The 120901-nt window shown below is 41.4% G+C and overlaps 5 protein-coding genes, 1 long non-coding RNA gene and 1 other non-coding gene across 10 annotated transcripts; 5 read left to right on the forward strand and 2 right to left on the reverse strand.

Moving 5' to 3' along the window:
• The first annotated feature begins 4734 nt into the window (after positions 1–4734).
• LOC119476604 (pleckstrin homology domain-containing family G member 1) lies at positions 4735–76555 on the forward strand. Of its 3 annotated transcripts, none has more exons than XM_037750001.1 (17): positions 4735–4940; positions 49369–49928; positions 55132–55232; positions 56720–56789; positions 63453–63499; positions 66099–66249; positions 66680–66811; positions 68214–68396; positions 68497–68592; positions 68964–69050; positions 69437–69470; positions 69595–69687; positions 69771–69832; positions 69919–70104; positions 70957–71076; positions 71162–72980; positions 73757–76555. In XM_037750001.1, the coding sequence occupies exons 1-17, from the start codon at positions 4853–4855 to the stop codon at positions 74716–74718; spliced, it is 4791 nt and encodes a 1596-aa protein (XP_037605929.1). In that variant the 5' UTR covers positions 4735–4852; the 3' UTR covers positions 74719–76555. The 3 variants fall into 3 exon arrangements, with proteins under 3 accessions (XP_037605929.1, XP_037605932.1, XP_037605930.1); XM_037750004.1 differs by lacking the exon at positions 4735–4940 and adding an exon at positions 28657–29031; XM_037750002.1 differs by lacking the exon at positions 4735–4940 and adding an exon at positions 38500–38945 and having other exon boundaries at positions 73757–74718.
• Positions 76556–80679: 4124 nt separating this feature from the next.
• Positions 80680–87842, forward strand: tcp1 (t-complex 1). The gene is made up of 12 exons (XM_037750029.1): positions 80680–80836; positions 81344–81429; positions 82537–82665; positions 83041–83138; positions 83975–84085; positions 84218–84399; positions 84741–84867; positions 85127–85302; positions 85454–85577; positions 86204–86396; positions 86552–86715; positions 87383–87842. The coding sequence occupies exons 1-12, from the start codon at positions 80764–80766 to the stop codon at positions 87591–87593; spliced, it is 1674 nt and encodes a 557-aa protein (XP_037605957.1). The 5' UTR covers positions 80680–80763; the 3' UTR covers positions 87594–87842.
• LOC119477623 lies at positions 81082–81222 on the forward strand. Its single transcript, XR_005204279.1, has one exon. It is a non-coding gene; the product is annotated as a small nucleolar RNA SNORA29 (small nucleolar RNA).
• A 999-nt stretch (positions 87843–88841) lies between the features above and the next one.
• On the reverse strand, positions 88842–92747 carry acat2 (acetyl-CoA acetyltransferase 2). The gene is made up of 9 exons (XM_037750046.1): positions 92699–92747; positions 91644–91778; positions 91275–91456; positions 90159–90276; positions 89932–90075; positions 89726–89848; positions 89467–89621; positions 89268–89378; positions 88842–89149 (listed from the first exon to the last, which is right to left on the reverse strand). The coding sequence occupies exons 1-9, from the start codon at positions 92745–92747 to the stop codon at positions 88979–88981; spliced, it is 1188 nt and encodes a 395-aa protein (XP_037605974.1). The 3' UTR covers positions 88842–88978.
• Positions 91773–93000, forward strand: LOC119476651. Its single transcript, XR_005204057.1, has 2 exons — positions 91773–92629; positions 92705–93000. It is a non-coding gene; the product is annotated as an uncharacterized LOC119476651 (long non-coding RNA).
• A 1113-nt stretch (positions 93001–94113) lies between these two features.
• LOC119476627 (WT1 associated protein) lies at positions 94114–104901 on the reverse strand. 2 transcript variants are annotated; one of them, XM_037750040.1, is made up of 9 exons: positions 104776–104901; positions 102658–102928; positions 102088–102125; positions 100592–100647; positions 99859–99917; positions 99593–99720; positions 97932–98110; positions 95426–95580; positions 94114–95323 (listed from the first exon to the last, which is right to left on the reverse strand). In XM_037750040.1, the coding sequence occupies exons 3-9, from the start codon at positions 102115–102117 to the stop codon at positions 94665–94667; spliced, it is 1266 nt and encodes a 421-aa protein (XP_037605968.1). In that variant the 5' UTR covers positions 102118–102125; positions 102658–102928; positions 104776–104901; the 3' UTR covers positions 94114–94664. The 2 variants fall into 2 exon arrangements, with proteins under 2 accessions (XP_037605968.1, XP_037605969.1); XM_037750041.1 differs by lacking the exons at positions 102658–102928; positions 104776–104901 and adding an exon at positions 102466–102539.
• Positions 104902–106084: 1183 nt separating this feature from the next.
• On the forward strand, positions 106085–109234 carry sod2 (superoxide dismutase 2, mitochondrial). The gene is made up of 5 exons (XM_037750054.1): positions 106085–106237; positions 107479–107684; positions 107918–108034; positions 108329–108508; positions 108595–109234. Exons 1-5 carry the CDS (start codon positions 106200–106202, stop codon positions 108738–108740), a joined length of 687 nt encoding a protein of 228 aa, XP_037605982.1. The 5' UTR covers positions 106085–106199; the 3' UTR covers positions 108741–109234.
• The last annotated feature ends 11667 nt before the right edge of the window (positions 109235–120901 follow it).

The following is a 120901-nucleotide window of genomic DNA, read 5'->3' on the forward strand; positions in this document are numbered from 1 at the left end:
TGCAATGCATTTTGTTCTGTATTGCAATGCCTGCAAGGCTGTGTTAAAGAGTTTCTCTAATCTAATCATATCTAACAAAGTTTCAGTCAAGTCTACAGTGATTTTTATTATGGCTGCCCTCATCTTTCTCTCGCCTTTGTTTGTAGGAGAGCAACATTTCTTTCTCTATTTTTGGCTCCTCATCTGTCACAATGCCTTTTGACACCATGAACACCAGACATCATTTATCTCTAGCGTGACTCAATTGAAAAGCCTTCCTTGCCACGTCTTGTCCTCCTCCTCAGTCTGCCTCAGATAAGGTCGCTCCTTAACCACCTCGCCATACAGTGTTACACAAGTCAGCTGAGTCAGCTGAGTCACACACCAATATAGTGATCGAAACTCTAAAACCAGGCCCACATACCTCTGTCTTTCAAGGAAAACCAGCAGTGATTGATGATGGATAACTGCAGAGATTTAGATGTTTGAACAACATATAAGTTGTGTTTCTGCATCGTCGTTACGGCCGTATGTGTTCCCAGTAGCTCTGCCCAGGTGTGCTGCGTTGCTCAACATGGTGCACTGGCTCCTGTGCCAGCAGCAGAAGGGAGGCCTCTGGCGTGGCGACTGCTGGTCTTGCTGCCTCTCAGTTTATAGGATTTTGTGTTGTCTTGTTCATATGTCTTTATGTTAATAAATCCCATGGATTTGATTGTTTTAAAGGTGTCTTCTGTGCTTTATTTGGGTCAGTGGTGGAGTGTTGTTTGCCCCATAGGGCTGCCCAAGATTGGGGGGTAACATTCGTCTTCAATAGGCCCTTTTCACAGCAGCCACTTTGACATGTCATAGCAGGATAAACTTAAAATGAATTATGGTCCCAATCTATTTAGTGTGTCACAGCTATTCCAGTGAGCCAGCAGGCACAATGCCAGTATCCTGGCCCACCTAAATGGAACAGTTAATGTTATTAATTACACCTTGTGTTTATGACATGTCAAAATGGCTATAAAACATAACTAATATTCAAAAGGTCACAATAGGATGTGCTCTGTCATGCTTTACAGTAATAGCCTACTTGCACATCCCCGTTAAAACAAAGGGCTCCTGTTCCAAATGTTTTTTGCATATGCAGGACTTAAAAGCATTTTACTAGCACATTAAGCAATGATTTCTTGTACTTCTTATACAATTTGAATAGCAAAGTGATTTTCTTGGCCTTAAGTGTAGCTATTCAGCGAGCTACAAACACTTCAAATAAAAGTTTAGGACAATAGTTGATACCATAAACAATAGGCTAGCTAGTTGGACTGAAATAAATAAACTTATAAAGTTGTATTAGTGACACATTAGCCTTGGTTAGCAGTAAACAGATAACAGACAAACTAAATTAACAAATCAACTTTTATAAAACATCTAAAAAAAAAGAGTAGGCTACCTACAGATAATGCTAACATAAAGTAGATAAAAGATGACACAATGGTGGATGAAACCATAGATAAATGTAGCCTATAGGCTGTCTATGGATGTAACAATGACAGTTAAACTGTTACTATATGGAACTGTGTCAGCAGTGGTTGCTACGAGCAACAGAATGATCAACAGCAGAAAAGAAACGTTAATAACATCCAATTTTTTCATAGAAATGGCAGCAAGTGCTGTAAACAATGACCTTCATAAAGACGGGTATAGGCCTACAAATGGATGACTATGGCAGGAAATGACAACTCATGTGCCTGCGTTATCAGACGTGCATAAACATCGTTAAACGCAGGAAATATCTATCTGAAAGTCAGGAAGTCATTTTGTATGTCTCACAGTCCCAAGTCATCTGAGATAAATGCCTGTTTTGAACAGCACATCAGGAAATGATGTTGCAGAGTGTTGCATGATACGACAAGGCACTATAGGTGACAACCAAATTACACTAATTTCATCAGAATTTCCTTTATTTTGGAAAAGCACACAGAAATGCAGGACGCTCAAATTCTTACATAAACAGCAGTTGAACCAGATTTCTATATTTTTAACTAATAACAACTGTATATGTCTCTGTTGAGTCACAACCAGTATAGCAGTTTGTTTTCAGGCTACTCAAGGTTTATGACAGCAACCTTCTTACTTGAACTCAAAACTATTTGGACTAACTGAAACTGGCCAGGCATGCCCATACACGTCTGGGGAAAAACAGTTATTATCCAACTATAATTTCTTTCACTGGAGGACGAAAAATTGACAAGCTGAGAGGACAGACAAGTTTGGCATTGTTTGTCTGTTCGGCTGCTATACCTGAGGGGAAATCCTTATCACTTTCAGGATTTCAGCGGTTTCAGTTGACAATGAAGTCATCCTGCTGTGAGAAAGATGATATCGTATGGGGAGGCTGCGGGGCCAAGCCTATCCCCTGTGGGACAATCATTTAGGCCGCAACCTCACCAGAGTGCCAAAAGGTATTACTCACCACAAAGCATGAGACGTCACAATGTGAAGGAAGGGTCATTTTTATTATCGATACTGTCCACATAAAGTGATTTGGTTCTCTTACATGAAAACACAAGCTGGAAACTGTGACATTATTATTTCATTTCAGTATTTCTCAAGATTACAGGGAAGTGTGAAGTCAATAGGAAGGAGGTGCAGTTCTCCATCCCCATGGGCTCCTCACAATGACCCAGTTTCCAATGAAGTGATCACAGACACGTCCTGCCCCTACACTGTGTGTTTGTGCCCTATATGAGGCTATTAATAAAGACGAAAGGACTGAGTGTGGTTTTGGGTTTCTTTTACTTTCTGTTAGCATGCAGGGAGGTTAATTACTGTTACCGTAAATGTCATTGTGACAAAAAAAGAATCAACTTTCCAAGGTATTACATTTAAAGCAACATGATCTCCGCAGGGACACCTTTGAGATGTCTGATAAAAAAAAAATTGTATTATACTTTCACTTCTCAGACCCAGAGTTGCACACTGGTTCTTAGATAGATGTAATATGTTTTTCACTTTCCTTAAAGCCCCCAAATGACCACTTAGAGTCACTTATTATCACATTATAACACATTGTAACAGTGATTATAATGCATTATAAACAGATTATAATGTATTACAACAATGGGAATTAAAATGATCCTTGCAAAGTGTCATTATGACGCAATTATTACATGTTATGATACTTGACCTTATAAGTCATTATAAAATGCTTTATAATTCGTTATGATTATTGTTATAAAGCATATGAACATTATAATATTAACATTTATGCAATAGACATATATTTATTATATATGTGTATATCTGGAAAAATATATCAAACATATATGAAAGTGGCCATTTTAGCTATATTTTAAAATATATCTGTATAATACATACTGTATATGCATAATTAGGTGACTTATATGTACATCCCATCTATACGCATATATGTGTGTGTTAGCAACTGTCTGTAAATCCTGCAAGCACCTTCAGGTACTAATTTTTACACAGGTTTCTGTGTCACCTTCAGCCAACTAATGGAGATAAAGTGAAGTGAAGGTTTAAAGCGTAAAACAACATGTTATGGGCCCAGTGTGGAGACTGTAGCGTAAACAGATGATGTGTCAGTCTGTGTTGTTTGTAGCCTGCAGATAACATTGGGATGGGAATTTCTGAAGAGGGAATTCCACTCATACCAATACCTTTTACATTTTTTTACGTTATGCTATGTCATCTTTGTGTTTGGACTTGTTTTCCACTGGGTTCTGCAGTTTTTATAGGAAGGGTATGTGCCAGAAAACTGCCCCGTCTCCATCAGATATCAATAGACATACTCTAAGTCGGACTATGTGTAGTAGCCTAATATTACAAACAGAGTGAATATTAAATATTGCAAGACCCATGGCTTTCATGATTTTTCGAGTGCATTTTCCAATTACGGTTATTTCAGTCACCTTTAAAGCACTTTGATGAACCTGATGCTAAATAAAGTTTGATTTAAAGGAACAGTTTGTAACATTTAGGGGGATCTTTAGGGGAATGGGAGCATTCTGGGGCGCGCCACCATTTTTGGAGGGTATAGCGTAACGACAGCGATTCGAGAAACTGAGCGTCACGACGCCCACTCCACATTTGCATAAAGTTAAGGGCTAGTCTACTTTATGTAAATAACGGGCGTCCGACGCGACTCGCCGCCTCTCGAAACTCCCAAAAATCTTTTAAAATAAACGTTGTCGATCCAAAATAAAGACAGATTCAGCAACTCCATCGCTTAATTCTCGCCTCAAATGTTCTCAGAAACACATTTCGGTGAACTATTTTCGTGAAATAAGAGAAGAAAGTTTCCAAACGAGCCTCCGTACTGTTTCCGGTTTGATAGCTGGGAACAGCAGCCCACGGAGGGAAAACGTTCGTCCAATCAGGTGGGGACAGCCTGTGTCTAGTGACAGCCCACCAAGCGTCCAATGCTGGGAAGCGAGGCGTCCCCTCGTGATAAAAAAACGCCCCTGTGGACACTTACCATAACTCTCTGCAACTTCACGCTAGATGCCGCAAAAATCCACACTGCACCTTTAATTTAAGTAAATAAAGATGTTTTTTTCAGTGCCTGTAATAGACCTAAAGCTAGTATTTTTCTTTAGCAATTAGCTAGTACACTGAGGGCAACTCTGGACCACTAGAAGTAACATTATATATCTCAAAGTCTAATTGCAGACTCCCCCTCTCATCTCACATCAGGTGATATCGATCCGCCCAGTGACGTCAGTGTAATGATGACGTAATGTGATTGAAGGTTTTTACCACCGGACCAACAGGACAAACGAGGACACCGTGTTGGAGCTGGAGAACTTGCCAAGTGGGTCAACGTGAGAGCAGTTTAGTGAAGTGTGAAAGGAGAACTTTAATAATGAAGAAGGACTTGTCTCCATCAGCAGCAGCAGCAGCTATACGAAGAGCTGCTCATGCGCTCTCTGCGAGGACGTCGAAGGAAAAGAGTGAGTGATAACTGTCTACTGTCGAGCCCACTTTCTCTGTGTGTGTGTGTAATGAACAGGCCCACTGCACAGCATGCAATGCATCCAATGCAGCAGGTGTGCTTGTTGTGCTGCAACCTGCAGGCCAGACTCCTGGATAAGAGTGATGATTGCTGACAGATGCATGCTGAAAGAAGATAATACAGGGATTGATGGAGGAACAGGTTGCATAAAGGTTGCATAAAAAGACACAGGGCAGTGAAATTAACTCTTGATTATGAGATGGCAGCCAGGTGTGTGTGTGTGATTGACAGGATCATGCTGTCATTATGGTCCTGTGATGGTGAGACATGATCAACTTTGACCCTTTTGGAAAATTGTTCTTGCATAACTGGAGCATCATCTTATGAAACACTTGTTTTGATCAAATATTGATGTTGTTGTCTGGACACAACTGCAGAGGAGGGATCTTTGGCTGTGATTGCAGCTGTTTTTGATTCCCACACAGAATCAATTAAGAGATTATTTATATTGAACAGGTTTTTAGTGTTTATGTTGTTTTTTATGATTATTGAATTTTATGTTTTGAAAGTGCTTGTGGGGCATAACATAATTTTAGAGAATGAAATGTTGTATGATTTCAGGTATTTTAGGGTTTTAGAAAATCTCGCACAAACAAACAACAATGTCCTGATGGAGGTCCTTGTTGACCGAAACGTTGAATAGTAAAGCAGAGAAAAGTGTGTGTGGGTGCAAGTCATTTTTTTTAAAAAGTACATATTGGAGGGGATCTACTTCCAGCACCACAAACAATTTTGAGAATGTGCATGTTTTCCTCTCCTTGTTGTCAGGACACACTAGTCATGATTGACAGTTTCAAATCGTCCTTTTTTCTTTTTTAAAACTTGGACAGACTTCAGGATGTTATTCAACAGCAGCAGATGGAGGAAGGAGCTAGAACTGAACAGTTGTTTTGGCATTCACACTTCAGTCTTCTCAAGGAGATGATTAATGCTGAATGTCAACATAAAAACACGTATAAAGTTTAGTGTCTATGATTGACAAGGCCTTTTTTCTCACCATGACTTCCACTCCTGCTGTTGCACACTGAATTACAGCTACCCTATACGATATCCAAAGCATTAATATAGCAGTAAACAACTATTTGCTTTAAAGATATAGAGGAGTAACGTCAACCTGAGCAGAGAATGAAGTCATTCCCCCGCATATTTGCCAACCTTGAGACATTCAAAAGAGGGAGGATTACATAACCAAATATCAAAATAATAAGTACACTGCAACAGCATTTTTATGTTGAATAGGCCTGCTTTTAATTTTACTTTTTATTCTCAGGAAAGAAAACTGAATAATTCACCCCTCTGGTGTGAACTTCTGGTATAAACGAGGCTAATATTCATCCGTTTTTATGTATTTTTCTTCCTGCTTGGGTATTTCTTTCTCTTAGTACTCTCTATTTCTCTCTCCTTCTCTCACTTACTGAAAGTCCTTTCAGACACAACGCGACAACGCCACCACTGCAGTCTGAAAGCCATTATTTCCAATGGCTTGCTCCACGCCACGAGGGCTTTTCGCTGCGTCCAGTGCTATTGACTGCATCCAGCAAAGCCAAACTTGGGCGCTGCACGCTGTGATGTGCGGCGAGCGTAGCTTAAACCGCATTGTGTCGGTCACAAAGCGTATATATATCTATGGTCGCGAGCAGCTCTCTTCCGCCAGGAAACGACACTTGGTGTAGCTGTATTGCCGTCCTGGTGGAAACAACAGGGCTTATACACTTTACACACAATTTTGAGGCTAAGGTGTGTCTGTTTACTTAGTTAGTTGGATGGCAGGTTCCTTCCTCACAGTTAGAGAAGGATGGCAGGTGTTCTTCCCACTTGTAAATCTCGTGAGAACGTAATCTGAGATTGGACGACCTTAGCACCATCAACCCCCCCCCGGTGTGCCACCCTGTAACGTAAAACCCAGGACAGGCCAGACTCTCCTCTCATGTCCTGTCAGTCGTTTGGTCGTGCTGATTTACTGTCTTCCGCTTGTCTTCTAATGACATTGTGGCTCTGGGTTCATATAGCATGTGGTTGTAGGAGCTTGTTTTTAACCCACGGCAGTAGCATGGATGACTTTGGTGCACTCATGCATGTTTCCCTCACAATGAACTGTAATAACTTTGATTCCTTAACTTTATCATTAGGACAGAATGTTAATTTGTCAAACACTTTGATTTATGACCAAATACCTGCCAAACTAATGACATTCCCATCAACCTCAGCTGTGCCTTGTGTTTAGTGCTAATTAACTCATGTTTGCAGGCTAATACACTAAACTAAGATAGTGAACATGGTAAGCATTACACCTGCTAAACATCAGCATGATAGCATTGTCATTGTGAGCATTTAGCACAAAGTACAGTCTCACAGAGTCACATAGGCTTTGTCTCGTGTGAAATACAAAAGAGTCAGTCAAATATTTCCAAATATCTTTCCATGTTATTAGGATATCCATTCTGTGGAGGTGACGGATGTCCTTGTGTGTCATTCAGTGGGCAACCTCCGGGTCTGAAAAGTGAAGCCAATGCGGAAGTGCCTTAAACTTGCATTCTTTCTACTAGCCAGCAGGGGGCGACTCCTCTGGTTGCAAAAAGAAGTCTGATTGTATAGAAGTCTATGAGAAAATGACCCTACTTCTCTCTTGATTTATTACCTCAGTAAACATTGTAAACATGAGTTTATGGTCTCAATCGCTAGTTTCAAGTCTTCTTCAATACAGCATGATGTTCATTTAGTAAATGATGGTCCCCTTTAGAGTCAAATAGACCATAAAGCAGGGGATGCTTTAGGGCGTGGCTACCTTGTGATTGACAAGTCGCTACCACGGTGTTGTCCGGTCTGGGAGTTGTTTTCATCTTACATCTTTAACTCGTTCACAGTGTGTTTTCAGTTCATGAAAGTTAATTGTACCGTATTGGTCGGCAAAAAAAATATCTTATTCAGCGATTGTCATGTCACTTCTGGTTGCAAAAAAACAAGATGGCGCCAGCAAAAATGCCACAAACCAATGGGTGACGTCACAGTGACTACGTCCACTTCTTATATACAGTCTATGGTACCATTGCCTCAAACAGCCATTTTTAGGCCTACTGTACTCCTCTTTGTCACATGGTAGTAGTGGTGACGGCTGGTCAGGTTCCTGATGAGCTGCAGCTGTCAGGTAGCTTTCTCTCTCTCTGTCTCCTGACTGATGTTTTTACTGGAGGTCGTTCAGACGGATGCCTCCACAGGATGTCTTTGGACCCGCGCTGTATCACGTTTCTCTCCCTTGAAGTTTATCTTAAATCACTCCACAACCTGCCCTATATATGTTATATTGAGGTCCAGGTGGCGTGCAACTGTACAGCACTCGTTGTGTGTTTGATGGTGATAGTATATTTATAGTGTGTAATATGTACTTGCCTGTGTTTAATGATTATATACCTGCCGTCCTGATGTCCAGTGTCATCCAACACTTTTATCTCTCCTGCCTAAAGCAGCTCCAGATAGCATGCAGAGTTCAAACGCACTGCATGCGGAAGAGAGCTGACTGTGCTTCCATATGTGACATGATACATGTCTGCAGTACTTTTTGTGAGACGGATACTACAAAGCACAATGAGATTGGAAGGAGAATTCACAAGAAAATAATGAATGGTCGGATTTATTTTAAGAGACAAACAGGAAACAACTCTATTGTTTCCATATCTTCTGTTTCAGTTCATTGCCGCCAGTTTAATAATGGGATTTGCTGAATCTCCATTTTCTACCGACGGCTACCTTTTAGTGTTTTGAACCCCTCCCTGATAAACTGTTGGCGTTGAGAGATGTGATATCCCCCTGTTTCCCTAATCTCTGCTTGAGGCTGGAGCTGAGCCCTATATGCCTGCAGGAGAAGGGCAGTGAGTCTTTGTATGGGGGGGTCATGATCTTTCACCTGCTGCTGGCAGCCCCCCCTGCTGGGAGGTCACATGTAGGAGCTGGAGCGTGAAGGAGTCGACAAGAGAGGGGGGGAGCAAAGGAGGATGGGAAGAGAATAAGATGGCAGAGGAGGAAGTTAATAGGAACAGAAACTTATTTCTGTGTTGTTTTACCTTCAACACCTAGGTTGTGTCTAGAAGGTAACCCGCAAAATCTGATCTGAAATCTGCAAAAACTACCAGACGAACTGTCTTAACCTTAACTATTCGAGATCAATGCCTAACCTTAACCATCTCACGAGTTTCCCCAACTTGTGTGTTCCCTTCTTGACTTGACCAAACACTTGTATATAACTCAAAGCAATGATGTAGGAGCGTATGTTGGGTTCAAAGGTGATGAGCAAAATGGACTGAATATCAACAATCAGGGTTCAACATTGATGTCTTTTTTCACTTGCCGGGCCCAGAAATGTACTTGCCCCAAAGTGAAATTTTACTTGCCCCTATACGAATTGTTTTATTCATTAGCGGTTATCAAATAACAACAAAGACCAAAGTTAATTGTCATGTTTAATCTTTATTTAAATTAATGAATCTAGAGTCTAAAATCCTGTTCCAGGATAACTGAAATGCTCGCTTTGTCTTTCTTGCGAGTTCCTATTCGTTACTACACATGTGCAACTCTCAACAGAGATGGAAAGGAAGCGAGAAGGCTCACTCCTTAGCTCCTTCCATCATCAGCTCTGGAGAAAACAATATGTTTGATTATTTTTTTTTTACCATTTGCCTGATGGGGCAAGTGAGTCGCTAGTAAGACGAGCAGAAATAAGATCGTCTTGCACTCCTGAGAAGCCGCCACATTATAGTACAGCTATCATCACCTCGCTTTGTCTCAATCAGACAACCCTGGTTTCAGCTGCACAGCTGAATGACCTTTTCCTGCTTGTCATACAGGAAAAGGAAGTGAGCTGTGCTAACAAGCAGGGCATCCAGCTTTAAATTTAGCTTCTTCACAGATAGCCTACATACAGGGTGCACACTACTTCACAAAATCCCTGCATTGTGTGAGGCGTAAAAGTTTGCTCTATAGAGGTGTTGTTAACCTTTTTAGTGGAAAGTGTGTCAGAAGCCGCAGCGCCACCCTTCTATTAAAAGCTTTTCATCCAGAACTTGTCAGCATTACGACACGCACTGCCGCCTCTATCAGAGATTAAAACACCCAACATTTTCTCAGTACCTGCGTGATTGGAGATGCAAACAATATACCGCCGATCTGGGACGACATGCAAAGCGTGCCCTTTCACATGCAAAGCTGTGTGGCAGCCACACGAGGTGCAGCCTGGCATCAGAGATAGAAATGCGAGGTCATACCGTGTTTCAGCATCTATCTGGTTGAATGCATTAATCTGTCACTAGGTGCAAATAATGAAAGATTTCTTTGTTGAAAACACATTTTTGGTCAGTAAGCAAGGTGGTTTATCTGGGCAGGTTCTGATCATCTCTTGTTTATATCATGTTTTAATAATGTTCCCTTGACGATGGATGAGCTGCTGTGACCGCTGCTTCCTGTTATAATTTCCAAGATTCACGGTTTGTTGCCTCTGTGTGCGTGCATGACAGAGGACAAAAGGTTGATGTTGATATCACCATGTGTTTCCTGTTATACACTAAGGCGTGTGTGTGTGTGTGGTTGCCCGTGGGTCTGCAGGTCCAGCCCATATTTCCGCGGCCCAGACTGGAGCAGCAGCAGAAGGACACGCAGAGACCTGCTCCGCGCTGCACGGGAATATTTTTAGGACTGTTGTGTTACTGTGAGACAGGCTGTTGGAGGAACTTCCTCTTCAAAACCCACTTTTTTCCAGGTCTTGGATGCTGTATTGTCTACACAGGCTGTTCTATTCATAGTGTATATAACTATATAAACAGCATTATAGTAGTGTTTACAGACAGTGACGTTGTAACCAACACCTGCAAGTAAATAGTTCACTGAGATTAGAGGATGTGCGATTCTCTCCAAGTGAAAAAGGAGATTGTCCTCCGTCATGACTTGATCTAGATGTGAAACCAACATAACCTCCTTGCTTTGGGGCTAAATACAGATAACCCACATAGGGAACCTTGACCCGGTCTGTACTGACTCACATGTACACACACACACAGAATCATCCTGAGGTGGTCATCTAGCCAGAAGCAGGGGGAAGATTAGTGTTGACCGTCATAGAGCACTCATTATTTATTCATCGTGAATTAAAGTAGGATGCAGAAGAGCAGTGTGCATGGATGATTTTTGAGGATTTCCACAGATTCTTTTCATTAGATTTTAGTTGTTATGGTGATCGTTGAGTTAAGTCTTTCAGTCTCAAGGCCGGCTTACTGTGCACAAAAAATGGGAGCTACAAATTTTAAAATGTCATCTTATACCCCCAAGATATGAGTGAGTTTTGTTTCCATGGTGATAATGTTGACAGCACCACTGTGAACCCAACAAACTCTGCTTTCTTGTCCAGCATTAGTCCCACAAAACAACAAATACTTTCAACACTATTTAATCAGACGTCCTTCTTTTCTTTTTTATAAATTATTCTGAAGTTGCTTTTGCATCGTGTATCATATTTTTCAGCCCATTTTGTATGAATGCCACGATAATGCTCAAAGCATTTAGCATTCGGCCGCCTTTCCTGCTTTTGGCGTTTCATTTGTACACAATGTAGTCTGTGTCAATATGCTACTCTCAATGCTAGTGACGTAGAATAAAAGGCGATTATAGTGGGCGGGTGGGGAGGTGGATGGGTCCAACAAATGCACAACTGTTTTCAACACTGTGTTTTGTTTTGTAAGTTACGTTGGTGACATTTGTCATGTTTTTGTAGTAATGTTTGTGACGTGTTTTCCGTACTGATTATGCATTGTTTCCGTACATATTTTACTTAGTTCACTGTATATACTTATTTTAAGCCCAACCATGAAGTTTTTCCTAAACCTATAAGTGTTTTTTTTGCCTAAACCTAACTGTGGACGTTGGCGTAGTTTTGTTGCGTGGCATACAAATGACACACAAAAAGCGGCGTACAAATATAATGCGTCCTCATGACACGTGGAATGTCATCCTATGTATACACCTTCCTGTGAGACCATGTGTATTTTATATCTTGTTTCAACCTTTTTGACGCTTGTGTTGACAGCTGGATTTTTTCTTATTTACTACGGTCACTATTTTTTCCTCTGTTACATTTTTTCCATTACTACTACACTGACTTTTCTTTGTACTGTCTTGTACTTTCTGTTGAGGTGAACAGCGAGGAGTTTTTTAAATCTACTATTGTTGCTCATAAGGCTTCTTTATATATTAAAAAAACATCATATAAAAAGGACTCTTATAAGTCCCCTTTAATATAGTCTAAATGTAGACCGCTCTGTGCAGCTGATGGTAGCATTTAAATTTGATGTCATTTTCCGGCTCCGTGCAGAAATGACTCGGGTCATCCCAGGTTTTCAGGTCTGTGGGAATGTGTCTGTGTTTCTGGTTTAAATCAGATGAGCTGAGACATTTGGATTCCCAGGGGGCACAATGAACCCGACCCGAGCTGTCAAAGGAGCACATATGAAACCTGCTGATTACATACACACATCATGCATCCACTTCAGACGTGAAATGAAGCGTGTGTGGGCATAATTGTGCACATGCACTATATGTCACGACCCATCCTGCGCGTCTGATAACACACCGGCGTCTGTATTTGTTCAGCAGATAAAAACATTCCAGCAGACGTACCTATAGGCTGGGATTTAAGTGCATGATGTGTTCTCTCAAGCGTTTTCTATACTACTAACCACCACTTAAAGTGCTTTAGAGATCTGCTGTAAAAACATGTTTCCAGTAATTACAAGGTTTGTGAGGAGGGCAGGGAAAGTTTGGCCCACTGACTTTAACATGTAAAATGGTAACCTTAGAAAAAGGTTTAATGCATGCTTTCAGAATAGTTTTTAATACCCGCCTGGTTGAACAAGAGCTGCTCTTAAGAGAAGGATTACCAAGAATTAGATTTGTTGAATGCTAAACACTCAACCATGTAATACAGTGTGAAAATGTACAAAGCTTGTAATGCAATTGCTATATAATTGCATTGTATTTGCGTGTGTTTTCTTTACATATTCCTTTATTGTTTTTAAATGTTTTATCAACCCAATACCTCTCGGAACTTCTGCCCTTAAAGGGGAGCTCTTACGCTGATTAACCACTAGCTGCCACAAGTATAAAACAACGAAATCTCAGGCCTAACTATCAGCGGTCGAGTTGCATTGTGGGTAATGTAGACACCAGGTTTTGACTTTGAATGTGAGGAATAAAAAAGACTGGTTCTGCTACATCAAAGCTAAATTGGTGGAGCGCTCTTTTAACACCTATTTGTTGTAGTGAATCTGAACATTTTGCAAAAACTGGACGATGCAAAGTTTTTAACCAACAGCAACTTTTCGCTTGTTGTGTTCACTCCACCGGCTCGGAGAAGTGTTTGCCCATGCACTTGCCTCTCCCAACTCCTTGCAGGTTGTGGCCGTGTAAACTAAAGGCTAAAAGGTTGAAGGTCAGGGGCACGGTGAGACTGAAATACTCCTGCTCTGAATGCAGCAGGCTAATTCCAGATAGCACGAAAGGAATCCTAATAGTAGTGGCTATATATGGGAGTGCAGGTCGGCTGACGCACTCACTTATTGTACTGACGCTATCACTGCCCGCTAAGGGTCTGTAAACATTATGAAGGGCTGAATGTGGTGTTTTTTTGCTGAGTGTGGCCCAACTCACCGGACAGTGGAGAGTTAATTCTGTATAATAATGGCATCTAAACACACCTGCTGATCAAGCAGCTAAATGTGGCCCTTTGTCCTTTTTGTGCGTTACCCTGCTGGTGGTTCAAGGTTCAATTTATTCATCCATAAAATCATGGACATTACATTGCTTCCCATCTAATCAACCGATACTCATTACAGAGCATAACATAGATTAAAGACCTATAAAAGCCATATATATTAAAAACAACATAAAACATATTTATTCCACAATTATATTCTCGTAATATGTATGTACGTAATACGTGTGTGCTCGTAATATACTGTATGCTCTTGGATATTTCACGTATTAATGCTGTGGTTATTTTAGTACAGTTTAACTTGTGTGAAGGAAGCAATGCAGAGTTTTCTCTTTTTGATTGTCTGTGGGACGCGAGTGAATCCGCTCTCAAAGCATTGTGGGATAGCAGACGATGTGAGACTTACGTGAGACTTACTTTTTTGCAGATGATGATGAAATTTGCCTGGAAGATCTGTCGTGTTTTGCCAAAAAAAACTGAAGAAGTTTAGCCTTGTGAAGAAGATTATTTTTGTTCTTACTTTGATCCCTCTTTGTATGTCCTTTGCCTCCAAGATTACAGGTGAACAAGATGCGGTGCTTGATGCAATGTTAAGTAAATTATTGGAGAAAGTCGTAGGTTGCTTAATGACAAATCTACTGGCCAGCTTGTATGGAATAAGTGGTGGAGGCAATGTTACCTAATTCGTTCTCTTCCAGTGGGATCCATCTACCTCGCCGCAGCTTTACCATGACTACTAAAGTTAGTCTATCTCATCATTATAATGCAATTACATCTTTTTTCTTGTGTGATAGAGCAGCTTTAAGCCAAGTTCCCAAACTCCATATTGAGAACTGACCCTCATGGGACTTTTTTTTACTCACTTCATCAAGTCACTCAGTGAAACAGCCCTGTAACGATCCATCGCATGATTACTACGGGGGGGGTGGGGGGGGAGAAGAAGAAGAAGAGGAGATAAGAAGGAGAGTGCCAGGATGGGTCAGGGGTCACCAGCTCACCATAATGGATTCCTTGCTAAGTATATCAGATTGGTGAAGTGGGAAACTATGCAGGGTTGAATTTTGCGGTAGAAAATAAATTCCTCTAGTTTTATTTAGATATCCCCTCAGCTCTACATCGGCAGTGGGAATCTGTTGATAAAGTGCGAGGGCGAGGAGGTTGGGAAGAGTGACCCCCCTGAGATTGGTGGATAGTCCTACTCTTACTTTCACAATGAGCTCTTTCCATTGTGTGATTATTTTTTTAAATTCTGAAATAATTTCTGAAATCCCCTCATGTTCCTGTCTCCCAGGGCGGGTCAGCCCCTGGTTAACCTCAAACCTGAGATGTCATCAAGTATAAATAAGACAGATTAAAGTCTGATGACTGAAAATAAAGCTGTGGGAGTGACATCGGGGGAATTTAGTTGGGAGATTATACTTTCTGTTTCAATTACTCATAACACTTTCAGTATTTGGTGGTAATGCACAAGATGCCACACTAATTACATTTCCCAGTAACGAGTGACACACATGCCAACCCTACCGTTATCACAACCTGTCTCTGGCACTGTACAGCATGTATAGGCCTTAAAAAAGCTGTTTAATTGTTGGAAATAATGGTTGTTAGAGCGCAGTGGTGGCGTTGTCGCGTTGTGTCTGAAAGGGCCTTCAGTAGGAGAGAAATGCAGGTGCAAAAAATAAATGAATGGCTTTATTTGATCGAGATAGTGATAGTCTTGTAAGGGGCGGAGAGAGGGTACGACATGTAGTAAATGGCCGAGGGTTGGTACGTGGTGCATGGGGCGCCTGCTCTACGAGGTGAGCTACCGGGGAACCCCACTCCTCCCTATTTATGAGGTCTCAAGATTGGCAAGTATGACGAGTGATGATGCGACATCATTTGGTTTGTTTTCATCGCCTCACATCTTAGAAGAACCCTCACTGCTTGCAAAGAAATAACAATAAACATTGGATGCAGTTATCATTTACAGTATACATGTAACTATATTACACGAAATACAATCAATAAGTTGTTTTAATAATTTTGAAATGGGTAAAAAGTGCAATACTGGCTAGTCCATTGCACTTCATTTGAAAAAGAAGTGCAAAATCCAAACAAGTAGTCACCCATCTGTTGTTTATGGTGCTACTCATCATGATACAGTTCATTTGGGAGAGAGTTTTTTCATATATTCACTCTACCTTTTCAGTAATGTTTTTTAGAATACCAGAATTGAATTCTTGCACCGACTGGTGCTCCACTTCTGTGTGCTAAATAACGAGGTTGAACCAGAATGTGAATGTGTGCCATTGTCGGCCTCAGCAGCGCCGCTCTCCTCCTCCCAGTGTCCTCCCCAAGGCCCCGTATATGTGGCTGGCTTCTTTCCTCCCTGATTTTGTTATGTCTACAGTGAGTCCCCCCCCCCAAATACACGACACTATTCCTGGCCTCCATTCGTTTTAATGTACATGTTAAAGAGGGCAAGAGACGAGGAGCGGATGAGAGTCGGGCAGCCTATTTAATGCTAACAAAAATAAAAGCTGTGGTGAGGAAGTTGGCGAATTGCAACAAACAAACTTACTCTTTTTAAGCTTCTGTATTAAAATAGAGACTAACCAGCTTGTTACCAAAAATATCCCAAATAAATGTACTTTTTGGGCCTCCAGTTGCAAATCTGTTTCCACTCTTCTCATTTGCTGACTGGTGTTTTATAGCAACATGCTGAGTGGAGTGAGCAGCTGTATTTGGATGTCGCCAAGGGCTGTACCAACTCAAACAGACCAACTGTGCATGCTGGAGGGGTGTGTGAAGTGTGCCTTGTTTGTGTGGACCTATAGCTCGCATACTTGTACATCATTTGTTTCTTGGAAACAGTCAGGTAACCAACAACAGGTTGTCAAAGGCGTTGTAAACTTTATTGGGGCAGTGGAATGAGGATATGCTGTTTTATCACTTGTTAATATCCAAAGCACTAAAACAATAATGGTTATGTTGTAAATGTATGAGGTAACCTATTCCTGAAAACTAATGTGTGTCTGCTGACGTGACGAGTTAAGGACGACTCAGCAGAATAGATTGTACAGCTCTTCTTTATGACTTGAAGAGCAATAAATGAGTGCAACAAGCAAATGAATGAAAATGCCTTTCGATAAGTAGAAAAACCCAGTCAGTGGGTTTCTGATACAATTTTAAATAGAAAACAAACCAAAAGTATCAATTTCAAATTGATCCGGACTAGCCAAACCGACTATGGCTCGTGAAAGCGTCCTAAGATACAATCAAAACCGGGACCCTCTCATCAAAACGATGCTCTGTAGCACCACTAGTGGTTCAAAACTCCACAGAGTACCTTTTAATAATTAGCTCCAGGAATGAAACCAGCAGTTAAAATGGGGGAATTTTGAAGTCTGACCTGTAGAACACACTAACACACACACACCTGGCCAACCTCCCGCTCCTGACTTAACAGCAGCTCCTATAGTTGTCATCTCCATCGCTGACTGTGTTTAGCAGGTCTGTCAGCAGCGACACACTGATTCTAATAAGGAGAATTCCTCAGAGACGGACGGGAGGATCTGTAAAGCAAAAAAAATTCTTTGTGTATGAGTGCGTGCACGTTAGGATGCCAACACGTCTGTGTGGTAAAGCTTTTTGAGACATTTTTGCTCCACACTGAGCCCATATTGTGCAGAGAACAGTATAGCTATAAGCTGCATCATTGTGCGCTTGTCAATTTGTGTACGCCTAAAGAGAGCAGAGGGGGGTTCTCACCCTAACGATAGCCTGAACAGGCCGCAAACATAAAAGTAATTTATTTCACTGAAAGAGAAAAGAGAGAACTTCCCCCTCCTTCCTCCGGCTTTCTTTTTCTCCCGTGTCCTCCCCCTCATCCAGCTCTCCCACTCAGCAGCTGTTCCTCTCACTTTCCGCCCTCCTTCCTCCACCACCCCACCCTGCTGCACCCCTGCATGCCCCCCCTTCACCCCCACTCCTCCCCCACCGGCCTCAGCAGTGTGATGGCTTTGTTTTATTGTTGTGCAGCGTTCGGCAGGGAAACCCCCGTCTGGAGTGGGGCAGGGGTCCGACCCCCTCTGAACGCCGGGGGTGCAGCGGCGTGGATGCCCAGATAAGCGGAGGATTAGAAAGAGGCGGTTGGACATTTGCTTTCTAAATGAGCTTCATGACATTTTTTAAGCTGTTAGTTTTGGCGCCCCACACCCACACACACTTTTAACACCTGTTTCACATGTGAAACTGAACTGAAAACTAGGGCTGTCAATAGATTCAAATATTTAATCACCATTAATCGCATGATGTCCATAGTTAATCAGGATTAATAGCAAATGAATCACTCATTTTTTTTCTGCTCAAAATGTACCTTAAAGGGAGATTTAAGTATTTAATACTCTTATCAACATAGGAGTGGTCAAATATGCTTGCTTTATGCAAATATATGTATATCTTTATTATTGGAAATCAAAACAATGACAAATATTGTCCAGAAACCCTCACAGGTACTGCATTTAGCATAGAAACTATGCTCAAATCATAACATGGCAAACTGCAGCCCAACAGGCAACAGCTGTCAGTGTGTCAGTGTGCTGACTTGACTATGACTTGCTCCAAAACTGCATGTGATTATCATAAAGTGGGCATGTCTGTAAAGGGGAGACTCGTGGGTACCCATAGAACCCATTTACATTCACATATCTTGAGGTCAGAGGTCAAGGGACCTCTTTGAAAATGGCCATGCCAGTTTTTCCTCTCCAAAATGTAGTGCAAGTTTGGAGCGTTATTTAGCCTCCTTTCCGACAAGCTAGTATGACATGGTTGGTACCAATGGATTCCTTTAGGTTTTTCTAGTTTCATATAATCTATGTATCTTCACTCTAGCCTCACAACTGAGCCCACTACAACCTACAAATCACAAGTTGCATTAATGCCTTAAAGAAATTAGTGGCGTTAAAGCAAATGAGTGTTAATGTGTTATCATCGCTTTGACAGCCATACTGAAAACACATATTTCTGTGCTGAGGTTACAGATTACGCTTTTATTAAAATTATAGTCCAGTTAATTTGTTTAAAGTGAATCCAAAAAATCCAGCGTTACAAGCGTTAGTGTGTTTTACATTTTCTGTAAATATCAGCTCCAGTCTTTATTTTTATGTTTTTGCTCGGCTTACAAAAACATGTATCACATTTCAGCTCCAAGATCTGTCACGCTGCTGCCAAATGAGCCGAAAAATCCCCAGTCAAAGACAGGAAACAAACATCATTTATGTGCGGTGTTGACAAGCGACTGCTTCCTGTACGGAGGAGGAAAATATGTGGAGGGAGCGTAAAATCTGGAGCAGCCTCTATTCCTGCAGTACCAGCCAAAGAGTACATGAAAACACCAAGGATGTGTGTTTATTCTCTAACCACCAATCAGCATGAACACGGTCCTACGGGGGATAGGAAGAGCCCCGGGGTGTGTGGGGTTGAAAGTGTGTTTACTGCAGTGTAGATGATTCTCTCCTTGAATGCCCCATTGCTCGTTTTTGTTGTTGTTGATCCAGTTTCAGCTCATACAGTAGTTATTTGAAGGTTGTTTCCTACTTTTCAACTGAGATTCTATTTACTGATTTTGCAAATCACTGGATTTTAAAGGTTTATGTGTCTTTTCTTGACATTGCTGCACTTCAGACTAACTTTTATCTGAACAACTTTAGAAAAAGTATGAAAGTAAGGTTAAATTTACTTGCAGTTTAAGGCTCTGATCATACAGAGCGTGTTTTTTTGTTTTTGTTTTAGTAGTTAGTATATAATAATAATGTATATATCCCAAAATAGCCCATGCAATATAAGGAATAACCCCATACATTATGACATTATTAAAGACAGACCGAAGAACATGTCTGCTTTCGAATATTTCTCACCGAAGCTTCGAAGTCCAAGAAATGGTATTCGGGACAGCTCTAGTTGCTAGGCAACCACCAAATGAATGCTGACGTTACCTTATTAAAAACCATGAACTGTGCATGACCCAAATAATCAATAGTACAGTTTAATTAAATGAAACTTATCTCAAGTGCCGCACTAATTTGCCTCCTGCTGTTTTCTGTTCAGATCATGGTAACTACGGTTGGTAAAGTCATGAAGCTCCCAGTATCCAGCAAAAGTTCCCACAATAACAAAAAAAACACTAATGACGTTGGGTGCTTTTCCACCCTGAGGCGTTCAAAGCACTCCTGTAAAACCACGAAGTGACAGAGCGGATAAACACGAGGCGCTCAGCAACGCAAAATCAGCAAACAAAACGCTTCAATCTCATTGAAAACGATTACAAGAAGCCGCCCCAGGCTGCTAAAAACGCACTCGGTCTCATCAGGACCTAAGTAATGCAACTTGTAGTGGGTGTAAACTACCTTAAATTGCAGGCTTTTACAGCATGTTACTGTGCATACCTGGACCTGATTTACGGATATCTGTGGTGGGATGGTTGGGTCAGTGGTTTGGAAGTGAAACCACAGTGGTTTCCTGTACCCCCAGTCTGGCCCACCACTGTACCTCTGTGGCTGGAGAGCTGGGGAGATAATGATCTGAGCTGTTTACCCCGTAGGGGCCGTTTAGGGCAGCTCCCGTCCTCATAGGAAATAACTCAGAGTAAATGTCTAAAAGGGGACGGTGAAGTTTTTAGGATTACGGGAACTGAAGGTCATTATGTGTGTGAGTCGATCCTACAAGATTATGCAGCTAACAGACTTGTTGTTTTATGTATATGTGACATGTGGTCCGCTCTGAGCCAACAGCCTCCGAGCCATGAAGGTTATGAGCTGCTGTCCGGTGGCTTTTTTAAAGCCCCCGGCTGACTTCCTGTTGTATTAAAGCTGACATGAAACAGACAGCAGGCTGTAATGAGCTGTCATCTCCAGCACTTAGCCAACTGTGTCCAATAGAGCTAACATATGACATCTGTGCAGGTTTGTGTGCAGGCGCGTGTGAATTAATGCACGTTTGGATAGGCGTGTGTATGACTTGTGTTTGTTTGTGGGGGTATGTGTGTGTGTGTGTGTGTGTGTGTGGGTGTGTGTTCAAGAATGCCAGGCTGTGTAACAGGTGGTATCAGCTTTTGGAGTTTGTCACTCGGACCCAGAACAAAAGCTGTGGATATGTCTGAATGCTGGCTTGTGTCTGACTGCTGCAGGGCCACACTGTGTGTGTGTGTGTGTGTGGGTGTGTGTGTGTGTGTGTGTGTGTGGTCAGCTATATGGACCGGCCATTGTGCCCTTGGCCCTTAGCAGATGTGGTCTGAACAATGAGCAGGGTAAATAAAAGGAAGTGGTGTATAAATAGCCTCTTACGTCTGCATGAGTGGAGTTCTTGTGCTGTGCGTGCGTGTGCGTGCGTGAGTGTGCGTGCGTGTGTGAGATCCTGTTTGATGTGAATGAATTGTACTTTAGGAAGTTGCTCTGTATTGAGCGCTCCACAGGTGCAGTTTGCTAAACTATCAAACAGTTGTAAATTCCCAGCACAGCAATATTTCTATTTTTTTGCTTTTGTCTCTTTTTTTTCCAAAGAATTTTTCTTTTCTTGAGAACATCAGCTGCTACTTTTAGATGTTTCATCTCCGTCTGTCAGCAATGCGATGTAAAAAAAAAAAACCTTCACAGTGCTTCCTAAGCGTCGCCGCAGGTCTTTATGAGCAGTGAAGCTCAGTTAGGAACTTGTCTCTGAATCACGTCCTGGTGATAAGTGCTGCGCGGGGGGACAATGCTTAAAATAAAGAAGCCTCCTCCCTCTTCCCTCTTCCATCCAGCTCTCTGCTTGGCTCTCGTGTATCCAGGCCACATATAGACCAGCGCCATACATTCTTACCACCAGCGTCGTCATCTCACACATCTTCATACCACCTTTGTTTTCTTGCTCCGTCACTTTTGCTCTCAGTTTTTTTGTGACCGTTACACAGCAGTTCCTCCTGAAGGTCCACTGTGTGCCTTACCATGGATTTCATGGCTGACTGATCACAGTATCTGAAATGTTATTTAATGATCGCTGTATCAATGTCTAAACAAAACAATTCAGGACAAGATATACATGTATCCATTAATGGTAAAATGATTAGTTAATTGACAGCTATTGTGGTAACTGATTAAATAATCTATCAAGCAAATCTGCCAAATAGGTCTGTGTGATACGGTCAAAATCTTCTATCACGATATAGGACGTTTCATATCTCGATAACGATATATATCACGATAAAGCATGTTTTCTGGTAATTCAATAAATAATTAGTCTATATGAAATAACCACATGCTGAAGCCTATTTTTGTATGTGTGACTTAAATACCTGACAAATGAAAAGTATGAAGTATTTTCTCATTTTAACAGTTTTAAATTATAGAGAAAAAATAAATAAATACAGGCCTAAACTATATTGTGATAGAAACAATATAATAGAAAAACATAAACGATAGACATTTTTATATAGTTTTGATGATATTTATTGTCATATTGACCAATTGTAATTAAGATATCTTTGGGTTTTGTACTGCTGGTCAGACAAAATAAGCTATTTGCTAGATAAGTCACTTTTGACTCTGAGAAATTGTGATGGGTGTTTTTCTAACACTTTATAGACTTAATGATTAATTGAATTACTGTAAAACAATCATAAATGAAAATAACCATCAGTTGACACCCCATTATCAAGAATAATCCATAATATAGGCTATACAGAGATTTCACTGATAAGCTTCCTAGTTTTAAGTACAGAGTAGCAGTGGAGTAAGCGATGTGTGTTTATGTTGTAAACATCCATTTTAATTGAGTCATCTTAATATGAAACATTGCAGACTTGATGTCTCTCTGCTTCTCTCATCCTAGATCCACAGTTCTGTTACAGCTCCACGGGGGATGTGTGTGTGCTGGGTGTTGTCGCTAGTCGTTGATGGCCTATATTATTAGCAGCACACTTCAGCTGAAACGTAATACAGCTGGCGAACCTAAAGACAGATAACAAGAGAACGAGAGGGAGGGAGACAGAGTTTACTGTGGAATGAAAATGATGTCAGTATCTCAGGCTTCATTTATTATTGTGAGACTTTTGTGATCTTTTCATATGTTGAGTAATAATGATGCAGATCAGCTTTAGTTCCAGCAGAAACATATCAAATCAACTGCCAGCACAACTGTTTATATTAGTTTCATCTGCTGATTTTGACCTCATGACAACATATTTGTGATTCCACATACTGTAATACCATGCATTATTACAGTGCCATGCAAAACAGTTTCGATTGATATTTACCACTTGAATGCAGTTAAAGAAACAGTTCAGTATTTATTATCACGCTGCAACCTCTTCCTGCTCTGTGTCGGCACTTTGGAGCTCTCAACATACACGCAGTGAAGTCAGCGAACAGCTGATTAGAGAGTCCACGGTGGAGACAGGGCAGTCAACCAGGTGCAACTACGCTTGTTACTGTAATAAGTGCAATAAAACCGTAGCAATAAAGCAATAAAACTCAGCATTTAAATGCAGAAAACACCCAAATAGTTACAATCCTTTAATAGCTCAGTGTTGTTATCTCGACATTTTCAGCATCCGACACTGTGGATGCACATTATACCACCTTCTTTTCTCTCTAGGGAGTAGAAAGTCTCAGTCTCAGGGTGTCTGTCTGTGGGTGTTGATGTGTTTACGGGGCCCATTTTCCTCTCGGTCACATCTGGGTCGAGTTAAGACCCGTCACTAACATCTGTATTTACTGTAAACACAGGGGTAGGAACTTTTTCCAGTTCCAGAGCCTTTTTACAACTTTATTTAGACGGACTGTGGACATATTTCTAGTCATGGTGTCCAGCTGTTATTGCAGCGACATGTGACCTCATACTCGTCTCTGTCAGCTGGACCACAGTTTAGACTACTGTTTATACAGTAGCTGGTAATGGAGAGGCTGCAGATTGTTGGAGAAAAACATCGGCCACGGATCATGTTGCAAAGCAACTATTAAAAAACCTGTTGTGCTAATACCTGAAATGAATATCACTCCACAGTTTAATCTCCCGATAAGCCAGACTTCATCTGTGAAACATTCACTTTAATGGGAACTGTGTGCAGATACTCTCAAAGCTGGTATGCTAGATCTTATCTATTGTCTTTCTATCTTAACACAGATATCCTTGTAGTTTTGATGCATTAATAAAATGCATTCATAACACACTTCATAGCGTGCCAGTAAAAAGCAGGGAACAGCATCATTTGCTTTAGGTTATACTGGGTAAAGCAACTCTAATGCATGCACTATATGCTCAGATTTAGAATATAAGACACTTTCAGCCAGATTTGTGCTGCATCATGTCTGCATCTTTACTTTGTGCATAGTTTTAAGTCCATGTTTTTGTGTGCAAATATGAATACTCTTGAAGGAATAAATGTGAGGCTGTTGTGTAAAGTTCACCAAATGGAGTTCCTCCTCTCAGATCATAATCAGTGTGGATTGTTCTGCCTGTTTTGAATGGCTCAGTGAAGATCGGCAAAGCCACGGTTTGAGGCTTACTCCTAATTTTGGGCTTACTGGTTACAAAACCAGCTATTTATTTTATTATGGTGGGGCGAGAGGGTTAGAAAGAGAGAGAGAAAGAGAGAGAGAGAGAGATGATTGGAGGAAAGGGAAGCTATAGAGGGGGGAAAAAAGTTAGAAAAAGGAAGGGATTGGAAAAGGGCAAAATAGGGGAAGCATTACAAGGAGACAGACGGCTGATGCTCGGAGGGAGGGTGGGGGGGTACTGTTAGGGAGAAGAGCGATTTTCTTTTGGTACTGTAAATAATAGCCCCTGCTTGAGTTGGACGGCTTTCACGGCTCCTTTTGTGTGCAGTGACATCTTAGGTTCCCTAAAGAGAGGAGAGGGCTCGGCTTCCAGGGTTTTCACTGGCATGGGAAAGACCGAGTATTAGCCCAATATGAATATGAGAGAAAATAAAGCCTCCGCAGGTCAAAGGGAACCTGCCAACACGCACTCCTGGCTCTTTATCCCACTCAAACCCACATAAGCAGACATGCAGGCGCACACACAGACACAGACACAGACACACACACACACACACACACACACACACATCAGCTCTGCTGTATCTTAGTCTGAGCAATAATGTGTTTTGGCTCCTACTTCTGACGGCAGCAGCCCAGCGGTTGAGTTGTGGCCTCGTCTCTGTTTCTAACTGTAATGTAAAGCTTTTAATCTTAATGCCAAACACATGCACTCACTGAGATGCCCCATTCATATTTATAGCCGTGGAGGTAGTATCAGTTACACTCTTCAAACCACACCGAGAACTATTATTTTGATCTAAGTGTGTGTGTGTTACGGAGTGATCATCATTCCAGAAGTCACTTTAATGCTGACGTCAAGGCTTTTCTACACACTCCAACACTACTTTGTCAAGTCATTTAAAGGTTCTCTATGCAATATCCAGAGCATTAATATAACAGCAGATAACTATTTTTGTAAAGATATAGAGGAGTAATGTCTACCTGAGCAGAGAGTGAAGTCACTCTCCCTCTTCGTGTGTTGTAATCTGAGCTTCACCGTGCTTTGTTGACATAGCTGGGCCGGCCGTATGTGCTTTTAGTGCATGTTAGTGCATGTGAGCGTGCCCCACTGGCTGGCTCACGGCCGCCGCTCTGCACCGCTCTCATATGGCGTCGTCGCGGAAGCACCCACCCTCCGATTTTTCTCATTTTTCATTGAGTCATAAGTAATGAGTTATTGATATGAGTAATTGGTATGAGTTGAACCCTAGTGACATCGGAGAAACAAAGACCACTTCAAGAGAATTTACAAGGAAGAAGTAAGTCACACTCATTAATATTTCCCGTGCTGTCAATTTGAGACAAAAGCCTAATGTTTGGTCACGCGGGAATGACAAACCCATCACATGAGTATGATTCACCTGCCCGATGACGTCACATCCTGTTTGATTCCTTCATCAGTAAACAAGCAGCTGAAGACGGGCAGGAAAGGGCGGCGGGGAAGAAGGAAGGAGGGGTTTCCTTCTGCTGTTAGTTGGGGAGGTCCTGAGCTGCTCTCTCATTCACATTTCCACTTTTATTCTGTTTTCCTGTTGTAGAAAACATCTGTCTGTCAACACTGGAGGGATCCCACCGGTCGCTTCAGACATAAATATATCTACTTCTTTCCTCTTTCCATTACATACGGCTATTTTATTCTGAATTTCAGGCTTCTGTTGAGAGGCAGCTCCCGTTTATTTGGAGTGGGATGTGACTGGTTTCCTCTCAGTGATCACACAGTTGAATGAAGAGTATGACATCAGTGCAGGCTGGACTTTGTAGGGCTGCAAATCACTGTCATTCAGATTATTTCCTCAATTAGTTGATTACTAGTTTGGTCAGGAAATAGTGACAAATGGCCGGCAAGAGTCATAACAATTTCCAGAATGCAACTTTACTTATTTAAATTATTATTCTTTTGAATGCCAGAGCAGATCATTCTCGGAAAAAAGGAAAACAAACTGACCTTATATTTGCCTCAAAATGCTCTGCTAAATCTGCCTATATGTTGTCCATCTATTGTTCATAGCCTTAAGGCCGTTACACACCACCGTGTTTGTTTTCGTGCAATTAATTCAGACATCAGTATATTTTTTCAAACTGTTGTTTTTGTCACACAAAACACAAACATTACGCAGTGAAAAAGCGGCATCAATTTTTTCCAGATGCAATTTTTAATGCCAATCACGTGGTACGTAACCGGTTGAGTTGCGCCTTTATTTATGAAACAACAACACAGAGGCTCCGTAGTCCGAACCAGGACGGCAAACTTTATTACTTTTTTCAACATCGACAAAGGCAGCGCAGACCAGATCCACTTCTCCAGGTCTTACCTTTCACAATAAAAACTCTAGACTAGGGCTGACAATCAATTAAAATATTTAATAGCGATTAATCGTGTGATTGTCCATAGTTAATCGTGATTAATCGCAAATTAATCACGCATTTTTGTATCTGTTCAAAATGTACCTTAAAGGGAGATTTGTCAAGTATTTAATACTCTTATCAACACGGGAGTGGGCAAATATGCTTGCTTTATGCAAATGTATGTATATATTTATTACTGGAAATCAATTAACAACACAAAACAATGACAAATATTGTCCAGAAACCCTCACAGGTACTGCATTTAGCATAACAAATATGCTCAAATCATAATATAGCAAACTGCAGCCCAACAGACAACAACAGCTGTCAGTGTGTCAGTGTGCTGACTTGACTATGACTTGCCCCAAACTGCATGTGATTATCATAAAGTGGGCATGTCTGTAAAGGGGAGACTCGTGGGTACCCATAGAACCCATTTTCATTCACATATCTTGAGCTAAACAACAAGCCAACAAGCTAGTATGGCATGGTTGGTACCAATGGATTCCTTAGGTTTTCTAGTTTCATATGATACCAGGATATTCACTCTAGCTTTAAAACTGATTCTACTCTAGACATACAATATTCACAGGTGATTATTTTTTGCATTTTCGTGCTGTATATTCATCACTCCCCCGGTGTGTGAAGGCCTTTACTCTGTATATGGAGATTACTCACAGAATAAACAACACATTAAGGAATACTTCAGCCCTAAAGTGTTGTGATAAATGTATACTATCAGGTTTTAGATATCTCAAACAATCACAGGAAACTGTTTAAAGTCTAATTTTCTATGTTTGACAAGCTACCTGACACTTCCAGTAAACTCCACCCGCCTTGTCCTCGAAGCAGAATAAAAGCCGTGATAAGAGCGACCGGTTGGCAGCCGGCTATCAGCTTGTTTTTCCTCAGACACGGCGCTATCGTCTGTCATTGTCTCTGTGTGTTTTAAAGTGCAAGGTGTGGCGTTGGGTTACAAAGGCTCGGCGCTGTGTTTGTGTCTTCATCCAGGTTAGGATAATAACAGCTGACCCACGTCAGGCCTGTTTGTACGGTCACTGGTCACTGCTACAGTAGGTCACAGACAGCGGAGTTAACAAAATCCTCAAGTTGATTGACGTCTGCTAAAAGTCACTGCTTGCTCTATTGTGTGTGTGTGTGTGTGTGCACAGATCATGTATGTTTTTAGGAAGATTTAGGTCATTTATTTTAAGTCAAGTGTATCTTAGTTGGCTTCTTATCAAAGGTCAATGTTTGCGATCTTGCAGCAACCACGTGCAGTTTTGTTTTCCCTGGAAAAACTTAAAACCGGTGAAAACATGGAAATGAGAAAGTGTGTGCGCTGACGGGGCCAGGAGCCGCTTTATCAATCCCAGGAAGCCTCGCTACCAGGAGGCCGGAACAGCAGCCACTGGCTCCGAGAGAGGGGACTTTCCTCCATCCTGCTCTGTTAGGATGCAGAACAATGCCCAAATTACTCACACAATGACCACTGGCTTGGATATTTTCTGTGTGTGCTCATACAGACCAGCTCACAGCAGGTTGAGCCCTGTGATCTCTGCTCGCTGGCTGTGTTTTTGGGTACTCTTTACCCTGACCTCTTATATCCAAGATATTGAAAGCGTCACTGGGGAGTCGAGACCAAGAAAGCGTCAGAAAAAGAGGCTCTAAACTGAGTGATGTGACCCACTTGTCGTGTTTTTTGGGGTTAGACGAGTACAGCTCGTCCTTGCGCTGCCCTCTTTTTTCTCTCCTCCTGCATCAGCTTTCTGTCTCACACCCCTCTCTCCTGTTATCTCACGTTAACTCTTGATCACCGTCTCTTCTCGTCACAGCTTCAGCAACGCTTTTTTTTTTCAAGTGTTAATTTCTGTGACTTGCGTCGCCTGCAGTGCTGGAACCTCTCCAGTCCTGGCCACTCTCCAGTCCTCGCAGCGATCCCACAAAGAAGTGAGAGAGGAGAGAGAGAGCGAGGGCCCACTTGGAAAGAAGGAGAGAGGCTAGTCTTGCAGCAGTAATTGGTCAGGAAGTGGGCTGCTTGGATGTGCGAGCTCTTCTCTCCCTCGCTCTCCCCCTCCCCTCCCAGTGGGCAGTCAGTTCGGTTGCGTTTTGCTTCCATCTGTCCTCTCTCTCTGTCTCTCTCTCTCTCTTTCCTCTCGGTGTCTCTCTTTCTCTCTGATCTGACCTCATAGAGGGGTGGACCGCGGACCGGGCCGTCTTGACACGAGCCCTACCTACCTCTCTGAAGCCAGTCAGCGTTTCTAAGACTGTAGCGTGAAACTTTTCTAACGCCTGGACATGGATCTAACCTGTGATGACAGGATACTGGGATACCAGCGGCTGAGGAAAGGCTAAACGTGGGGATGGTGTCTCTTGAGGTGAGTTTTTGTCATTGTGTGGCGTTGGACACAGAGAGCTTTGGTTTTTGGGTTAATTTACTGTAAATGTTTCTGCTCTCACATCATGCTCAGACGACACAGTGACACAGAGTTTTTTTTCCTTAACAGCCCAGCACAGCTTTATTTAATCATAATTGCAGAGGTCGACTCCACCAAACGCAGTCTGACCTCCAATTACTCGCTTCAAAGTCTCAATTTAGCGCGACTCTAATGGCACCTTTGCCCGCTTGTCTGATTAGGAACAACGCTGACTACCAGTCTGGGTTTAAGCTTGGGAGTCGATGCTGGATGGACGTATAATAATACTTTCACCTTAGTGTATCTGAGATGATGATCATCATGTAGGTGTGTTTGTTATGTCTCATCTTTTGAATACCTGATTTAATAATGTTTTTAGTGCAGTTTTACATATATGGTTAGAAAAACATTAGAAATAGCTAAGGTCTTAGAAGTATCATAGCTCTAACAGATGTGCCATGTCTCTACAGGGAAAGTATCTTAGTCAATTAGTCGACTAATTGGTTGTTTTGTTCTTAGTTGACTGAGATTTCTTTTATCAATTAGTCGTTTTTTATGTTTTTTCATGCTGAATGATGTATTTCTAAGATGAGCTCATCTCTGGTAAACAAAAGATTTAAAGTGTTGCTTTTGTGTGATTCTTTGTGGAGAAACTCAGTTTTACCGATCGATTAGTCGACAAAATTGTACGTGTGTTTGTCAACTAAAAATGTCATTAGTCAAGATGAGCCTTGGAAAGTTTAATAATGAACATTGGATACAACAGATATCTAATTTGTCAGTTTTTATCTCAAACATGGTCATTTTATAGTGTAATTTCAATAAAATAACCCTCACACTCTTACCTAAGTGTCTGGTGTGCTTGAGTGTGAGTGTGTGTGCACACACACATGTGTTGTCCTTTGTGGTGTGTCCTCATTCTGGGCGCTCTAACTGGAGCACCCAGCTACTGAGGGACACACATTTACAGACGAAATGGGATGGACTCATTTGTTGTCATGACTCATGTCATAAATCATTAAGTTTTATGTTTTTTGTCACGTGATCGTTGTTTGTCTGACTTCTTTATTTTTACTCTGGTCCTGGTTTCTTGTACTGTTCGCTGGTTTGTATAATACATAAGACTTTTTGTACATTTTTGGTCTAAGGTCTGCCTTATACGCCAGGTATCAGATGGTGGCATTTGGATCATTTTCCAGTATTTCGAAAAGCAAAACTAGTTCAAATAATATGATGATTATAACCTTACAAGCTGTTCTCAAACACAGTTATACCTACAAAAAAAGTAATGCATTGTAATTCGGATATATCTCAAATTGTATGTAATTTATGATTTGATTTATTTATCACGTGACTTCTGTACTTAAGTTACGCCACTTCTGGTGTTATTTTAACCCAAACCACGATCATTTCCTAAATCTAACTAAGTCATTTTATTTTGAAAAGACTGGAGTGGAAATTGACACATCACCTGTTGCTGGACATTCGTAGGAAAACGCATGAAGAATGAGGACTAACTTTTTGTAAGATATCATACGAACCGTTGATACGTTAGACCTGAGGATAAAGTCTTCATAAATTCAGGGATAAACGTCCTCTGATATATATTTTAATTGTTGTTATACATGACCATTTTGTCTTTGGTCACTTCAAAAACACAAATATAAGATAAATATAACGCAGCAGATCAGAAATATGTGCATGTAATATATTTCAAATATATTCCTGAATCTCTTAAAAAGGCAAATGACACAAGTGTGCATATTAAACACATCACTTCATATTTAAGAAATATAATATTTTGTATTCTCATAGTATTGTGAACACTGTATTATTTTAGTATGTGTCACGTGTTTCCCTAATGGGACAAAAGTCCCCATGTCTGCGCTCTGCTGGCCTCCTTTCCTGGAGCGGGACCCTCGTCCTGCATTTTAATCTGAGGCCAAACACAGCTTCCTCCGTATATCCGCCACATATGCTCACATACACGCTCAACACACAATAACTCTGCACACACGCACACAAATATATGAGCATAAAGAAATTAATGCTTTCTTTTCAGTCTCACACGCAGCGCAGATCTACTGTATGCGACACAAACTCAATAAAAAGAAGATAATTGCTTCATCGTGTTGATGTGTAAAGAAATATCCATCTACAAAGATCCAAATAATATTCACTTACAGAGAACGAAAGTTATAGTTCCTGTAAACCACCTGTTTTTCTCCTATCCTCCTCCCGGTGATTTCCTTCTCGTCGTTTATCTGCCTCTGTTAATGTGAATACTGACTCTCTGCATAGTTGAGTACTGATATTATCTCCCATCGTAAATTCTTCTCCTGGGTTCTGCCGTGGCCGCGGTGCCACCCTGTTCTATCATTAGCTGCGGCTGTTGACCTTGTTTGTTGTTGACGTAGCAGCTGTAGTTATTTCTGTGTTGCCGTTGTTTAGTCTGCTGGGATGGCGAAGACGCTCTTTGTTTTCCTGGACGCTCCTCGGGCCAGCATTTTGAGGGATTCCTGCTCTTATATAAGCTGGAACCGGTGCCTCAGTCGGATTTCTGGCCGGCTAGAGTCAGAAATTCCTGGACTTGTCCTGGCACTGCGAGCAGACTGCTGCGGCCCGAGGGAATACCGTACGGGAATCTGGAAACCTTGTAAAATCTGGGAAAGGGAAAATCAATACAGGATATTACAGAGTTGATCAGGATTGTAGATTTAACACAGATGAAACTAACCGCAGCACAAAGAATGTTCTTACTGGTTGTTGTTGGCTCACGATCTATGGACTCTGGTGATCTAATAAGACAAATGTGCTGCAGCGCATCACTTACTGGACAACAAAAGATCACTTTCTTACAGCCTGAAGAGAAATCTGGTGTCAATGTGCAGCTAAAACGAGGGAATCAAACCTCTCGAACCTCACTTGTTACCTTTAGACAGAGCCAGGCTAGCTGTTTCCCCCCCGTTTACAGTCTTTGTGCTAAGCTAAACTAACCAGCTGCTGGATCAATCTCAACAAACTCTGTGCCATTAAGCGAATAAACACAGGCCTATCTCCCAAAATTTCAATCTATCTAACTATAAAGCAAGAAATCTCAGTCTGTCTTTCTGTGTGTCCTTTGCATATCTCGAGAACTGCTCATCCGATCTACTTCACACTTGACGGGTGTATTACTGTCCACCATGTCATCCGCTTTCCAATTTTCAGTTTTGCTGCTGGATGCTGGATAAACTAATGTTACAACTGAACTCTTCTTCACTTCCCTGGAGTCTAGGAGTGATAAGCGGTTCTCAACAACGCTTGGGCCACTCTGAACGAGCCCCAAACAACGCTGCAAGCAGCAACACCGGGAGGCAAGCAATCGGCCAGTTCAGAATGGGCACAGGCTCTGAACGGCCACGCCATGAACAGGCACTGCACACGTCCTTTTAAATTGGCATATATTTTAATCACTGTGAAAAATATGACCTGCTTCTAGCAACCGCTACTGCTTCTGTGTAAAACAGATGAGTCATGCACTACTGATTGTTTAGAGCGAAACAACAAAATATCCCCCTCCCAACGAGAAATTGGCAACTCACTCTGTTTATCAGGTTAATACAATGATGCAAAACAATGGGTTTATTTTCTTTTCAACACGGCAGCTGTTCGTTTTCCATTTCTAACAAAAAGTCACTGTTGTTTTTTTTGAGCAGGACCACGATTGTAAGGTTCAGACTAGCAATGCAACGCTTCAACAAGCCCACGGTTCGGTTTGTATTGCGATTTTTGGGTCACGGTTTCGGTTCGGTTGGTTTTGCATATTAGGGAGAAGAAAAACAAACATTTCTAATGTGTTTGAACTCCAAAATATATAAATTGAATGATTGATTGATAGTAATAAATGATATTTCTATATTATATGAAGCCAAAACACTGATTTTTATACATGAAATAAGGCAGGCTACTTAATGGTCAAGTAGGCCTATGTTCAGATAATTTCTTCTGCTGTCTCTGGCACCTCATCAGATAATTAGCAGGCCTGTATTTAATAGCAGTGCAACGGTTCAACAAGCCAACGGATCGGTTTGTACATCATTGAATGGTTTGTTTTTTTACGGTTTGGTTTTGCATCCCTAGTACAAACAAATGATGATGTCCTGCTGATAGGTAGATCAGAAAACACTTCTATAAGTCCAGAGAGCACGGACAAACGATGGATTTTGCCGTTAAATTTGGAGGATTTGTTAGATACAGAATGTATACTACTGTCAGACGGTGAGGAATGATTTTTTCCAACTTTAAAGTTACTTAAGGGGTGAAAAAAGGAAGGAAACTGTGTGTTAAGGGGTTAATGAAGAGCTCAGGCGGCAAGAACAAAAGCTTTAAGAGTTGTGACACTTAAAGAATCTGTGTGTGAGAGAGAGAGAGAGAGAGAGAAAGAGAGTGTGTCTGCAGATGATCCATCTCAGCAGCGACAAAGACAGACAGGGTCACAGAGGGAGGGGGAAACTGTATATGAATGACCCCTCCACCCACAAACTCCTGTCATTAGTCACAGTCTCTCTCAGTCTGAATCTGATTTCCCTCCGTTTAGTCCTCCAATGTGCTGCGGAGACGTTACCACAGAAACAGCCTTCACTTTAAACTGTGGACAGCTGAGAAAATGAAGAAGCTGTCAGGCTGTCTGAGCAAGAGGTTGGACCTGATTTCACACACACACACACACACACACACACACACACAGACGCATGCAAACACACACACTGCAATAACAACCATCTAATAAGTCCTCCGCCTGCAGCCCTCCTCCCTCCAGGACATGTTTAAGTGGACGGGGACGGTTTTTATGTCTGATTACACACACACACTAATACATTTTCAAGAAGTTGTGGTCTTTTAAGTCAGAGTTTACAACGCTGTTGGAAAACAAACGATTGTGTGAGTGTGTTTGCACCAGTAAAAGTTGAATAGAGTGTGTATATGAACCCCGTGCCCTGCTCCACTGTTTGCACTGCGCGACTATTATGAGGAATGAAGTGGTTTATTGACAATAAGCATTTTCTTCCCTCTCTCCCGCCCTCTCTCACTGTCTTTCCACATGCCACTCTGCCTTGGAGATGAATGCCTCGCTGTCGTCATAGTGACCACCACGGCGCTATGGCACCCGATCATCTTGGCAAACACCGCAAACTCTCAAACCATCAATTCTGGCTCTTGGAGAGAGCATTGAGAGGGTGTTTGTCTGAGTGTAGCTTGTTGTTAGCCTTGAAAAGAAGGAGGGAAGTCTGTTGGGAAATCTGCTCTCTGAGTGGAGAGGGATGACATGCGAAGGAGAAATGACATTGAAGCAGAGCTGAGTGAGGGCGGCGGCGTTGAGAAGGAGTTAGGTGTGGAGCTTTGGCCGCACTTGCATAGGGAAAAAACACATTTAGTCAATTTACATTTTTAATAATCGATTAATCCAGGGTTTCTGCCAGTGTATTGCAAGCCTGGCGCCCACAGGCCCTAAAGTAACTCCCCGCCGTGGTAAACTTTAAACTAGTTAAATTAAAACTAAAATGTGTTATACAAGTAGCAAACTCCTTTAAGGAATACCTGCAGTGCCGTGTGTGTACAGTCTAGGCTGGCGGTGAATAAACGTACAACTCCTCAAGACACAAGCCAAGTTCCTGTGTCTTGCTTGTCTCACAGTGTGTTTACTGAAAGGGGGGTCGGCCCCAAAGTTGGCCACAACTTTGGCTCAGGCTTGCTAAAGGTGGGCTGACCTTTAAGGTGGACCAGCGCTATTGTCATTGTCATTTAGTCTTGGAACTTGCAGGGGACAGATTAAATAAAAAAGTTGTCAATATTGATGCAGCAGAGGCTGAGATAGATATCCTGAATTTTTCTCCCTTATGTGGAACTAGCTCCAAAAACATTGGATCCTACATTTCCCATAATGCAACTCAGTAGCGTCTTTCGCTTATTGTTTTTACATTTGTTGATGTATGGACTCAACAAATGGGATACAACATGTTCGTTATGGAGCTTTAAAGGTGCTGGCAGGCAGATTTTTTACCACTGGACAAAGCCAGGATAGCGTTTCCCCGTGTTTCCAGTCTTTATGCTAAACTAGGCTAACTAGGTCTAGCTTCATATTTAGCGTACAGTCATGAGAGTGGTATTAATCTTCACGTCTAACTCTTGGCAAGAAGGTGAATGAAGTGTAGTGTATGTCACAAAATGTTGCACTGTTTCTTTAAGACTTCCAGACTAAACCAAGGAAGACGTCACCTTTGGTTCTGGGATATTGTGTCTGGCATTTTTACAGATTGGACAAATAATGAATTATAATCAACAGATTATATCAGTAATAAAAATGTATCATCATTGGAGCACCAACTACAAGCTGCTGTAATCTTTCTTTCTGCAAGGGAAAGATATTTGAAAGAAGTTTTATTTTGCTGGATCAAATCTGCAGCCAAAACATCGAGCTAATCTTTGATCTTTATCAATAATCCTCAGCCTCAATATCTCCTCTTTCATCCCCTTTTTCTAAAGCACCATGTCTAGATGTGTTGCAGCTCTTATAGCGATGGTGGGCATATTCAGTAAAAGAGGAACAATGTTGTTTCTCTGGTCGATCTCCTGCAGGGAGGCCGTCGGAGCACACGGGGGGCATCAGATAAGCCGGACTGCTGCTGTAGGTTTCTGTCATCAGCAGGTTGTGCTTGGCTGAACCGAGGAGTTTAGACGCTCCCTCTGTGTGTTTGCCAAGCTAGAGGTGCCTCATTATGGGCTGTGTGAGTGGAGGTGGCAGGGGGAGGTGGACAGTGTTTGGTTTGGGAGTGGAGCTTTAGGGGCTTCGTGGGTCAGCGGACCCTCAGACCATTAGAGAGAGGGGTCGTGCTTCTCGGGGTCTGGTCTGTATGTGTGTGTGTGAGAGGATGGTCCAGGGGGTCTCTATTATTGTCCTGGTGAGGAGAAGGGGGTGGTGTTAGCAGGAACCCATGCTGCTGGGACCAGTCCCTGTCTTTAAAGACGGACGACAAATAGTCGACACATTTGCTTTAGTGCGAGAGACTGAGGGCCTATTGTCTCACGTGTGTCTTCCTTATGGGACACATGGCCTGTCCTGAACTATAACTGCTCTCTGAGATTATACACCTTTAGAGCAGAGGGTCCCAACCTGGGGATCACGACACCTATGAGAAGTCACAAGATGAATCTGAGGGGTCCAAAGATGAGAACAAAAAGGACTTATGTCTGCTAGGTGTTTATGTTTATTTTGCCAAACTTTCCTCCAATCTTTGCTTTTTTATCTTGTAAATTATTGGATAATTTTAGTTCCTCAAACAAGGAAAACAAAAATCAGTCACTCACACATAGGGCTGGGAATTAAATTATTTTAGAGTACCAACCAAAAAGCTTTATAAACTCCTTACAATTTTGTATCAGACACTATCAAGTATCAAAAGTTGGCATTAAATACTTGGTCAGATTCCTGTTTGAGTCTTTGTTCAAGTATTTCCTGTTGTAAATCATATCTAAACTAGCCTGTCTTTTACTTAGGCAAAGTTCTTGTTTGGCAGCTTGTGTTAAGGCAACGTTAAAGGGTTAATCCAGGGACTTGACACTGCTCTCACACTCGTAGCTTTGCCGGTTGGCTGGAAGTTCCTGTCGTACTGGAAAGAAGCATTTATGCTTTGTTCGTTTACAGTTTCTTTGTGAACTTCACAATAGTTTTTCAGAACAAAATAAGCATAGACAACAAAAGGAAAGTGCTCCGTTTTATGTCCATCACCCTCCTCAAAGCCACAAACGGTGCCTTCAAACGTCCGCTCCATAGACAACAAGGTCGGCAACACCTGTAATTTGTTATCTATGTTGAATTAATCACTTGTACTTGCGTTTCAAAAAGAAAATGTATTAGTGTGGATGTAGGAGTCTTACAAGAGACATACTGAGATTGAGAAATGGTCACAATGGCCGAGATATCCCGACTCTAACTCCCTTGTATGAGTCAAGCTCCAAAAACAATACTACAAATACCACAATGCAACTCAGTAGTGTCTTTAATTAGACCCTCCACGGCTCCTAAATGTCCCACACCTCCGTTTCGTAATGCAGCCTGCATTACGTTAAAATGTTAAGTCTTAAGCTTCGGTTATACTTTCCGCAAGGACGGTTTCATGGAAATGAGCTGACGTAGCATCGCGATAAGGAAAAGTTTCGATCTTTACTCTGTGTGGGTTTCTCCTCGCAGCAAACCGACATTCTCAAAGCTCCTCAAAGTTCTCCATTTCCGCCGCCCGTCCACGTAGTTAGAAAAAATTCGATGTGCAAGGCCAGACTAAAACCTGCCGCACGGAACCCCCCGCGAAGGGCCTTGACTGATGGTGTGACGTCACTTTGGCTGTGCGGACACTCGCGACCCTAAATCACACTTTATCCTGTGTTCACACTACGAGCAACACTGCAACAGGCAACGGACAAATCATTTTCAATGGAAGCCGGTGACATGAAGCCACAAACTGACCCACGACACAAAACAAATCACATTTGAGCTGGTCTCAACTTTTTTCAGCGCTCCAATGACACAGTGAAGCGTCAACCATTCGTATGTTGTTGTTTCACCCTGTTCAATCCCATCTGAAAAATGCCGTTAGCTAGTTCCCAGTAATATTTAACACTTCAACGACGACTCGCCGTCAATGTAGGTGGCCAACGCTTGGCCACGTTTTGTTGCTTTTGTCGTTTGTAGTGTGAACATAGCATTAAGCCCAAGGCGAAATAACCCTGATGATGACTGCGACGAGTAAAGTGAACTTTGTACCTTTTAAACACAGATGGACTGAGAAGTTTGACGTGTTTTGTTAAATATAGAAGTGGATTTGTAGAAAAGCTGTTTATTTTCCAGACTAAGGGATTGAAAAAAGCCCAGAGGTTTGGGAACCGCTGTGTTAGCGGAGTTCATCATCTGTGTCCATTTCCACTGATGTTCATCTTGAATCCCACTTCTGACATTTTGTGCGCTCATTGGGTCCAGCCTCTCTCTGATCTGGGACACAATGAGCGGTGCAGTGTCTCGCAGTGGACGAGGAGCTTTTGTTTGAGCTGGCTCCCGGCCCTATTGATCAGCCGTAACCCCCCCGCCCCTCCTCTCTCCTCCTTGTAAAGTGTACGTGTGTGATCTCTGGAGCTGTGCGCTATACCAGCAGCAGTTCAGCTGCCCGCTGAGCGTGCAGCAGACGCACACACACACAAAAGGTGTCGCCGGCCCTACGAGCGTTACGAACCGAGCTTAAAAGTTAGATTTTTGGAAGGAGAGAAATGAAATGAGAGGGAGGAAAAGATAAAAGAAAGAGAGGAGGAACTCCCAGCTCCTTGTAATTTGCTGCGGGAGAGAGGGAGGAGGAGTTAAGGGGAGGGGAATACCCAGCAGGGAGGGAGCAGGAGAGAGCAGAGGCCATTCACTCCGACACACACACACACACACACACATGCAAACACACACATGAACACTTCTAGACGCACACATGCAGGCGGTGGATGTGTTGCCAAAGGAGAGAGGGAGGGAGAGAGGCATTCAGACCGAGGAGATCCTTTAGCAAACTGAAGTGAGAGAAAGAAAAGACAACCAGAGGAGTGTGTTGGAGTGTGTGTGTTCAGGAGAGTGTATGCTCCTGTGTATGTTTTGGAGGAGCGGACTGCACGTTTTGCTCCCAGGATTCACAATGATTTGGGATAAGGGATTTCTTTGCTGGGAATACTGTTTGGAATACTCTGGATATGTGACCTGCTCTGGAAATCCTGCTTTCCTTTAAACCTGCGCCTCACTTTTTTTTAAAAGAAAAAAACTCATTCACTCTAATTTCTGTTGAATTGGAGCCAAGCCACAATGCCTACCGGTAAGAAGCAGCTTCTTTTCTTCTTCTTCTTCTTCTTCAAGTATGTTCAGTGATGTTTCCCAGCATGTTCAAATTATAGACACACATGTTTTTTCCTGAGGTGATCCTGTGATGTGGTGGGACTAGGATTTCACTGTCAAAGGTGTTGCATGTCTACAAACCTCATCAAACCACATTCATGTAGAAGAATATCCTGTTTTTAGAAGCTATTGATGATTATCATAATAAGATATCATGTGTGGCATCAAAAAAACATAGCAAAAGGTATGCATTTTGAATCTAAAACGTATTAGTGTGGCCTTAGTATAGCACTAACATAAAGTTTGGGGTTTTACAAGAGACATGCTGAGATTGAAGAATGGTCACAATGGCCGAGATATCCTGACTTTAATCGCCTTGTATGTGTCAAGCTCCAAAAACTATCCTACAATTACCACAATGCAACTCAAGTATTGTCTTTTTAGAAGCTATCGATGATTTTCATAATAAGATATCGTGTGTGGCATCACAACAACATACAAAAAAAGTGTTTTTTTTCAAGTGACATCTGGTCAAACACAAGACAGCAACTTATAAATACAAGGTCCATGTACTAGCCATTGATGGTTTGGCTGTTAGTGTCTCTTTAGTGTGGTGTGTGTGTGTGATATTTTTTCAGCTGACAGCGCCGTGTGAAGTGCCTCTGCAGCGTCCGTCTCTCGGCAGTACAGTTGTATGAACAGCGTCTCCTGGTTGTTTTCTCACCCCTGGCGTTGAATGGAGCGTGTTTGCTTTCTCGCAGACGTCGCGGGCTGAATTCTTAATGATGCTGAGACGATGGTGGTGCACGCAGATTTTACTTTGTTGGTTGTTTACAGATCTCATTTAAATGCAGACACTGCAGAAAACTAAGAAACATATGGTATGTTTTTAGCTAAATGTGACACAAAGCAACAAATTTTTTTGTGTCCCTGACATATCAATTTAAGAAAATAACAAATAAAATAGACTTCTTTCTATGTCATATCTCTTATAGCTCCAGCACATGTGTCAGTTTCCTCTAGCTGGGTGTAGGTTTGACTCGAGTGTTGAGATGCCATTCTGCAGCCTGTGACCCAAATTAGAGCCTTGAGGGCAGCAGTTGGGGGTGGCTACAAATGGGGATAGAAGAGAGGAGGGGGGGGGGATAATTACTGTTTAGAGCAAACTCTTTGGTTTAGAGGTGCCGGAGACAATGGACCCCTCCGTCGTCCTCCTCCTCCCACCCTGCTAGCTCCTCTGGGAGGACATCTGCCCCCCTATTCTGAGCACTCACGTGAAAGGAACTGCAACCCTGTGGAGGCTGGATGGGTGGAGGGGGGGAAAGCAGGGTGCAGAGTTTAGAGTAATCTGTCTAATATAGAAAACAAATTAATAGTCAATCTCATGCTTCAGTGTCCACCCAAGTGGGTGTGTAGGAGCTGCAGGACTCCACAGAGAGAGGGAGTGAAGTGGACGCAGAGAGACCAGTTGCGAGCGTTGGGCCGCGATCCAATCGGGTCAGAGAATGAGGCTAGTGTGTCACACTCCGAGGGAGGGCCAGGGTCGCATGGGTGTCCCAAGGGTGGGTGTCAGAGTCTGAAAATAGGGGGGTGTAGGTTTGCAGGTGGACATTTCTTTCCCACAGAGGCTAAACACCGGTGCTGTCAGCTAAAACTGCGCCTCACATTCCTCGCTGACAGTGTCAATGACAGACAGAGAATCCCTGCTAGACTCTGGGATTTAACTCCTAAACACATAGATAAGGGGGTGTTGATGTGTGTATAAAGTGCAACCGTGCACGGCGGATGTTTAATGGTTTTTAGTAGTTTTACTTTATCGTGAGAAAAAGCCATTTGTTGCTGCTAATTAGCCCCCCAGCTGTTGTGCGTGTTTACTTAAACCACGTTTTGTGAGGCAATGAAAGCCACAGGAGTCTATTAAGTCACAGGTTTAAGCTCCTGTCTTTGCCAGTCATGACGAGAAATACTGTCCTGAGATCGCTGCAGCTTGTGCAGCTTCTCCTGCGCCAACAAAGTAAAGAAGGAATTCTCTTCTTTTCTTCCTCCATCCATCTCCCCAAACATCTGCATCATAATGTATGTCCCAGCCAGCGCAGCTCTTTGTTGACGCGGTGATAAGTTGCTCAGTGGAAAACGCCTCCCGTCTCCAATCCCATCCTTCGCCTCTCTCCGTCTCTCCCACCTCTTGCCCTCTCTCTTCTTCTTCTCTCGGCTCCTCGGCCGCGGTGTGAAATGCTGAGTGACACTTTAAGGTCCTTAGCGTCAGTTGAGATCAGGCCCTGCGTCTCTATCAGGAGCAGAGACTGATCTTTAAGTGGACGCGGCGGAAGATGTGAGGCCGTAACTAAACAGACAGTAAGGTGCTTCATTGTGCTGCTGTGTCTCTGTTCAGCCCGCAGGGAAGAAAAACTCTCAGACGTTTGCGTTTGATGCTTTAAAAGATGCTGAAAGAATTTGGTAGAACACTTTTTAAAGGGTTAAAGAAGTACTACAAAAGACGGGATTCAAGATGAGACAGAGCGAGTGGGGAAATGGAAAAAGCAAGGGAGTGGGTGGTGTTTGACCTTTGACCCTTTCTTCTCATCTCTTCTTCCTACTTTCATTCCTTTGGGTCGTCTCCTCCTCATTTCTCACTCTCGCACACGTCCTCTTTCCACCAAGTTTCCCCATCACGTTGTCTTTTTAGACCGCAGCTTAAAGTGTTTGTAAGACGTTGCGAAAGTGGAGACAAAAACAACGGAGTCGCTTTCACTTTCAACTTGCATAAAAAAACAATCTATCTTAATTGATGTCGTGCTGTAGGACTGTAAAGTCGGCAATAAGCTGCATGGCATTGAACTCAGTTGCCATCTGTTGCAGCATAAACAAGAACACACACGGACAAACAAGGTTGATTAAAGGATCCATGAGCTGTACGAAGTGTGTGGTCAAGTCCTCTCAGGTTAACTCACTCCTCTCTGGGACAAAAGCTTTTGGTACTTTCCGCATAAATATTACAGCTGTTGCAAGAGTTGTGCCAACAGCTGAAGACAGATTAAACACCTGTGAGCGTCGTATTAAATATCCTATTCGTGCCCTCATGAGACCAGATATGGTCTGTTTCAGTTAGACATTCAGGCTTTGCTTTCTTTTCATCCTAAATTTGTTGATTTTTCAGTGCATCTTCTATTTTAATTCAACTTTCTATTTCAGTAAAGCTCAGGAGCTGGCTTTCCTGCACGCATCCTGAATCTACATTTACAATTTAACAAAAAACACCTCCCCAAAATCTTGTGTTCAAGTAACAATTGAGGCAATTTAAATGTTTAAAACTCTCCCAGTAACTCTAAAAGTAATGAGACACAACGCCCGTCCTTTCAGATGTGAATGTGTTATGAACACACGTACTCCAAATGCAAATATGAGCCTTGGTGGTCCGCTGTGTAGCCATATACGCCGCTCAATGTGTATTTTTACATAGTAAAGTATATGCTTGGCATGGTCGGAGCCCATACTGGGAATGTCCCGTGGGGCTCTTATGACACGTCAAACTTGGAGTTACTTTATGACCGGTGAAAACATATTCTGAGTTTGAATGTATAATAGGAAGAGGGAAGAGAAGAATGGCAGGAAGGGAGGAAGAAAATGGCAGGAATTAAGACGGAGAGGCTGGATGTAACGGACATTAATGGAAAAAGAAGCGAGTCTTTCAGCTGACTGACATGTTGTCCTGTTCTCTCCTCGCTGATGTCATGTTGTAAATGATGATGTTGAGGTCTCTTTTTCTCATCCTCTTTCTTAATGCATGCTCACACCAGAAATGTGTGTGCAAAATAAGTGGTTTTACAGCTCGGTGATGTAGTGTCTACTTGTGGATTGTGCAGAGGCTGCGTCCAGTTGTGGTTAGCTTTGTTCATGGCAAAATGGATATGAAGAGGAAAGCTCTGTTGGCATCGCTTCTCATTCAGAGTTCTATCGATTTGGGTGGTGTAAAACATCTAATATGACCGCTTCCCTTATTTCAGAACCTTTGGTTCTTTATATTTCCCCAATGTCAGCGGTGTCGAGACAGTTAGCAATTGGTCAAAGAGGCAAATTTGAGTGTCAAAGATCAGCAACATTGAACACGAAGGCACCATCCTCCATCCACAAGCAAGTCCACTGTGATTAAAGGATTAAATGAAGTTGATTTAAAGGAGCCGTGTGTAGGATTTGGCGGTATCTAGTGGTGAGGTTGCAGATTGCAACCAACTGAAGCTTCTCCTGTGTGCCAAGCGTGTAGTAGAACTACGGTGGCCGACGTGAAAACATGAAAAATGTCAATCTCTAGAGCCAGTGTATGGGCTACTGTAGAAACATGGCGTCCAGCTCCATGAAGACGACCCCCTAAGTATGTACTGTAGATATAAACGTCTCATTCTAAGCTAACGAAAACACAACAATTCTTATTTTCAGGTGATTATACACTAAAGAAAATATAGTTATGAATATTATTTTCCATTTTTGCCAATAGATCCCCCTAAATGTTACACCCTGTTCCTTTTAAATGTAATACTCACTACCCAATTAAAGCCAATTTATACTTTCCACATCCACGTTGCCACGAGGGTCCACATGCATGACGTAAATTGTCAACTACTTCTGTCTGCAACCGTCCCAATGCAGCCCAACATATTTTGTACTGTGCATGCTGACGCCCAAATACAGACACCCAATTTAGCATAAGTAGAACTGCATGCATGTCCGCGGTCAATGTGGTCCGCGTGGCCTAATCCACAGCGTATCTGCCCCTTCACTGGTCACTGTAATCATTCCTCCTCTCCACATGACCCTGAACCGTGAGCCTTTAGAGCTCGCCAAACCAAATGGGTATTTTCCAAAGTTAGAGTCCGTTCAGTAAGAAATCCCCTCTTTGATTTCCCAGCGCTGTGTTTTATTGCCGAGGGATACTCCCTGGAAGTCGCGTGTGGGCTTTTGTTGCTGGCATACTACACATTGTCACTTTATTACACTTGTTTTAAACCTGATGATTAAGGTATACCACCGAACTTAAACTAAACATTGCTTTGCAGCTGTTCTGCGTCCACCTGCATGTGACATAATACTTTGAAATATTTTGAACTTGTTTGTGGTTTAAGCGCCCACATAGGAAGTTCACATGTCCGTTAGAAAACACTCACGGAGCTGTTTGAGCTACTTGTGAGGATCATCATCAGGGCCGTAAAGAGGCGAGGGTGCTCACAGCTGTTTGCTGACCACTCCAGCGTAAAGAGCCCTTCAGGTGACCATAAAGAGCGCGACTGAAGTGGACGGGTTAAGTGTAGCATGAGTCATTAAACCTGGCTGGACTGGTAGTAACGCTTGCGTGTCGGACTGACTGCATCAATGGAGGGAAGTTATCAGTTGTAGCATGAATGAATGAACCTGAATAGATGGTGCTCTGATGGTCAGGTCGATCCAGTTTGACATATAAATGTTTATTGATTCATTGTTCATCTCCATTTGCATTACTAATAATGATAGTTAATTGGGCAGTTCAAGTGCCTTTTCTTTTTGTTATTGAGGAAGTAAGTGAGGATAAAGTACAATATAGAAACACACCCACAAAATCTCACCACAAAGTCCATTTAGTGGCTGTTAGGGGCCGTTCACATGTTGCGTCTAAACACGCGTGGAAAACTCCAGTCGTGCCGCTTTCACTCTTTTATTCAAGGTGCTTAGGAGGTTGTGCTCCTGTCGTACCTGCGGTTACTAAGCAACCAAAACCTGCACACTGCAATGATGATGATGATGATGAAGTTGCCTCACTGACTAAACTAAACAAAGTCAAAATAAAAAGATAAATGAATTTCAAGCACCGTCAATTTGGCTCACCTTTCAACCAGATGTTGGGATGTTCTTGGACGGAAAGGGTGAAACAAGTAAAATAGACTGTAGGACATATCGTTAAGCTCTGGGTAGCCCTGACTGCACTAAAATTATCAACTTCTCCTCCATATATTTACAGTAGACCAATATTTACGGAAGACAGAAAAGATATCTGCCGGCTGTGATTTGGTTATTCCTCGTCACATGACATGTGGTGCGCGTTGCTGCATTCCAAAAGTTGAACTATTTTTATCTTTGGCTGACCCGAATGCTTCGAAGCTTCGACTGTTGCCGTGGTATTCAACCTCCAAATCGCTATTCGAATACTTTGTTTTTTAATTTTTTTTATTTGCTATATATAATTATGTAACAATAATGTATAAATCCCAAAATAGCCCATGAAATAAGGAATAATCCCACAACATTATTCATTATTCATGTTCAACATTAATTATTATTAGTCATTCTCAGCCGGATATCGCTGTTTGGCACTGAAACGCGGGGAGATGGACACAGACAGACAGAAGAACATGTCATCCTGACGCGCTGCACCGCGAAGCTTCGAATAGATTTGAATGTTTCTCACCGAAGCTTCGCAGTCCAAAAAAATGGTATTCGGGACAGCCCTAACTATTGTCAAGGTCAAGAATTTTCAATGTTTCACTTTCAATCTGTAAAGCAGTTTACCGTAAACGAGGCTCTGGAAATGCCTCCGGTTATCAGAAATGAAGAGAAAGATTTCGATTTAATCCAGATGAGCTATTAGTATTTATTTAACTGTTTGTATGTAAGATGGTACTTTGAAGATCTAATTTCTACCCAGATTCGTGTAATCCAGATTTATCACATTTGTCACCTATTTTTTTTTTTTTTATATATAAGAATAAACACCTCTACATTTACAGGTATTTTTTAAATCTAAAAATGAATGAGAAGAGTTGTGTTTACTTGTAACCCTAAAGAGCGAATCACCACATGTGACTCACGGTGTTTTGTTTTGTACTCTTTGTGTACATTGTCTGTCTCTAGTCTGGTTCCTCCTGGTTCTCGCTGTTTGCCTTCCAGACAGGCCTGATGTGCAACTTATTAAACTTGGCTGAATAATAAAGCGCCCCAGCTCACTCTTTGTCTTTTTCAAGTTAAATGAAAGCCAGAGATTGAAGCCAGGTTGTTCAGGCACTCGCTGATTCACTCACACACACTATCCTAATCCTCGCATGCAAACACAAACACACACACACACACACACACACACACACACACACACGGAGGAGAAACAGTCCCAACCTGCATGTTTAGGAGCATAATTAGAGATAATTTACAAGGATCAGGTTGAACATAATCTGGACAGGAGGTAACTAAAGCTCGGCCATCTTTGCTCTCTGTCTGTGTGTGTGTGTGTGTGTGTGTGTGTGTGTGTTGAGGAGAGGAGGGGGGGGTGCTGGTTGTCTGTGTGTGTACAACAGCCAGTTCACCCAGGAAACGGCCGGGGTGTGCCCCAAACATGAAGCTGGAAGGTGGGAAGGAGGGGCTGGGTAAACACAAGATGGGGCAATCTCCCTCTGTGATGTTTGGCTTTCACGGCAAACGGAAACACGGTTTCTCTGTATTTGCTCTCCTTGTATGTTTGTGTGTGTGTGTGTGTGCAGATTGCACGTGTGCACACTCCGCCCGCCCATATGGCCGCAATAGCTGCTGCGAGGACCATTAAGCTATTAGCTCTGTTAGCGTTATCTATTGAGTGATAAACTTTGTGTTAAACATACACACACGGTATAGATTTACATAAATCACTTACTGTGATAAGGAAGGATATATTATAGATTTGTCAAAGGGCAAAGAAAATGGCCGGTTACCTATTAATGCCATGTAATATAACCCCTTTGTGCATTGTGTACGGTAACTTGAAAGCAGCGTGTTGCTTATCCAAAAGCCAAGGCTGTTGGCTTGTGTTGTTTTCGCCCACCAGATTGCTTCTGCTTTCTGATCTGTAATTGTTAAAAAGTGGGTCAGGCTTAGGAGTGCAAACATTTGGATGGATGGACACACACGGTGAATCAGTTCCAAACTTGTCTGAGGAAAAAATACAGTTTCATGCCACTTCAGTTTTTGGACGCTCCAATTCCTTCCTTCCTTTCTTGGCACGGCACTATAGAGCAGAATTAAAACTAGAGAAAGCTGTGATTGATTCAGCGCATCAGACTCACTTTTCATTCTTGTTCTTCAGATTACAAAACATTTCAGTTTCCTTCTGAGGAACTATGTAACCAGGAATTGACTCTGTTCTATATTCCTGTAAAATACCTAATGATTCAGGGAAGAGGGATGGACTTGGGGGGGAAAACTGCTCTGTGTGATGACAAACCACAAGGAGTTGTCACCACACTTTGCAGTTCCCTCAGTTTTACAGACCTTTTTAAGCCTCTTTTTAGTTCGTTCAGCTCATTGTTTTGGTTGGCCTGCATACTACTATCCCGTCAACCTTGTTTCCAGCGAAAAGGCTCTGATAAACTCATAGAAATAGAATAGGAGTAGAACTCCCTACTGCTCCGGAGAAGGACAAGTTACCTAGCTATCAAGCCAGTTATCCATCTCTGGAGCTGTGTCTGCTCTCTTACCGGCGAGTTGATAAACCTGATAAATACAGGCCCAGCTAGAGCAGAAACATGCAGGTTCAGTTTCTTATCTTGGTATCGGTACAGACGTGGTTGCCAGAATCAAACCTATGATCTCTCCATCACAGACCAGTCTAACAAGCAAGCCTGCCGCTAAAAGTGCTCTCAAAAGAGGTGTCACCATGGCAAAAAGACCTCCAAGGTACCTATTTGAAAGGTGAGAGAGCGGGATTCTTTGAGCTTGTTCTCAGTTTCACGTTTCATGTTTTTGAACGCGACTCTGTGATCTCCGATGCTTTGAAGTGAGACGTTTTTTTCGGCTGAGCCGGTGCTGCTGGCAGCTCGAGAGCTCGACACTGTCCTATAGGGCATTGCTATCTCAATGTTGCCACAACACCGGAGCTGCCGGGTCACCGGTGTATCGAGCTTTGATGATAAAGACGGGTGTCAAACTCCCACTGAGCTGGTATGAGGCCCTCTCCCATGCCGTCCTTCCGTTGCTTCGTCCGCTCTGTTTATTTGCTCCCTGTTCTTCCCGTCAAAGCTGACCTTTCTGTGAAGCGAAACGTTGGAAAACGCTGAGGGGAAACTTGGAGGGCTTCTGTCCGATACGCTGCATGTGTGGTTTCCCTTCAGCTGGCCTGGCGGTGGGGCCTTGGGAGCCGGTAATCACATCTTAACGGATCTCTTCACAGACACAAGGTTGTGAGCCAGTTTGGCACCGGCCCGACGCCAAATAGACCCCTGTAGTTGCACACACACAAACACACAAACTCTCCCTCCATGGAAATAGAGCTTTCATTCATAGCCTCAGAGTGGAGTCTTCTCAGCATTACACTCTTAATCTGCTCATTAAACTCAATCTTTTTTTCTGTCTTGCTGCAAAAATGCTCGCTCAAACACAAACACACGCATGCATTCACCACTCGCACTAATCCATTAGAAACCAAAAGTTTCTGTTGTGTTTATGAAATGTTTCTTTGGGAGGAACTGAGGACAAATCTGGGAGGGCTAGTGGTCGTCGTATGGCGGGTGGTCAGTCAGGCTGTGGTCAGCTGGTATGTCGGGAATCGGGATGCTGAACAGATCGAGACTGTAAGAAAATGAACGTGGTGAACTGTTAGAAGTTACATACAGAGAGTCTTTTTAGCACTGAGTGTGAGAGAGGTCAGTGCCTGTCAAATGTGTGCATTTAATTTGAATTTGAACGGCTCTGCGTGTGACTTTCCAGCATCAGCAAATCATTCGGACATTCATTTTGAGAGTCATTACACTTTGCCTGAAGTACTTTAGTTTCATGCAAAGGTACATGTGAAATCATTGTGACAGACGGCAACAACATGTGTTTTGTATGCAACCGTTTATTTAGAAACACTAGGACAGCAGTTCTGTTAGCACGTATTAGATTGTCTAGACGGTGGTCGTATTTGTTTGCAGTAATTACACCCAGGCATCATGATTAACATGACAGCCATGCATTTAAAAATGCAATAGGCAGAGCCCTTGTTAACTTTAGGGGACATTCAGACCAACAACATCTCAAGAAGCTGCAATAGTGTGGGCCTATTGCTACAGGTTAGTACAGACAGAAGAGCAAATACAAACCAGGATGTGAAGCTATATTAAAAACCAAGACAATATACGGCCTTTTATGCAACATTGAGCCCAGATTGAGCAACCTTGGAAGGTTCTCATGGCAACAAGCAATCATTTTCTCCGTCATCTTGAAGCTTGCAAAGTAACCAGTAAATCAGATCAAAGCATTCCACTGTTCGTACATCATTTTGGCCAATGCACTTGACAGAACACTGCAGCACAACTTGAGCCATGAAGAACTGTTTTTGCTGGAGGAAGCATGAACTAAAGCTTCACAACATTATTGACATATTTGAAATAAAAGATTAACGAGAATCTCTTCCTTTCTCTCATTTTCCTCTCTAGACGATTATAACTACCTGCCTGATGCGTTGCCTCCTCTTCCTGAAGTCCCGGACTCCGGCTCAGTCCTGAGCTCCGTTGACATCCCGGCCCGCTGCCTCCGCAACCCGGCCTTCCGCCACACCTCCTCGCGCTACTGCTCCGCCATCAGCATGGACTCCTCCCCCGACAGCGCCGAAAGGCCGATCAGCTACAGCTCCACCTCTTCTTCCGCCTCCTCCCGGGACAGTCACTGCTCGCTGGGCAGCCGCTCCACCCTCGTCCCCGCCCCTCACTGTAACCCGGCGACCTCGGACCGGGACTCCGGGGCGATCAGGCTGGAACTGGTGCCGGCCCGGCAGCTGGGATGCCGGGAGGAAGATGACAGGAATGACGGAGGGGTGGACACAGGGAGACAGGGCAGTGGACAGACTCTGACAGAACATTCAGAGCCGGAGGCGGGTCCAGATGGAGGAGAGCGGATCGGTCAGGTGCAGGGACCCAGGACGTATGTGGACCGGGTGGTGCAGGAGATACTGGACACAGAGAGGACCTACGTCCAGGACCTGCGCAGCATTGTAGAGGTAAGGAACCACAATCCAACATGTTAATTAAACACAAGCTGTGCAAGAAATGAGATCCTACATGTTGGCAGGAACTCAAAGATGCACTAGAATGTTTGGCAAGACATCAAATATAGAGTGAGGCCTTGAACAAATTTGTGTACATTGTGACGTGTGTGTGTGATTAAGTGTACGCTATATTTAGAATATTTTCACCGCTTTACCTCGCCATTCGACGGGGAAATTAAGATGTTATATCACGGTTTTCAAAGCTACCAGACCAGACTCCATTAAAAAAAACAGTCATTTTACCTCGACACAGGAGTTGCATTGATCGGTTAGTTTGTTTCTGTTATTGTGTGACTTTTGGGATCCAAACTAACGTGGCGTCCACAGCAGTACAATGCTTAGCTTCCGTGACGGTACTCCTGTCTGCTTCTCCAAACTGGGAGCATGCCGACCGCCATCTAAGTTACTGTATGTAACGTTAACACACTGACTATAAGGATGTATATATACTGTACATGTAGCAGCGTTATCATGCAGAATCCTACGTCAGGTCACGTTGGAAAATAACATTTTGATGCTAAAACATACTTTAACCAAAATTTGAATACACAAGGAACACCACTGGGAAGCTACAGAATGATATAAAAAAAAATAATGAACCTGCCCTTTAATTTTGTGTTACAGAAATAGATCTTTTTCTGCTCTCGACCCCTAAAACTTACAGTGTCTGGCGGCCCTCAGGTTCAGAAACTGAAATAGCAGCATACAGTTTTCAACCTTTTGAAGGTCCCATCTTTGAACTGAAATGTCTCCCTGCTGACCCAGTTGAGCCCCGAGCAGCAGTGGAACGCCAGGCAGCAGCACGGGGCTTTAAATCACCAGATAACACACATCCTTTTAAGTCTTTGCGGTTTTCCTAACACACACGTGACACACGCAGCTCGTTGCCTGCTGGGAAACCTCCGATACAATAAGGTCACCTGCGCTTGCAGGCGGGGTTTGGCCGAGTTACACGACACCAGGGGCCTTTGTGCTGCAGGCACAGGCACACATTCAAAACCGTTTCTAAACACACACACACACACACACAATACTGTATGCACACACTCGGATAAATGTGAGGTTTTGTGAGGTTGGCTTTGAACTGCGAGGATACACATTGCCTCTAGTCAGTGCTTTAGTGGCTTTGTTAAGGATTGGGTGTAGTGGTTTGTATCAAAGGTTGCTCTCCTTTCTCCTCCCCTCCTCTTTGTTCAGCTCCTTTTGGTTCTCTGTGAAACTCAAAATTCATATCGTGTGCGGAGGAAATGTGGTGCGCACATGCGATGTGTGTTTTGCATTTGCATCCTGCAGCTTAGTTTGCATCGATTGTGGTGTAAAATGACAAAACGTCCGTGTGGAAATTGTTGTATTTTGCATGCATGTGTTGGAGCTTTGCCCACCTTTTCCCCCATATCCTCCCTCTTAACTTCCTCCCCCACTCGAGGCTGTCGGTTCATGGGGTCAGTGTGCGTATGTGTATGTTATTTAGGGTTAAAAAGGTCTATGGTGGTTGTCAAAAGAGAGCAGGAAACTCATATTCCCAAGAGTCGGGATAAATAGTGGGAGTGAGGTTCAGTTTTTGTGGTTTTGGCCTGTCACCCCTGATCGATGTCTCGCCCTCTCCTGCTCTTCTTTTCCTCCCCTCTTCAGGAGGCAGAGGTGAGGGAAAGAGGGAGATGGAGAGGAAGATAGAGGTAGAGGGATTTAGCTCTGAGATAACAATGTCCAAAGTAGGTTAGGAAAACACTGAACAGAGCTTAGGAGCTGTACTTAATAACCCTCTACTCTGCAGACCACCCAGCCCTGGAAGACCACACTTACATGGCAAGACAGCTAATTCTTCACGTGCATTTAGCTTTTCTTCACCCCTTTTAATGACGGTTCCAGTGAGTGCACAGAGGATGGATTGCACTGATTGTATCCGTGTGAATAGAGCTTTTAACATGACAGTTTACCCACACTGAGGAGCCGCTGGACAGCATCTATTATCAGCACCGTCCCATACGAGCTGGTCCTGCAGCCCCCGTTTCAGTAATCCCTTGGCCCCGTGCTGCTTCCTGCAGTGGAAGAGGGTGTGACAGCCTTAACGCAAATATTTACCCAGACTCCCCTGGGCTCACCTGTGTTTCATCTGTCAGCGGCGTTGTGTTATGGTCCACACATGCATGCACTCATACTCTGCCCGCCTGTGTGTGTGAACTGTATGTGGATTTAGGTTACTCACAGTACATGGAAGGAGTACTCAGATCTTTTACTTAAGTAAACATAGGAATAACATAGTGTAAAAATACTCCATTACAAGTAAAAGGGCTGAATTCAAAATGCTATTTAAGTAAAAGTACAGAAGTGTTATCAGCAAAATGTACTTAAAGTATCAAAAGTAACAGTCACTATGCAGAACGGCTCCTTTCACAGTGTTATTTTATTATTATAGAATATTTATTATACTGTTTTTATCTCTAACGAATACATGTAAGAGCATTTTTAATGTTGTAGTTCATCAATGTGGAGCCAAGTATATATACTTTGTATTGTCATATCATACATATTTTTTATCAAAAAAGTAATGAGATGAAAAGTGTCAAATAGTGCAGTAAAAAGTACAATATTTCCCTCTGAGAGTGGAAGTAGAAAGTAGCAAACAATTTAAATACTCAAGAGAAGTTCAAGTATGTCAAAATTGTACTTAAGTACAGTACTTGAGTAAATGTACTTAGTTACATTCCACTACGGAGTAAATGTACTGTAAGTACCACGTGGTTTGTCGCTTGGTGCAACAATGAATATGTGAATATTCAACTTATGCAACTTAAGAAAAAACATACAAATCGACAAAAGAAAAGCAAAAAAAGAAAACATCTTCTCCAAATACAGAAAAGTGTTGCAAAAACAATAAGCACAACCACATGCAATAAACACTACAAAATATAGAAATGCACTGCAAAAACAGAAAACACAGCTAAATACAGGAAACACGTGGGAAAGACAGGAAACACAACTAAATACAGAAAGTCTCACAAAACACAATGGAAATTACAAAACATCAGAAGTTTCCCGGGGGGATACTAAAAACAATGAATACGCCTGTTATATTTAGTGTCCCCATGGAAACCGCTGTTGTTTTGGGACTTGTTTCTGTCGGTTGTGTCACTTTGCAGCGTTTCTGTTTTGTGCGTTTTCTTCATGTGTTTTTGTTTTTCTCTATTTGCATGTCTCTCCTCAAGCTGCAGTGTGTTGATCTCTCCGGGCCGCCATGCATTGATGTGTGAGAACATTGTCTGGGTGTTTGTTAGTTCTGCGTGATCACCCTTCCTCGGCTCGATCAGTGTGCGTAATGAGGCCGATCCGTCACCCACAAACAACCTCAAAGACTCTGAGACCTGGAACGCATCGCCAGGAATTTGGAAACAAACTTGGAACATCACTTGACTTTTCAGAAACATTGAAAATGAATGAGATTTGGATGTTTACACTCGTTTTTGTCCGGAGGAATGACTTCCTACTTGCGGTGCAGAGTGAGGGATATGTTTGGTGTGTTCTTTGAGAGGAGGTTAATGGTTAACACCAGAAAATATCAAGTTTGTACATGTTCCGTCTGATGCCTGGCAGGGAGTGTACCTGGAGGTGTGTGTGGATGTGAACGCTGCCCATTGTTGAGCTCAGTCAGGCTTTGGCTGAGTGTGACGAGTGAAGGGGTCAGGCCGAGTCAGATCCGTGACCCCGTGGCTAATAAAGCATCACATTACACATAACCTCCGATGGTCAACAAGATCTAAACATGACCCTTTGACGTGACCCACCAACATGCCCGTTAGTCTTAACTCAAATCCGCAAAACCCCAAATCTTGGCCTAAAGCTCTCGTATAACCTTTAAACCCTAAACATCCAAGACGGCTGTCATCTGTCAACTCTTTGATTTAGCTGAGATTAGTTATCTCTTTCTCTTATGTTTGCTTATCCAAACACATTTTAATAGACTGTTCATGCTCATCTATTATAGTAATAACCATAATGACGGCTAAATACATAAAACATTACCAGCAGACTGGAAATTAGACAAACAGACTGAGAGCGAGCAGGGAGAGTCTGTCTCTCCTCTTTGGTCTCTTATAAACACACACGAGTGTTGTGTGTGCTGAAATCATCAGTGTGGGTGTGCGTTCAGGGCAGCCTGGTACTTTTCTGTGTTGTAATGTCTGCCCTGCCCAGCTGCAGACTGCGGTCTGGATTGTAAACTGTTACTGAGCTGCTGCCACCGTGACGCTTCCTCCATCCTGAACCCCTGAATAAAATGACATTGAGATCATTTTTGTGGATGAGTGTGCACCGGTGTCCTTCCTGTTTTGTCTGATTTATTGACTCGAGACTGTAATGACACGGTGCGGAGTGCAAACAACACATGCGACACAATAATGACAGAATAATTGCACCTGTAAAGTGCAACAAAAACGGCTTCCCTGCCTGCAGCGGTCGTGTCTAATCAGCATGCTGCCTGGACAGAGAGAAGAAGCTTTGCAAGCGTTAAAGCAATCAGTGCCTCTGCTGTTGGCTACTGGTCTATCTGTCTTTCTCTCCCCACCTCTCACTTTCTATCTGCAGGGCACACTGAGACCTGAGGCTGCTGTTTAATCAGCACTCCTCACTAACGGCCGTGATAAGAGCCAGAGAGTCGTCTGACTCCGGGATTCATTTACACTAAACCAGATGACCTGTGTTGTCTCCTTATCAAGCTGTTTACACTAAACAACAATACAGGGATCAGGCAGTGCGTTACACTAATTGGCTGTCTTTACCTACATTACACCGGGCTTTGTTTTCCAATTAAAACTGAAATTCTCTACATTGCTGGGTAATTCAACCCCAAACAATGGAAAGTAGGCATAAAGGCTCAAAAAGTAAAAAAAAAAAAAAAAAATCTGTGCAACCACAACATGTGTCCTTCAGCTGTGTATCAGGATTTAGCTTCAGAACATAACAGAACAGAGTCTTCGTCACGCGGCTATCCGGCCAAAGTGGTGCAAAGTAGAGTCAAGTGGTCCAAGAGAGTGGCGGGCTTTGAAAGCTACTGAGGTGAAGTCTGTAGGAGTCACAGTGTGAGTGGTCTGTCAAAATCAAGTGTGTCATCAAATCAAATCACATCAAATGACCACGTCGTCTCTCCTTCTCTCTGCAGGACTACTTGGAGTGCATCAGTAATCAGTCTCGTCTGGCCCTGAGCTCTGAGGATAAAGTCTCTCTGTTCGGCAACATCCAGGACATCTACCACTTTAACAGGTACAACACGCTCACAGAGCCAGAGACTTGAGAGCTGGACTTAATGCTTGCGAGCGTTCATATCACAGGACAACTCAAGATAGTTGGATGATTACAGTGCTGGGCGAGTGAAGGGTTGAAAATACTGTGCCTTGACAATAAAACACTATATCCATTACAGTTATATTGGCTTTAATCACCTTTAACCGTGGACTTTGGCTGACTTGAGGTACTATATCAATATTTCCTTGATTGTCAGACACTTCCATGCTATGAAGCACCAGGTCACATGTATCAGAGATTCCAGAAACATCAGTTTTGAAAGAAAAGATATTCAATTGTAAAGTTTTTAGCTTTTTTTATTTTTTATCCTTGAACAAAAATAAACAAGATAGCAACAGACAGACTTTGCATTACCACATAGCTTCAGTATTTCATTATTAGGCCTCTCCATTTAAAGGACAGTCGTATGCTCAGTACTTCTTAAACACATGTATTTTCGCCAAAATCTTTAGCATGTTTTGGTATAGTTTTGTTGTTGTTAAATTTGGCCTCCATTTACTTCAATTCATCAGGGATTTACTCCGTTTTTGGACATTTTTTGATTCTCCATTTACTGTAGGGGCATGCGAGAAAAAAGAAATTGAGAAAAACGACTAAGTGATACACAAATGGTCATTTTAAGGGTGAAGTATTCCTTTAAACTCGCTTATGCAAAAAAACTGTATCAACACGTTCAGTAAATGGTCAAAACCCAGACATGTTTAGTGAAAAACACTGATCTTAACTTTCAGAAAGGAAACTAAAAACAGCTCTGGCTGCACATAAATAAACAGACAGACTCTTGTCTCTGTCAGGATCAACAAACAATGTCCTGCAAATAGTGAAACTGTGCCGAGCCACCTGTTAATGTCTGGGAAGGGCGTTGTTGTGGCGGTCAGGTGTGTGTGTTTGTGTGTGTGTAATAAGTCTGCATATCTGTCCCCTCTGGCACCGCTCTAAACCATGTGTGTTTGTGTGTTTGTGTGTCCAGACGCGATGGCTAGTTGAGAATCATGGTGGTCTGGAGACACAAACATGCACACACTCTTCCACCGCACCTATTCATTCCTCAGCTGTCACGCGCAGACAAACTGGCCAGTAAAAGGAAGCATAAAAGCAGTTTAAAGCGGTAACAATGACCTCATGCTTCAGCCATGAAACAATAACTCCCAACAGTGGACTTTTTTTTTTTTTTTCCACAGTGTGCACTTTACACACACGTACACAGCTACACACAGCTACACACAGGAGAGCTGCCCGTTTGAATTCATGGAAGTTTCTCGTTTGTTCAGAGCCGAGTGCCCTAAGCCCTAATTTCTGTCTCTGACTCTTGCTCCTGAAAAACTGTCTGGAACAATAAACCATGGGAGAGGAGTTTATATTCTTGTGTGTTAAAGACGCAGGAAATTACGTGTGCATGTTTTCACATCAAATATTAATTTCTTTGAGCTCTGTGTTTGTTTCAGGGATCTTCTTCATGATCTCGAGAAGTGCAACGCCGACCCCGTGGCCATCGCAGAGTGCTTCGTATCCAAGGTAAAGATAGTCGCCTCTCTGCCCCCTTTTCAGTCCACCTTCTCCCCCCGTCCATCTCTCTTTTGTGGAAAGTAACTAAGTACATTTATTCAAGTACACTATTTAAATACTTGTACTTAATCTGAGTATATCTGTTTTATGTTGCTTTATACTTCCATTTCACCACATTTCAGAGGCAAATATTGTCCTTTTTACTCCACTACATTTATTTAACAGCTATAGTTACATTATAGTTAAAACTGTTCGAAACCCAAACAATGAACATTATGCAATATTTCACAAAACGCATAAGGATTAGAGAATATTTTTGAAAATGAATACAAATTTGTGAAACAGAACCTTGTTTTTTATTCTTTTCTAAACATTTTTGGGTCAGTATAAAAAAATCTAATATTATATAATATTCACAGCAGCATTTTATAGTAAATACTTTTACTTTTGATACTCAAAGTACATTTTGCTGATAGTTTTTTGTACTTTAAAGCATCTTTTTTCAGCCACCGACCCCTTACAAGATAGAGAATATATCGCCTCATGTATGTCCCTCGGAATAATTTGACATATAGCCTATTTTATACACTTATATAGTCTTAATTATGTGAAAGAACAACACAAGAGAATTGTACAAGAAAGATATTAGACATGAATTAAACATATTTTTAGATTTTCTATGAGTTATGGATTTGTTAGATTAGAACAAAATTTACGAAACAAACTTTAGATTAAAAATTGAAATATGAAATATTAGTAAAAAAATATATATCATGATTTAAATTAAAGAATCTGAAAACTTTTCAGGGACCCCACTTTGACGAATCGCTGCTTTAAAGTAGGATTTCGAATGACCTTTCCTAGTGATAGGAGTGAACTAGAAGTATTGTTGTATTGGTACTTCTGAGTACTTCTGTCTCTCTGTCTATAAACACACTCCTCCTCCTCCTCAGCTCGTTGAAACTTGTCTAACAGCTGGTTCAAACACACACACACAGGCACACTCAGACGCAGACACAGAACAGAAAATGAAAAACAGGCGATGCACTATTATAAGTGATAAGTTGACAAAAATCTGGTGGACGCTGCATGAAGTCAGTGAGGTTTATTGAGGCCAGTAGCGTCGTTTCGGTTGGTTGGAATGTGAGTTTAAGTGCACGAGGAGGGCCGGGAGGAAGGACAACTCCAGAGGAATTTTAAGGGCCGTCCAAATATATAATCACCTTTTTTTTTTTTCTTTTTTTTTTTTACAAGAAAGGGGGATAATAGCAGTGCTATCAAGAAAAAGTAGACTCAGCAACTCAAAGTATCACTGGTCCCTCTGTCTGCAGCTTTTATTCAAAACATGTTAGCATGATTATGTCCCATGATAATGTGCTGCATTCCTGCACTTCCTCTAAAACACTTTACATTCCCTCCCTTACCCGACTGCAATTACTCCCAATACCACAGAGCAACTGTGTGACCATATATATATATATATATATAAAAAACAAGTCAGCGTCACCGACTCCCTAAATACAGCAGCTGTTGTTTAGACGAACCACAGCACCACTCTGCATAATTAACTGGGATCCATAAACAAACCAGCGTGATGACATCTTGTTACTGACTGATTAATGTTACAGCGTGACGAACTGATCTCAGATGATCCCCTAATACGGACAACCTATAGTTGACTTCTATTCTGTAGCCAGTACAGCATTAATTATAAAACAGTTAAACATCCTTACAGCCAGGGGTTAAATTGGGTCAAAGCCAGCTGAAACTCCACCTCTTGAAGTCCTAATCTGATAATTTGTCTCTCCTGAGACTGGTACTCGTACTGCAGATGTCCATTAAAACGATTGAAAGTATCCCTCATGTTTTACTGGAAGAGCTCCTGACTTGCTGCTCCAGGTCCTATCTAACACCTATTTAATGTTAATTAGCATTAATACAGTTTAGCTACAGTGCTCAGGTTTAATCTGGTGCATATATGCTGGGCAGGATTTACCCAGCGGGCAACTCTGGGTCTGAAAAGTGAAGTGCCTTAAACTTGCATTCTCTCTAATAGCCAGCAGGGGGCGACTCCTCTGGTTGCAGAAAGAAGTCTGATTGTATAGAAGTCTATGAGAAAATGAGCCTACTTCTCACTTGATTTATTACCTCAGTAAACATTGTAAACATGAGTTTATGGTCTCAATCGCTAGTTTCAAGTCTTCTTCAATACAGCATGATGTTCATTTAGTAAATTATGGTCCCATTTAGAGTCAAATAGACCATAAAGCAGGGGATGTTTTAGGGCGTGGCTACCTTGAGATTGAGAGGTCGCTACCACGGCATTGTCCAGTCTGTGTTTTCGTCTTACATCTTTAACCCTTTCAGTGTGTTTTCGGTTCATGAAAGTTAATCCTAACCTTTTTGGTCGCCCTAAAAATGTCTCATTCAGCGTTCGGTTGTACTTAGCTCCACCCTCTTGTGTCACTCTTGGTTGCAAATAACCGAGATGGCGACGGTCAAAATACCAACTTTTAGGCTTCAAAACTGCAGTCCACAAACTAATGGGTGACGTCACGCTGACTACGTCCATTTCTTATCTACAGTCTATGGATTTAACCCAAAAATAGTGAATTTGATTTAACCAGATTCAACCTAAAACAGACATTTATTATAGTCCATACAGATTCCACCAAACCACTATTACACAACCCGAGGTTTGCTTCATGAAGACATGTTTCCTTTGCGGTTGAAAGTTCATTCTTGACCTTGGAAATAGTTGGCAAAATCATCTCACCACAAGGTCCATTAGTAGCTTTCTGGAGACTCTGCGGATGAAATTTTGGCATTTCTCTGATGTTCTGAGCACTTTAAAGACTTCTCGTCCATGTTGGCTTAAAAACTGGGATTTAAAGTGCATTTTTCATTTGGAAATAACACAATAAGTCCTTTTAAATACTAAGAAAAAATTGGAAATGTAGCCATCTACAATCATACCACAACCGGGCAAACTTCATCTGCTGAGGAAGATCGTCTGATTCGATCCAAAGCTCAAGAGCTGCTACTAATGGACCACGTCTCCATGCTTAAATATCCCTAGTGATTCATTAGATTCCCTTATATATTCATATTAGTAATGAACATACAGTAGTTGTTGGTGGTGAAAGCTGTCTTTAGGCTTCTATTTGTAGGTTTAATACAGTTGTATGAGGGCTTGGTCTTCAGCCAGACCACCGCCTGGAAAGATTTAGTCACCACTGACCATCACACCCTTTACATTGAGACATACAAGTGTGTGTGTGTGTGTGTGTGTGTGTGTGTGTGTTTGTGCGTGTGTTTGTGTGTGTGGCTTCATCATTTCACAGGCTGACTTCTGGTAAAAGGGTTTAACCAGAATAGTAACCAGAGTTCTTTTGTGTTGCTGAAGGTTAGTCATGGTTGCTACAGTAAGACCCATAACAACCACAAAACCTCTCTTTCACTATCAGCTGTGAAATGCACACTCACACACACTCGCAAACACACACACACACACACACACACACACACGCACACGCTTGCACACACACACACTCTCAGCTAATACTTTTCTAGTCTGAACAGCCAAAGATCACAACCCAGCTCAGTGTTTGAAGAAGAGACAGATCTCGTTGTAAATCTCTGCCTCTCTCTCTCAGATAATTGGCTATCTCTCCTCGTGTTCCTCTCCGTTCCCCTAAATCCTCGCTGTGCTATGTGATGAGTAAGCCTTTAACGCATTTTATGGGTTGCTACATGCTGACTGGAACACAGAGGGCACAATTACAACAAGATCTTTAGCTCCTCGGTGTTGAGCTGATGACTCAATGCGACCGGTCCGGTCTCGACAAAAACTGCTGATTTACGAGCATCTCTTTAAAAATGATCAGCGGGTGCTGATGCAACTCGACCTTTTCTTGTTTCGCTGAGTAGTGATTAGCAGCCGCCGCTCAGAAAAAGTAAAAAACCTTCCTATAGTCTGTAATTTGTATCTTGATACTCTGGGAATGGATATTTTTCATCATGTTATAGGAGCCAGAACTCTCACATGCAGCATTTGGATATGATGATTATATGATTTAGCTTGTATATATATTTTCCAAAAGGAAAGTATATTATAGATCGGAGCTATTTCGGGGTCTGCTGGTTTCCCGGTTGGGTTCAAAGAGTGTGTCAGCTTTAATGACAAAGTGCGCAGACGTGCATGCTCGGCACAAATTTGTGCCCCATAGAAGCATTTATGTATCTTGCGGTCTCTCGTCCACGGTCGAGAGGGGGATATTAAGAGTGTGTATTAGGAGTGTGTGTCGTCAGGAATCGATGGTGGCACATCTGGTTGTGTTTAGGCCTGGTCTGTGTGGCGGCAGACTGCTGGAGACGAGGAGGAGAGCTCTTCAATTTAGGACGATTCCCACGGAGCACCTCGGGCTAACAAATCATGAGAGTCTGAGCGTGCGTGTGTGTGTTTTTATGTTCGGTATATTTTGGTGGGACGGTGTTTCTGTTCCTGTAGGTAGCTTGAATTGTTCGCCGTGGCTTGAATAGGAATGTATATTTAATCTACAGCAAGAAACATAACATTCACTCACACAAACAGTGTATGCATACTGAAGGTTTACTATGAATCGTGTGTGTGTGCACATTATGCACCATCTGTCATCTGCCCTGTGTGTTTATGATGGTGCTTCCTGATGGCTGTCCACATCCTGCGACCCCCCGAAGTGTTTATGGACACAAATAGAGTTCAATTAGACGCTCACGTTATGCAACAGAAAGGGGTTCATCTCCGGGCCTCCAGGAGAGCACGAAGAACAGAAAAGGCTGTAAGAAGAGTTAGAAACATATCCAGAAAAGGATCGGATCAGATCAGGAGAAAGAGCGAACGACATGGAGAGCAAAGTTTCTGAGAGCTTCGAGCTTTGATAAGTCACGCCGTCTCTGATGTCTTTTGATGTTCAGGCATGCAAGGTGGGAAAAGTGTCAATTAAAGGGGCGGCGATGAAGTATGAGGGGATATATAATCCGAGCGCTCTGGGCCGTCGGGATCAACAGAGACTTAAAGGCCAGGACGCAGGCTAATCATAAGCTACGGGGTTGACTTTCAATTAGTAGCGTAGACCGGCGGAGAGAGGACGCCTTGTCTGTGGGCTCGGAGTGTGTCGAGCCGTAAACATTAAATAAAACAGGGACAGTCATCAAAAAATGCACTGCAAGTACAACCAGAGAGGCAGACAAGGATGGTTAATCTTGACCTCAAACATTCAGTACCAGTGGCTTTGTATGTTTTAGTCCGTTGTTTATAAGGCACATATACTTTATATGACAACTAATCACTTTGCAGACTGTGCTGCTGTGTTCTAGAAATTGAAACCAAACTTTCTTGTTCCAGGCGTCCATTGTTTCAAATCATTTTCATATGAGATGAAGATTTATTAGCAGCTTTGGTTGTATAATCCAGCTTTGTGAACATCAAGTCTGCTTTAAATTTTGTCAAATTAATGTTATTGTTATGAGGATCAATCTGCAGTTAAACTGCATTACAAAGCAACAATAGTGTAACATGGACAGAAACTAATGTAGACCTGATGTTCACTGTGATGTAATCAGTCATCAGTCTGCTGATAGAATTTCTCAGCACACAGAAATGAACGGAAACCAATGACTGTCTGGAATGGTAAAGAAAAAAAACCATTAAAAAGTGTAAGCTTTATAGCATGCATGATCAGCAATAGAAATGATCAAGTTTATTCATGTAGCATCAGAACAAAATGCTTTATAGGGAAAAAACTAAAAATACACATACAGTCAGACAGACATGAGAATAAGAAATCATAAAATAACCACGTACAAACATGCTTATGTACTACATATACCGACCTGCATACACACATAAAAACACACTTGCAAACAAATTACCCAAATAAAATAATTATTTTTTAAAAAGCCTTATGATAAAAAATGCTTTTCCAGGATGTGATTTAAAAGAGGATCCTGATTTTATAAATCTGAGCTTGTCGGGCTGTTTGAGAGTTGTGGTGCCCTAACCGGAAGAGCTCCTTATGAAGTACACAAAGTACATGATTTGTTGTTAAAGAGCAGCTGTAAAGGTACAGTGTGTAGGATTTAATCATGTGTATATATACATACTACATCCTGTTTACATTCAGCTTATCCATTTGAAATACTGCCTTCCACAAATTGATATTTACATACTACTACTTGCACTATATTATGTCCTTGATTCTTATTTTGCTTTTATTTGTGTGATTTTCCTTTTTATGTACAGTATGTACATTTTTCATGAGCATTGTTGAAGGGTACCTGAGACCCATGATTTCCATTGCCAACCACTGCTTGCTGTAATTGTTGTGCGTATGAATACGAATAAAGAAACTTGAAACTTGAGCAAAACTTGCAAACATAGGGGCCTTTAATTATTGTTATGCTGAATTATGCTGAGCCAAAAATCACAACACAATGCTGTCAGAAAAGCATCCTCATGATGGTGAATATTATAGTTGCCAGCATTGTGACTGTGAGCGTGTTAGAATACTGACAAGTTAACATACAAACACCCATAAATGTGACGTGACATCACCTTTTCTTCTCTTGAGTCTTCAGTTATTTCCTGTCATTTAAATGCATCAACTAATTTGTCCTTGTTGTGTTTTACAGAGTGAAGAATTCCACATTTATACTCAGTACTGCACCAACTACCCACGGTAAGACGGCAACCACTCTGTGTGTTTATGTCTGCTTAACAACCGTCTACTGTACGTCTTCTCGTTGTCATCCTATCCGGTTCTCACCTCCACATACCGTCTTCCCAGCGTCTCACGTAGCTCCATTGTGTACGTCGATCAATGCGTTACCTCTCTCCCCTCCCTGACGAGCTGACACGCTCCATAGAAGTCACCTCGGCAGGAGTCAAAGTGTCTACCTTCGGTTGTGCCTCGGGGTCTCTCCGCCTCCCTCCCTCCATCGTGCCCCATTTCCTCCATTCTTTTATTCGCTGCCTATTGACAGAGTTACAGCTCACACTGACAGACGGGGTATTATAGTTGTCACCTCATCATACCCAACGCTGTTAATGTTTTAATACGCTTTGTGATGGTGTGGTCCCGAGGGAGGAATAATGTTTGGGTTTTTTTGTATTCTGTGTGTGAAACGTGAAGCATGCCAAGATACACTGCACCAACCGAACACACCCTCTCCTCTGGCTACTATTTTTCTTTTCAGCGTGTGATCAGAAAGGCACGTGGGGGAAGAAACTATTTACGAGCTAATGACGACTAATTGAATGTTGATTGTGTGTGTGTTTGTGACAGTGTGTGTGTGTGTGAGGGGGCTATTGTCAGCTGTTTGAGATAGACCTTCTCCTACATCCACACCACAGCTGGTGACCCCAACCAAGGTCACACACGACAGACACACACACACACACACACGGGAGACACTCACACACACACACATACACACACACACACACTGCAGATGTATCACGGTCATGCTGTGCTCTACGGTCGGGTTTCCTCCAGAACAATGTGAGGCCTGTGTTGGGCTCCACTGGAATTTAGACATGCAGACATGCACGTGCATGCGCGCTCACACATAGAAAGAAAGTTTTGGGCAATTCACAACTGTCATTCTCTGTCTTTTTCCACTGTGCATATTTATGCAGACACACACACATACAGCCTCCATTTGTTTGTGAAAAAGGCTCTTTCTTCTCCAGTAGGTCACACAGACACAAACCAGCTCCAGTTACCAGCACATTCAGGTCTCATAGTTCGTGTCTACAGGATCCGTCCTGTCCACGCTTCCCATTCATTGTCTGTGTAAACAGCTGTGCAATGCATTCTGGTAGCGTTCCGTTTAGAGAGACGGACCCTCACGTTGCCCGCTCCTCATTTGCATGAAGTTGAGTTAAGGGCTACTTTATGCAAATCAGGGGCATCCGGCGTGACTCACCACCTCTGGAAACTTTTAAACTAAGCCTTGTTGATCTAAAATGAAGCCAGATTCAACAACTGCATGACTTATTTCTCGCCTAAAATGTTTTCAGAAACACATTTCGGTGAAACATTTCAGTAATATACGAGAAATTACAAATGAGTCGCCATGTTGGTTCTGGTTTGAAAGCTGGGAGCAGCAGCTCACGAGGGAAAGCATTTGTCCGATCAGGTGTCTCGTAGCAGCTCATCAAGCGTCCAGCGCTGGGAAGCAATGCGATCCATCGCGTCCAAAAACGCCCATGTGGACACGTACCATTACAAGGTTGTTCAGTGCTGCTGTTTTAGTGGAATATGTACCAAAAAATCAATTCATGCATCCATTTATCGACCTTCAGTGGCTTAATAAATAATTGCAAGCAATTTGTAATTAAAAATTTATAATTTGTTTCTTTTTTTTTATGTGTGAAGTGTTTTATCCGATGTAATTTACCCAACATTGAAACACAGGTTGATGCATTGAATATTAAAGGACGGGTTCACCATTTTTCAAGCCTGTCTTAAAACAATAGTCAGGGAAGCATGTTTAGGAAAGGATCTTAATGGTTAGTAAAGGACAGGAGGACAGATTACTGTTTCAATGTGCATATTAGGGATGCAAAACCAAACCGTAAAAAAACGGACCATTCGATGACTGTACAAACTGAACCGTGGGCTTATTGAACCGTTGCACCACTATTAAATACTGCCCATTATTTGATGAGGTGCCAGAGACATAGAAGAGGCAGTAATCTGAACATAGGCCTACTTGACCATTAAATAGTCTGCCTTATGTCATGTATAATAGCAGAGTTATGGCTTCATATAATATAGAAATATTGTTTATCACTATCAATCAATCTATTTATATATTTTTGAGTCCAAACACATAGAAAATGGTTTTGTTTTTCTTGTGCAATACAAACCGAACCGCATGCTTGTTGAACTGTTGCATCACTAATACATACGGGCATGTGAGTATTGTTTGAATGCAGACTTGAAAAAATGTGAACCTATCCTTCAATTTAAGTTCCTCGTGTGATTTTACATTTGAAATATAGGCAGACTGTTTAGGCATACACAGTGTTAATGTATTATTTTACACTCAATATCATAAAAATACTCAAACTGATAATGTGATATTAATTCCAGCAAAAGGCAGAAAGACGGATGGAGATCTTCTTCGATCTTTACACACCATTCTAAAATTTTTAGTACTATTTTTTAGTATCTGTCAGGACATAAATTACAACTCTAACTTGTCATCGCTGTCAAATTACAGTTTACTACACATCCCTGACATCTTCTTCGCTGTGTTCTGCCTCCACAGGTCGGTGGCGGTGCTAACAGAGTGCATGAGGAACAAGGCGTTGGCCAAGTTTCTCCGCGAGCGCCAGGAATCTCTGCGGCACTCCTTGCCTCTGGGCTCCTACTTGCTCAAGCCGGTGCAGAGGATCCTCAAGTACCACCTACTGCTGCACGTACGTCTGTCTGTCTGTCTGTCTGTCTGTCTGTCTGTCTGTCTGTCTGTCTGTCTGTCTGTCTGTCTGTCGTCTGCCTCGCTCAACAACAAAAAAAACACTTAACACGCAAACAATTACTCTTTACCCACAGAAATGCAAGCGCAGGCACACACTTGTAATGCATTGGACACACTAATGTTTTTTCCTACACCAATACAAATGGATGTGCACGGTTGAATAACAGTGTTTCTGACTCAGCTCCCGGGGACAATCCCCACTGGAGAAGCCAAATGTTTAGACATATGGTGCTCAGTATGTATTTTCCTGTGTATGTCCGCCATGCATTAGTGTGTGTTCATGTGCAGAAACACACACACACACACACAGGGGCCTGTATGAGTGCATATAGTGTGTGACTCCCAGCGTTGTGTGTGTGTCTTCCGTGCAGGAGATAGCCAACCGCATGGAGAAGGACACGGAGACCTACGAGGTTGTGCAGGAAGCCATAGACACCATGCAGAGAGTGGCCTGGCACATCAACGACATGAAGAGGAAACACGAGCACGCCGTCAGGTTGCAGGTACGACAAGCACAAAATAAGAAAAATGTGCAAAGGGTTCTGTCTATTTAGGCCTGCAATGTACAAAAGGTGTCGTCCCACTTGCTCCAAACCTCTCCTGAAATCCATTAAATGTGGAGCGTGTGATCTCCTCCATGATGCATCCTGCACACACTCTCCACGTCTTTCATTATTCCTATAACTAAAACAGACGCGGTAGTTTCTTTTATTGTTCTGCAGAACAGTTATGTGAAGTCTTTGGATCAGCCAAGGCTCTGATCCTCCCCACGTCTGACGCAAGTCTCTTGAGTTTTCCACTGGGGCTAATGATGGCCTTGCATAAGGAGGGCACATAAAAGGGAAGCTTGTTTCTTCTATCAGCTGGGAGCCAGAACGCTCAGATGAATGCAGGAATGTGTGTGGAGGCATTCACTCTGGAGTAAAGGATCGGCTCGATAGACATTTTCAGTTTTTTTGTTGTTTTGTCCTCTTCATTATCATTTGTTTTTTACCCGTATGCATTTACTTTTTTTACTTTTTCTTAACCGTTTTGGTTTTACTGTCTTTAGGGTGTTTCTCCCTCCATCCAGTAGCACAACAGATATCCTCTCTCCTTTTTCTTCTTCACGCTTCTTCTTTAAGTGGGGACTCCCCAGGTGAATGGGGGAAAGAAAAGAAAAGTACAAATTAGGAGCATTATTTCACCTCCTTCAAGACAAGCTAGTATGACATGGTTGGTACCAATGGATTCTTCAGGTTTTCTAGTTTCACATGATGCCAGTATCTTCACTCTAGCTTTAAAAATGAGCCCACGACAATCTAAAAATTGCAAGTTGTGATAATGTGTTAAAGAATTTAGTGGCGTTACAGACACAGAAAATCTTTAAGGTTGAGTCTTGGTTCCTTTTTGGAGTTATTTGTTTTTTATTTTCTGCTACGATTATTTAAATTCATATTACTTTTCTTATCTGTGTGAGACTTTTTTAAATGTATTTAATATATTTTTTATATATATATATATATATATATATATATATATATATATATATATATATATAGGATATTGACTTCATGTTTTGTAATTGTAAAGTTTATTTGATTTGATTTGTTTTAATCAAAACTGGGAGAGACCTGTGATAAACCTTTTAGGCTTTTGGCCTCCCTGGCATATTCTGTTATTATTTATATTGCTTTGTTAAATGTTCTTTTGTTATGTGCTATTAAAATCAAAATCAAATATACAAATTAGGGTTATTATTATAAATCTATCAATCTTAAACACTTGCATCTTTTTGCCATCTTTTACGTCAGTTTTGCTTTATTTTTATGTGTGGTGGCTGACACATATAAATTTTTTCGCAAAATGTTTTTAAAAGAATCATCTGACTCCCCTCACTCTCTGTATTTCTGTGCTTTTCTGCAGGAAATCCAGAGCCTGCTGACCAACTGGAAGGGCCCCGATCTGATCGGCTACGGAGAGTTGGTCCTCGAAGGAACGTTTCGTCTGCAGCGAGCCAAAAACGAGAGAACCCTCTTCCTGTTTGACAAGCTCCTGCTCATTACCAAGAAACGAGAAGAAACCTACACGTACAAGGCTCACATACTGGTCAGTCAAGCTACTCGAACCATCACATGTCCCCAAAGAGACACAAATATATCCAAACGCTTCTGCTCACTAACTTTATTTTTACTGTGTTTTTCTGCAGTGCTGTAACCTGATGCTGGTGGAAGTTATTCCTAAAGAACCGCTGAGCTTCAGTGTGTTTCACTACAAGAATCCCAAACTTCAGCACACGGTCCAGGTAACAGCAACATTACATAAGAGAAACACACACATCATAACAAAAAGTGAATGTAATTACATGTTTCGTTTGAACTGTGCAGCTACCAGCAGCGTTGAGCAAGAGTACAATCAGAAAGTGTGAAGATTATTTGCAGGTGTCCAGGCTCACCTCGCCGAGTTGCTCAGACATGTCGAGTGTTTAGAGGCTAATGGCGGGCATTGTTGTTACCTAACCGCCGTGGTTTGGACGAAGCGCTGAAAAATAAAATATAATCTGTGTGACGCAAGAGAGCCGTGTTACAAATTTTTAAGGGTTTATCCCAACCCTCTTGGCTGCCCTTTTTAAACGGCGTGTCTGATATTATCTTCGCTCTGATGTTCTGCCCTCAGGCCAAATCACAGCAAGACAAGCGCATGTGGATCTTACACCTCAAGAGACTCATACTTGAAAACCATCCGGCCAAAATCCCAGCCAAGGTAAGAGCAGCTTGCTCGCTAAGGGCGTAAGACGCATACTTTGAGTGGGATTCACTTGAAATGTCACCCCCGCTTCCTTTCTCCTTCATCTCCATCTTTCTTTTTCTCCTCTCTTTCCTTTCATGTGCTCAGATTTTTCTGATTTTCTTTCAACCACAATCACTTTTCTGTCTCTTCATCTGCCTTTGGCCATGAGCAAAACTGACGATTTCTCTCCAGGGGGTGAAAGGTCACGGAGAAAGTTCACAGTGGTTACATAAAGGGGCTGCTTGTTAAGTGTCAAACTTGAGCATAATTGTTGAGAGAGGACTGTAATGTGGCACCACCTAGTGTCAGAGTTTATGATCATCCATAATCTAACCCTCGTTTTATTACTTGAATTCCAGGCTAAGCAAGCAATTTTGGAGATGGATGCAATGCGTAAGTGCCTATTTATATATGTAACAATACCATATTTTACAGTATATTTTAATTTTGCAGCAGGTCTAGCCATATTTATTGCGTTTAAATCATGTTTTTGACATCTTTTCTGTCGTTTCTCCAGATCATCCCGGGTTTCATTACAGCCCTGATGGAGACAAGAAGGATTCCCCTCAGACAAAGGAGGGTCCAACCCCTCGTAGAGGACGCAGGAAAGGTAATGAAAATATTTAGTATTTAAAAAATTATGCACCTTGCAAGAACTTTAAGAATCAATAGTTAATTTGTTTGACTTCGCAGAACCTCTATCCAAATTATTGAAGAACGCCAAGCAGAATGCGGCCAACACAGACGGCGAAAAGGTGAGCGATAACCAGAGATGATGAACAGTTTTAGGTTGTGAAGCAACTCACACTGAAGTTATTTAACCAAACTTTCTCCTCTCCAGCGAATAAGCCTGGGCGCCTCCCTGCTCTCGCCAATGTCCCAGCTGGCTTTGGGCACCATCGGTCGCAGCCGCAGCCTCATCAACCAATCACAGGAGTCCCTGGACCCCGGCGATCACTATGACCACAGTGACAGAGAAGAGGAGCCACATCAACAAGACGCTGATGATGAAGACGACAGCGGCCTGGTGAGTGATGTTCTTCACATATATATATCGAACGTGGATTGGACCAAAACGTCTAGTTCTGCGTCCGCATTAATATGTCAGATTTGTACTTTTTCAGACAACAGTAAAATACCCTGTTAACACATACAAATGAGTGCTACCACTTCATCAGTTTCTGAGGGGAAACCCTATACAATCATTGGAAGAGAAAAAACAATTCCCCACACACCATCATTTAATGTGGTGTGTGCGTCAAAGTGCCCACCTGATGGGAGTATTAGAGCACAAAAGGCAACCTGTTGAATTTTGAGTATGTTGGGGAGAAAAGAAAGAGTTTGGTGTTCTGCAAGCCGTTCAGAATTAGATGTAAACGGGTTAAGATCCTTTATGATTAATGGTGACATTTTAGTGCAGCTAAGGGCCGGTATATTTAGTTCAAAATTACCAGCAGAGATCCACCCGCTCTGCACAAATGGTCTCTCCCAAATACTAAATCGCAGTTGCATGACCACAACGTACGCATATGTAGAGCCCAATGCATCCCCGAAGATAAGAAGGGGCACGTATGTTGATGTCAGTCAATAGCAGGGAAGCTCCAGACGCATTAAGAAGTTAAAAATGGACGTGTAAACAGGGTGTTTTCTGTCTTCTTAACATGTACATCAAAATCTGAACGGCTTGCAGAACACCTAATTCTTTCTTTCCCCCCCAAACTACTCAAAACTCAACAGGTTGCCATTTGTGCTCTAATACTGCCATCTAGTGGGCAATTTGCCGTTTTGGTCCGATCCGCGTTCAATATGTTTACTTGTAGGACTCCACTTTCATCTGTAGTCCTTCAAACATGTTGATGCTGAAATGTTCTGCATTCAGGGAGGTGGAAAGCGGCTGCGAGTCCCTGGCAAAGGCAGCAGGAAGAGGCTGAACCCTCAGGCGTCTGTCGACAGTATAGAACAGTGGAAAACCTTCAACATGAGCACTAAAGACCTACAGGTATTTATCACAAATGGTAATTTAATCTACTTCTATCTTGATGTTTTTACACTGTCTCAACAACTTCTGCTTTCTTTTCCCGCAGAAAGCCAGAGAAACCCTGGTGAGGGAAGGAAGTCACCACCCGCCGCTTCTCAGGACAAGACACGTGACGGAGGAGCCTCCAGATACCCCCATCCCCTCTGTAGTAGTCACAGAAAGTGACCATTCTGTGAGGAACATCTGGGCGGACCACCGCGCTCGCAGGGCCATGTTCCCCACCCGCCAGCGAACCATGCAGCCCGACGACGAGGACGAGGACATCTACCAGATGTTTGTCCCGACGGAGCCGAGCGGACCGGAGCCAGAGGCGCCCTCGGAGAGGACGGAGGCCGCCTCGTCGTCGCCCAAGACGGCTCGGCCCTGCAGCTGGCACGTCGAGCAGGTGCCCACCGTGCAGATCGACCCTCCACCCGATGGGAGCAGAGTCCTGCGAAGGGCGAGCAGCGCAGGGGAGAAGACCACAGAGGCTCGACAGAGCCCTGACGACGACTCGGCCGGTCAGAGCAACCTGGAAGTGATCCACACCGAATCCTCCAGCAACGACATATCTGGATCATCCTCGGCCGAGCAGCTGACAATAGACGATATTGAAAACGTGTATGACAACATCAGCTATGAGGACCTGAAGAGCATGGGCCTCGTCAGAAGAGACCCAGAGGAGAGAGAGTCACGGAAGGAGACTTCTACAGATGCACAGGGTCCCCAGGGCCAGACAGCAAGGGTACTGAACGCTCCAGAGGTCACAGAGCCTATGATCCAACCAGACAGCTCCTCGGATAGCAACCGGTCCTCCACACAGGAGGGGAGGCCATTCGAGCTCAAGATAGTAGAGGAGAACATCTATGACACTATCTGTTTCAGGGAGCCGCCACCAACAGAACTTAAAGGAACAAATGAAGGCGACAAACTGAAACAAGAGAGGGACAGTCTGCTGGCCTCTGAACAAGACCTGACTGAGAGCCTGGGAGGGTTTGTGTCCGAGGAGAGCCTCCACTTTGGAGAGGATGAAGGACCAGACGCCTCCCATCCCGTCCAGTGTTCCTCTGAGCCGGATTACTCCTCCTCGTCTGCCTCTGAGACTTTCCCTCAGCGCTCGCAGAAAGGAGATAAGATGTCAGAGCAAGTCGACGAGATCTGGAACGATCTGGAAAACTACATCAAGAACAACGAGAAGAAAGCTGATAGACTCCCCGCTGCCTTCCCCGTCAGCGCCAGTGAGTCGCCTAAGAAGGCGGTCAAGAACAGCCCTAAGAAGAGGCCCATTGTGAATAGTCCTCAAGCAGCCAGCCCCCCAACACATCAGCCTAAACCCCCACCTGTCACCTCCACGCCGTCATTCACTATCCCAGTCATCAACTTCCCTGACCTTCCAAGTGAAAGCACCATCACAGAAGAGAACCACAGCTCCCCCGCTCCTACGTCACGCCCCCTCCCCGTAACCCCAGAGCCCCCAGCGGGCACCGTGAAGAGCATCCGTAACAGACTGGCTCGCCTCAGCAGCGGCAGCTTCCGCCTGGAGGACGACGACCTGGTGGAGCTTCCTCAACGCAACACCCCTCACAAGGAAATCCCCCTCAAGGACCTTCACTGCTTGTTTCCAGGGGAGTTGGCAGGTCTGGAATCACCACTGGCCTCCTCCTCTCTGCTGCTGGGCGAGTCCCTGGACTTGGACTCGGAGAAGTCAAAGAACAGGGTGTTCCTGATGGCGCGGCAGTACAGCCAGAAGATCAAGAAAGCCAACCAACTGCTGCGCATGAGGAGCATGGACCCCGGAGACGCTTGTAGTCGGGCCAGAACTGAGAAGAAGCAGAAAGACCTGGCAGCTATCTTGGAGGAAAAGAAACAAGGGGGCACTGCTATAGGTAACTCAAAACATTTAGCTCTCAGAACAATGGTTTTGAACTCTAGTATTGTTGATAGATAAGAATTAGTGCTGTCAATCGATTCAAATATTTAATGTTGATTAATTTCATGGTTTTCATTGTTAATCGTGATTAATCGTACATTTTTTATCTGTTCAAAATGTACCTTAAAGGGAGATTTGTCAAGTAATTTAATACTCTTATCAACATGGGAGTGGGCAAATATGCTCCTTTATGCAAATGTATGTATATATTTGTTATTGGAAATCAATTAACAACACAAAACATTGACAAATATTGTCCAGAAACCCTCACAGGTACTGCATTCAGCATACAAAATATGCTCAAATTATAACATGGCAAACTGCAGCCCAACAGGCAACAACAGCTGTCAGTGTGTCAGTGTGCTGACTTGACTACGACTTGCCCCAAACTGCATGTGATTATCATAAAGTGGGCATGTCTGTAAAGGGGAGACTGGTGGGTACCCATAGAACCCATTTTCATTCACATATCTTGAGGTCAGAGGTCAAGGGACCCCTTTGAAAATGGCCATGCCAGTTTTTCCTCGCCAAAATTTAGAAGCCTTATTTAGCCTCCTTCGCGACAAACTAGTATGACATGGTTGGTACCAATGGATTCCTTAAGTTTTTTAGTCTCATATGATGCCAGGATCTTTACTCTAGCTTTAAAACCGAGCCCGCTACAACCTACAAATCGCAAGTTGCGTTAATCCTCCTCACACTTTCTTTACATCCTCTGTGTTTCCTCTCCAGGTGCAAGGATAGCGGAGTACTCGCAGCTCTACGACCAGGTCATGTTTAAGGATCCTCCCGGTCCGACTGGCCCACATCACGGCCACCCAGGGCTGCCGTCTTCTCCGTCCATGCCCGAGACCTCTCTGGAGGAGGACTGGCTCCACTCCACGTACAGCAACGGAGAACTGGCCAGCTTCGTCTCCTCGTCCGGCGCGTTGGACGACGCTCGGGCGTCCTCCACCCCGCAGCGCAGACTCACCTCCGCCTGCTCCATCCCTTCTCTCAAGACCTCCCCGACCACCCCGCCGCCCCAGAGATGGAGCTCGTGCATGGCGGCGCCGAGCGAAAAGGAGGAGCACGTGTACAGTTCCATTAAGAGGCATCCTTCCTTTAACGCTCCGTCTTCGCCCTCAAAGTCGTCCCCGTCCAGTCACTGTCAGTCGCTCGGCTCTCTGGGCAGCCCGGAGAAGAACCAGTCTGGACTGAAATGTAACGGACCCACAGACAGACTACGCGGCCCCAGTCTGGGTCGCGCCGGTCGGCAAAGTAGCCTCCCAGAGCGCTTTACCCAGGGACACTCAGACCTCACTTTACACGACGGCCAACAGGTGGTGGTGCTGAACCGGGCCTCTGCTCTGAGCATACTGAGCGCCACCCAGAACTACCTGGCGAACTTTAAGGACGACGGGGAAGACGACGACGACTACGTAGAGATCCGCTCGGAGGACGAGAGCGAGCAGGAGCAGGACAGGTTGTCGCGGCGAAACGGCAGCTCAACGCTCCTCTCCAATCAGAGCCGGGGTCTCGTCCACTCCCAGAGTCTGCCGTGCACGCCGGCGCGCTCCTGCGACCCGCTGAGGCCTCTGGACCGCGAGCATCTGGAGAAGTACCTGTGGAGCGAACCGCAGCAGAGCCAACCCAAAATCGTCCAGTCTCTGAGGGAGAAGTTTCAGTGTCTGAGCTCCAGCAGCTTCGCCTGAGTCTATACGACGAATAAAAGCCAAATATATATAAAACATAACAGCATATAGCAACAAAAGGGACACTGCTGCTTTGCCTTGAACGCCCCTCAACATCGTAGTCCACCTCTCCAACGTAAATCAGACGCAATTTCTTCGATTGCAGCCATATTTGTACCAACTCTCTGTTACGGGGCTTCAATGTAAAATACATGATAGGTTACTCTTAATAGTGAACAGCCTGCATGTGAGCTGCCTTAGCACTTCCAGGTTCAAACAGTGTGTGTTTCAAACAGATCAGGTGGTGAAACGTCAACACGTTCTCAGTCGTTTCTAAAGGCATTCAGTGTGACTGAATGGGTTTTAATATTCTTTTATTGCTTTACGTGTGAGCCTTGTAGAGATAATTGGAGTCGTGTGAATTGGTTCTGCTGGAGGACTTAGTGCCAATAAACTGTTGTACAGTTACAGTAGTTCAGGATGTCTGTTACCGATTGTAAAATATAAATTCTTGTCTGTGCCCAAACGTCTCAAAACCGAAGCATCAAAAATCGAATGGCAGACATTGACTTCTCTTCAAGCTCTTTCTTTTAATTTGCCGTTAAGGTTATTTTAACTGCATTTTCAGCACTAGTTAATCTTAACCTGTGTAGGTTTTAATGTGCTTACACTATCAAACTGCTCTGAACAAAGCAGCTTTACAAAATTTCCAGTTCAAATCTTCAGATTTGCTACTAGATTGACACTTTTAACAGCTTTTTAGCAATAATTGTAACAAAAAGGATGCAGCTAAGATCCAATAGGTTAAGTATAACTAGACTTAGACTTGTAAGTCTATTTGAAGTTATTGTATTTCACTCTACCTGCCACCTTCGTCACCAGTAGGGTATAACGCTTTAAAAACCAAGAGAAGATGCTGATATTTTAGATAATCTATAAGAAACCGTAGGGCTTCATATTTATTTTGAATCTGTGAGTAAATCGGAGATGTTTTTATTATACGTCATGTCGAGTGAAATGTGCATCTCAACAAGTGGATGTTTTGTTTTTCATCACACTATTTTTTTTGTTTTTTAAGAGGGACCACGAAGGAGGTTAGTTAAAAGACTACAGTACTGTATTTGGTGTATTTTTTTCTCTCTCAAATGGATAGTCTGTTTACTTTGTTTACGTTATGGGACACTCCCAACTGTCACACTACTGATGTTGCATCCACAGTCACAGAAAGATCACTTTAATAAGGTTCATACAACACAGTTTTCTCTTCCAGTATTTACCACACACTGTCTTTAAAAAAAAAAAATCACTAAAGTTGTCCTATTTATTTGAAAGCATCCCTGTTATTTTGGCCTTTATCACTATTACGTCAAGCCACAGACAAGTTGTAAAATAAATATTTATTAAAAGAAGAGTTTTATTCAGATTTAGGGGCGCAGACAAAATTTGAATCAAATACTGTGAATATTTTCAGAAGTAAATTTATTTTCACGCACTGCTCAACACAACTTCCAAGTCACAACAACACGTGAAAAAGCACAATATAATGGCCTCATGTTCATATCAGGAAATATGCATCAAAAGCAAGTTAGGAATATGAAGTATGTTTTTTTTTATTGTACATTTTTGTTTCACTGGTGGGGATTGTCTGTCTTCATTGACTCTTTTTTGCACTTTTCTTGTCTTTTTTTTTACGTTTTATATGTAAACACGTTGTAAAGATGTACATTTTAGGAAAGTTATTCTTGTATGCCATAGGTATGCTTTATAATGCTTTAATGTTTAAGTTAAGTGTACTGTATTTTTTTAACTGCCTAGTTGTCATTGCTCAACAAAATGTAATAAATTCAGATTAAACTCATCTCTGTGTTTTTATCATTGAATCAATATGAATATATATATATATATACAGAACAGCAGCTGATTACCATTCAGAGGTTATGTTCATCAGCAGCAAGTATTCATTGCTCATCATTTCAAGGAGAATTGTGAGACATCCAATACATTCGTGAAGAATATGCTTACTTTATAGCATGTACATGTCTTTGTTTTTGTCATAGGGATATTAGTTTATATTATATTTATCATGCAGAATATAATATGGATATCGTCAAACTCCCTTGAGGATGCAACATAATGCTTAGTGACCAGTTAGTTATTACATTTTGTTAGATATATGAAGAAGAAAGCCAAAAGTCAGACCGACCAATAATATATTTTTGAGGACAAAACCAATATCTAAATCTAACAACAATAAATTGACCAATATTCATTTTTTAAATGTAACACAATCATTTTGAGAAAGATCCCTTCAACTGACCAAGAGATTTACTACGGCAGCGTATTACTGCCACACCAGGAAAAAAAAAAAAGACAAGTATCACGTTATAACATGAAAAGTTTGTTATGACAAGATCTTTTCACTTTATAACAAGACATTTTCATCTTATTACGACATACAAACTTATCAGAATTTTTTCTTGTCATAACAATATGCTATTTATCCTGTTATAACGGGAAACTTTTCATGTTTCACGTTATAACAATAAAAGTGAGGATCACGTTATAATGTGAAACAATTTGTTATAACAATAACTTATTACGTTATAACAAGAAAAATTTCACATAAAGTCATGTTTGTATCCCGTAATAAAACATTTTGTTACAACGTGGAAAACATCTTCATAAAACAATAAGCATATATATATATACACACGTGGACAAAATTGTTGGTACCCTTCCGTTAAAGAAAGAAAAACCCACAATGGTCACTGAAATAACTTGAAACTGACAAAAGTAATAATAAATAAAAATTCACTGAAAATTAACTAATGAAAATCAGACATTGCTTTTGAATTATGGTTCAACAGAATCATTTTATAAAACAAACTAATGAAACTGGCCTGGACAAAAATGATGGTACCCTTAACTTAATATTTTGTTGCACAACCTTTTGAGGCAATCACTGCAATCAAGTGATTTCTGTAACTCTCAATGAGACTTCTGCACCTGTCCACAGGTATGTTGGCCCACTCCTCGTGAGCAAACTGCTCCAGCTATCTCAGGTTTGAAGGGTGCCTTCTCCAGACTGCATGTTTCAGCTCCTTCCACAGATGTTCAATAGGATTTAGATCAGGGCTCATAGAAGGCCACTTCAGAACAGTCCAATGTTTTGTTCTTAGCCATTCTTGGGTGTTTTTAGTTGTGTTTTGGGTCATTATCCTGTTTGAGGACCCATGACCTGCAACTGAGACCAAGCTTTCTGACACTGGGCAGCACATTTCGCTCCAGAATGCCTTGATAGTCTTGAGATTTCATTGCACCCTGCACAGATTCAAGACACCCTGTGCCAGATGCAGCAAAGCAGCCCCATAACATAACCGAGCCTCCTCCATGTTTCACATTAGGTACAGTGTTCTTTTCTTTGGATGCTTCATTTTTGCGTCTGTGAACATAGAGCTGATGTGACTTGCCAAAAAGCTCCAGTTTTGTCTCATCTGTCTAAAGGACATTCTCCCAGAAGCTTTGTGGCTTGTCAATATGCATTTTGGAAAATTCCAGTCTCGCTTTTTTATGATTTGGTGTCCTCCTCGGTCTTCTTCCATTAAATCCACTTTGGCTCAAACAGCGACGGATGGTGCGATCTGACACTGATGTACCTTGACCTTGGAGTTCACCTCTAATCTCTTTGGAAGTTGTTCTGGGCTCTTTGGTTACCATTCGTATTATCCATCTCTTCAATATGTCATCAATTTTCCCCTTGCGGCCACGTCCAGGGAGGTTGGCTACAGTCCCATGGACCTTAAACTTCTGAATAATATGTGCAGCTGTAGTCACAGGAACATCAGGCTGCTTGGAGATGGTCTTATAGCCTTTACCTTTAACATGAAGGTCTATAATGTTCTTTCTGATCTCCTGAGACAACTCTCTCCTTAGCTTTCTGTGGTCCATGTTCAGTGTGGTACACACCATGATGCCAAACAGCACAGTGACTACTTTTCACCCTTTAAATAGGCAGACTGACTGATTACAAGTTTGAAGACACCTGTGATGCTATTTACAGGACACACCTTAGTTTAACATGTCCCTATGGTCAAACTATTTTCCATCTTTTCTAGGGGTACCATCATTTTTGTCCAGGCCAGTTTCATTAGTTTGTTTTTTAAAATGATTCTGTTGAACCAAAATTCAAAAGCTGTGGCAGCTGCCAATTCTCTGGTGCTTGCTGTTGTTTCCCTTTTCCCTGGTGTTTTTTTGGTTGAGTTGCTGAGTGATTAGAGGGTTATTCAGTTCACCTGTTGCGCAGGGTGTGGGGACTGGCTCTTAAATGATAGTTGAGAGCAGCTTGGTGCATTCCCCTCTTGGCCAATCAGGGTGTAACGACGCCCTTTCTGTAGGGCTTAAAAGAGGAGGGGAAACTGCACACCCAGTGTCATTCTGATCTCTCCTTCACTCAATGCAACATGTGTTATCAGCTTTACCAGAAACTCTGGTCTGTTTTGGGCCCTTTTGGGATTCTGTGATCTTTGTGTTTTGTTTGTTGAGAGTGTTGACTCTCCTAGTTGGGGAAACAAGTTAAGTGCCAACCAATTGGGTTACCTGCACTGGGACGTTTAGGTACTATTTGTGCAACGATCTGGCTTGCCTTACAATAGCCTAACGCCTGCAGGCTGTATTTTTGTATTCTATTCATTTGTTGATTTTCAATGAAACCCTTTATACCCATTTCTTTTAGTGTATTTTATTTGGGAAAACTTTAAAGGAGGGTAAAAGGAAAAACACAAACCAACATTTCAGTTTCCTTAATTGTTTGTTAATATAGAGGCATTTGTTCATTATTATTATTAAGAAGGCATTTTATTTTATATTATTATGTGGATGGGAACAGTTTTCAGTCTTCTGACTGAACAACTAAAGTCTGGGGAACTCAGTACCGCCACAAAGCAATGTCTGATTTTCATTAGTTAATTTTCAGTAAATTTTTATTTATTATTACTTTTGTCAGTTTCAAGTTATTTCAGTGACCATTGTGGGTTTTTCTCTCTTTAACGGAAGGGTACCAACAATTTTGTCCACGTGTGCATATGCTTATTGTTTTATGAAGATGCATGATATATATATTTGACATTTCTGTACTGAAATGTCTTGTTTTGCTCAGCCAATTCATCAGGAGAAGAATAAAACACATACAATTCCTCCAAAAGGAAAACTCAAAATAATACCTCAAAATACATACATATATTATATATATATATATATATACTATAGTGTGTATATAAGATAAGATAAGATGAACCTTTATTAATCCCCAGAGGGAAATTCAGGTGTCAAAGCAGCAACATCAGCAAACAGAGTGAATCACAGGAGAGGTAAAGGTATACAAAAATTATAAAGACAATAATAGAGATATAAAAGATACAGAGTGAATGGGTGAACATAGTGTGTACAGTCCGTCAATAAATAAATGTAGAATGTGCAATAAATAAATAAATAAATGTAATATGTACATATGTGCAGTCAGCAATAAAGTGGTAAATAGGATGTATAGTGTAAATGCGCCAGATAGTGCATGTTTAAATTTCTTAAAAGTCCTAATAGTCTTCATATACATATATGAAGACTATTAAATATAGATATAAATATAAATATATATACTATATATATATTTATACTGAAAAATCAATACAGTAGTCTTCTTGATGCTTTCACAGCAGGTGCACTGTCGAACGTGAGTTTTGTATCCAGAACAGCAGAGGGCGCACCTGCAGCTCAACATGAACTAGATACCATCGCGGGAACAAGAACGAAAATGTGAGGCATGCTGGGAAATGTAGTTGATAAGAAATAACGGGACAAAGTGTTGTTTTCTAATTTAATAAGGGAGCTAGTTGACGTGAAACTTTATTAAAACATCAGAGTCGAGATTATTTACATAATAAATGATCAAAATCCAATTTTTCAGGGTTTTTTTTACATGTGTTTCTTCTCGAAGCTTCTTCTTAACGCCGGTTTACCCAGAGTGCACCGCGCCGCCTTCTTTCTCTCGGTTCTCGGTTGTGTGGTCTAATCATGTCGATGCTAGAGGGTCCGTTAAACGTGCTCGGCCAGAGGACAACTGGCGAGTCAGTTCGCACTCAAAATGGTGAGATATGTTGCTCTTTATTTAATGTTTCACGCAGGCTTCTTGTATTTTATCTGCGTCACTAACTGTTAACGGTAGAAGTGATTTCACATGCTGCTAATGTAGCACACGTGTGGCTAATGCTAATGCTAGGTAGCTTTAAACCTCTGCTGCTCAGTCTGTAGTGAAATCCTGCAAAACACAGCAGAGTTAGCTAATGCCACACAATGCGCACATTACGCCAACAGCATTAGTTATGAAGTAATAATCCCATTTCAGTACCTTCCACTCTCAGTACCATGAATGGACGGCTATGCTAATGGGATAGAACAACACTGTCATGGTCTGAAGGTGTGGCTACTAGCTCACTGTGAGCCACACTCAATAAAATGACAGGATATATGTTAATCACAGAGGTGTTATAAGTTCAGTTAGACATGTTTAAAGGATGCACCAGCTGTTTAATGTAATGTAAATGTTATTTAATGCTATTAACTTAGTAGCAACTCTCCCTTTGTGTCTTTGCAGTCATGGCTGCATCATCCATCGCCAACATCGTCAAGAGCTCCCTGGGACCTCTGGGCCTCGACAAGATGTTGGTGGACGACATTGGGGTCTGTGTCGCATTAAACAATATACCTTTTTCCACAGCAGCCATTTTTTCAGGTTAAACACAGGTGTAATTAATAATATTAATTATTGCCCTGCAATAGTGCATGCTGGCTCCTAATTAATTTGATCAATTACACCTGTGTTTACCCTGCTATGACAATATATCTAATATTTTTCTGCCTGTTTCGATGATAACTCACATTGTTGCCTGAGTTGCTCATCTGCCTCCCTCCATGACTGCTTAGCAGCAACCAAAGAGTGGATGTCTCTCAACTTTGTCCACTTAAAACCCTGATAAAACAGACATTCTTTTAATAGGACCAGACAATTTTGCTACAGCAGTTCATCGGTTTTCATTGGCCCACTTCAATCAAATATCAGTCCTACAGTTAAAAATCTTGGTATCATCTTTGACCGGGATATGACTTTTGATCATCATGTCACTAAACTTGTCCAGACCTGCTTTCTCCAGTTACAAAACATTGCAAAAATCAGATGCATCTTGTCCTCCACGGATCTTGAACTTTTAATTCTCACTTTCATATTCTCCCGTCTAGACTATTGTAATTCCCTCTACACCTGTCTGAGTCAATCTGCTTTAAATCGCCTACAGGTGGTTCAAAATGCAGCGGCCAGGTTATTAACCAGAACCAGCCGTCGGTCTCACATCACCCATGTTCTGGCACTGTAACTTGCCCCCAGTTACATTGCTGATCTCCTTGTTCCATATTCGACCTCCTGTCGAACACTTCGATCCTCTAATCTCAGCCTTCTATCCATCCCCCGCTCAAACTGCAAAACAAAAGGTGATCGGGTCTTTTCTGTCTTAGCCCCAAATTCTCTGGAATCACCTCCCCCAATCTATTAGAGCTGCTGAATCTCTGGACTGTTTTAAGTGGCTTCTAAAAACCCATCTCTATATGCAAGCCTTTCTACAGGCCTCATCCACATGTGTTTTTGTTTGATCTGTTTCTCAGTGTCATATTGTAATTTCATTGTTTTTTTTCATTGTTTGATGTTTCTTCTTGTGTGTGAAGCACTTTGTAACGGTGTGTTTTAAAAGGTGCTATATAAATAAAGCTTCACTTACTTACTTACTTGTCTGACAGGACGTGACCATCACCAACGATGGAGCAACCATCCTGAAGCTGCTGGAAGTGGAGCACCCAGCCGCCAAGGTCTTGTGTGAACTGGCTGACCTGCAGGATAAGGAGGTCGGAGATGGGACCACGTCTGTGGTGAGTAGGGTCAACAGCTGCTCCAGTATGTTGTCGGAGCTGAAGAGTAGGCTGCTACCAGCTCCTTATACTCTCACAGGGAGAATGAACTGTACATTGGAAACATAACGTGAACTATAATATCCTGTTTTAGTACCATGCATCTGCCTTTTATTACGGATGTGTGGCTATGCTAACAGGAGAGAGTAACTGTCCTTCAGTGTCTGAAGGGGTTGAGCAGCCTCATTTCTGCCACCCCTAATGAAACGATGGTACAATATGAAACACATACCTTTTTTAAAAACATTTTCATTGGTGGAGTAACTAAGTATTCTCAGTTGGAATATGCAGCCAGTTTCAGTTTTTACTTATTTAAATAATGTGACATTCTTTTAGGTAATTCTTGCCGCAGAATTGCTCAAGAGTGCAGATGAGCTGGTGAAGCAGAGGATTCACCCCACATCAGTCATCAGTGGATATCGTCTGGCTTGCAAGTAAGATGCTAACATTGAGAACTAGTATTTACTCTGTTCAGATGTGTTTCTAAATGGACTCTAGCTGTGTCCAAAATAATTCATTCATTCTCTACTCCATACTCGATGTCCAGGGAGTTTTATGTAAAGGATCATATAGTGAGCTCATTGGCAAAATTAAACCACACTTTTGGACACTACTCAGGTTGTTTTCTCAGCGCTGTTAATTACATCATTGCTGTCGCACAATTCAAATGTGCCAGATCAACGTCGACTGTTAGACCATCCATAATAAATACCAATATGTATTTTGGTGCTAAATGCATATTGTAATCTATTTTGTTTAGTTGCCTCTCAGCGAAATGCTCTGGTAAGCAGTGATGCAGCTTTTATTGTGAAAGGTAAGAACGGAAGGATTAAAGTGGTGTTGCGCTGTCGTATTTTAACCAAATTAATAAATACAAAGTACTTTGTGGCTGTTGTGTTGTGATATGCTGCTCTACTCGCATCACCCCAAAACTCGCATCAACAACTCATGGATTTGTCTCAATCGTGATGCTCTCTCTCCTCGTTCGTCTGCCATTTTTCCTTCAGTGCAATGCATGAAGGTATATAGTGCTCTGTTAGTGACCATCATGGTCCACTATTTTTTTACGTTACATTGTGGGATACTTTTGAGTCCACTATTTAGGGAATAATAATTCTCACTATAAATTCGGACAGCACTACAAAATGGTGAACTCGCAAAATAATAATTTTTATAGTGAGTGATTTGGGACACAGCCACTTATTATCGCTGGGTGCTTCAGATCTCTCCTGATGTTTTGACATGCAAATTTGCCTTTTTCATCTTCCAGGGAAGCAGTTCGCTACATCAATGAGAATCTCACCATCGGAACAGATGACCTGGGCAGAGAATGCTTAGTCAATGCAGCCAAGACCTCCATGTCCTCCAAAATCATTGGAGTGTATCCTTTTTGCTGCACAGTGCATAACATGTTTTGTTTGGATCCAACCAACAAGATCACTGGTTTGTAGGCTGTGAGTAATTGTTTATGTGAGCAAAGCAGCCCTTATCTGCCTTAACCCTGAGCCCTCAGTGATTCAGAGTTCTTTGCCAACATGGTGGTGGATGCTGCACTTGCTGTGAAGTTTGTGGACAGTAAGGGGGTGGCCAAATATCCCATCAACTCTGTCAATGTGCTGAAAGCCCATGGCAAAAGCCAGAAAGAGAGCTACTTGGTTAATGGCTATGCACTGAACTGCACAGTTGGATCACAAGGTATGTTGGTTTCCCAAATTTCAAATGTAAAACGTGAGGATTTACTTAACAGCATTGTGTAATGCCTCATGCATTACCTGAGCTGATTAAACTCCCATTTAAATTTGCTGCTATGTCTCACCTGATGGCGTAAGCAGTGATACGCGTGGGAGACAGTACACTGGCTATGAAAGCAATGTAGACGCAGTACTTTGTAAACTGCGTCTCAAGTTTTCTAGCCAGACAATGAAATAATAGCCCAAAGTAAACTGTGTTTTGTTATTTTGTCCTCGTATAGGGAGTTTTTATTAGTCTTTGGATATTTCCTCTTTTAAACATGCCGTTATGTGTTTTTTCTAAAGGGATGGTAAAGCGTGTGCAAAACGCCAAGATTGCTTGCCTGGACTTCAGCCTGCAGAAGACCAAGATGAAGATGGGAGTCCAAGTCCTTATCAACGACCCAGAGAAGCTTGACCAGATCAGACAAAGGTGCGTACTATTTCCTCCTCCTTACACTGTCACAAACGCATCCTTAAGAATTCCCATTTTAATTTGCTGTGATGCTGAATCCATAGTTTACACAGTGATACGCGTGGGAGAAAATATAATCAGCCCTGATACAAGGCAGCAGTTTCTCTCCGAGCTGTTGTATCAGTATTGTGGGCTGGACAATTTAGTATTATTTATATTGTATTGTATCTAAATGTAACCGGTGACACTGAATCAATATTGGATTTCGTTGCTCCAGGGAATCTGATATCACCAAGGAGAGGATCCAGAAGATTTTGGCAGCAGGCGCCACCGTCATCCTGACCACTGGTGGCATTGATGACATGTGTCTTAAGTACTTTGTGGATGTAGGAGCCATGGCGGTGAGAAGGGTCCTCAAGAAGGACCTCAAACGCATCGCCAAGGCAACAGGAGGTAGGGTGGAAATACGCTGATGTTTGTGGTGATTGGCTTTTGTGTTACTGGTCTTAACATCTGTGTACATGTTTTAATGTCTTAGTCAAGCCCATATATGCATAAACTAATAAATATCATATTGACGTTGGTTGTGTTTGTCCATTCTCAGCCACCGTCTGCCCGTCTCTGACCAATCTGGAGGGAGATGAGACGTTTGAGGCCACTATGCTTGGCCAGGCGGAGGAGGTTGTGCAAGAACGCGTCTGTGATGACGAGCTCATCCTTGTCAAGAAGTAAGAACTGCAACTATTAGCTTTTTTCCATCCACATGTGCTGGCTTGACTTGACTCTGCACAGCAGAGATTTGCATCTCCATTACAACAAGTCTGCAAACCGGTGAACAAACACATTTAATTTCCTATATTCTTCACAATAAAAATCCCCTGCTATTTTTGCTGCTGGTACTCGTCCTCCCTGCAGTATTAGTACACTTGTTTTTATGGAAGAATAGCCGCTAACAAAGCTCCACTAATTCGGTGATAAACTCTCATTTCCTATAGATTCTTCACAATAAAAGTCCCCCATTATTTTGTTTTTTAAAAGCTGTTATGAACTCTGTGACTCTGTGTGCCCAAAAGTGCCAATGGAAAAGCACTATACGTGTACCTCATTATAACTAAAAAGTACTTCTAACACAATGTGGACTCATAGTTATGTGAGTACAACTGTAGGATGACAACATGTCAGTGCTTTAAATTGTACCTCATCTATAGTTCTGACAGGAGTTGTGATAAACTTGGACAAGAATAATGATTTGTATAATGTGTGGAGGGCAGAAGTCCCTCATATTTCTGTCTACAGATGCATTATCTACAGTCTGACACATGTTAACTGTACTGGTTCTGTTTTCTCCCCTCAGTACCAAAGCACGCACATCAGCATCCATCATTTTGCGCGGGGCCAACGACTTCATGTGTGACGAGATGGAGCGCTCTCTGCATGATGCTCTCTGTGTGGTAAAGAGGGTGCTGGAGTCCAAGTCTGTAGTGCCAGGAGGCGGCGCTGTGGAGGCAGCTCTGTCCATCTACCTTGAGAATTACGCTACCAGCATGGTGAGCCAAATACTATGAAAAGCTTTAGTTTCTTCAAGCATGCAGCTGCTGGGGATCTGGGGTTCGGTTCTTCTGCTTTTAAGAGATGATTAGTTTGTTGTTACCCTGTTTCCCCGATGCTGAGATGTTGTTCATCATCATTCATGTTTCTTCAGGGTTCCCGAGAGCAGCTGGCTATTGCCGAGTTTGCTCGGTCTCTCCTCGTCATTCCCAAGACACTGGCTGTAAATGCAGCACAGGACTCCACAGATCTGGTGGCCAAGCTTCGGGCCTTCCACAATGAGGCTCAGGTTAATCCTGAACGCAAGAATCTCAAGTGGTGAGTCTTTCCTTACTGCACCAGTCATAGAACTGTAATATGTTTCTATTTAGTGAAGTGGCACTATAGATTTAATCATCTGCTCTGGGATTGTTAAGGCTGAAAGTCCTCTATCATATTAAAATGAAAAGCTCTGAGTTAGTTATAGACCAACAAACTAATCAATAAATCAAGTAGATGAATTGAGTTGCAGCCTTAATATCAACTTGCTTTTGCCATCACCCATTTGAAACTATAAAACGGAGGCAAAATGCTAAAAAAATAATGAACAAAGATGCAGGATTTCATACAGATTGATAAAACAAATGGTTTTATCTTAAAAGAAGTCATTTTATTTTGTTCACGTTTTACTTTCTCAGCTGCTAGGTGAACTTACTGTGTTATTTACGATTATTTTCTGTATTAATTGCTTAGTTGTTTGGTCTATAAAATGTTGATCAGTCTTTCCCAAAGCCTAAGATGATGTCCTCAAATGTCTTATTTTGTCCACAACTCAAAGATATTCAGTTTACTGTCATAGAGGAGTAAAGAAACCAGAAAATATGAACATTTAATTGATTATGAAGATATTTTGAGGTTAATGTAATAGCTGATATTGATTAATCATTGCTGCTCTAGTGTTGTGTCGAACATTCAGTATTTGACCACTTGTTGTTTTGTCTTGTAGGATTGGTCTGGACCTGGTCAACGGCAAACCCAGAGACAACCGTCAGGCTGGCGTCTACGAGCCCACCATGGTTAAGACAAAGAGCCTCAAGTTTGCCACCGAGGCTGCGATCACCATCCTCCGTATCGACGACCTCATCAAACTGTACCCAGAGCCGAAGGAGGGCGGGCAGTCGTACCAGGAAGCAGTGCAGTCGGGATCTCTGGGTTAAAAGGCTGATCGGTCCAGATATGTTCATCTGTATTTATACGTATGGAGCTCTCCATGGCTGTCGCTCTAGTGTAGGCTGTACACTTTGCCTGTTTACTGTTCATCCACTCCCTCCCAGAGGATCTGTAAGTCATTTGTTTTTTTGGACACTTAATAAAGCTGCAATGGTTGTACATGACCGTTGATTTGTTAATTCAGATTTGCTAGCTGTGGTTATTGTGCAGGCTTTGATAAATGAGCTTCAAAGATGTTTTTGACTCTGGCTTATAATTCTTTATTGATATGTAGAACAGCTGGACACTTCACAAACATCAAGTTATGTACAGGAAGCACTAGGTTAGAGAAGGCTAGCATACTTCACCTTATGGCACTTAGCTGTGTTTCAAGGCTGCTGTTTGCACGATTGATAGGAGAAAGTGGAATGTTAATCAGAATCAGTTTTTAGAGCAATTAAGTGCTTGAAATACTTATCAAATAAATTACACCAAGTTAAGAGATAATGACCTACAGAGAAGGTAGCATGTCTTCCAAAGCCTGTCCATTACTGGGCTTGTTTTAGTTTCACTTTTTCAGTTAAGGGTCTGAAATTTACTTTTCACTGCCTGCCACTGTGGCAGGCAAGTATTTTATTTGTCTGTCACTTAGACATTTTATCTGCCACTTTTGAAATCTATGTGCTAAATGAAGAACTTTTTAGATCTGATGTCATTCAATATATCTTTTATATTGCTGTGAAAACATCTCCTTCGTACAACTGGACTTATTCAAGTTTCTCGCCAAAAACTACATTGTACGAGATTACATTTGAACACATCACGATAAAGTTAGAATCTACCTTTGCTCAATGGTCATTTTCACTGAGAATTTTCAACTGATTCTCTATTCCCATCTCTAGCGTTTTCCCTGTCTGCCAAAGTGGCGGATGGCCTGTCAATTTTCAATTGCTAATTTCAGACCCAGCGGGTAATTTTAAAAGGAAAAACATCCAATCTTCATTAATTTCTTGCCAACAAACTACCACCTGCAGTATGGTGCATGTTTAGCACAGAATACCAGGTTGTAAGAACCATTTCTAGTTACTTCTGGTGTAAGGTTAAGGTGTCTGTATACACTAGAATTACATCATCTAGGCATCTAAAATCCTCTAACATTAAGTCACAGCTATTACCTGAGGAAGGGTGAATTTAAGCAAAGTTCACAGTGAGAACGGATAAGATCCAACAATTACAAATCATATCACTCAAGTACAGTGATTTGGAAGAATCCAGGTAAACCGTTACTGTTTTATGTCATGACCTGCCATGTAAACGACTTTACAGTTTTAAGTATCCCTTATACATTAAAAAGATCAGAGTGCAATCTATGAAGCAGCATTAGGTTTTCGACTCAAACCGTCTCCACACACATGGCGATGCCCATCCCTCCTCCAATGCAGAGAGAAGCCACGCCCTTCTGACCTCCAGTCCTCTGGAGCGCGTGCAACAAGGTCACCAGCACTCTGCAGCCGGACATACCGATGGGATGGCCCAGAGAGATGGCGCCTCCGCTCACATTCACCTGAGCAGAGGAGGACAGAAAGCGTGAGTGTTACAATGCTGTTTTACACACAGTTCAGGCTGTTAACGGACACGCTGCATGAACATGACTCAAAGTGATGCGGGGCCGTGAGAGTTACCTTGTCTAGATTCAGGCCAAGCTCTTTGACCACAGCAATAGACTGGGCAGAAAAAGCTTCATTGATCTCAAATAGGTCGACTTGATCCAGCTGCCAGCCGGCTTTCTCAACCTGTCGGAGGAGAACAACACGAGAATAATAAAGACAAAGAAGCATTTTCTCAATTGTTTATCACATTTTGGTGCTTCTGATTTCTCACCGCTTTCCTGATGGATGGTATTGGTCCAGTTCCCATGATAGAAGGGTCAAGGCCAGCTTGAGCCCACGCTACGATTCTGGCCATGGGTTTTAGGCCACGCCTCCCAGCCTCTGATTGGCTCATTAGGACAGTTGCTGCTGCTCCATCATTAATACCTACAGTAAAAAATTAAAGCAGAGGCAGGCATGTGTTTGGTTAATGAGATAAACCTCAGTGACATCATCTGTGTCAAAAAATGATGGAGCACCAACTGTCAGACCTGAGGCGTTGCCAGCGGTGACGGTGCCACTGCTGTTCTTAATGAAGCAGGGTCTCAGTTTGGACATGCTGTCCATGTTGCTGCCGTGGCGAGGATACTCATCCGTCTTCACCTCCACCGGACCTGAAGATCACAGACCAATGTTACAGTGCATGCACATCAAGGGACACATGAGACGATGATAAAATCACTGAGCAACTCCTCGCCTTTTCTGGACGGCACCATGACCGGGACGATCTCCTGATCAAAATGTCCTGCTTTCTGTGCAGCCTCCGTCTTGTTCTGGGACTGGACGGCGAACAGATCCTGCTCCTCTCGACTGACTTCCCACTGCTTCGCCACATTCTCAGCTGAGGAAAATATATAAGAGGATTTATCACAACAATAAATACTCATCAAGTTGTGTGACGACCAGGCGTTTGTATATTCTCACCTGTGATGCCCATGTGGTAGCCGTGGAAGGCGTCTGTCAGGCCGTCGGCCACCATGGAGTCCTGCAGGGACGCATCGCCCATCTTCACTCCAGCTCTCATTTGCAGTGTGTGAGGAGCCTGTGGAGAGACCAGGACACAAACAGATAAGACACCTTATCGTTGAGGAAATATCACTCTTTTCACCCCTTGACTGCTGGAACACATTGGGACTAAAAAAATTCTGATTTGATCATTAGCATAATCAACGGCCCTAATAGTGCCATATAAGGCTACCTGTGGGTTTCAATTTTCATTCACAAAAAACTCTTGTATGACAAATGTCATACAAGAGTAAAAAGAAAAATATTCACACCCCGGAGTTTCAAGTTCTGTGGTTGGAAGCAGACAAAAAGATAACAGGTTTGACAGTCACTAGTCATATTATATCCGTAGTCTTATTTGAGTGTTCTGATATGAAATTAAATGCTAAAAATGCCTGAAAGAATTTCAATACCTACTTTGATTCTTACTTGCCCTGTGAAGAAGGGCAGTTCATGACTCGTACGACACGTCTGGACCACTCGAGAATTTTGTTTGTTCCTTATAATTAAATTAAAGTGTAACAAAATTTGTGAATGCTACAAATTCTCCTGAATCACCCGTACGTGACACTTAAGAACGAATGAGGTTCGTTAAAGGATTTACATCTAGGGTTGGGTATCTTTTCAAAATATTAATGTCAATACTAGAGCCATTTAGATCAAAATGTTGGTACTGATACTGAAAAGATTTTATACCTTAAAAAGGTAGGGTTGGTAGTGCTGTTCAAATATTTTTTTGTTATATTTGTTGAAATTCTCATTACATCCCGACAGCAATCAATAAATCAAATGCTCTGACAGAAAAAAAATCTGGTATCTGAGGCTGTCGCTGGTATATACACACCAGCAAAGCAAGTATAAAGTCTAACAAAAAAAAAAAATGGCACATTTTTTTATATGATCAGATACTATTTTATAAATTAAAAAGGTACATTTATAATAGGCATTTAAAGAACATGCCCACACACTCCATTATCCATCTGATCTGATTGCAATTTCATATTCCCCTCTGACGCTCCTTGTGTCCTAACCTACCCGGCTCATGCTCTCCATGCCCCCTGCCACCACCACAGCGGACTCTCCAGTCTGGATGGACTGAGCTCCCAGACACACAGCCTTCAGCCCAGAGCCACACACCATCTGGCAGCTCCAGGCCGGGACGGGGTAGGGGATACCAGCCCCAACGCTGGCCTGACGCGCCGGGTTCTGCCCCTGACCTGAAGGACAGAAATGGAAAAATACAATAGAGGTGAACACCAATGAGACAAAATGAGTGGAAATATGGCAAAAGAGAAGCCATGTCTTGCCAAACAACAACAACTGTTAACCCAACACATATTATATGGGATATAGAATACAGGACTTCTGTCACGCTTTTATCTCAGTGCTGAGCTGAACTTTCACCTGCTGTTAGGACGTGTCCCATGATAACCTCAGAGACCTCATCTGGCTTCACCCCAGCCCGCTTCAGAACGTCCTTGATCACCACTGAGCACAGGTCAGGCAGAGGGACAGTGGACAGAGCGCCGTTCAAGGACCCTGTGGAAAAATGGAGTGAGAGATATTGTAGCATGAGCACATAATCAGGGACACAGTGGAGGGTCAACCCACTTCATCCACCATGTGCTGCATTTTTAGGCCAACGCTGCCCAAATAAGTTATCAAATTGAAGTTCCTTAAAGTTGTTTTGTTGGTGTTGATTGTAGCGTTAAAACGATTAGTCAATTAGTCGATTAGCTGATAAAAAAAAATTAATTGCCAACAGTTTTGACAGTGTGATCTACATATCATATTTTATAACAATCATTTTGGACCCGCCAAAAGTTTTTTTAAATGATTAATTCACTATCATAATATTTTTTCAGGAAAAGCCATACTTTTATTAGCCACCTTTCTAAGAGTTATGTGGATGTATTATTATTATTATTTTTTGTTTTGTTTTTTGTTTTAAATGATCTGTCTAGATTAAAAAGTTAACAATAAGACCTTTAAGTTAAGCCTGCTATTTGTCAGTGTCATGTAGGGTTATCCTGCTGTTACATTGTTAACTTTACTGGATACACAGTGGCCTTGGCATGCTATCAAATTAAATGTATCACATCTTGGACACGCCCAGCTAGCTGTGACGCGCTGTTCTAAGTAACCAATGGTAGACCGCGCGTGCTCCGTGGCACTATGACCAGCCAGCCAATCACTGAGCACAGAACGCTCCGAACACATGAGGGAACCAATCAGAGCTCAGCAGAGACTCTCGTCTTTAATTGATGAATGGAATCAACCACTTTGCTACATTGAACATTCGAGAATTCATCTTTAAAAGCAGCTCATGTAAGTTTATACAAAGAAACAAAGATGACTACATTCATAATTAACGATGGGGCAAGCAAACAGTAAGTAGCAATGTTAGCAAAACTGTTTTAAATGAACGTGCATGGCTTTAAAGGATATATTAAACTTACCAATAGGTGTCCGTGCAGCAGAGACGATGACAACAGGCTCGGTGTTCATGTTGATGGTTGAAGTTGGAGTGATTCAAAGTGTTGTTCCTGTCTGCTCTGGTCTGTCCACACTGCTTCTGCACTGTGAAGCTCTGCTGTTGACACACTGCCTGGCTGTCCTGTCAGACCTGAACTATATGCATGTGTAACTGGTGGGGAAATACACCACAGCGCCACCATGTGTTTGGGAGGAGGAGTGCTCATTCTTTATACAGTAAGGCTCCCCATCAAATAAAATGTAGGCTAATTGTCTTCCTAAATATGAATGTTGATTATTATTATTATTGTTATGTAGGTTTATTATTTATTTAATTCTCATAATATTTTTATGATTATTATTTTGTGTTATATCATTAAAAAAGCATGTGAATATAAGAGATATTTATGTGTGTTGCAACGGCATACTTGCAAACCTTTAGACCTTAAAAAAAGGGAGGATTTCAAAACCAAAGTGTGGGGTCTGGGAGTCCTCCCACAGAAAACATTGGAGTCTCAGAGACTTTGTTTCCTGCATTCTGGTGACTTTAAAAGAGTGGAAATAACAAAATAATTAATACAGTGCAACAACATTTTATGTTAAACTTTTAATTTTACCTTTAACTCCCAGGAAAGAAAAACAGAATAATTCTCTCCTCTGGTGTGAACGTGGCGTATGAATCTCTAGCGTAAACTAATATTCATCAGTTTTTATTTATCTTTGTGTCATAAAAAGGGCACAACAGAGACTTTATTTTTTGAGGTGTTTAAAGAAACATTGTATGTCCACAAATACCCTCATCAACTTCTACCGGTCCACAATAGAAAGCAGCTTAACTGGATGCATACTGGTATGGTTTGGCAACATTACATCACATGACCACAACCTCCTGATGAGGACAGTGAAAACAGCATAAAAAAAAATGATCGGATCACCTTTACCACAGTTACAGGACATTGACACCACTCGCTGCAGGAAGAAAGCACTTTGTATCATGCAGGACACAAGTCATCCAGCATGTATACTCTGTTTTCTTATCTCCCTTCAGGGAAACGCCAACAGAACATTAGAGCTCGGACCTCTCGCCTCAGAGACAGTTTTTACCCTCTGGCGGTCAGGCTATTGAACAGCAGCACTAAATGAGTGCAGAGCTGTGGATTGTTTTATGTATGTTTTTAGATTGTTTTATAATTTTATGCTCAGGTATTGTCTTATTTATTGTAATATTTATTAAACATTAATACTTTTAGTATAGTATTTTGTATTTTTCAGCCCCTGTGGGGTAGATTATATGATGAGGCCTTTTAAATATTTATGCTTCAGCACAGCTAATAGGTTATATAAGTAATAATTTTTCATATTAATGTACTGATGGGTAGTAATAATGGGTTTCACTGTGTAGTATTAAAAATCTTTATTGGTATTTGGTCAGTACATGAAAAGGACTGAAGTCAGAATAATATGAACATCGCATATAAACTACTCACAATTCAACAGAGTCTTTTGAACAGAATTTTTTGTCAATGAAAAATTAAAATTGCATTAAAAAAGAAAAAAAATAACACAGGCCAACATCTAAAAATGACCGTGAATATTGCGAAGCTACTGTAATTCAGTGATTTTACTGACTTTTGACGATGAGTTACAACACCAGATGCCTGATTTCAGTGTCAAGAGCTCAAACGAGAACAGCATCGACATGCTCAAAGAAACAGCAGAATGAAACGTACTAGTTTTAAATCATACATCCACTCAATTCAAATCTAACATTAACCCATACCTGTTATATCCCTGTTTAGCAACACAAATGTGACAGAGGCATCACGATAGGCAAGGGGAGGAGGGTGAAAACAAAATGTCTTGGACAGCAGCGCTGTGTTACAGACTATGCATTTGTTGCCTTGTTTGTATATTGTATAAAAAAGAAAAGACAGTACATGTCAGAGTACATTACAAAACCGCACTGTCGCCCGTGCTGGAGTCCAGGCCGTTCTGAGTGTGCCGTGACCCTGCAGTCCTGGTGCCCTTGGTCACCAGGGCAGTCTTGTCCTCATGGGGGTCGGTGGTGGAGTCTGTGTCGTTCGAGTGCTGAGTCAATGACGTCTCGCTGCCTGTCGGAGAGTCCACGCTCTCGTACCCCGCGCTCAGCTGGCTCCCGAAACCCACAGGTCCTCCAACTCTCCCGGCGGCAGTCTGACTCCCCGACGCCTCCTCCGAGTGGTTGGACAGTTTGGTCTCAGTTTCACCGGGGCTGGAAACCATTGGGGACATGGGGAAGTCTTCCTCGGTGCTGCTGACCTCCCGGTACAGGCTGGGCGTGGTGGTCTCGCTCCTCTGGGATGAGTTGCCGTTGCTTGGTCCGTTGGAGACCCTCCCGTAGTCTTTGCCCATCGGCTCGGAGGGTGTGCTGGCCTGCTCGGGCTGGGCGGACGGTTCAGCGGACGAGCAGGAAGCGGCGGGTGAAGTCCTGCTGGGTCCCGCTCCGGTCAACGCCCCCTGAGTTTGAGTCAGCTGCTGACGAGAGTCTTTCAACTGCTGCTGCAGGACGAGGATGGTGCTCTGCATCCCCTCCACCTCCTCGTCCAGCTGGATGATAAAGTCATTCAACTCTGGGAGGGACAGATCAGGAACAAACAAAGAACAAAGTCAAAAATCAAAACAACATAGCATTTTCCACTTGGTAAAGATGTGGTGGCTGCTCATGTTCTCACCGTCTTGGCTGCTCTTGAGCTCCTCGCTGTACTTCTTCTGCAGGGCCAACTCCGCCTCCAGCTGGGCGATGCGTCCCTGGGACATCTGCCTACCCAACTCCTGGTTTTCCTGAATCAGCATTCGACACTTGGCCATCAGTTTCTTCCCCGTCTGGCTGCAAGGGAAACAAGTCTCACATCACGCAGTGAACCAGGAGACAAACACAACAGGTAAAGAGATGCCATTAATCTGTTCCAACTGCCTGATCCAAATAAACTCTCCAACCTGGCTATCCCTAAATGACTCTAGTCACAACAGGGGTTTCATTATATTCAAAGGCAATATAAAATTACTGACATAGACCTGTTTTGTACAATTAAATGTAAATTATTTTCTTGCAAAAGACCCAAAGCACTTACATTTTTCTCTAACTAAATTATGAGTATGTAATAAAAATATAAAAAGTCCTCACTGTGGCTGAAACCCAAAACAAGCTACCTAGAGCCACATTTCTATGGAACTCCATTCTTACACTATAACTTCATTCACCATGTTGCATGTTGAAGAAAAGTGAGCACTTTAAAAAACAACAGTAGCAATTCTGTCGTAACCAAATCCCCAAATTTACTGGCTACATCACGGAGTGTGAGGAGAAAGCAGAATAAAAAAAAATGTAACAGAATAACATTAGAATGACACACTACAAAAAAAACCTACAATTTAAATATCAAACCCGCAACTATGAGCAGCATAAAAGGAAATATTAGCAGCAGAACCAGGCACTGGTTTCGTGTAGTCATCACTTTAAACACACAGTGTTTCAACAGTTAAATCAAATCGCTCAAGGCGCTGCTTTCTCAACTTCACAACAGGTTCAGGAATCCTCCAACAGCCCAGCACACCTGTTATTTTTACATTAGCAGTTTATGGCTATGCTTTACAAGGCCCTAATCAAGAAGCCAAATTTGCAAACAAATGGGCATACATGTTATTTAATACCATAACTAACTGCCATCAATTTTGTCTATAAATGCCTTTGGAAGTCAGCTGGCAAGAGGAAAAGGAAATGTTAACAATAACAGCAAGTAACTCAGCGACTGTACCCGATAGAAGCAGTCGTTAAAGTGCTACCAGCTCAGAAATTACTCGTCATAAAAATGCAATCATGCACTGAACATTTAGTTAATTGCATTTCTTCTTGATAGTTATCATGACTACTAATTTCTCCAGAGGACTGGGAGGCTTAAAGGCTGTGTATACACTGCCAGCTCAAATCTCACATAAGTGTGAGAGTATAAATTTGTTTTAAAAGACAGGTAAACACACAACAGATTCCACATGTGTTTCATTCTGAAAGCAGTGGCTAAAGATCTGTGCCACACAGGTGAGACAAGAATGGTCTAATGAGCGCTTAGCGTAAATGGCTGAGGGAGAGATCGTGAGGTCAATCACAAAAATACACAGAAATACAATAAATACATTCTCATCAACTCATAACATGACTCGTTAAAAGACATTTGCATTCACAACTTGAAAACAGGACTCGGTGCACCTACAGCAGTGTGTTTCAGTACTTAATGAAGAATTAAGCTAAGCTTAATCCCTCATAAAAGTGCAAATAGTTATACAAGTGTAAACAAAGCCAATCATGCGTCTGGGTTCACACACACTGCAGTAAGTGTTTGTTTCGGAGGAAACAAGAGAAAGATCAAATGAAATGGCAATAAAAAGAAACAAGTCACAAAATAAAACATGTAAATACACTCTACCGTGAGTGGGCCCATGTTCAAAGACACAGGCGACTGGACCCTCATCCCTGAACCACAGTCCTCTGGACCGAGGATCTGGCTCCGCTCACAGTCTTAACACCATTTCTAGTGGCTCCTCCCCCCACAGTCTTACTTTTAATCCTACAAACTTTCCTCATGTTACTGCAATGTGTCTAGGCTGTCCAAAAAGTCTTTACGTTTCTCAGGCAGACTAAGGGGTATGTGTGTGGCGTAATCCACAGTTAAATGTCTTTATAAACCGAGTATGGGAATTGTCTGTAAAATGTTCAATTGCTGTTTTAGGCTAGGGATGCTCCCTGCCGGACTCAACCTCCACCATAACCCCCCTATTTAATATGTGAACTGTCTGCTTTGAGCTGCGGGGGCGGGGAGGGCATGTATCCGTGTCGGGAAGTGAGTGACCACCTCTTCAGGAACAGTCCAGACTCCTTCAGGCCCTTGGACGGTGAGGGGATACGAGGGGAGAGAGAGCTGAAACACAAGTGTCACCTGACCATACTGTCTTTTTCACTTTAGGGTTATGTGATATGTAGCTGGCACAGTGCAAGAGTACAAAAACAGTTTTGTTTTGCAGTGACTGGCTTTCTGTAAAGTCTGAGTCTCGTGGTGAGTACAGCATTTGTCAGCCTTCCCCCCCACCATTGTCCCTGCATGCCTGCAGTGAGAGTGAGGGTGGGGGGCATGAGGAAGTCTTGACTGTTTTTTTTGGGAGGGGGGGTTATTTTGATGTCTTTACCTATCAGGTGTAAATTTCCAGGCACTCAGTTCATTTTGGGCCTGCTCCAGTTTGTCTTTAGTCTGTTCTAGTTCAGCCTTCATTTTGAGGAAAAACAAGTTGATGGCCGGGTCCACCATGGATGACCGCAGTTGGGCCGCACTCGGCTGCTGGACTTGCTTGAGGTACTGGATCTGGGTCTGCAGAATAAAAGAAACAGGTGTTACTGACCAGCGAAGTGTAGTATGTCACTACTAATGAAGATCTTTTGTTTGTTATGAGCACCGTTCCTTTAGCGTCAGTCGATGGAGCCACTTTAGCAATTTTTCCCCAAAATCGGACGCACTAAAATATTCTGGTTCAGCTACATTTTTTATCAGATGACTTTTCAATCCTGAATGTCAGGAGAATAAACAGGGCCACGAGAGATGACTTAAGATAAGATCTCAAGCAATTTCAAGCTTTTTCAAATAGTGTAATCAATCAGTTTTATAGAGCCTCTAGATTTAGATACAGAAAATAAAAATAAAAATGCTTGGTTGGAGGATTAGTCATAACTATTAAGATTCATCTTATATTACATCAAAACCGCTTGAATTCTATATCAAAAGTTATTGTTAGATATGATTTGCTTTCCTGGACACACCCAACAAAGATCTATCATTCAAGGAAGCCCAGACAAGATTAAAGCAAACAAAAACTCACCTGCCAAAGTCACAGATATGATCACCTCAAATTTCCACAGAATTTATTTGAATATATTTACATGAGAGGAATAACTAATATCCCTCAAAGCTAACCATATCAGCTCAATGGTTAAAAGGAAACCTAACCTCTGCCAGTGTGTGTTCACCTCAGCTGGCCTGTAAGAATGGCATGTGCTGCCATAAATCCACTGGGTGATCCACTGAGCTGTCGATCTGATAAGACCTAGGGATGCCCTTCTTGACACATTTACCTTTAGCCTACATACCATGGCAAGGATTAAATACAAGGTGTAGTGCAGTGCTGAACTGGTGTCAATTAATAGATTAGAGGACTCCACCTTTAATAAATGACCGCTTAAGTTTTTCATTAAAAATTACAAAAATGTTGCTTGCTTTTTGCAATTTCATATCATTACTTACAGTGTTGTTTATGGGTTTTTTTGTTGCCATTGATTGGGCCAAGCAAGCAAGTTTAAGAGGAGGCAACTTGTGATGAGCATTTTACAACAGTAGACGTTTAACCCACGATCACTTGATTTAAAACAAGTCCAATAATTAATCAATAATGAGAATAATTTCAACTTCAAAAGGAGAAGGGGGATAAATACTGGGCGAAAATGTGAGTTATAGCTATCTAGACTCCTAACAACTTTTCCTGTGCCTGAACTCTTATGTGCATTTTGAACTCTACACCTGTGCCTCTTTTTATTTCAAAGTTCGATTGCTATTGATTATACTGTAATGTCCCAGTCCCTCTGTTTTATGTTCATAAAAACAAAAAATCAAGTAAAGTTAGACTAGATAGACTTGTTCAGAGTCAAGCAATTATGGCACAGCATAATACATTATTACTCATACTCATAGAGGAGCAGTAAGTATAGAGAACAATTTAATGAAAGCACCAACGGCTCTCCCATTGAAACAAATAAAAACAATAATCAAAAGCATGGAGAAAGTGGAAGAATAGATACATACTGTGCACTCTTGCATTTCCTGCTCCTTGGTGGCAAGTCGCATGACCAAGATGTTCTCCCTGCGTGCAGACTCCTGCTGCTGCTGCTTGAGCTTTTCCTCCGACTCCTTCAGGCCTGTCACATCATTGGCTAAGACGGGCGAGGAGAGGATAAAAAAAAAGAAAAGAAAATGCATCAGGAGAAACATCCATTTTTACAAGCAGCCACATAATGTAGCTGGCAAAGAGAAATCATGTTGGATTACATTCAAGTAACAGATGTACTTACAACATAGCTCGGTATATTTTGCCTCCAGGACCTGGACATATGCTTCATGCTGTTTCCACCTGAGAGGAGCAGAACATGGGTAAACATTAAACAATGTGTATGGTAGCATCAATTTTTATTTGTCTATATGTATTTATTATTTTAATAATCAATTAATTTAATATTGCCAAATAAACAGCCTGGCTCCAGCTTTTTAATTAAATATTAGCAGGTTTCTCAACTCTAATAATCTCGCACATGTTACATTTTGCACATCTACATTTGCACAATTGCTACCTACATTTTTTTTTATTTAAAAACAAAACATTGTAATTGGCACACTTTGCTAATGTATATAGTAGGTTATTATATGTTTATATTTTTTATGTGAGTTGTATTAGTTGGGTATATTTATGGTGTATTCCAATATTCTTTATATTGTGTATTCTATAAATATATTTCTTCAGTGATGATATGTACATTTTATTTACTGTTCAGGTGCATTGCCTGGATAACCTGCTGCTGTAACAATATTTTCCCAATTTGGAATAAATAAAGTATTTATCTATATCTATCTATTTCCTCCTATCACAATAAATTGATTTTGATTTTGGACTGTTTGTTGGACAAAAAATATATATTTGAAGATAGTAGGAGCAGAACATTAATGTGTTATTAATGTGTAAACCTTAATAACAGCTCAACCTAAATACATCCCCAACAACATCTCCAATATGCTGCTATATATCTATACCTTGTACACAGCTCCTCTCTGGTCAGAGTCTTCATGTCAGATTCACTGAGGCGAACCTGTAGAGAGGAAAAAAAACAAGAACTGGTTAGATAATCAAGAAGATTCAAGAGTTTTATTTGCAACTAAGTACATTTGAATTCTGAGCAGTTTACACAGAGTCAACTTTAAGAAAAGAAAAAAGGTAGAAAAGGCACAAGGTAATTACAGTACAAATATACACTAAAAATAAAACGCCTTCAGTAAATAAACTAAACTACCCTCTGCATAGGAACGATCCCCCCAGAATACAAATATAAAGTATATATGCTCCATGACTTGTGTTGTAAGGAAAAGCAGCAGAATTTGAAAATGTTTGGAAACCTTTGTTGGAGTTTATTGGACGTCAAGGGGCGCAGTCAAATTGAAATTGTTGTTTGTTTTTTTTGTTCTTCTTCTTTGAGGTATTTATTTATTTTTTCTTATCTTTTATTTTCTTTGTTAGATAATAGAAATACATGAAATGTCATGTCTCTCTTTCTTTGAAATTCTGACTAAACATTTCATTGTATAATTTAATTATTATTAGTCTGTCTGTATGTGTATATATGTCTATATGTAAAATTCAATAGGCGATTTAGAGTCTCTACATTTAACCTGCATCAAGCTAAAGAACGCTTTTGTCCATCAGTCCATCTTGTTGCTGAACAATAATTAATGTGCTGCTTAAGACATGTAAATCCAGAGGACAGATGGTAATTTTGTAATGGGTTATGTATGAATAATTGAAGTGTTTTTTGTCTGATGGGTCTTACTTGTCTGTCTGTCTATGGTAACAGTATGTCTATGGTATGTGTACTTTTTCTCAAACTGAGCTGCCTATGGATGCAAAATGAATTTCAGTGCAAAGTTGTATCGTATCGTAATAATAATATTGTTTAAAAAAAAAAATAAAATATATATATATATATATATATATATATATATATATATGCTCCATGACCATGTTAAAATAACTTGTAACTCTCAAAAATATATATAAAAAAAATAATAATTAATATATTTCAGACAATTACACAGTGGAAGGCAGCATATTGCACAGCATTACAGTTCAGGTGTCAATAATGGTATGGAGGTGAGGTGAATGAATTAATAATTAAGCTCCTATAAATAAATGGGTGGTCGTGACACATGATAAAAGCTGAACCAAGTCACTTCTCTCTCTTCTATTACAATTTTACAAAGAACATCCAGTAATCCACCTTTTTTTTATACATAGTGTTTATTAATTTCTGACCTATTTATTTACCTGTGCTGTTTTTAACCATTCTCTTCTGTCATACTGTATGTTTGTCATACTCTACTGTATCTCTGTGCTGCTTGTGTGGACTGTGTTTGTGTACTCTTGCTGCTCCTTCTCATCATTAGGCCTATATGTAAATGAGAAATTGGTTCTCAATTGATTTAACCTGGTCAAATAAAATAAATAAAAATAAAGCAGCTTGTAAAAGACAGCTCACCTTCTTGGGGAGAGGCTCCTCGTTGGTCATCGTGAACTCTAAAAGAGGTAAATAAGAAAGAGAAAGTCATCATTAATAACAGCTTTGTGGCATCATCTGTAGCTGATGGCTGTCCAAACGCAGCAAAATATGACATATATTAACTACAAATACTGTTCTTTCTGACTTACAAATGAACAAATGAAGCTAAATGATGTATAACAACCTAGTTAACTACATTATTAACCACATAAAAGTGAGCATGACAGTGAAGAGAGCTGCTCAGCCTACTGTTTGTTAGCTTGTGCAGCAGCAACGACGTGAAGGAATGGATAATAACGCTAGGTAATAATCACATTTAGCATCCTCTTTATGAGTAAGTAGACGCTATGAAAGTACAGTGTGGTTGTGGGTTATCTCCTTTATGTTCAGAGCTGGCAGCATGAGGTTCTTGGCTCTTGTTTTCGGGCTCCTTGTTATCACAAAATGGCGGTGAAGGAAATGACTCCCTCCCTTCTGCGCTCCTTTTTCCTCAAACTAGCGGGCTCTGTTTTTTAGGCTTGCACATTTCAAGGCCTTTAAAGCACTTACCGGGGTTCTTCTCGACGTTTCTGGATCCTCTCGGTTTCACTGATTCTTTTACGAGACGTTAGAGGAGCAACTGGGTTGGATTTAGAGGTGGATTTAAGTGTAGTTGAGCCGCTTCGGCACCATCATCTTCGTCACTGACGGGGGACAGACAGAGCTGCTGCTGCTGCTGCACTCGCGCTGCTGCAGAGTTACCAGCAGAGAGGAGGAAGAGAAAACAGGACCTCTCACTCCGATGCGATTTCCGGAGTCGAAAACGTGGCTGTGACGCATACTGGATAAATACATGAATGGAAATAAGATTGATTGAGTTTTTATTATTATTTATAGAAGTATATATAACATTACATACCCCATAGATTTATTAAATTATAAAATTATTATTATTATTTTTATTATTATTATTATTATATTATTATTATTATTATTATTATTATTATTATTATTATTATTAATAATAATAATAATAATAATAATAATAATAATAAATTAAATGTATTTATAAATTAAATATTATTTTATTATATATATTATTATGATTATTATTATCAATAATAATAATAATCATAATAATAATAATAATAATAATAATAATAAATTAAATTTATTTATAAATTAAATAGAAAACACCATTAATTTGTGAGGTCAAAATCTTTTTTTGGGGGGGGGTTGCTTGAAAAAATTTAATAAATAATGCCTGACATATGTGATTTCAGAACATCTCTGACTACACACATGCTGAAAATCAATTTTCAGCATGAAAAATGAAAAAAAACAATTTTATTATTATTATTATTATTATTATTATTATAATAATAATAATAATAATAATAATAATAAATTAAATTTATTTATAAATTAAATAGAAAACACCACTAATTTGTGAGGTCAAAATCTTTTTTTGGGGGGGGGTTGCTGGAAAAAATGTAATAAATAATGCCTGACATATGTGATTTCAGAACATCTCTGACTACACACATGCTGAAAATCAATTTTCAGCATGAAAAATGAAAAAAAACAATTTTATTATTATTATTATTATTATTATAATAATAATAATAATAATAAATTAAATTTATTTATAAATTAAATAGAAAACACCACTAATTTGTGAGGTCAAAATCTTTTTTTGGGGGGGGGGGGTTGTTGGAAAAAATGTAATAAATAATGCCTGACATACGTGATTTCAGAACATCTCTGACTACGTACATGCTGAAAAATCAATTTTCAGCATGAAAAATGAAAAATAATAATAAGAAGAAGAAATTAAATTTATATATAAATTAAATAGAAAATACCACTAATTTGTGAGGTCAAATTATTTTTTGGGGGATGCTGGAAAAAAAATGTAATAAATAATGCCTGACATATGTGACTTCAGAACATCTCTGACTACATACATGCTGAAAAATCAATTTTCAGCATGAAAAATGAAAAATAATAATAATAATAATAAATTAAATTTATTTATAAATTAAATAGAAAACACCACTAATTTGTGAGGTCAAATTATTTTTGGGGGGATGCTGTAAAAAATGTAATAAATAATGCCTGACATATGTGACTTCAGGACATCTCTGACTACATGCATGCTGAAAATCAAACATTTTTACTGTATCAATTTATGTCTTATTTTCCAAAATAAAAGTCCCTAGAAGTGCATGATTTAACTTTTTTCCATGGTCTAATATAAAAAAAAGGTTGTTTTGTTTTGTTTTTTTATTTGCTATTCAGGTGCATTGCCTGGATAACCTGCTGCTGTAACACAATATTTTCCCAATTTGGGATAAAAATAAAGTATTTCTCTACATCTATCTATTTCCTTAGTCTCCTATCACTATAAATTGATTTTGATTTTGGACTGTTGGTTGGACAAAAATAAATATTTGAAGATATCCTTGGGCTCTGGGAAAATGTGATTAATACTTTCACTATTTTAAATGACATTTTATAAACCAACTTATTAAATAAGAAAATAATGTGCAGTTAATGCTAAATCCATTTGTTGCAGAACTTTGAGTGACAGCATTAATTTATGTGTCCATAATATTAAAGTCTGTAGTCCTGATGAATTGCTAGATTAGTTATTCAGTCTTTATGGTTGGAAAATTGTGAACTCACCAATCATAAATGCTGAGGTGTCTTTGTTTTTTTTCCTGAGTGATTCATTTGCCTCAACATAGACGATATCAAGAGACGCACCGGTGTTGTGTCGAGTACAGTTTCCCTGTCGAGATTAGAGAAGGAGGCGCGCGTTCACGTAACGCTCGTCCTCGGCATGCTGTGCTCGTAACCCTGAGTTACTATGGAGAGCGATAAGACTCAAAACTAACTTTTTAAGCGAGTTTTATCCGTACAATGTTTTTTAATTATTATTATTTATTTCATTAGTGTCCAGTTATATTTTTGAAAATGTGTCATAACCTATGTTTTTTTTTAAAATTTTTACGTCTTTATTAACAACCAACTTCTGTTATTTCTACCAATAAATAATATTATATTTGTGAGAGTTTTCATTTTGAATATTGTAGACTTTTGAAAGAAATGTGTGCTCATTCACATAACTGTTTATAGGCTAATATATATATATATATATATATATATATATATATATACATAAATATATATATTTATATTATATTATATTCAATATAATATGCACATGCACTTGGCAAAGTGCAGAAATTCTGACTAAACATTTCATTGTATGATTTAATTATTAATATTGTTAGTCTGTCGGTATGTGTATATATGTGTATATGTTTATATGTAAAATTCAATAAAAAATATTGTTTAAAAAAAAACTATTCACAATTATTACGGCTACAGTTCATGTTATTATATATAATTTATTCACCCTGATATCGTATGTTTCAAAACTGAAACAAAGAACATATACACAACATATATACGCACACACACACACACACACATATATATATATATATATATAATTTTCCACTTGTGCAATTTTGTTTATAGTCTGTTTATTGTCAGTACTGTATATACTGCTCATATTTTTATACTTCCTTCCTTCCTCTAATGGTTCATATTTTGTTACACTTTGTTTAGCTCTTTTTTTTTACTGTGTTAGCTGATGCATCTTGTTTTTTGCACTATCCCCTTTGCTGCTGTACACTGCAAATATCCCCACTGCGGGACTAATAAAGGAATATCTTATCTTATCTTATCTTATTATATAGACATGAGCATATTATTTTTATTACAAAATAAACACTTTTAGGGAGAGTTGAAAAAATGTTACAGAAGAGGGGTGGGATAAAATACATAATATATTATGTTTGAATATATTTTATATATATCACGTTTTCATCACACATGTTATTACATATAACCTCTCAATATTTATGAAACTAAAGAGTGGTAGCAGCAATTGTCGCAGTTAAGGTTTATCTCACTCCTGTGCACTCTCGTCAACACCCCCCCAAACAGGACGATAATGGTACGGTCCGCTGTCAATTTGAAATAGCACATTTCAAGGGCAGTTATAACTAGTGTGTGTTTCTACTCCTGTGAACACTGTTATGATGAACATGCTGTGCAGAGTCGGACAGATACGCAGGTAAAAGTGATATCAACTTGTCATTTAGTGCCTCTCCAAAGAGCACAAGGGATTAGGACAGCTGCTAGCAGAGATAGCTCATGAACTTGACTCAGGCTTATTCAGTGCTGCTAGCAGTTAGCTAGCCAGGATGCTAACTCAGTTAGCAGCTAGACAAGGCTTGTTGTTATGCACCAAATGAAGGGTTTTGTTTAACTATGGCACACTCATGGCCTTCCTTATGACTTGTTCATTTAAAGTTGTTATATTTGGACACACTTGTTCATACCTAGCTAACTCTGTGCCATCAGCTCAGTCACCTAAGTAACTCAATGTTCACAACCAACACCAGAAGATCAGGTCACTTCAAGCTTCATATTGTGCAATTTAATCACACAGGCCTCACTGTTAGCTAAGTTATTTCTCTCCATATATATATGGGAACCAAATTGTGCAGTTAAGATCAACTGTTTGCCACTACAGACATCCACTAATTCACAATTGTGGAGAGAATTTGATTGGAAAAATCATTTGTTTCTTCATTAACATAGAAAGCAAGCAAATTCTAAGGCAACAAACATGCTGGAGACAATGTGGCCATACAGATGCAAATCATGCACATATCTTCTGGAGTTGCCCAAAAATAGATCCATTTTGGGACAGAGTGAATTCAGTATTAAAGGAGGTATTAGGATATCTAATCAGCAATAAATGTTCCATTTTATACCTGGGTAATATAACTAAAGTGGTGCTGAAGGAAGATCAATACTTGGTTCAAATCCTACTCACAGCTGGCAGAAAGGCCATTACAAGAAAATGGCTTGTAGTGGACACCCCCAGACTTAGTCAATGGTTAGACATAGTACAGGGAATATTTGTGATGGAGAAAATGACTTATTCTCTAAGAGTGAAAGAAGAGGAGTTTAACAGGAAATGGGAAAAATGGATTAGGTATAGAAATAAAGACATAAGCACTGTATAATTGTATTGACAATACTGTAAGTTATTGGAAACTGTTTTAATAAGAAAATAACCCTGTATACTGCACCATCAGTTGTAAACTGAACCCCTCGTTGCACTGTTGCAAGTTTCGTTGTTATATTTGTGTTTTATTTGTGTATGCATAAAAGCAATAAAGACTAAAGTGACAAAAAAAAAAAAAAGATCAACTGTTTGCCTTTCCTTTTGACTACTCTAAACCTGACCAAAAGCTGTATTTTTATTTCCAATGGTAATGGTTGGTCCTCTGCTTTTTGTTCCAGGTGTGCAGCCAGCCTCAGCCAAGCTGTAAACCAGGTAGCTGCATCAAGGCAGAAGCACACGCTCCCTGACCTGACCTATGACTATGGAGCCCTGGAGCCCCACATCAATGCAGAGATAATGCAGCTGCACCACAGCAAGCACCATGCCACATATGTCAACAACCTCAACGTCACAGAGGAGAAATACCAGGAGGCACTTGCAAAGGGTACAAACTCACATGAACAAATCAGGGAATGGCCTCAGTATATTAAAGAATTAACGACATCAAGTTGTAATTTTGAACATCGAGTTTTAACATTTATGTCAGGAAAACATTTGATTGGTTCCTAACTATCAATATATTCTAAACTTGTCCTTGTATTTGTATTCATGTGTATCACACGTTTCACAGATCTGATGTATTTGTATTCACCTGCATGTATTTGACTTGTATTTTAGGCGATGTGACGGCACAGGTTGCCCTCCAGCCTGCTCTGAGGTTTAATGGAGGAGGCCACATTAACCACACTATCTTCTGGACAAACCTCTCTCCAAACGGTGGAGGCGAGCCACAGGGTAAGGCAGAAACTCATCCAATACTTTGAACAGCTGGTCTTCTCTTATTTTTCCTACACTGCTTTGCTTTGTAGTTAACTTAAACCTGCGTTAAGCAACACATTACTCTAATGTGAAAGGGTTGCTAGTAGAGTTGGCAGCCACCAATATAAAACATAACTAGCGACTCCCAGTGAACAAGCTCAGACGAGCTGAAAATACTGTATACTACCTTCCCAAAACATAACAGCGGAGAGTAAATTAGTTGTGGCTAGTGAAGCATCCTGTTGCACCTGTCTGTGTCACTTCTTGTAGGGGAGCTGATGGAGGCCATTAAGCGGGACTTTGGCTCCTTCCAGAAGATGAAGGAGAAGATGTCTGCGGCTACAGTGGCGGTTCAGGGCTCGGGCTGGGGCTGGCTGGGCTACGAGAAGGAGAGCGGAAGACTTCGTATCGCTGCTTGTGCTAACCAGGATCCCCTGCATGGAACTACAGGTCAGTTGAAAACAGCTTTGAAGTAGAGGTAAGACACGTATGATACAGAGCCATCAGAGTGACTGTTTCCTGTCACTGACCCTCAGGTCTCATCCCCCTCCTTGGTATCGACGTATGGGAGCATGCCTACTACCTTCAGTACAAAAACGTGCGTCCGGACTACGTTAAGGCGATCTGGAATGCCATCAACTGGGAGAATGTGAGCGAGCGTCTCCAGACAGCCAAAAAGTAGAAACTAATCCTCAAGTATCTCTTTTCACCCTGACCTGGGTCAAATAGTAGTTGCAAATAATGTTCAGTTTGACGTTGCATGGAGCACCTGAGTGATGGTGTTTTTTGTATTCTGATTTACGACCGTTTGGACTTTCAGATGATCAGCTGCTTTAAATTTGATTAAATTAACTTTAAAGTATTTACCGTACGTTTACCCTGTACACACACAGGTTGAAGCAAACTTTAAAAAATGATTTGCAATCGCTTTTTATCTCAGGTCTTTTCCCGACCTCTATACGTTCATCAAGCGCACAAATTGGCCACCTTTCACATCAAGGCTGGCTATTATTAATCACACCCAGATATTGGCTGCCATACATGTACACTAGGTGTCCGATGACCAGAGTGCATATTCAGTGGGCTTTGTCTTTGTCAGAATAAGTTGCACTAAAATCAGACAATATTATTGCAGTCCATGTTTTTGATGTAATATAATAAAATTATATTTCAATTGTACAATCTTGATGGTTGGTGCTTCATTCTTCTATTTCTATGTGCTGTGATAGATAATCCACAGTTATGTACGACAGAGAGGGCTACAATATAACGATAAAGATCACTGTTAATGGGTGTTAAACACGGGTCATGGAATTTCAAAATAAAATAATGGAGTCAAGCGTTTTACAACATTTGGTGAGGAATGTCAGATATTTAGAAACTAGTCCACTTCAAAGAGCTCTCCCTGGCTGTAATTCTCAGCTTTCATCTTGTATGGCGCTACATGATGGCTATCAACATTTATTTTCCCACTACTTTTTTTATTTTCTACAGCACGGCAAGTTGGCTTCAGTCCAATCAAAAGATTTACATTTTAGCAGTGCTTGCTGAGAAACCACAGCCCTGCTGATAAGGTCATCTCACTTGTGTTTGGAGGACATTAAACACTATATCGAACTGAGATGCCTTAAACCTCATGAACCTGCCTGAGCTGAAATATCAGACTTAAAAAATAGTTTTTCGATCATGTAGTACAGTGGTTCTCAACCAGGGGTCCTTTAAGGAGTTCCAGGGGTATACTACATGATCTGCTCTGCTTCTTTACAGTGTTACCAAAAGAGGGCAGTGTTTCCCAAGCTTTTCTGCCGTAGATGCTCTGTTCAACTCATTGAGATGAAAGCACACATTTTCTTCGCAACAAACTTTATTATCAAGTGCATTTAAATGATGAATGTATGTGACTTATATATTTCTGGCATTGGCTCAGACGGTCTTTCAAAAGATCATCACCTCTTCATCCAAAACAATCCACAGCAGACTTTAAAGAGCTTTAGCAGAACGCTGTATGTGACTTATGAGTTTGGGGTTTAAAAAAGTATCAAAGTAATATCAAGGACTTTACTTTAACTGTACAAATAGTTTCCAGCTGGTTCGTCTCCCGTCATCCAAGTGAGTCCACTCTTCCTGTCAGTGATTAGGACTGACCAGTTTGCCAGTGGGAATTTCACATTCCAGAGATCTCTCCCTTTTCCTGGAGCTGGTGTGATGATGTAGAGGTGGACTGGTTTTCAGTGGATACTGTGAGTTCAAGCACATGGTGACCAGACTCCAATTGTCAGGCTGAAATCGGCACCCGTTTGATTGTATTAAGTTATGCATGATTTTAGTTGACGTTGTCTAACTGAATGAATCTGATCAATAAAAATATTGGCGTAGTTTGACTCCATTGTTACACGGATAATGATTGTTGAATCTGACCTACAGGACTTTTGGGACTTGTATATCAAAAATACTACTGAAAGCAGCTGCAGCAGAAAGCCTGTGGGAACCCAGACAGACTAATGACAGCTGACTTCAGACCGCTTTTGGAATAAACGACAAAGAATAGCTTCAAATTTATCAGAGCCATAAATACAAGTAGACAAACTTTTCATTTGGGAGACGTTGCCAGCCTTTAAAAACAGAAGTCTCCCCATTTCTAAGAGGATGGTTTGTCTAAATGTGGCCTACTTTTGCTCTGTAAAGATTCGGGTGTGCCAAAAAATTATTTCCCTCTTCCACAACTCGTAAAAACGATGGAACTCACTCAGGATAAAGTTTCTTTAACCTCTGGAAGGGAAGAAAGGAAAAATAGTGGGACTGAGTGACTGACTAAAACTCTCTGAAGTCTGTCTGTCTTCTTTCAACCCTCTCTCTGTTTCTCTCTGTAGTGCTCTTTCCTAAAAAAATATTTTCATGCAATAATCTTAAAGTAACACATATTCAGCTTTGTGGCCATCAGGCACTTAAGGAACATCCATTCAACCTTATTTTAACACATGTTGGTCAGTGTTAGAAATAACTTTCAATTGCAGCAAAGAAGACTTCAAGCACACACACACACACACATATATACACACACGTTTGGAAACACGAGTTCGCTGTTGGTGCGGTTTCTCAGTGGGCTCACACAGGCATGCATGCAATGAGACTCGCATGTGGCTTTTCTTTCACATCCTTTTTTTCATTGTCAGGGTATAAGTGGTGGAAGTGTGCTCCCATCCCATACTGTATTCTTTACTGATTCAAATTATGGCCTGCATGACCACACACAGAGGCTTTTATTTTTCTTCTTGCATAGCACTATCAATGTTATCCCATATTTCTAAGATAAAGAATAACATAGAAAACTTCAAAAATAAAAGCATATTATTTATTCATTCTTGTTGCCTATACCTATGCTTCCCTATAGCCTTATGTTGGGTTTTTTAACACGAGACTATGTAAAAGTCCTGACAGACGGATGTATAGATGGTTGGATGAATGTAGTAACTCAATAGATTAGGGGTTACCAGGGGGTAGTCCTTCTTGCTGGTAGCCATCAGGCTCCACAACCAAGGCTGACTCCCACATGGAACACCGCGCGGATACTTTTCCTTTCTTGACACTCGCCATGGTGCATGTCAGCGATGAAACGTAACTGCTACCTGCCAAGCTACATCGCGGAAGGACGTGTTATTCGGTTTTATGTGATTTTCTTTTATCGCAGAAAATAAGTAATTGCGGTTGCTTTTTTTGTATTTATGAATACAAGTTAGCTAAAGGGTTAGAAGGTTGTGAACCCCATGCTCTACAGCATTCACACCTGCACAGAGCGATTAATACTTGGCATTAGCCTCCAAGCAAATCTGATATCCAAGCTGTGCATACTTGTCATATGACTCTTTCAATCTCTTCTCTGCCTCCCCAATCCTTGTAGCTTTGTCATCACATTTCTAGGCTCCAGACTATCCTTCTCCTTGCGAAGCTGTCCCACATTGTTCACTGATGTGAACCGCTTGGGCTGTTTGCTCTACACAAGCTGTCATTGTCCCATGTGGACTGGAAAGCCAAAAGAGAAAAAGTGAAGTGTCAACATTAAGGAGGTAAAACTTTCCAGCATTTGCCATCCGTTGTTCCTGGCAGAGAGGGTGACGGAGCTAAATTCGGGGCACCCGTTTGGGTCCGAGCCCGAGTCTGAGTGCTTTAGAGAGGGAGCCCTCCACCAGGCGCTGGGAGCCAGGAACCAGACATTTCAGTGGGTCTGAGGCTGCAGGGTTTTGTGGGAAACTTTTGATACCTCAGTCTGACAGGGTGATTGATTCATCATGGCTGCGGAAAAGACCAAGCAGACAGAAAAAGCATCCTCAAGAGCTCGAGTAAAGTATAGGTGTATACAGTATATTTCATCAGCTCTCTGTGACCTTACTCTTCTGCCTCTTATAGTGTTTCATCTGACTGTTAACATTTCCACACCTGGACATTTCTCTCCGAGAAAGTCTTTGCTGCAGAGACAAGAGAAGAAAAGATTGTTTTAGCAACAGGGCGTGACCGTGTCTGCTGGGTAATTCTTCTCAGTTATGTAACAGTCACTTGCAGCAGTGAGTCTAAAGGCTTATGGACATCGTTTAGAGAGCCGAGTGTGATAAATCACTGCAGGCCTGGGGTCATTTAGGTTTATGTGGGATCGATCCAAGCTTGACAAATCCAGACGGAGATCACTGGCTTTTCTTTTAAAAAAGTGAACTCCTCTCCTCGCTGCCAAATGTAGCTCATACAAGGACAAAAACTGTAGACCTAAGATCCTTGTATTCATAAAATGAACAATAATTGCACACATTTATACTCTTAAAGCCTCACCTCCACATTGGTTTATGAATGATTTTACAGGCTTACAAATCAGTGAAACTGGAGCACTAGCTTTGAAGCTTATATGTGAAAAGCTTTCTAACCCAGACACCTCGTTTTGTTGTTTAGAAATTATTTCCTTTGCCCGTATTTTCTCTTTCCATATCCGTAATTTCTGAAGCTGCCGTCTCCATTTGTGTATTATTCATCTTGGCAATTAAGCCTGTTGGAGTTTTATTCAATAATCCCATTGGATTCAATCAAGAGAGCGGATAAGTTTTTCTGTCAGAATTTGGCCGTCGTCGCTCATCCTTTGCTGAGAGTCAGCACTCAGCAGATCCTCTTTGGCCGGGCGCTCAGGATGTCGGATAGGAAGAGACTAAAAAGAAATGAAGAGTATCTGGAGGATACCCAAAGAGAATAGCAAATAATAATAAAATAATAAGAGTATTATAATGCAATTAGGGGACTTCAAGTGCAGCAGACTTGATTTCCTGTCTGGGACGGAGGTGACGCCCATAAATACGATCATATCAGTCTCTCCAGGTGGCCTCTTACACGACAAAAAACTTCCATAAACACATAAAAACACCCTTCCTTTTCTCTCTTAGGAAAGCCAGGAAATAGACAAGGTTGCCATTAATTACCATGTGCCTAAAGGATTTACTGCTGATTTACTGAAATATAAACACACATTAAACTAGAGATTATTGCTAAATGGGAGGTATGTGTCACCCCACCAAGTGTGGGAAAATACAGCATCTGAAAGAGAGACATGTGTTTGGAAAGATAAAATCCAGTGTCCATCTATATTTATGGACCTGGTTATCTATAGCATAAAGTATATTTAAAGATAGAATTGAGTTTATTTTGTCCTCCTCTTTGGCTCTGTGCAGTGTGTGTTTACAGTACATTTGTTTCTGCGTGACTATGTATAGAGCAATCCTGACAAGTTTTGGCTCCAATAGTACAGATATCACTTAGATACACATGTTGAACTCTGTTATCTGATGTCGATGAAATATTTGGTACCAGTTCAGCAAAGATTGAAGCATGAATGAAAGCCAGATCAAAGAACATGTGACCTTATCTAATGTTTGCGTGACAGATTTGACAATGTGTGGTTAAGACAGCATTCTGGATCAAAAGACGGACTTGATTGAACGTGAGCCTAAATGTGTGAGAGATGTGAAATATCACTTTTAACTTTAAAACACTGGCTTAAATTCCCTCGGGGCATCCGTGCTAAAGTGGTCGGATCATAGATCACGAAGGCCTGTACTTGCAACGTGTGACACGACTCCTAATTCTCACAAAGAGTATAAGCAAGGGAAATTTATTTAAATGGACCGAAGCCTGCAAACTAGTTCTGGCAAAGAAATTGATTTGCACTGATACTGTCTCACAAAATACTGTATATCCAACAGTCTTTGCAATTATGATATATTTATGCTGATAATGCTGTGCCCAGTTACTTGCCTTGAAGGGGGACCATTTATTATCATCACTCCCTAATCTCTGCTATGCAGCTATGCTTGGTCTATGCCAGCGGGGAATGGCGAGGTCAGAGTCTATACGCCAAATAGAAGTTCTGCACATAGTCTGTATTCAGATACAAGCCGGGCTGATGGTAGATTTTTGATCCCAATAACAATATCAATATTTGAGAATTTAAAAAAATGAATCAAATATCAGTCAATTTATATTGCTGTTATATTACAGTGCTAAATTTGATATCCTGAAGAAAAAAACCCTTAAAAAACATACATATAGGTACAAGCATGAAATTGTACCTCTGCATTTAACCCATCCTATCCTAACCCATCCTCTGCATTTAACCCATCCTAAGCAGTTTCAGGAGCAGTGGGCTGCTGTAAAGCGCCCTGGGAGCAACTTGGGGTTCAGCGTCTCGCTCAAGGACACTTTGACATGTGGACTGTAGGATCTGGTGATCAAACCGCCAACCTTGTTGTCAAAGGACGACCCGCTATAACCACTGAGCCAGCCCAATCCAGAGCATTAATATAGCAGCAAACAACTATTGTCTATGTACAAATATAGTGGAGTAATGTCTACCTGAGCAGAGAGTGAAGTCACTCTCCCTCTGTGTGTATTGTAATCCGAGCTTCTCCTCACTTGTTGACATCGCCGGGCCGGCCATGCGTGGTTTTAATGCATGTTTGTGCATGTGAGCGTGCCCCACTGGCCAGTTATTGTTATACATTCAGAGAATATAAATCTAAAACAGGTATTAAATGTAAGCTCTTGTGACATTTATCTTCAATTTTATAGCATTCGTATGTGAAAATATTAAACACATGCTGTTTTGATCCCATCCAAATGTAAGAAAATATTACCCCCTGAGGCTATTGACATTAAACAACACAACAAAGAATAAGAGGACAGAAAAGTGTATTTTTTATATTATCACAATATCTGATGGTTACTGTTGAGACTAAACAATGTGACGTTTCAGCTTGGAGCCCGACCAATGATCAAAGTTGCATGTTATGAGGTTGAACAAGACAAATTCTGTTAGCAGTTCTTCATATGCCAACGCATTAAGCTGTGTCTGCAGTATTTCCCTCTTAACCTTTACCAATACACGCTGGAAAGCTGGCGGTGTTAGCAGCAGTAGCAGACCTTTTTTTTTTTGCTGGGGAGGTGGAATGAAGGAGAATCTCCTCATAACACATTGGCTGGCTGGAAAACAGGCCCTTTGACAGATGTGCATGCAGGAGAAATAAGAATATAAATTGAGTTAAGGCTTACTGTAAATAAGCATGTCTCAAATGGAATCACACAGGCCTTTGTCCTTATGATACATGTTTTATTATGTTATTCAATATTTCCTCTGTCAAGTGCTTAATACACCTTTCCTATATTGGAATTTGACATTTGTAATTTAATAACGTCCACTTGACATTGACCGGGTGTGCAGAGGTGAGCAAAGAGAGACAAGATTTTAACTTTGAACGTCTTCAAGAAAAGACTGTCCAGCAGTATGTGCTGTTATCCCCATTTGTACGATTTTGTAGTTATTTTGCATCTCTTTGCAGTCGTTTTATGTTTCTTTGTGGTCATTGTGCATCTCTTCCTGATCCGAATGTGTCTCTTTGAGTGAAATTTTGCAGGTGAAAGCCAAGAGGGCCTGTGCGCGGTAGGCCCGTTCAGTAATCCATCCATGTCCTGGATGACTGAGTCTTCATAGGAAACAGTTATACATTGATGTATAGTGGGATTCAATAATCATATCAAGTTATTTAAATCCGAAAACTGCTCTCAGCTGACTTCATACGTCATACATAATGAAATCATGCTGGACAGAAGAGACGGTTGTCTGTATTTTTGCAAAGAATCCATCAGAATCCATTCATCATTCTGGTCTGTTATATTTCATTGTCTGTCTAAACACATCTCCACATGGAAAACTAGGAGCAGAAACCAGAATGGAAAAAATGACTGAGTCACAACAGAAGGTATTTTGAAAAGAGACGGAGGGAAAAAAAAAGACTTGAGGTCAGAACCTACTTCAGATGTCACAATGGTAGATTGTTAGAGTTTGAAACAGTAATAGAAAAGATACGTTACCATGAAGACATCTAAAGGAGTTTCCAGTCTAAGGGGAGACCCTTTGGGAGCTTTTTCTTTTTAACTCATTTCCTCTTCTGGTCTTGTCTTGTCAAAGGTCAAAGTTAGAGTCGGTTATATAGGATATCAAACTGTAGATATGGTGAAGGTAGAGCTGCAGGTTTAATGTTTGTGTGCATCTATAAGTATGTGTGTGTGTGATGGAGATTCTCCCTGCCAAGGGATTTTCCACAGTCACTGCCGTATTCAGAAACAAATGCAGTATTGGCAGTCAGACCAGCAGTTGGGTAGAAAGTCTGAGAAAAATAAGTCCTCAAAGCATTCTTCCTGTTGTCCAAGCTAATTTCACACTTCCTCACTGCCATTCCTGCTTTTAAAGCAACCTCCTCGACTACACTGATTCCTCTACTCCCACAGCACTATTTTACTCTGTGTCTCGGCCTGTTTCTCTCCTCATTCTTTTCTTTTTAAGCTGCGTCTTTACAGCTTAACTTGTTTCAAAACAAACATACTGATGAATATCAATATTTAAGAGACAAATTTCCTGCAAGCTGAAATCCTCCACTTTGTTGTCAATCTTTCATTAATGCAGGACAGATTTAACACACAAAGTTATTCATTCTCGCGCCTTTCCTATGTTCTGTGTGTTTCTCTCACCATTCCTTCACTCCCTCCCTCCCTCTGTTGCTCTCAGTCCATGTGAGGTGATTCAGCATCAGTGTAAGTCTTTAAAGCAGCACGTGAGTGACCTCATCCTCACACATCTGCTGCATAGTTTTACCAACCAGGGCACTATGAAGGGCCTCAGCACTCTGCAGGGGTTTGATCAACACATGCAAACAAATACTCTTGATGGATGAATTACTGAATTACACACATTCATTAGGCGTGTCGCCATTCTCTAAATCCACGATTTGATTTGACATTTGATTTTAAGGTCACGATTCGATTTATAATTTTTTTTTTCAGCACTGATGTCTATACCATTGTTAGACTATGGAGTCTTGATTCGAAAGATCAACAGATCATTGGTATATATATATATATATACGTATATATATATACGTATATATACAGTATATATATGTATATGTATATATACAGACATACTGTTGGGAACAAACAGAAGAAGAAGATTCATTAGATGGCATGGCCATTAGACTGTATATAAGAAGTGGATGTAGTCACCATGACATCATCTATTGGTTTGTGGACTGCCGTTTTGAAGCCTCAAGTTCGACATCTTGGTTTTTGTCCGTCCACATCTTGTTTTTTTGCAACCAGAAATGACACAAGAGGGTGGAGCTAAGTACAACCGAACGCTAAATAAGACATTTTTAGGCGACCAAAATGTTACAATTAACTTTCATGAACAGAAAACACACTGTGAAAGGGTTAAAGTTGTCGAAAGACGAAAATACGGACAACTCCCAGACAACGCTGTGGTAGCGACCTGTCAATCGATGAAAAGACTTACAGGGCAATAACTGTACTGGAATAACTGAAGCAGGACCTGACGGTCAACAGAAAATGTGGGAGCCTTGCTCATCCTCTTTGCCTGAATCCCGCCGTCCAAGTGAAGAGGGAAGTAAAGTGAAACCACACTGCTGTGCCATTTACCGTAAGTGATAGTAAACAAAAAGAACATGTGCAGCCTAAACAAATAATAATAATAACACAGGCTAAATACACATTTTGGCTCTGACATCCTACAGTATATTTACTCTCCTTTTAGCTCTGTTTTTGTTTTTGGAAATATCAGGCTCTTAAGTTGCTCCACTTTGTTCACCAGCTAGTTGCTAACTTTCTCAATGTGTTGTTTGGTGCTGTGTAGGTAGTGTACAGTGGGTTTATAGAGCTTTTTTGCTGGAAACAGGTGCCTGCTGCAGCAGAAACAGGGTTGAAAGCGGTGAGAGTGAACCAAAACAGTAAGGTTTCGAGCCGTAAAACCAAAACAACAAGCTGAAAGATACTAAAACGCTCCTTAGAGCTGAGGGGAATTGCGTTGGGTCCTAATTATCTGTTGGTTTGTCTCTACAAGTAACCCCTTTCATATTACACATAGTCATTTGAGCCATCGTTGCTATTAAAATATTGATTAGTGCAGCTTTAAATGAACTCACATTAAAATCCTTTTCCCTGCGGGTAATGCATACATTCAAACATACATACAGCACAAGTCTTGCCCTTGTAAAGTTGCACCCACAACCTCCATAAACCTCCTTTTGTCCCTCCCATGAGCTTCCGTCTGTTGGCCGTCGTCTCGCCTCGGCCGGCCAGCCAGCCAGGCAGCTCCTGTTGTGATGTGACTTTTCCATCCAGAGCTGTGGGACTCAGCCAATCAGCCTGAGAAGAGCAGGGCCTGCTCTTTCACAACATCTCCTGGCTCCACTGTCAAGGATGTTTTTTAATGCAGAGTGATTAATAATACACAAAGTAAAATATTGTCTTGGAAGCCTCTTTGGGAAACTACATTCTAAATTTTCCATGTATGACTTCCCTTTCGTATGAGATAGCTTTTCAAGATGTGATGTTTTTCTATTTTTTAATCCAGTTTTAGTGGTGTAATGCATTAGGCAAGAAGGGAGCAGAGCAATGCATATCTTCACTCCTCAGGTTCAGATTTATAAGTCATATGTTTGGATCAAGCATCACTTCCGTTCATTGGGTCGCATGTAATCATGTTTGCATGCGCTTATGCGTGTCAATACTGTTTGTGATTCATCAGTTAAGCAGCGTATGCTTGCACACACGGAAGTACTTGTGTTTCTGTTTATTCCACATCTGTTAGTGTCCCTCTGTGCATAAATAAATCCTGTCCCTGAAGTGCTTTCCAATGGCAGTTAAATGATAAGTAACAACGTCTATCATGAGCACAAGGACCAGACGTGGTTACGTCTTTGCTCAAAAGCTACCGCCTGTAAATCCAGATTGTTTCTTTGTGTTGTTGTCGCTCTCTTGTCTGTCTGTCTGTCGGTTTCCTAAGCCTCTAGCAGAAGGGTGTAACATTTACAACCTCAAAAAGTCAGACAGGGTGGGAGTGAATTTAAAAGACTCATGGAAATGGAGGCGAGTGTTCAAGAAAAAGGAGAGTAAAATGTAAACGTGACCGAGGCAAGAGGTGTTCGAACAGCATTTGCAAACAATTCTTCAGATTTGTTTTAACTTGCGTGGAGTGCCGGATGAGTTTTGACATGTAGGACAATACAATCTGCTAGTAAGTCTGTTTAGCATGCCTTTTGGCAGTTGACCTACTCGACTCCACCTGAGTGGTCCTGGTCTACCTGTGTGGTGCTCTTAACAGGTTTAAGCAATATAATAATAATTATTTGCAACAACTGTTTTTCCTCTCCCCGTCGTCAGGCCAAGGCTGATTGACTTTGAGGGATCCCAGCAGCTGAGAAGCACTATTCAATAGCCCAGAGACATGTGGGGATAAATTCCAACAGAGTAACGCACATATTCCACCTTCATCTAACACATGGCAAAGAGGAATAAGTCAACTTGTCAGATTTTCTCAGGTCAATAAATGAACTGAGAGAGAGAGTGAGAGAGAGACATAATAAACCACAACACTTTCCATACCACGCTCACATGCACAGACATGTCTGCCTTACGTTATGCAACTGCTAGCCATGCCTTCTTTTATTGTTTACAATATAACATGTTCCCTTGACATCACACTTTTTTACATGACATTTGATGTAACATCCCAGCAAATTACCTAATGTGATAAAAGTTTTAGCACCAATTTAACAGTGTATTACAGTCTTTGGGTTAGACGTGAGTCATTACCGTTGCATTAAAAAAGGCAACCTCCTCATTCATGTCAATGAGACCACTGTGTTGGGCTCTAGGCGGAGTACTTTCCAGAAATGCAAAATCCGGGCTTGAAAGGAGTATAGACCGCTGTGCAGTGTCTTGGCGTCTGATAAGCTTTCAAGCTGAATTTCCTGGTTTGTATTTTATCTTCTCATTGGTAGATGTACTGCTGAAGTGTATGCTTCTGCAGAAACAGCGTTTTATGGACTACGATAAAAGCAGAGAAAGGGAGAGCTACTTGTCACAGCTCCGTCATCTGAGGAGAAACAAGGAAACAAAATAGTTACCTGGCTGCTTGAATCATTGACCGTAGTTTTATTTTATATTACACGGAATTAACGTTAAGAAAGCTGATTATTTGGTTCAGCCCAGTGGTGACCAATATGTTCCCCAGACCGGTCGTAGTCATAGACTGTATATAAGAAGTGGACGTAGTCACTGTGATGTCGCCCATTGATTTGTGGACTGTGGTTTTGAAACCTCAAGTTTGGCATTTTGACCGTCGCCATGTTGTTTTTTGCAACCAGAAGTGACGAGAGGGTGGAGCTTAGTACAACCGAATGCTGAATAAGACATTTTTAGGCGACCAAAATGTTACAATCAACATTCATGAACTGAAAACAC

The sequence above is a fragment of the Sebastes umbrosus genome, chromosome 18 (genome assembly GCF_015220745.1).
Source record: "Sebastes umbrosus isolate fSebUmb1 chromosome 18, fSebUmb1.pri, whole genome shotgun sequence".
Classification (NCBI taxonomy): domain Eukaryota; kingdom Metazoa; phylum Chordata; class Actinopteri; order Perciformes; family Sebastidae; genus Sebastes; species Sebastes umbrosus.

Coding starts and splice junctions, on each gene's coding strand:
- sod2 (XM_037750054.1), top strand. CDS start 106,200: ATGATGAACATGCTGTGCAGAGTCGGACAGATACGCAG. Junction 106,238..107,478: donor AGAGTCGGACAGATACGCAG/GTAAAAGTGATA, acceptor TTTTTGTTCCAG/GTGTGCAGCCAGCCTCAGCC. Junction 107,685..107,917: donor CCAGGAGGCACTTGCAAAGG/GTACAAACTCAC, acceptor CTTGTATTTTAG/GCGATGTGACGGCACAGGTT.
- acat2 (XM_037750046.1), bottom strand. CDS start 92,747: ATGAACACCGAGCCTGTTGTCATCGTCTCTGCTGCACGGACACCTATT. Junction 91,779..92,698: donor TGCTGCACGGACACCTATTG/GTAAGTTTAATA, acceptor ATTTTTCCACAG/GGTCCTTGAACGGCGCTCTG. Junction 89,379..89,466: donor TACCATCCATCAGGAAAGCG/GTGAGAAATCAG, acceptor CTCCTCCGACAG/GTTGAGAAAGCCGGCTGGCA.
- LOC119476627 (XM_037750040.1), bottom strand. CDS start 102,117: ATGACCAACGAGGAGCCTCTCCCCAAGAAG. Junction 99,721..99,858: donor AAAATATACCGAGCTATGTT/GTAAGTACATCT, acceptor CGCCCGTCTTAG/CCAATGATGTGACAGGCCTG. Junction 98,111..99,592: donor AGGAAATGCAAGAGTGCACA/GTATGTATCTAT, acceptor TTTATTCTGCAG/ACCCAGATCCAGTACCTCAA.
- LOC119476604 (XM_037750001.1), top strand. CDS start 4,853: ATGAAGAAGGACTTGTCTCCATCAGCAGCAGCAGCAGCTATACGAAGA. Junction 49,929..55,131: donor ACCTGCGCAGCATTGTAGAG/GTAAGGAACCAC, acceptor TTCTCTCTGCAG/GACTACTTGGAGTGCATCAG. Junction 69,471..69,594: donor TTTGGAGATGGATGCAATGC/GTAAGTGCCTAT, acceptor TCGTTTCTCCAG/ATCATCCCGGGTTTCATTAC.
- tcp1 (XM_037750029.1), top strand. CDS start 80,764: ATGTCGATGCTAGAGGGTCCGTTAAACGTGCTCGGCCAGAGGACAACT. Junction 81,430..82,536: donor TGTTGGTGGACGACATTGGG/GTCTGTGTCGCA, acceptor CTTGTCTGACAG/GACGTGACCATCACCAACGA. Junction 85,578..86,203: donor GAGCTCATCCTTGTCAAGAA/GTAAGAACTGCA, acceptor TTCTCCCCTCAG/TACCAAAGCACGCACATCAG.